This window comes from Dipodomys spectabilis, unplaced genomic scaffold (assembly GCF_019054845.1).
Source record: "Dipodomys spectabilis isolate Male_0828 unplaced genomic scaffold, ASM1905484v1 ptg000225l, whole genome shotgun sequence".
Classification (NCBI taxonomy): domain Eukaryota; kingdom Metazoa; phylum Chordata; class Mammalia; order Rodentia; family Heteromyidae; genus Dipodomys; species Dipodomys spectabilis.
In genome coordinates, this window is record NW_024870902.1 from 3551163 (window position 1) to 3695341 (window position 144179).

Here is a 144179-nt window from a genome sequence, read left to right on the forward strand (position 1 = left end):
CAAAGTCAGCTCATACAGGAAAGCCTGTGAGACTCTTATCTCCAATTAACTAGTAAAATCCAGAAGTAGAGATGTGGCTCAAGTGGTATGGCACCAGCCTTGAACACAAGAACTCAAGGATAGAGCCCAAGCCTTGAGTTCAAGCCCCAGGACTGGCACAAATAATAGTAATAATAAAGGAAATGGTAACAGTATTAACAGTTGAAAGTTCCATATCATATTGAAGATGATTATGAGTCCTAAATGCAGGTATTTATCATTAATTTTATATGTTTAAGTAGGCTTAAGTTATTTGAACATATGATTATATTAATTTCTGCAGTGAATAGTGATGAAATGCTATACTTCATATTCCTTTATGGTAGAATTTTGTGTTAAGAGAAAATTCACACACTGCATGTATAATTTTACTTGGAAGAATCTAATTTCTCTCTTTTCCTTGTATATAGTTACTAGGATGAGTTTCACCTGAATTGGCATCCTTAACATGAAGGAAAGGGAAAAAAAAGTGACATAATTTCCATCATGAATAAATGTCTTAATGTAGAATTTCTTCTTCATAATGTTGATCAAATACTACTTGTCCATTAAATAGGTTTTCTGAATGTGCTTTGTAGTGTCTCTGTTTTCAATGTTTAATGTGATAGAATTGCAGTACTGACTCTTGAACTCAGGGCCTTGAACTCTTGCTTAGCTTTTTCCATGGTGCTCTACCATTTGAGCCAGGCCTCTACTTCTGGCTTTTTGCTGGTTAATTGGAGATAAAAGTCTCTCATATTTGTTTGACTGAGATGGTTTGGACTGAAATAATCAGATCTCAGTGTCTTGATTAGCTAGAAATACAGGCATCAGCAACAGGTACGTAGCTATACTTGGAAACTTTTTTGGTTGAATATACTTAATTTTCATTTAAACACAAATGAAACTTTTTTTCTGTGGGACTTGAATGGTATTTTTATGAAGCTCTCTCAACTTAAAGATAATTTCTATGTTTTGGAGAATAGAATTACTATGACCAGGATGGAACATTTAAATTCACTTTCTCAGTCACCAACCCAAACCTTCCAAGCAGAAGAAAAAAAATTCTCTTCTTCAGAACCATCATATAGAATGTCTAGTCAAAGTCATGGTATTTCTGGTATGTAGATCATTAGTTTATCCTGATAATTATAATTATTAGGCTTATAATTTTGTTATAATTAATCAGAAAATGATCACAGAATTTTACTTAGTAGTGTATTGACTGGCACACAAATTCTGGTTGTATGATTGATGAAGGAATGTAATAATTGCTAGAAAGCTACATGAAGGAATCATAGTAGGAGGGAATTTGGCTTTACCTATACTAACCCCAACTTCTGCCTACACTAACCCCAGACACTGCCTACAATGATAACCATAAGATACTTACACATTTTAAATTTACCATTGAAGTTAGGAGGGTTTTTGTTTGTTTGTTTGTTTTGTGAGGCTTGAACTCACAGCTTGGGATCTGTCCATGAGCTATTTCTGCTCAAGGCTAGTGCTCTACCACTTTGAGCCACAGTGTCACTTCCAGTTTTCTGGTGGTTCACTGGAGATAAGTGTCTCATGGACTGTCTTGCCTGGGCTGGCTTTGAACAATGATTCGTAGATCCCAGTCTCTGAAGTACCTAGGCCTGAATGCTAGGCCTGGGAGCTGTCCCTCAGCTCTTCAGCTCAAGGCTAGCACTCTACCACTTGAGCCACAGAGCCACTTCTGGCTTTTTTCTTTTTGCTTATGTGGTACTGAGGAATCAAACCCAGAGCCTCATGCATGCAAGGCAAGTGTTCTACCATTGAGCCACCTTCCCAGCCAGTAGGCAGAGATTATCAGTCATTCATGAGTAAAGAAAATGTGTCAAGTGTCCATTTGTCACAGTAATTTGAGATAAATTGAGACACTGTCACTCTACATAAAAACCTTTTTCTTGAAGCCTGAGTATGATATTCCACACTCCTATGACCCAGTGTTCCATCATACTCAAGTCCATGTTGGCCAGACATAAGATGTGGAAGGGGGTAAACCATGGACTTCCGAGGGCCATTGAGATATTTACGATATTATAACAGGCCACCCAAAATAATCGGTATAGGGAGACGTATGGACAATCGGAGAAGCCTGTATGTTCATCTCCCCATGCACCAAATGACTTTTCTTTTAAGAAAACCTGGCAGAGCTTTATTGAGTAAGTAAACAAGCAGGCAAGCAGCCCAAAACCCCAAAAAAGCAGATAGAAGGCAGGGGCACACTCTAGCAGAATGTGGGTGCTCTCAAAGAGAGAGAGACAGAGACACAGCAAAAGAGACACACACCCAGAGACAGCCAGAGAGCTACACAGCTCCTTGAGCTGTTGGGAGATTTATAGGGTGCTTTGTCTTTGTTCTAATCACACCTGGTGTTACTTTCTGGATTTCCATGTAAGAAGGCATCCTGCCAGAAAACAGATCTTCAGCCTTGAGACAAGGAGGTACCCTGCTATCTGCATTTGGGGACAGGTGGCTTAAGTTTGGGGAAGCATTTTTCTTTCCTCAGGAAGGCATACATAAATGCATCTCTCAGGAATGAATGCATCCTACTGTCTCTCCTTGAAGCAAAGATAGCATTTCTAAGTTTCTAAATACCATATTTCATGGTTGTCTTCACCCGGCCTCAGTTTCCTTAAGTTATTTTCAGTTTCCTTAAGCTATGCTGTTTCATTTTCCCCTAAATAATTTTTGTTCCCTTAATCATAAGGGAAGTATATGGAGGAACATCTCCTGTATTTGCTGTAAGCTGACTGTACCTCAGTTTCCCATCATCTATTCTGCTTCATTTCCCCTAAAATGATTGTTCCCTGAACCAAATGATTGTTATGGGCCTTGAACAGCCCCCTGGGCAGAGCTCTCCTGAACCTGCATGGCATATAGGTTTTACTTCTACAGGAAAATGGGCCTATGAGCTTTAGAGTTGCCAACAAAGAGAATATTCTTTATTCTTTATTAGGGTTATCCCTCCTAAAATTTTAAAGCCAGGCTGGGTGCAGATGGTTCACACCATAATCCTAGTTACTCAGGAGTCTGAGGTCTGAGGATCACAGTTTGAAGCTGGCCCACGCAGGAAAGTTTGTGAGATTATTATCACCAATTAACCAGCAAAAGGCCAAAATATTTAAGAAAATATTACACACAAGACATAAATTTAAAGTATTAATGGTAATTCCTTTAACCCTCATAAAATCATATGATACAGGTAAACCTAAGTGCATGAACTTTCGTGTATAGAAGAGATGACTAAGACAATGAGTAAAGGAAAAGTTTGAAAAAAGAAGCAACTGTGTACTGGATAGCTCTAATTTTCTTCAGATGACTGCAGAATATGGAGAGAGAGGGAGAGAGGGAGAAGGAGACACAGCATAGATATAGATATCATGTAGATACATAACTTGATATATACATATATCTGAAGTTTTGAAAGTTTAGCTGTGCTATCAACTTTTCAGTATACATGCTAAGTTGGCGTTATACAGAAATTAACAACCCTATTAGCCTAGAAACATTAAACTTCTTTTTTCCATTAGTATAGAGATAAATGTGCTGCATTAAATATGTAAGCTTTTTTCTAATAAAATATTCTCTAAAAATAAAATGAAAGCCGGGCGCCAGTGGCTCACGCCTGTAATCCTAGCTACTCAGGAGACTGAGATCTGAGGATCATGGTTCAAAGTCAGCCTGGTCAGAAAAGTCCATGAAACTCTTATCTCCAATAAACCACCAGAAAACCGGAAGTGGCGCTGTAACTCAAGTGGTAGAGCGCTCGCCTTGAACTGAAGAGCTGAGGGACATCACTCAGGCCCAGAGTTCAAGCCCCATGACCGACAAAAAAATAATAATAATAAATTAAAATAATAAAAATATAAACGAAGAAGGAAAAGGGACTGTGTCAAATATGTCAAGGGTCTGAGGTTAACTAAGATAAAGAACATATATCCCATGGTTTCCCTTATTTGCAATAACTAGTATATGTCTGAGACAAGCAGAAACGGTCAGATAAGTTGATGTCAGGCAAAATGAACCCCAAGATAAGGACTCAAATGGTTTTTCTTTCTTGCTATTGTTTCTAACATATTTATAAGATGATTTCTTTGTTGCTTTGTATGGCTCTCCCCCAGGGTAGAACCCCTGCTTTCATTGTATTTGATGTTGGTATAATTTGGGGAGGGGGGAGGGAAAAAACAAATTGTTTAAAAACGAACTTTACAACTTTGGCGCGGAGGCAGGGTGGGCAGGGGGGGGGGAGGATGGGAAGGGATGGGAAGGGGAAACAAAGGAGGAGGCAACAATGCTTGATAAGAAATGTACTCATTACCTTGCTCATGTAATTGTAATACCTCTGTACGGTATTTTCACAATTAATATGTGTGTGTGTGTGTGTGTGTGTGTGTGTGTGTGTGTGTGTGTGTGAATAAAGTAACACTGGAAGAATCTTGGTTAAAAAAATGTTCCCAGAGTATGATGTCCCTGGAGCTCTAATAGACATGTGTTCTTAAAAGCAAGAGGATATGCTTTTGAAGAGTTTGGATTGGAAAGCGATATGGTATCAGCAACTGCATTGCTATTGTTTTGTGTTACAGGGCCATGTGCCTGGTAAGCAAGCGCCATTGCACCTGAGATAAGCCTCCAGCAATATTGTTGTTTAGTTTCACGTAGGAGCACCTGCTTTTGTCTTGGGGCTGTTCTGGGACCATAAATCCCTGTATGTGCCTCCACCTCCCATTTATCTGTTGAGATAGTTTCTTTTTAAAAAAATGTGTTTTTTTACCTCCTCCTTTGTTTTTCCCCTACCATCCCTTCACTCCACCTCCACAACTCCGCCCATCTTGCCCTCCCAGCCCCTAAGTTATAAAGTTCGTTTTCAACAGCGTCTTGTACATCTCCTTGTTACAATGGGCCATCCTGTGTCCTTATTTTATTTCCCTTCCCCTCCCCAAATTAGAAAAAAGTATATACAAGATGCAAGGCACCAGAATCAAATACAGTGACAGCGGGGGAAGAACATACAAAAGAAACAAAACAATCCAGGCAGCTTGATTAAGGAGACAGATTGGAGCACTTGCTGGTATTTGTGGCAGTGGAGCAGCTGCCACCGCGGCCGCCATATCAACAGAGATTGTTTCTTAATACTTGGTTGGCCATGAGCAAACTTTACTTTTGGAGTAGTAGGGATTATAGGCATAAACCATCATCCCTGACCTAATAATTAGTTTAAATATGAGTGATAGAAAGGAATGTTTTTTATTCTGCTGAACATTATCTTGTATCTGAAGAGAAATTATTATGTAGGACTGATGGTGATTAACTGCTGTAGTAAAACTTTGAAAACCCAGGGAGGATCCATATTGCAAGTGGAGAGAAATTGACTTAGGGTGAGTGCCAAGAGATCATCAGTCAATATGAACTGAAGCCAAAAAAAAAAAGAAGAAGAAGAAAAGAAAAGAAAAAGTAACAGAAATGTAAACATCGAAAAACAGGAATAAGTGCTAGATTCAACAGGAAGAGATGAAAAAATTTGTGACTGTTCTTACCTTTGGGACAAAGTATAATGTGGGATCGTCATTGAGCCTCAAGGAGACAAGGAGTAAGGAAGATGAATGGAAGAAAAGGTTAAACAGTAAACTTATAAGAATGGGCAGAAAGTATATGGGGGTGAAGCTACTATCAGCATGTGGCATTCCCGGTTTACACTAAGCTGTGGAGGTGAACCTATACTGTCAGTAGATAGCTCGGTTTTCTCAGGCAAATAAGTAAGCAGTGCCGAATTTTGCCATTGAACACCTGCACCCAGAAGTTGGTGTTGTGTTCACTCAGTATACAGTGGCCAGAAGCGTGACTTTACCTAACTTAAACGACATGTTCTTCTCTATTTTCTCTCTGACTCTGAGTAAAAGAAATTCCATTTCTTACACCTGATGGTTATGGTGCCAGGATTCTCAGGCCACTCCTGGAGTGGTGCTGAGTTTAGTAAAGTTTGAGATTTCAAATGTAACTCAAAAGCATTTACATGAGTTTAAAGAAATAAATCACAGCAAATTGTCCTTTCTTTCTCCAGGAGCCTTTCCTAATTTGCACAGTTCTTCCATTCTTGTAGCCTAATGGGATTCTTTCCATTCATACAATCTGCTAGCTTCTCCTTCGTTACATTTTTAGCCACTATATGCTCTTAAGAAATGCAAAACCATGCTTTTTTGTTCATTTTTTTTCATGGTCACTGTTATTATTTTTGTTAGGGTAAAACTTGAAGATGTTACTTTAAACTGAAAATCTCAACATGGACATTTTCTATACATCTGTTGTTGAACTTATCATTTGAAAGTAGAGTATGTCAAAGATAATATCATCTTCCACATGCTTCCCATAATGCTCAGTGCTGGGCCCAGGACACAGTGAATGCTCAATGAAGATTTTGTTCAATAAACCAGTAAGTGAATTACCCTGCTGAGGACTCTAAACAACACACACACACATAAATACACAGATACATGTACAGTGAAAACAGTGAAGGAAATGAGCATTAACCTGTAAAAGAGTTATAGCTTTTGTTGTGTTTGTAACTGAATAGATGGAATTAAACCTTGGGTTTCAGATTACTTGGTGAGATGGTTTTAGAATGAGGACGATAGTTTAGACTATGATTTTTTCCCTTCACATTACACCATGTGTGTTATTTTCTCACGTCTCTTACACTAAGTCACTGGTTGCTTTTGTTCCCTTCACAAAAGCTGTTCCAGAATCAACCTCTCAAGAGCCTACAGATACAATAAAGGCTGAAATACCAGGAGAGAAACCCAAGACAATCATTCCATTCATAAAAAATCTTACAGGTAAGTTTTGCAATTTGATGCAAAGATTAAGTCTTTTTCTTCTTGAATCTGGATACGATTCAAGAGGTGACAAGTTGGGTACCTGTGGCTCACCTGTGGTCTCTAATCATAGTTACTCAGGAGGCTGAGGTATGGAGGATAATGGTTCCAAAAAATCAATCCAGGCAGAAAAGTGTACAAGACTCCATGTCAAAATAACCAGCAAGTTCATGGCCCTGAGATCAAAACATAAAAAAGTCATATCTCTACGCTACCCAAATTAATCTTATATGTATATATATCTTATATCTATCTATATACATATATTTTAAAATATGTGCATATGTATATATTTAGTTAAAATACATAGATGTATATATGTATTTGAATATATGTAAAATCTGTATGTGTGAATTGTTTTCTGTTGCCAAACCAATGTATTTTTAGATATTTACCTCTATAAACTATAATCCTTTACTGATTGTAAAGAAAACTTTCCTCACATAATCTAGCAGTGCTACAGGGTACAGTTTATTGGATAAAGGTAAGGAGGATTCATATGAACTTAGGTGATTTGTTTCCAAGTTCTAGAGGCATAAAATCAAAACACACTAGAAGGGTGAGTAAAACTTGCCCATATTAAGAATGTCTGGTAAATTCTCCATCATTTGGACATTTATTAGCCACATGATATTAGTTCATGAAATGATAAAAATACCTTCCAGGATAGGAAAATGTCCATAAAGGAGTTTAAGAAAACACACATTAGTGTGTTTCACAGTGCCATGGTTTGTTGCTTAATTTACTATATATATATATATGTTTGTGTTTTGCTTTATTCAATTTTATTGAATAATGACAGATGATGTACTTTAAAACATACATAGAGCTGTATGAATGGTGAACCCATGTTTGATCATCAGTGAGAAAAACCAGATACTTGTGTCATAGTTTTAGAATGTACATCTAGATGATCTTAACTCTAAACTCTTGTCAGCCAGGATTCCCAGCCATTCATTCTTGATCACCAACCTAAGTTTAAAAACGGTGTATACACTGCTGTTTTGCTGAATCCGTTCCTTACCACAGCATACATTTTTGTCTTTTAAGATACTCTTCACCTTCATTTCTTTTTCTTCACATGAGCCAGAAAGATGCTGTCCACATATCCATTTTGCAGTCTTCCTAAGCTAAGCACAAACGAGTTGACTGCTCTCCGCTTGTCTATTTATAATGTAGCTTGCATGAGACATCTTAATGTCATCCTCAATGACCCACAATCCAAGCAGCTTAATGCTCATCTTTAAAGCAGTATATACCATCTATATGACCAAGTACTGGACACAGGTACAGAAATAGGCATCATAGGAATAGAAATGGCTAGCTGATCCAAGGCAGATGGCACGACAGCGTGATAAACCAAAGGGCCAAAGGAACACTGATGGCAGTCAGAAATAAGGCTTGTTTGTTCCTAGTACAGTGGTTATCTCTGCTTTATTATGGACCCTGCTCAGTGCCTCTAACCACAGGGGAACAAGTCCAAAGATTGTCTCCATCCACTTCTCAGCCCGGTGAATTTCCATTCATTCTTCATGAGTCAACAACAACAATCCTCAGGTGGAAACTTCCTGCACTGTTTCAGCGGCACACTGTCATACATACATCACAACAGGCATCAAATTGCTCACTGATGCGGCTTGCTCGCTGGATTTGTCCCCTTGAAGTCGGGGACTATGGCTTCCCCATCCCTTTCCCCAGAATCACACACAGTGCCTGGCACTTTAGAAACCCAGAACACAATGTTCATTTGTACTTTCATAAAGGCTGTACTTACAGCAGTGAGATCAAGAGGCTAGTAAGAATATTGACAAAGGGGTGTTATTTAGTGCTGTTCCAAATGAAGACACAAGATCCGGTTATGTATGAGCTAAAACAAATTTTAAGATGACATCCAATTTAGGAGCACAAGATGTCAGTGTTTTGGCATTGCTAGCCAACATGTTTAGGGACATTTTAAATTTAGATGAAGACATGTTACATCCTAGAAAGACAAGAGCTAGGAAGTGAATGCAAGCCAAGTTAAGGACTTGAGATGAAATGATCATGTACATTAGCTACCCACCATTACAAGAGAAGGATTCCTGCAACATCTGGTCATAGGGTCACATTGCTTAAGGACTTTGGTGTCAAGATTCTTGTGCCACTTGAAAGTAAAGGCTTAACATTCAAGCTAAGCTAGACAAAGGGCAAAATAACACTCGAGTTGACTTGTGTGTGACTTAAGAACAAAATAGTTGCAAAATAGTTACAACATGGATACATCTATATATGTGTGTGTGTGTGTGTGTGTGTGCATACATATACTGTATACATACACAGTATGTACATATGTATACTTGATGAACATACCAAAAACTATAAAGAGAGCATTCCATTAAATGCTTATAATAATATAAAGAGCAAAGAATAAATACAAATACTATTTAATTTTTTATGTATCCATTTTTGTGCCAGTACTCAAGCTTGAACTCATGGCCTCTTCCTCTTGCTTGGCTTTTTTGATCAAGGCTAGTGCTCTATCACTTGAGCCACAGCTCTACTGGGGATAAGAACTTCATGACACTTTGCTGCCCAAATTGGCTATGAACTGTGAACTTCTGATCGCACCCTTCTGAGTAGCTAGGTCTGAGCCATCAGCACCCAGGTCGCTTACAATTTAATGTTAAAGCTCCACAAGAATACAGATACCAGAATCATTAAATACTAAATCATCAGACAACTCAATCTAGAATTATGAGAAATCCCCAGTGTTGGAAGAGTGGTAAGCAATCATTAATTTGGTTGAGACAGATGGTAAAAGCCTAGGTGGTAGGTAGAAATGACTTCACTGTGTCTAAGAAACAGAAATATCAGCTCCTTAATGACGAAATGCTGCTCTAAAGATGTCTAAATACTTGGGATGGCATTCCAACTTTGAGTTGAAATATATACAAAGCCCTTCATTCCATAGATCTTCAAATCTTTTTCTATAGTGCGGACAATAATGCAAATGGATATTTAGCCTACAACGAAATAGAAAGTGTTCTGGGAGACCAGATGCCGGAACTAGAACAACTGGAGTCATATGATGTTGATCACAACCAGATGTATTCCTACCTTGAATTAATAAGAGCATTTGGACTGACGGGTAAAAGACACTAGGGTTGGGACATGGGGAATGGTCAGATAATAGCTTTGAGCTATGATCTACCTGTATTACAGCTCAAAATTAGCAAGAAACCCAAAGGTCTCAATATTTTTGTGTGGATATTACTTTTTAGTCTTTCTTTATACTGCTGTAAGGATTTTAGTAGAACAGTACAGCAAAACTGTCAAGTTTGGGTACTATAAAGTGAGACTGTAAGGAGGAAAGTAGAAAGTTACTATTTGTTTCATAGGCAGTTCAAGCAAAATAAATGACACCCTCTTAAAGAAGTTGAAATGTCCTATGAAATCGACCTATTATCCTCCTGTTGTTTTTTTTGTTTTTGTTTTTACTAATTTGTTTGGACCTAAGGAGTTGAGTAACAGATACAGTGTTATCAGCTAGCAGAATATCAGCTGTATGAGTTGAATAACGGACAGTGTATCGGCTAGCAGAATATCAGCTGTATCAGCTGGCAGAATAAAGAATACACTTTACATAAAACAAAAGATGCCACTTAAGCAAATAATAAAGGTTTTCTTTTGAAAATTGGAGAACGTATCCTTATTAAATTGTTGTCACTTCTCTCTAGCTTCAGAATGTAAGTGACAGCCAATGAGAGATCAGATATTCCTGCTTTGTCTTGCCATTCACAAACATGAGTTGATTCTATCTAGTGTTCAGCAGTATAACTACATTCTCAGGTCACAGTTATTTACATTGCAAACTGTTTCTACTAAAACATTGATAATATAACAGGTCCTATATGCCTCTGTAGTTGTGTTGATGTTGCCAAATTGTGTTTGGCAAATCTCTTTGACCTCTCTGAATTCTATGTTCAAAAGCTTTCACTTGATTTTGCTTCCTTCCACCTTGACCTTGGTGCACCAAAGAAAGATGAGAGGCATCCTGACATTCTGATTTTTGCTCTGAAACATTACTGCTGCCTTTTCTTGTGTGTGTTACAATCCTTTCTATTCATTGTTACAGGAATGGTGATTTGTTTTCTACCAGATGATGGGCTGCATTTCCAGGTGTTGTTTTTTGTCGATTTTTTTTCCCATTCTAGGGCTTGAACGCAGGGTCTGGGCACTGCCCCTGAGCTTTTTCTGCTCTACCACTTAAGTCACAGTTCTACTGAGAAGAGTGAGATGAATCTCACAAAATTTCCTGCCCAAGTTGGCTTTGAACGATGAACCTCAACTATTCCCGAGTGGCTAGAATCCCAGACATGAGCCACCAACATCTAGCTCTGGATGTGTGTGATATGCTACATGAAGTGTGAATGACAGAATCAAGGATGAATGCATGTCTTAGCTCAGAGGATCCTGTCAGGAGCACCAACAATGAAATGCATGAGCTGGGCAAAGGCAAAGTTTCTGTTTATACAAACTAGTTATACAAGAATGTTAACCGACCAAGTAGGGGGTAAAAAGAGGCACGTGTGGTTGACAGTTGGAAGATCTCTGAGGTAAGGCTGAAATCATTCCTGCAATGCCACATGCTGAGAGGAGCCCCTAGGGGAAGGATTGCTTGCTCACTGGTCACATTCCTCCTAGCCCCCAAGGGAAATAAGCATTCATTCTCTCTGATGAACCTTACATCCTACGTGACATTCAACTAGCCTTGGTAACACTTTTGTTTTTAACAGCCGGACATTTTCTGTTTAAGATTCTGTACTTTGGGAACTTCCACTGGTGTCTCCACATTCTACACTAAAATAAAAAGCATTAGGAAAACAGATTCAATTTATACACCATATATGCAATATATGCAATATATATGCAATAGTACAAGACACAGAAAAACCTAAGGGGTTGGGGAAAGCTTGAAAGGAGGAAGATGGGAGAACAAGGGAAGGGAAGGAAGGTAGCATATTCTATCAGCAAAACAAGTTACACAGAAATGAGTCTCCATCTCCTGGACGGATGAAAATTTACTTCTAGGTACTGGAGCCAATTCCTTCTTCTTGAAGACCAACTCCCAAATGAGAAACTGTGATTATGAGCTGGACTCATTATCAGTGACAAATTTTATTTCTATTTATTAAATTTATTTCTAAATTTCTAAATCTAAAGCTATTTTTTTTTCATTATAGCGTAACTAAGTAGATAAAAGTGTAAGAAAGAAGAATATACTCAAAGCAATGGTTTGGCTTTATTTCAAGAACACTTTCATTCTGTTTTCTCAATATTTTGGTAAGGAATGTTATAGAAGGGTCTGATGATCAATACTCTACAATTGAATTCTTTTTCTTTGCCTGTACTAGTACTTGAACTCAGAGCCTGGGCACTGTCCTTGAACTCTCTTGCTCAAGGCTAGAGCTCTACCACTTTAGCCACAGCTCCATTCTGGCCTTTTGTGTTTAATTGGCAGCAAGAGTCTCACAAACTTTTCCTGCTCAGGCTGGCTTCAAGCCATGATCCTCAGTTCTCAGGCTTCTGAGTAGCTAAGATTACAGGTGTGAGCCACTGGGCTCCCTGCTAAGATCAGATTCTTTGGAATCTTGATTCAGTTTCAAAACAATGTTTCGTTTCTTGAAGCAACTTTTTAAGAACTGTGTCATGCTTCCAGAAAAAGAATTAGCATTTTGGTTTACTTCTCAATGTGTAATTTCTAGTGAATGGAGTTTATAATTTAAATTCTATTCATATATAGAAATATAGGTAAATGATACCATTATATCATATAATATATGCAGTTTTCTCACTTTTTAATTTTTTTCTTACTTCCACTTGTGGTTTTGATAGGCATCATGCTTTTCCTGATGAAATCTAGTAAATCATTCATACCATTTTTCTTTTTTTTTCTGAATGTTGGAGCAGAATCTCATGAAGTCATCAAAGCTGGACTTAAAGTCCTGATCTCTTCCACTATGCAGATTACAAGACTGAGTCACTATGTATAAGTACACCTGAATTTTAACACAAAGCATTGCCTTTTTATTCATAAATTGATCTTCTTGCTATCTCCATTGACTAGAGTCAGAATTGGAGGCAAAATTGACACTTTTCAAGATTTCCAGAATACTAAGCTTTTTTGGTTGCCATTTATTTTGATCTATGAACAAAATATACAGGCCAAAGAGAGATATAGTAGTACATATCACTATTAGCTTGAAATTTAATATCATGTGTTCCTATTTAAAATTCCCATTTTTGCTAAGTCAGGCTTCAGTCAAAGACCTATTAGTAAAACTGAAATAGAATTTCATATAAATGCAAAATGCACCTTTACAACTATATTAAATATTCTAATGAAATTCTTTAATAAGTAAAAAAGAAATATTTCCCTTAATTAGACATAATTTGCAAGCTGGGTGCAGGTGGCTCGCGCCTATAATACTAGCTACTCAGGAGGCTGAGATCTAAGGATCGCAGTTCAAAGCCAGCCAGGGCAAGAAAGTCCGTGAGACCACCCCCCACCCCCACCCCTCGAGACTCTTATCTCCAATAAATCACCAGAAAATCGGGAGTGACACTGTGGCTCAAGTGGTAGAGTGCTTGCCTTGAGCTGAAGAGCACAGGGACAGGGCCCATCCCAGAGTTCAAGCCCCACAACCAACTGAAAAAAACAACAACATAATTTGCATGATGTCAGTGAGAAAATGAACCATGATTGAACTTTTACTTTTTTACTTTTCCTGTCTGAAGGGAAATTTGATTCTGATATTAAGACCAAGGAATCATAGCTTGGCAGAAGTTATCTTTTGATGATGTGCTTAATTATACAGATTTGGCATAATTAGTTATAATTAACTCCTTTACAATAAGGAATGATCACTTATTACACAAAGTTGGATTACTGAAAAAGTGAAAACTAATTGTAGAAGCTAAGACAAGATTAGTTTTACATCTACAAAATTCAGTGAGAAATTCAGGTTTTATTAGTAGATAAAAATGCTTCACTACATACCGTACCATTCCTGAGATTAACATTAGCATTTGATTTTGAATAGATTATCATTGTTTTATTTGAATAACTTCATATACTTTCATTTGTGGTTTGGATTTTTAATCTGATTTTGGATTATGTTCTTTAAAAAAATTATATGTTGTTACTGCACTGTTGGTGGGAGTGTAAACTTGTTCAACCACTTTGGAAAGCAGTATGGAGGTTCCTCAAAAGGCTCCACATAGAACTCCCCTATGACCCAGCAATCCCACGTTTGGGCTTTTACCCAAATGTTCACAAACAAGACCACACTAAAGCTACCAGCACGACTATGCTTATTGCAGCATTATTTACCATAACTACGATATGGAACCAATCCAGATGCCCCTCAGTAGATGAATGGATCAAGAAAATGTGGTATATGTACACAAGAAAGAATGACATTGCCCCATTTGTTAGGAAATGGAAAGACTTGAAAAAAATTATATTAAGTGAAGTAAACCAGGCCCAAAGAAACATAGGTCCCATGGTCTCCGTTCTTTGCAATATCTAGTATATGTCTGAGTCAAGCAGAAAAGGTTAGATAAGTTGATGTTAGGGAAGTGAACCCTAAGGTATGTATTCAAATGTTTTTTTCTTTCATGAGATTATTTCTAACACATTTATAAGATTATTTCTTCGTTGCTTTGTATGTCCCTCCCCCATGGTATAACCCCTGCTTTCACTGTATTTGATGTTGGTATGATTTGTGGAGGGGAAGGGAAAAAACAAATTGTTTAACTAGGGGTACAGGTGGACCCATTGCAACAATGAGAAGTACAAGTCGTTATGTCGAAACACGAACTTTACAACTTTGGTGGGGGGTCGGAGGGAGGATGGGAAGGGATGGGAAGGGGAAACAAAGGAGGAGGCTACAATGCTTGATAAGAAATGTACTCATTCTCTTGCCCATGTAATTGTAACCCCTCTGTACAGTATTCTCACAATAAAAAAAGAAAAGAAATCATGTTATCTTTCAATTGTAAGAGGTTCCATTTAACATACCCATTTGTGTACAACGTATTTGAGCAGTGTCACTTCATCATTCCCCCTCATTTATCCCTGCTCCACCTGCCCCCTTGTTTCCTAGATCCATTTTCACACACGTACATTGAATAGTGTGACTATATCCATCCACCACCCCCTCTTCATTTGTCTCTGCCTCCCTCCCTTTAACCTCTACTCCCCAGACAATTATTCCAGTTTCTTGATATTCATTTTGCTAAATGGTCTGTTTGTTCAAAGGTGGGCTTCTTGGTAACCTGCATCTGTGCATGTAGCGAACTTTATTCAGTGTGATCATCTACAAATGCATATAGTTCTACAGATGTTTTATATGTTTATACTTGACCTTTAACATTCACATAGAAGAGAACGCATGCATCCTTTTTCTGAGTGTGTCTCACCTTCCTCAACATAATTTTTCCAAATCTGTCCATTTCCCTCTAAATGATTATATTGTATTGAAAAAAATCTAGTTTTATTACACTAAGTAGACTACAATGTGATTTTTCTCTTAAGTCATGTCTGAATTGCCAGAAAGAATATATGAGTGATATGATTATCGTGTGCCATCTATTTTCTAGATTTTAAAAATTAAGAGTACCAACACCAACATTTCTGCTGGTACCCCCACCTCAGCAACAAGGTAAGGGGAGGCTTGCAGCATTATCTGGACTCCAGGACTTCTAGAAAATGACCAGATGAATGTTTTATTTGTGCATATTTGAGAGCACAGTTACTAAACTCAGAAAAATGTTGCTATATTCTAAAAATATCAATAGTATCTTTGCACAAAACACATCTTTTTAAAAATTAGCCAAAACTCTTAATATCTCAACAGTGGGAAAAGATGCTCTTGAACTATATTGTGGAGGAATTTCTTCCTGTAATTCTCAAGCTTTATCACTGTAGATTTAAAAGTTTCTGACTTCTATGTAATCTACCTTAGATGATGACAATGATTTTATCAATGACTTGAATTACTTAGGAGCAAGAAGTTAAAAGATAAATTATTTTCAATAAATATCACTAAATTATCTCTTGAAGTTGTTTTTATGGATTGTTTTGGTTTTGTGGTAAGATGAGATGAGAAAGAGACTGGGTATGAATCCCAGGGCTTCGTGATAGACAATATCCTCCAAGCTTCATGGATATCTGCTGTCTAAACCTTTCATTTTCAAATGGGAATCATTCACTTTTAGTAGCACTTGGGGATTTGGTAAGAAACTGGGCTATGAACAGGACACCTAACTTTTTCCTAGTACAACACGAACCATTACTTTCTCTCTGACATTTGCTCAAATTCTAGACATCCAAATCTTCCATCTGTCCTTTGTGGCATAGACATTACTGCTCTAGAAGAATATTTTAATGTCTGATAATAATTAGCCATGGAACACTTGAGAGAAGTTACTCAGATTATTTGTACAAAAATAAATCTATGGCTAGAAAGGCTCAGTGGTAGAGTGCTTGCCTTGCATGCATTGAGTCCCTGGGTTCAATTCCTCAGTTCCACAAAAGCAGAAAAAGCCGGAAGTGGCGCTGTGACTCAAGTGGTAGAGCACTAGCCTTGAGCTGAAGAGCTGAGGGACAGCATCCAAACCCAGAGTTCAGGCCCCAGGCACCAGCAAAAATAAATAAATAAATAATCTATATATACCTTCTTGACTTTATTAGAGAATCTAGCCTGAGTGTGGAAAATATTGAATTACTCTATTAAAACTAGCTAACAATAAGCTCTCTAAAACTAACCTACCAACCCTGGTCATTAAATATCTACATTTGACTTTCTTAATTCTGTGACAGCATTTTAAGTTCTGTGTTGATGTTCTTGAAAGGAAAATCTCTCTATTTGGTAAGAAAAATCCACTCTCACATTTAATATCTTGTTTTCAAACTTACCCACGCAAAAAGTGTTGGAGGTCTGTCTTAGAAACATATTGGTCATATATTATGAAATAAAATCTGAATAAAAAAATTGTATCCCAACAACATTTCTCTATTTTAAATCATGTTTATTAAGTTTTCCTTTTTAAATCACAGTGGAGATTAACTGTTGCATCCAGTCAGTGCCTAGTTTCAATTTCATCAAATTCCAAAACATGTAACATCAACTCATTCATACACTCTAAGTCCCATTTCAGCCCACCATTCATGGCTTGTGTCTTTTTTATCTCTTTAACGGCAACGCTGTGGTAGGATTGTGAAAAGATATGACTGATAAGTTTATATGTGTAATACCATTTCTTCAAGTATTCAGCGAGCAGTACATTTATCTGCATTGTACATTAGAAAACTACTTGTGCCAGTATTTCTAAGTGTAGGACAGTGGCTCCTGGTGGGAGGAATGAAGTTGTATGTCATTGTGTATGACAAGAATTTTTAGCATTCTAGAATTTTCGCAACTCTTCCACACAAGTGAATGATGTGAAGTTAATGCTAGGTTAATCTACTCTCAGACATAGGACTTCTAATGACAAATAAATAAAACACACACTCAACATGTGTAGTGCAAATACGAAGTAAACAGAAAGACATGGGATAAATGTGTACTTGCTACCTAGAGATTGGTTCACCAGCGGTGTCCTGACTTTATGATGCCTGTGACTTCACTGCAAATTCAAACTGTCCCTGTTTCCTGTTAGCCACCATGACTGGAGAAGGCAGCAGAAGGACCAAGGAGGGGAAAAGAAACTCATTTGTATAAACAGGTGGGACAATTCTGTCACTTTTGTGTATCATGTAAAGTCTCACTTGTTAACAAAACCTCAGCCCCTCCTGCAGTCAAAACAGGTACCAACAGCAAGAACCTCCACCATTCCATTGAAAAGAATTGAATGTTGGCACCTATGTACTATAGATTGTGTGGTCCACAGGGCTAAAAGGGGTGAAGATGGAGCTTTCACATTAACATGTTAGCATTGTAACACCTGAACATTCAAAACATACAGGATGGAAAAGCCAAAAAACAATTACATTAACATTCACCACAGCCCTGTTTTTAAAAAGGCCACATGAGCAATAATCTTCAGTACTTTCAACAAAAGTCACAGCTTTGTTGCTTTAAATGATGCATTTAACAAAATGTCACTCATTAAAATAAGAAAAGCTGCAACTTTTTTCCCAGAAGAAAACTACTGGTAGGAGGGAAACAGAAGTAAGCGGTGATAAATTCATACATGTTCCTAATTCTATGTTTCTCTAGAAGGCTCACAATCAATAAAAAAGGAAAACAAGAATACAAGACAACAAAATTAACAAATGGAACAAAACTGGTGCTACTTATCTTTTTCAATTTTTTCCCTCTGCATTCTGTTGAGGGAAATACTTTTCCTGTATGGTAGCATTCTGAGTGCATTCATGTTAAATGCTAGAAGAAGGACAGTTGGATCCTGTCTTTCTATCTCTCCATTCAATTCTCACCTGTAATAGTCTCTCAACAAATAAAACAGGCAGATGGAAAATTCTCTGAAAATTGGGACATATACATCACACACACACACACACACACACACACACACACACACACACACACATACACACACTTTTTTTTTTAAAAAAAAGACCATTCCTTCTCCATGACACACATATATCAAGATTTAAATCTAAGGTCTGACCAGGTGTGGTAAATTCATTTAAATAATTAAGGCTTCTAAAGGTTCAGGGCCAACTCTGCATTGGTATTGGAATAAAATACATTTTTGCATTTTTAGGTTTGTGCTTTCTTGGACAGCCATTGTAAATCCATAGAATTTCATTAGTAAGATCTGATAAAGGAGGGTTAGAATTGTTTACTGACACTTTACTTTTAGTAGCTGTTAGACTAAATTATAAACTCAGTGGCTGGATCGATTTGTTTCCATCACCTGGGCTGCTGGCTCATTTTACTTTCTTTTCATGTTTAATATGGCCATTCCTTTTGTATTTACCATTGAGAAATCCATTGTGGTAATGTCCATTAACAACATTCTGCTTATTTCTAGACCATAGATTTGTGAGTTTTCTGTAAATAAATGTTGTCACGCGGGTCAGGAGGAAGTAAAACAATGCAGCACCAAACAAAAGTACAAAGGCAATATCCAGTAAAAAATACTGACAGAAAGAGATCTGATAGACAGTGGCACGGAGGTGGTGGGCTCCGTTGTGGCGAAGAATGTAATCTATCCAATAGAGAGTCCGATTGACAGGATGGCCAGGTTGGTCTTTATGAATTTCTGACAGCTTCTGAGCCCTCTGCCGATAGCTATGGAGTGAGGGAAAAATACAGAATGATCATGTATAAGGCTTTGTAGACAAAGACCATTCAATTTTCAAAATGGACCAAAAAAAAAAAAAAAAAAACAAAACAACCCAGTAACAATAACCACCTTTTATTCTGTACCTAGGAATATATGCTTTCAACTCATTATCTTCTGTTTGCCTAACATAATACATGTGAAACTGGTAAACAGAAACAAAACCAGAAATGCTGAAAAAAATCTGAACAATTAGAAAGGTGAGATTCAGATTCACACTTTTTCTAAGTTCTGTCTTCTTCACCCACTCTATCACACATAGCTCTTCTCTCCAGAGGCCTTTAAACAATGATAAGCCATGACCCTCACCAGGAAGCAAATTTAACATGTCATTTCTTTTAGAGTAAATCGATGAAAGGCATTGACAAATAGTATTAAATAAATAATAGCATGTATCTTGATGTACAAGTGTACATGTACATTTCGTGTCTAAAGAAAACATCTTCTAGCGAGACCTGACTCAGGAGTAGAGAGCCTACCTAGCAACCCTGAAGACCTGGGTTCAAACTCCAGTCCTACCAAAAGAGAAAATGAAAACAAAGTATTATCTTAAATGATTAATTGAAAAACCCAACTAAAACCTGAGAGGATGGCGTGGGAGAAGGGAGAACCATGATGGAAGGGGTGACAATCAAAATACATTGTACTCAAAAATCGGCATGTATTGGAACCCCCTTGCTCAACTACTGAAAAATAATGAAAATATTTTTAAATAAAAAATATTTTTTAATTGTCAAGGTGATGTACAGAGGGGTTACAGTTACATAAGTGGGGTAATGAATACATTTCCTGTCAAGCTTGTTACCCCTTCCCTCATTTTTCTCCTACTTTCTCTCCCCCCCAACCCATCCCCCAAGTTGTGCTGATCAACAGAATGGTGAGACAAAGGACAAGGGGGGAACCAATAAAACAGTGATGTACACAAGACAGTTTGTCCAAAATTATTTTAACTATTACCAGCTGAAGTAATAATTATAGCATAGACATTTAATTTAAAACTATGCAAATGCACATTTGTGGGACAGGCTTTGACAAATGATGACCCCCAGAGTATAGCTCCTAATTTTAAAATTTTAGAATATTTAGACGTAAGAAATAAGTTCTAGGCCTGATGCTAGAACTTCATTGAGGCCCATAATCCAAGCACACAGGAGGCTGAGATCTGATGATGTATGCTCTAAGCTAGCTGCCACAGACAGATCTGAGAGAATCTTATCTCCAATAACCAGCACAAAGTCAGAACTGGAGTTGAATGGCTCAAGTGTAGCGCACCAGCTATGAAAGAAAGAGATAAGCAAAAGCTTGAGACCTTGAGATCAAGTCCCAGTATCAGCATACATACCCCCAAAAGTTATCTGTTCCACATGGAGAGATTACATCATAGAGGACAGGTAATATACAAAGGATCAAAAGTTTGGATATGTGTACAGAGCTGATTAGGCAAAAGAACAATGTGAAAGTGGATCATAAAGATGGAAGAGTAAGAGTATAGCCAGGACACGTTTCTTTGGAAAACATATAATATAAGGGATGAGGGATATTTGGAGGTTAGAGAGTCTTGCTTTAAAGGTTTTCTGAATAAAGAATATGTGGTTAAATATTAAGGCCAAAACAGCCACTAAGTCAGTGACTCCATATCAATTAAAAGAATCACTGATGGGGGAATGATGAAGGAGTGATGCTGATCAAGAGGCATGATACTTATAAAGTAACATGTTGAACTGAAATCCCTTTATACAACTACTTAAAGATAATAATAATAATAATAATAAAAGGAAGTATTGTCATGGGATGACTGTACACAAGATGCCTAATGCCCCAAAATGGCAGTGGTATTAGCGACATGGGAAAACTGAGTTAGCAGGAGTTACTGGGATCCTGGATTAAAAAGGACAAGTGGCAGTCAGATTAACTGTAATTTGGGTTCTAACTTAGATGACTCACATAGTAGGGTGAATAACAAGATATAGAAAAAAGTGATCCTAAGCTATACTTGGGGAAATGTTGAAATTTTGAGATATAATGAAAGGCAAGTTCCAGAAGGCAGCTACCAATAGGAAGTTAGAGCTATGTGATTATGTGGTTCATTAAAAATCTACTCAGACACTTGTGAGTGAATCTGATGACTCTTATATTATACAGTTCTAGTCCTATACATTAAGCTTTTGATAAATACAACAGCAAAGTTGAAAAGCAGTGAACAGGGGAGTGGGAGGCCGAAGGGAAAGGACAAGCTAGCTCCAATATTGGCAGGTTCTTCTACAGAAATACAGAATGAGGGAGTCCATTTTCTAAAGGTCTATCTTCTCTCTCAGCAATGCCTCACATCAAAATTAGTGCCACATAATACAGTTGTAGAACATTATAAACTCTCACACTGCTTTACAATTTACCTTGATCTTTCACTGAGGACAAAAGGAATCAAGAAACTTTCTATTACTCCTTTTCATTAGAAAAGTCTTATGGAATAAAAAAGGCATCTTTAGGGCTGCGATGTAGCTCAGTGGCAAAGGACTTGCCTAGCAAGTGCACCTGGGTTTGATCCCAAGTACAAAAAGAAAAAAACAAACATGCCCTGAGTTCAATCCCCAGAACCAGCACCAAATAAAAAGTAAAACAAAACAAAAAAGACATCTTTAAAGTAGAAAAATATGAAATATACTGCCTCAAAATCATCATCTATTTTTAACAAAGGTGGAGGAGGACATGAAGCAACTTTAGTCCTTAGGTATCTTAAATTTCCTGTACCTTTGTACACTACTTAAAGATAATTTTTTAAAAAGCTAAAGTAATACAAAAAAATCCATCCAAAAAAGTCTTTATGTAGATATGACCCTTCTGTCAGAAGAGTTAAGCAGACTAAACTTGATAAGGATTCTTTATGGAGAATCTGACCTCCTCTTGCCCCATTGAATAAATAATTACCTCAGATGAAACTCCAGTAGATTTACTCGGTCAATAATCACTACTTACCACATAAGCCCTTGACTATATGTCTCAGCTTGGGTACAGGTAAGAATGGTCATCAGTCAGACTCAACTTCCTACCTAGGACTGGACTCACCAAGTAGATGCTCACTAACCAAGCTGATTTTGTTTGACTTTTCTCCTTAAAGGTCCATGGATCAAATGGGAAGGCCCAGGGGAGTTCACAGGGAATAGTTTGAAGGGGAGGATATTTCCATAACTGGCACTGTTTAGCTACTTTCCTTCCAGCATAGGTTGCTAGTAGTTCAAAATATTTTTTCCAGGAAGAATTATATGAAGGTTAAAAAATACCAAAAAATGATAACACTAGAATGATCATATAAACCAGCCTTAGTTCCCAGCATCTTGTAAATAAAGCCCCTTATAATAAAAAGAATTGCCCTGTGGGAATAAATTACAACACATTATATTTATAGGAACAATATATGAATTCTATTAATAGCTGACCAGTGGCTATTATAATGACCAGGGTGCTATTATAAATGAAACATTTCTCACCTTTAGTTATAACCTGCCTTAAAATAATAAAAATCTCTAGAAGCTAAAGCATTTTCTCTCAAGGAAAAAAAAAAAAGAATTCTCAGTTGAGTGCCTATAATTCATGTCTATAATCTTAGTAAGTTGGGCAGCTGAGATATGAGGATCACAGTTAAAACCAACCTCATCAGGAAAGTCCGAAACTCTTATCACCAATTAACTAGCAAAAAGGTTGAAGGAGGACTGTGGTTCAAGTGGTAGAGCACCAGCCTTGAGTTAAAATACGCAGGGACAGTGCCCATGCCCTGACTTCAAGCCTCAAGACTGGCACACACACAAAGAATTCTCTCATGCACAGATTTTTATTAAGATAATTTAAGTGATACATTTAAAAAATAATAATCTTTCTTAGCAATATTGGTTATTTGGCTTAGACTAAAATATCTTGGATATTATGTTAAAATTAACCTTTAATAATAATTTCATATTAAATGTATAACCCTGTTATAATGGGAAACACACAACTGCTTAGATTCAGTTTATAGAATAACTTTTAGAAAAGGGGAAACTACAAAAATTATTGTCATTTCCACCAGGAGTAAAATCTTTCTTTGTATATATATTTCAAGATTCAGTCATGGTGGGCACCTGTGGCTCATGCCTGGAATCCTAGCTACTCAGGAAGCTGAGAGCTGAGGATCATGGTTCAAAGCCACTCTGGGCTTATCTCTAATTAACCACCAGAAAACCAGAAGTGGTGCTGAGGCTCAAGTGGTAGAGTGCTAGCTTTGTGTTGAAGAATGCAGGGATAACTCCCAAACCCAGAGTTCAAGCTCCATGACCAACCAAAAAAAAAAAAAAAAAAGGTTCAGCCACTACCATCTATCATTGTAGCCCAATCTCTCTGATTCAGAGTTCTAGCTAGGCTGATCTGGGAATCCAGCTCAGGGATAAAGCACTTACCTAGTGTGTGCAAGGCCCTGGGTTCAATACCCAACATCACAAGTAAAACAAGCAATAGCACATGTGCATTATATATTCTAATAGCCCTAATATATAGTCTATATGTGTATCTACTACACATGCATGTAAATGTGTATATGTGCACATATATGTACATTGTGCATATGTAAACTCGCACATGCAATGTACATATAGATGCATATTGTGTGTGCATTACACACACACACATATATATATGTTTTTCTAAGAACATCGTATTCTGAGTTAACACGAGACATTAAAAGAAAAGCTAAAGATTATAGAAGGGCGATATTCTCAAGCTCCCTGGACTATAGAACATACTTCCCTATGTTCCAGAGCTGTGAGCAAGACCTAGGGTCTTTTAGCACCCAAGGATGAGATCCACTGCTGAGCTCACATAAAGGCAACACAATGATATACACACTAAATCTATTCATGTGAAATCCTTTTTCTTATGGTTAGTATCTCTTAGAATAGAGCAGTGTTTCTCAACTCAGGGTTATTCATATGCCCCAGGTATAAACAAAAGAAACTCTCTTAAAATATCAATGTCATTTGAAATGCATGATACATTAAACATTACATCTTAAAATGGGGGAAAACTTTTGCTCTGTTTTAAAGCTACTCAGACCAGCTGTCCACCCTCAGACTTATTGTGCAGAGGGTGAACTCAGGCTACATCAAGAACATAAAGGCAAAATCCATATAAAGATTCTGAATCATCATGTAATACCCAGTAATACCCAGTGCTAGGGAGAGCTAGCAGCATTGCACTATCCATGTGGTATGAATGGCTCTGCCTTCGCAATCAGTTCTCTAAGGCTGTGTGGCTCCATACCAAGTACTAAAGCTCTCTGAACTTCAAGTGCTTCTAGATTGCAATGTGGATAATAAAAATAATGCTGCAAGTTTCTGAAGCATACTACAATAAAATAAAAGACACACCTGGAGTTTTCAGATTATGGGAAATATGTGCAAGCCATTATCAGAGAAGCCTAAAGGATAGTTCTGTAATGGGTCTATTGAATATTGACTGATAGCTGGCTATTGGCAATACATTGTGGTTTTATACATATGTGTATATATGTATGTACATATATACGCAAATATATGCAGACATATACCATTTCTGTATATATAGTATTCTATATAAACATACATATATGTATATGTACTTGCATACATACATGTATCTGTATATATACAATCATATATTATAGATCATATTTCATATGTATGTAATAGACATTACAGATAATCTATGTAATTGTGGCCTATGTAATATATATCATAGGCCTATCAGAATAGATATTACATACACATACATATATGTATATACAGTTTGATTTCATATTTTTGAAGCCTTACCTGGGATTATTGATGACTTTCATCAGGGCTTCATACAGCTCTCCTTCAGTAACTGTTTTCCATTCCAGCAAGATCCCCATACCTTTTGCCTGTACTCGGGTCATGGTATCGTAATGGTCTCCGAAGAGTGGGATTCCCACTACTGGTACACCATGATACATAGTTTCAAAAATACTGTTCAAGCCACCATGACTCAGGAAGGCTTTGATATTTGAATGTCCTAAAGAAAAAGGAAAACAAAAATAATGTGACATATAATTACTTTAGAATTTTCCAGAAACTTCTTTGAAAATCAGTATGATAGTAACCATACATTTCATATATACTTTATTTTTATTACTTCTTTAAAAACCAATAAATACTACATTAATTATATATTTCATAAATACATTATTTTATTCCAGATCTGGGGCTTAATCCCAATGCCTTAGGTGCTATCCTTGAGCTTTTTCACTCTACTAGTTGAGCCACAGTTCCACCTCTGGGCTCTTGGAGGTTAATTTGAGACGAGTCTCATGGACTCTCCTGTTCAGGCTGGCTTTGAACCTTAATCCTCAGATGTCAGCCTCTTGAGTACCTAGGATACAAGCGTGAGCCACTAGCTTCTGGCCACATGTATGATTTTCTTCCCACATGTATGATTTTTAAAGACATAATTCCACTGATTCTTTTCTATACCAGTGTATGAGAATGAATACATGCTCAGGACACATATAATTGCTTAACTGGTGTATATCAAATAAAAGTAATTTTAAGTAATTAAAATGTATAGTATTAGCAATAAAGTATAGTATGTCCTTGAAATACAATTTGACCAACAACATATATTTAAATGATCAGAAGTGAATAGGAAGCCAAGGCAAATAAGAAACAAATAATACCAGGTTCAAATGCATATTACCCAAATTAGACCTCTACTTTCAGATTACCAAGCATTATTCATCCATACTAACATCAAATGCAGGTTATAGAAATTGTAAAAATGGCTGAGCACTGGTGGCTCACGCCTGTAATCTTAGCTACTTAGCTTGTAGAACATTCCTGCTCCTAAGTGCAATGACTACTTAGTCAATGTCTCTCCATCTCAAATGACTCTTAGTCCTAACTAAAGAACAGCAGTAGAAATAAACTTTGAACTCTGTGTGTGTCTGTGTGTATGTATTTATTGGTATTATGTAGGGCTTGAATTCAGGATCCAAATACCACCCCTAAGCTTTTCCAATCAAGACTAGTGATCTACCACTTGAGCCACAGCTCCATTTTTGGCCCTTTGCTGGTTAATTGGAGATAAAAGTCTCAAAGACTTCCTTGCTTGGGTGACTTTGAACCACAATCCTGAGATCTCAGCCTTTTGAATAGCTAGAATTAGAGGTGTGGACCATTAGTGTCAGGCTAACTCTGAACTTTCTTTCAGGCAGAAAACCCTTGTCACTAAGCCTGACAATAAAGAATTAAGCAGAGGTGGTATGGAGAGGAGAGTAATAGAGGGTAAGTAGAGGGGAAAGACAATGATTTGATTGTCACTTCTCTTCCTGGGGGATTCTTGGATCATAGACGTCATCAGAGGTTCTGCAAAGGCCATGCCTGCAGTTTAGTAAGGACCCCACTAATGGACCCTAGTGTGAAGAATCTGCACGGATCCATGGAGTTGAGCAGGTTCCAGCATGGACCACTGGGTAACTGCCTTGCAAGGGCCATTCATGATACACGTGTCAGTAACACTCCCAGACTCTGAAAAAGCTGAGCTTCAAGTTCTAACACAGATTTCCTTCTTCTTTCCTACTTTCTATAGGCTCCAAAATTCATAATTGTAAAGATATAAAAGACAAAGATGAAAAAAAACCACCAAGTATCCCAAAAGGGAATGAATGGTCTTGTGTTCATTTTGCCCCCAATTTATCATTGACAGGTTAGAGCTAGGTGGACAGGAATTATATACACAATTCTTTATAGTTGGTTAGTCACACAATTAAAGTTACTATTAGGAGAATCACAAAAGCTTCTAGAAACTGTCTTAAAGTAAGATAATAATTAAAATTTTTCCTTTTATTTTTAAGACTAAAATTTTTAAAAATGGTCATTTTTAATGTTAGGTGAAAGCCTTATTGAATGAATATATAGTGGTCAATATTGTCAAAGCCCAATAGCTTCTTTATAATTTCTTTACTCAGTATGAGGCAGATAAAATAGTATTGTGTTTTCCTAGTTAATGAAAAAAATAAATTTTAATGTCTGTGCTTATTGAACATAGTTAAATTGTTTTGATTCAAATATACATGAAACATATGCTAGTGATAAATTGTTATTTTCATTCTGAGTTGATTATCAGAATCTCAATAAATAAAGAAGTTAAAAAAATTAAATTACTACAAAACCACCTAGTAGTTTAGGCATCTCTAGTAATTTAGGGAAGAATTCAGGCAGATGAGACAAACTAAAGTTAAAAATAAATCTACTCAAGCTTTCTATGTTCTTTTTTGTTTCAGAAAAACTAAGATTCATTGATTTCTCTGACATGGCTGTAATTAATGCACAACATAAATTTGCATTTTCATTATTTTTAATTTCAGTACTTTTGCTCAACTTGCCTAATCATGCATAGATTTAGTCACTGCTAATTTAGGTGATTTGCTATGTATTATTTTCTAGATGATTAAAAATTAGAGACTAGCATAAAATTTTTAATTACAGGCCCCAATTATGACATTTTATAAAGAAGTTTCTAGTAAAGATTTGCAATGTTGGTGTGAAATTTGAAAACTTACATCTAGATAAGAACATAATGAGTCCATCATAAACTACACACACATATTATGAACCATTCAAGTATAAATATTATGTTGACACAATTAAACTCTTAATAGTCTAGAAAATAATCACATGTGTATCTGACTTACCCAGCAAGTCATTTTGCGGTAACCACTCTATGAGCTTGGTGTTGTTTCCTAGATTCTTTGGTTTGGCTCCAGAAAACCTACACATGGACACCAGACAGTGAACAGTTCAGGAATCAAACTTCACCCACAGTATAAGTTCTTTGGTTAAATTGGTAGTTTCATAGATGCTACCTGATCACATCGTTGATATTCTCAAGAATGAAATCATGCTGTGGTGGCTATGACAATCTAATTGCGATTCTTTGTAACATGTTTTAATTTTATGCTAGCATACTGGGGCTTGGACTCAGGGCCTCACACCTTTGCTTGTTTTGTTCTTTTAATTAGGCTGGCATGCTACCACATTAGCCACACCTCTTCCTCCACCTTTTTGCTGACTAACTGGAGAGAAGAGTCTCTCAGATTTTTCCTCCTAGGGTTGGCTTCAAACCTCAATCTTTATATCTCAGAATTTTGATTAGCTAGGCCTATAGGCATGAGTGACCTGTGTCCGGCTTGGAACATTTTTTTTTTTGTTTAAGGGTAGGAATTAAGGGGATGGGAGCAGAAGAGTGGAAAGAAAGAAGGGTGGATACTCCCATAATAAACACTAATAATAGGCACCAGTGGCTCATACCTGTAGTCATAGTTACTTAGGAGGCTGAGATGTTAGCAGTAGGAAAATCACTGAGACTCTTATCTCCAATAAATTACTCAGAAAAAGCCAGAAGTGGCACTGTAGCCTTGAGCACAAAGAGGTTCAGGGATAGTGCTCAGGCACTGAGTTCAAGCCTCAGGACCAACAAAAAAACTAAAAATTAAAAAATTAAATTAAAAATTAAAAAATCCAGTATGAAAATGGAACAAGGAAACTAGAGGGGCTGGATGAGGTTGAGAGAGATGGGGGAAAAATGATAGAAGAGGTAACACTGATCAAGATGAATTGTACTCATGAACTGTCATGATGCATTAAAACCCCTTTGTACAGCTATTTACAGAGAGTTTTAAAAATATATTTAAAAAATCTTCCATTGATTAAGAAACATATCTTTACATAAAGATCTATTCTCTACTGTTTCTTATCACCTACTTAGAGAGAGTGGGGTGTGAGGGATACTAGAAGTCATTCCACACTGATACCCATAATTGGAAATAGGAAAGGCCAGGGAGAGTCCCAGGGCAGTCACCAGTGCCCTTGCCATCCAGAGCCCAAGGGAAGGCACACAATTTGGAAGAAAGCAGAAAGTACTATTCATTACCTTGACCCTGAAGAGTGGAGAACGAAGGACATAATTGGGCTGTTCTCTGCCTGCACTATAAAAGATAAACCTCAAAGGTGCCTACCTACTAACAGAGTGGCAAAAGTGTGAACCAAACAGATATAGCTACCAAAATAAAGCAGAAAGGTGCCTGCTGGGTTAGTCTGAATAGACAAAGTTCCATGAGACTAGAATCTCAAGCAAAAATCCCTTGGACAGTTAGAATCAATTCCATACGCACTGTATGGCTCAGCCAGAAGTGGATGTAATCCTCACATAGTGAGGAAAAACTCCAAATGTCTGAGTACTGAAAATAGCTTTAGTGACCATTACTCCTAGTCAAGAAGCAGATCATTTTTACTACCACTTCCAACAGTGGTGGCATATACTAAATAAATACCTAATAATAAGTAAAGCATTTAGTTCTGAGTTTGAAATATTCGGTTGGAAATTCCAGTGTTTAACAGTGCTCCAAAAGGAGCAAGAGTTAATCCAGGAATCACTCTTAATTAGTATTAAATGATAATGGGCTAATTTCTTATAGAAACCAATCAAAAATATTTGCTAAGGAGAGAAATGGTTAAATATTTTAACTATTTATTCATCATTCCCATCTAATTCCAAAACTGATTTGAAGGAGTATTTAAAAAATCCTAAAATTATATTGAACTATTTTATGGGGGCAGGCAGTACTAAGTTTTGAACACAAGGCTTCATATTCTTTCTTGGTTTGCTTGCTTAACTGGTGCTCTACCATTGAGCCCTGCTTCCAGCCTCACTTTGCATTGGGAATTTTGCCAAGTCTCATAGACTTTTCTGCTCAAATTGATCTCAAACTCTGATCCTCTGGTTCAGCCTTTTGAATAGCTAGGATTGTAGACATGAACCACCATAAAATCATTTTTTAAAAATCAGAACAGTATAGGAGGGTAGAAATCTGAAGGAAACATGAAAAACTGCATCCAACACAGGATAAATCATTCTAAAACATTTCTCTACACTACAAGCCAGAGTTTTCAATCTATCACAGATGTTATGAACTGATTCTTACATTTCAGTACACAGAGAAATAAAGTGAAGCTTCAAGGGCAAGTAACTGATCTTGTCAGCAAATCAGTGTCTGCATCTTACTGGGACCTGTGGCTGATACTGGTATCCGGCGTGTGTGTGTGTGGTGTGTGTGTGTGTGTGTGTGTGCGTGTGTGTGTTGTACACATCTAGAGCTATACTGTATCCTTGATACAAAGGGAAACTGAAAATCAACAGCAACAGATCAATCTGTATTATTAATATTGCCTTACCGCCAAATCACTTTTTGAGGCAATCTCCCCAGAGCTCCTGCCAGTTTGTTAGCAATTTCTTCTGATAGATACTTAACTCCAGCACCAAACGATACCAGTACAAATCCATGTTCATCAGCACTGTTTACCCATCTTTGGAGATCCTGCAAATGGAAAGATGGTAATCAATTTTACGAAGAATGACATAATTCACATTAGGTGTTTACAACACCCAAGTTTCTGAGAAACATTCTTCAAATATTTTCTTAAATAGGAAGAGCATACAGTAGTTTCCACTAAGTAACTATTTGCTTAAAAATACTTTACTTGACAATGCTAACTAAAATACAGTAAGGGCATTTTTTCAATACAAATAATAATAACCAAAAATAAGTAGCTAGTAGACTGAGATCTTAATGGTTAGATAATTCAAACATGGTCAGAGATGAATCTAAAGATGTATGCAGTGACTCAGGATGAAATCTTAGCTACTCAGTAAGTAGGTATTAGAAAGGTCAAAGATCAAGGTCAGCCTGGGACAGGAGAATATAAATAAGAAAATCATAGTCTAAGGACATTCCAAAACAAAAATACAGAAAACAAACGGTGCTGGCAAAATTGGTTAACTACTTGTAGACAACTAAAACTAGATCCTTATATATCACCTAGATCCTTATATATGCACCAGCATCAACTCCAAATGGATCAAAGACCTCAGAATCAAAGCAGACACTCTGAAAACATTACAGGATGGAATAGGAGAAACCCTACGTCTCCTTGGCACAGGCCTAAATTTTCTTAATAGAGACCCAGAAACACAACAAATCAAAGAAAGGTTGCACAAATGGGATTGCGTGAAATTGCAGAGCTTCTGCATGGCAAAGGACATAGCTAGCAAGATCAATAGAAAGACCACAGATTGGGAGAAGATCTTCACTAGCCATACAACGGACAAAGGTCTCATATCTAAAATATACTTGGAACTCAAAAAATTAAATCCCCCAACAACAAATCTTCAAAGAAACATCTGCCCCATAAATAAATGGGCTAAAGATTTAAAGAGAAACTTCTCTGAAGAAGAAAGAAGGATGGCTAATAGACACATGAAGAAATGCTCAACCTCCCTAGCCATAAAAGAAATGCAAACCAAAACAACATTGACATTCCACCTCACCCCAATTAGAATGGCTATAATCAAGAACTCTAATAACAACAGATGCTGGAGGGGATGTGGACAGAAGGGAACCTTACTGCATTGTTGGTGGGAGTGTAAACTTGTTCAACCACTTTGGGAAGCACTATGGAGGTTCCTCAAAAGACTCCACATAGAGCTCCCCTATGACCCAGCTATATCACTTTTGGGCATTTACCGAAATGATCACAAACAAGACTATACTAAAGCTACCAGCACAACTATGTTTATTGCAGCGTTATTTACCATAGCTAAGATATGGAATCAACCCAAATGCCCCTCAGTAGATGAATGGATCAAGAAAATGTGGTATATATACACAATGGAATTCTATGTTTCCAGCAGAAAGAATGACATTGCCCCCATTTGTTAGGAAATGGAAAGACTTGGAAAAAATTATATTAAGTGAAGTAAGCCAGGCCCAAAGAAACAGAGGTCCCATGGTTTCCCTTATTTGCAATAACTAGTGTGTGTGTGTGTGTGTGTGTGTATATATATATATATATATACATATATATATATATGTATATATATATATCTGAGACAAGCAGAAAAGGTCAGATAAGTTGATGTCCAAGATAAGGATTCAAATGTTTTTTCTTTCTTGCCATTGTTTCTAACATATTTATAAGATGATTTCTTTGTTGCTTTGTATGTCCCTTCCCCACGGTATAACCCCTGCTTTCACTGTATTTGATGTTGGTATAATTTGTGGAGGGGAAGGGCAAAAACAAATCATTTAAATAGGGATACAGGTGGACCCATTGCAACAATAAGATGTATAAGTCGTTATGTCAAAAAATAAACTTTACAACTTTGGTCAGATGTCGGGGGGTGGAGGGTGGGAGATGGGAAGGGATGGAAAGGGGACACAAAGGAGGAGGCAATGATGCTTGATAAGAAATGTACTCATTATCTTGCCCATGTAATTGTAACCCCTCTATATGGTATTTTCACAATAAAAAAATACTGAAAACATGAAAACCTACTGCCAAAAAAACCAAGAGCAAAAAAAAGAGTTGGGGTCATGTCTCAAGTGGCAGAGTCGTCCTCCCTCATAAGAATGAGGCCTGACTTCAACATCAATGGAACCGATTTAACTTCAGGGTTAATGTGAAAAAAAATCAATTCCAGAAACTGAACACTATTAAATATAGAAGTATGTTAGGATATTCCTGTAGGAAAATAAAATTTTTTAAATTAGATTAAAATTCATTCATTTATATATACTCTCAATAATGTCTCAAAATACCTAAGAAGAAACCCAACTTAAATGTATGAAACATATGTGAAGTAACAATGATAAGTTTAACAAAGGACAGAAAAGGAATGTAGATAAATGAAGAGCTGTAACAGATACCTGAAAAGGAAGCACTACTATTTTAATAAAGATGCTACATTTGATCAAAACAAAGTAAATAAATTATCAGAAGACTCTCCAAGCAAAAATCTTGGAAATAAGACTTAAAACTTCATTTTAAAAAATGTAGGCAGGAACCAGTAGTTCACACCTGTAATCCTAACTCAGGAGGCTAAGATTTCAGGATAGCAGTTCAAAGTCAACTTGCCAGGAAAGTCCATGAGACTCGTATCTCCAGTTAACCACAAAAAAGCCAGGAAAATGTGAAAAATGCAGATCAAGATTGTTCTTCTAAGTGGTGCTGTGGCTCAAAAGGTAGGGCGCTCACCTTGAGCTGAAGAGTGCAGGGACAGTGCCCAAGCCCAGAGTTCAAGCCCCACAACTGACCCAAAAAAAAAAAAAAAACATTGTTCTTCTAGATTAATAAATTGAACCCTAGAGCCCAGAACCACTACAATTAAGTCGGTTTCCCCCCTCCTCCTTTAGGATAGTACTGTTTGCTAAACCATTCATTGAAGATTTCAAGTAAAAATTAGAATTTTAAAAACATTGTTTCATCCCTGTAGGCATGACAGATTCCTAAAACATTCAGATTGAGGGGCAGCTTGGAAGGTGGCTCAGTGATAGAGTGTTTGCCTCACATGCATGAGGCCCTGGGTTTGATTCCTCAGCACCACATAAGCAGAAAAAGCGCTAGCCTTGAGCTGAAAAGCTGAGGGTCAGTGCCCAGACCCAGATTTCAGGCCCCAAAACCAACGAAAAAAACAAAACAAAACAAAAAAAAAACATTCAGATTGAGAAAATAATGTGTTAACATTCAGTGAATATGAGTAAGTCACTGAATATATGTCAAAGGACCAATATACAATATTGCAAAATTATGAATAAATTAAAAAAATCAATTCAAGATGCATGATAATGAACTGTAACATAACATGTTTTTAGAAATTAGTTGACAAAGTTCCAACTTCCTCATAGTAGCTACCCTTTAAGAAACTACCACACTTTTGAGTTTGATGTCATATTGAAGGGAAAATCCATAATTTATAAAGGCCAAGGTCAGATTCTCTCTCTTCCCCATGCCATATGTATGGAAGCTGAATTTTCTTGACATATGTCAATTAAAACAATGAGGCAATAGGGTGAATATAGAGATCAATCTGGATTACAGAGCTCTTTTCTTTGCTCAGTTGTTTTTTGTTTTTTCTAATTTTGCTTGCCTCATTTATTTCCTTGGCCTCCTCTCCTCCACTTTCCTCCCTACCTTTTCTCTTCTCTTCCCTCCCTTTCTTCCTCCTTTCTTCCTTCCTTGAGATTTGATTTCCCTCCAGAAGGCCATCATCAAAACCAAAAACAATGGAGATATAAACGTGATTGAACTGGTAGAGCTCTAGCCTTTAAACAAAAGCCTCAAATTATGAGTTCAAATCCTGGTCTCAGGGGAAAAGATGACAACAACAACAACACAAACAACAACAAATGTTGGAGAGCATGCAGGGAAAAAGGTCTTTTAATACATTGTGGGAATGTGAACTAGTGCAACCACTTTGGAAATCACTATGGAGATTTCTCAATAAACTGAAAGTAGAACTATCATATCATCCAGAAATATGATTCTTGAAAATTTACTCAAAGAAATGTAAATCAGGATATAAGAGGTACCTGAAAATCCATATCTATTGCAGCTCTATTCAAAATAGCCAAACTGTAGAAATAGCCTACGTGCTCTACAAGTGATGAATGAATTTCCTTTGGGTGGTTCAATATATATATATATATATATATATATATATATATATATATATATATATAGTTCCCAATCAAAGACGATAACAAAAACAACATCAAAACAGAAACTTCCCACAAGCTATGGCTAATGTAAAACAAACCTCAATTCCCTAAATACAAAAGTAGCTTTAAAAAATAATTGCTAGAACAGGAAGGAACACACCTATACTCCCTGAACTTGGAAAACTCAAGAAGGATTACCAGCCAGCCCAGGTTACATAGCAAGTTCAAGAGCATGCTGAACTACATAGCAAGACCTGTCTTCAAAAGGAATATAGAAAAATAAAGTGAATTTGATCAGAGATGTAAGTGCCATATGTATCTATTTTTCCTGTGCAAATAACAAATTAAAGTTTATAAAAACATGTTAAAGCACGTTTTAGCTGGAAACATAGACTACAAACAGCATTAATAACAAACACACATGGACCAAAAAGCAAATTATTATAATCAGTACATCTTGCTTTTAGTTTTTGTGTATCTATTCACTGACACCATACAAGTGTATCATATATTGTTCAATCCTTTCTCCTAGTAGATTCCTAAGGATATATTGCCACACATGTTAGCTAGTTGCAAAGTTACTGAGAGATCAAAGTCTATCACTGAGCAAATATCAGTTAGATTTTGCCACCAGTGATATTTCCAATATAAAAAATCCTGTTCACTGTATTGTTTATTATCCAAACCAGCTTCTAGCTTATACTGGCAGTGAATGAAAATATTGAAATGGAGCAAAAAGAAAATATAAAACTACACTACCATATCAAATGAGATTAGATCAGATAAAGACAATAGAATCAGGGTCATCAGCTTTTCTGCTATGTATTGATGGGTAGAAGGTAGTGATTTTCTGTATGGAATGCTGAAGTTGAGCTGAAAGTGGAAAAGGTTGGAACTCCACTCCCACTGCACTTAAAACAGAGCTGGCCATGGAATGGTTAAAACAGACAACTCTGGAGATGGTTAAGAGACTGGAGTGCCAACCCCCTTCCTTAGTGCTAGAAAGGCTGGGAGCTGAACCTTGGGTGCTGTTGACCTTGAAAGCTAGAAAAGGTAGATTTCATGTTTGGACTTTGTCTGGGCTGCAGCCTCCTGTCTCAAAAGAATAAAGCAGCAAGTGTCTCTCACAAATTGTTCTGGCTCTGATTGTAATTAATAGAGATATTTCTTGCATGTAAAAAATAATTGCTAGAGGGGCTGGGAAAGTGGCTCAGTGGTAGAGTGCTTGCCTTGCATGCCTGAGGCCCTGGGTTCGATTCCTCAGCACCACATAAGCAAAAAGAAAAAAGCCGGAAGTGGCGCTGTGGCTCAAGTGGTAGAGCACTAGCCTTGAGCTGAAGAGCTGAGGGACAGCGCCCAGGCCCAGAGTTCAGGCCCCACGACCAGACCCAAAAATAAATAAATAAGTTAAATAAATAATTGCTAGAGAACCAATAAGAAACAAATGGGGAGAGGAAGAATGAGTGATTACAGTCATAATACTCAATGTACATGTGTGAAAATAGAAATAGGTATTATTCTTACTGATCCTATCAACGTTATACACCAGAGACAAAGAGATAGATGAAGAATATGTATGAGTATTTAAAAATGCAATGTATTTTAGGGATGCTACACTACAAAATAAAATAAATATAGGGCCAGGTGCCAGTGGCTCAAGCCTGTAATCTTAGCTACTCAGGAGGCTGAGATCTGAGGATCGAGTTTCAAAGCCAGACCAGGCAGGGAAAATCCTTGAGACTCTTATCTCCAATAGACAACTAGAAAACGGAAGTGACACTGTGGCTCAAGTGGTAGCTCTAGCCTTGAGCTGAAGAGCTGGGGGACAGTGCCTAGGCCTAGAGTTCAAGCCCTAGAACCGACAAAAATAAAGGGAAAATAAATATATAGCTCTCAACTTGACAATTTTACACATTAAAACTGGTTTAAAAAAACAACCCAGAACATTAGATGCTGATAAAATGGATGATTTCATTTCACTGTGAAAGCCAAAGTTCTATTTTTTTACATTTAAATTTAAAGTCACTCCTTCAGTTTCAACACATGATTAATAAACTTAACTCCTTATCCTAGATAAAGGGATTTAATAATGTATTTTATTTGGTAAAAAGCAATGTGGAAGACAATTAATCATACCTGAACATTACAAAAGATAGTAAAAGACATGAGAGTGACCATCATGGTGTAGCCAACTATATTTTCCCCAAATAGCTAAGGCACTACTGATATTCCCACCTGTGCTCTCAGAACTTCCCTCTGGAGACAGGGACTATGTCCACACTTGGGTAATCTAGTGACTTCCCTGATCAATACAGTGTGGAAGAAATAATGTCACAGCAAAGGATATAGATGCTACTTGTTTCTCTTGTTCTTGGTATATGCACCCTTGATATTCAACCACCATGCTATCAGCAAATGTAGGCCACATGGAGAAAACAGGAGTAGGTCATCTATTAAATAGCCAGCCAAAGTCTCACCCACCAAGCAGGTGAATGAATGAGCCCAATATTGACCTGTGGCATCTCAAGTCTCTAAGCTGAAGCATCTGACTAGAGTTCAAAATACGCTTTCCTGTTCTCTATCAGTATTCTTCACCTCTGCATAGATTAAAAGAATGGTTATTTAAATGTCACCAGGGAAGTTTTTACAGCTCTAAGCAGTAGATATCTTATTGTCTCTTTGTATGACTCTCTTCTTGAGAGTCACTAAGAATTTTTAAAACCAAAGATAAGAGATTCACATGAAGTTCCCAGTGTATTTTTTCCTCATCTAATCTTGTGACTTTGAACCCTTCTAAGTTATCTCCTCCAATAAAATAAGAAAGTAGATAAAGACACAATAATAGTAAGCTTTAAACCTACAACCTTCACCAATACTTCTATGAAGAGACTGTAATAACCTGACATTTTTCCGAAAGAATTCTGATGGCCACTCTCTCTTCTAGAGACCACAGATACTTCCCAAAGGGAGAAAAATACAGTGCTCTCATTTAATCTGCAGGTAAATTTGTTTCATCACTAACTCAATCATGGTTAAACAAACTTTTATTGGTCCACTTTTATGTGCCAGGCACTAGGTGCCAGAAATATAAAGGAACAAGATATGGTTTCTTGCCCAGAAGTTCAGAGTCCAACTGAAACTCATGGCTGTCACTATCAGCCTGTGTTAGCCAATTCATATTCCTCAGGCATGAGGGATAGAGACCGTAGGAATAAATTCTACATATTCAAAAAGGACATTTACATTTTAAAAAATCTGGAAATTATGCCCTATTATTCTCCTGGTTTCAGAGTCGCGCATCCAAAGAAGTAATCTGCTGGCAAGCAATTGAATAGGAAAGCATTTATTACTTATTCAATTAGGTAAAACATCAAAAAATTCCTTGGCAAAGAAACCTTCCATATATTAGGAAACCTATGTTAATATTGTCATAAAGTATTTGTATTTGGTATTTCTAGGTTAGAAGCCTATCTAGCAAAATAATAAATTCAGAATACGGCATAAACTAGTTGGATTCATTTTATTTTCAGGTACTCAAGTAGATTTTTCCAGATTAATGGCAGCACCGGAACCAGCTTCTCCCCAATACTTAATGAAGTTGTACATATAATGGCAGAAGACGGGCACCGGTGGCTCATGCCTATAATACTAGTTACTCAGGAGGCTGAGATCTGAGGATGGAGGTTCAAAGACAGCCTGGGAGGAAAGTCCATGAGACTCTTATCTCCAACAAACCACCAGAAAACCAGAAGTGGTGCTGTGGCTCAAGTGGTAGAGGGCTAGCCTTGAGCTGAAGAGCTGAGGGACAGTGCCCAGGCCCAGAGTTCAAGCCCCAGGACAGACAAAAAAAAAAAACTACAAAAAAAACAACAAAAAATATATAATGCCAGACAAAGAGAGAAAGATATATTACAATCACATTTCATAACCTCATGGATCAATAGATCTGGTATTTCTATTTGATCTTCATAAATAATGGAAGAAATAGGCACAGAAGTCTTGAGATCACTTCTGCCAGGTGGGCAACCTGACAGACTAGAAAACTAGGGCATTTTCATGGTCTACATTATCACATGGATAGAACAATTATCCACTGGAAGAGAAGTTAGAAGAAAGGCTAGCAACTTTTCCATTTCACTCCTCTTTTATGTTTCTCCAAATATTCAGGAAGTGACCTCCTCCTGTACAACAAAGCCAATGACCCAGAAGGGTACTGGCTATGGTGCATTGGTCCTGGGATAAAAGAATGTTGGTTACCTCAGGGAAAACATCTGTACTTCAGCCAGAAACAGCCAGATAGACCGTGGGCTCACTGTTTTACTACCTTGCACAAAGACAGCTTAAAGAGTAACATTGCCCCATTTGTTAGGAAATGGAAAGACTTGGAAAAGATTATATTAAGTGAAGTAAACCATGCCCAAGGAAACATAGGTACCATGGTTTTGCTTATGTGCAATAACTAGTATATGTCTGAGACAAGCAGTAAAGGTCAAATAAGTTGATGTTAGGTGAAATGAACCCAAGATAAGTATTCAGATGTTTTTTTTTTCTTTCTTGTGATTGTTTCTAAAATATTTATAAGATGATTTCTTTGTTGCTTTGTATGTCCCTCCCCCATGGTATAACCCCTGCTTTCACTGTATTTGATGTTGGTATACTTTGTGGAGGGGAAGGGCAAAAACAACGTGTTTAAATAGGGATGCAGGTGGATTCATTGCAACAATGAGATGTACAAGTCGTTATGTCGAAAAATGAACTTTACAACTTTGGCCGGAGCGGGTCTGGGAGATGGGAAGGGATGGGAAGGGGAAACAAAGGAGGAGGCAACAATGCTTGATAAGAAATGTACTCATTACCTTGCCCGTGTAATTGTAACCCCTCTGTACAGTATTTTCACAATAAAATTTTAAAAAAAGAAAAAAAATCTAACACACTGTGTGGGCACACAATGTGAAGATCAGGATAAGAGGAGAAATCCTAGTTGGATCAAGTAAGGACTTTATAAACGAATATATATCAAATATTAAGCACAGACCCCCAGGATTCTCTCTAGGAACCACAGTGAGCAGAACAGGCTTCAATCGGATTATGTCCTATGGTAACAGTTTAATAAAACTAAATTTTCGATTTCTTTGCTTTCCTTCTATTCTAATACCATGGCTTCTATTAATACAATTAACCACTGTGCTCCTACAGCAGACTTGGAATAACCAACTTTAAAATATGCTTTCTCAACAATTTCCTTTTAATCTAGTTTCTGGGCCCTCTAATAAATATTTGCTCCTAAGCCCTACCCAGTGTGCTTACAAGTCTTATTTCTGAAATCTCAAGTCAATTCCCAATGATACCAACTTCTTAATACTGATTTACTTTTATTTTTTAGCTTCATCCATAGGAAAACTTTTACTTGTTCAATCCCCACTGACATTCAAGAATAATACTTATTATTATTTTTACTCCATCCTCTAAACTACAGTTATTACATGCTCCTAGCTTATCCTATCCTTGCCCACTTTGGTGATTTTGCTCCCTCTGATTCCCCATCTACCCAAATTCAACAGATCTTCAAGGTCAACACTCACATGTCATTTACTGGGTCAACCCTTGTTTGATCTTGCTATATATAATAACTAAATCGATCTCACTCTTCTTTGAATGTCCTTTATGGCATTGCTCATGCTTAAATTGCCACTCAATTGCATGTATACATGCCAGTTCTTTTAGGAACTGATTTCAAGACACCCAAAACAGTATATATTGTTCATAACATATATATTCAATGAACATTCATTGATAACTTAAATTTTGTTGCTTTTTTAAAAGCTAAATTTCACCATTTTTATAAATTTATGCAAAACACCATCAACTTATAAAAAAACTTTATTCCCAAATTATCTCTTCTGCAATCTATATGCATTTTCCCAGGGTATTATTGGCTATATCTAGTAATTCAGAATAGATGAAGTTACACTTCATGCTCTTTAATGCCATCCCAGGACAATAGGTTACCAAAGGACTCCTGAATATTATCAACCACACTGAGGAAAATGTGATAGAGGGGTATTTGTGAAGGTAAGAAAGAAATATAAGCCACAAATTGCATGGACAACTTCCCCTTGCTATCCTAGGGCTAGGTACTGTTTTTTCAAGGATATTCCCACTTACTGCTCCAACTATAATTCAAGTGAATTGTTTCCCTATCCCACACCTATACAACTAATAAACTTTCAATTCAATTCAATTTCAATTTCACTATATCCTTCTATCTTCCTAAATTCAAAGGTCTAACAGTCTGGATAAAGGCATACATTTCACACTTGTACAAGGTTTACTTTAATATAAACAACCAATAGTAACACAGAAAGAAGAGGGGAGAGAGGAGGTTATGTATCATAAGTCCTGGCTCTGTCTTTTCCATTTTCCCTTGGGTCTTAAACAAAATTGCAGAAACTGAAATACCACTAAAATACACGACTTCATCTTTTAAAGGAGATCATCTGCATCCTAGTGATATTTTTACAGCTGAAAGAACAAATGAATACAACACCTTATTTTATGCCATGAACAGCACATACTCAGAGACTGAGCATTTAACAAGATCAATGTAGATTTTTATTTGTTCTTTAGTTAGAATTTTACAGATGTGTTTTTTCTAGTCTGAGCCTGTTCTGCTAACCTTGTTCTTTGATTTGGCTCCTTGGGCTGTGCATATTTTGCTTTCAGAATTCTCCTATAGATCCCCTTGAATAAACAGCCACATACTGAATCACGCAGCATAGAAAGCTGAATAAACCAGCACTCCTCACTTCAGTACACAAAACTTCATTTTAGTTATTTCACCTATCTCATGTCTGTGTTAGCTTGTGAACATTTGGATTTAAGTTCATTGTTTAATTTTCTGTTGGTGCATATATTTATTTCAGTAAACATATGTTGCTTTAAGATGGCTGGATATACATTTAATGATAACTTATATCTATAAGTTCTTTTCTATGCAAAAGAAGGTTTTTTACTTTGTAAACTACTATCTACAGACCTCTCAGGGAATCTGAATGATTTCTGATCACTATCCCAACTCAGTCAGAGCAAAAACCAAGTATATTAAGCACATTGTTAGATTTTCTTATTAATAGGACATCACTTTTCTGGCATTCTGAAAGAGGAACTAATAGCTCATGGATATAAATGGCTGAAAAATAATCAGCAAAGGTTAATTTGAGTCAAAAAGGCACATTCAGCCAGACATTGGTGTAGCTGCTCTTATAATTTTATTAAATCCATGAGAATCATGTTAATAAGTCTTAAAAGAAGATTATTGCTCAGGATACAGGTAGCACCAGTTCCATTTCCTTACAAGAATACTAAGCTCTTTTGCTTCCTTTGATATGAATTTATTTGCACTTCAAACTATGAAATTTCCTGTTCTAACATCTCAAATTCACATAAAAGCTATTGGTTTAAAACAAAAGATGGTGGGGGAATAATTTCAGATTAAATTACAGATATGTATGAAGATGGCATAAGGAACCTGAATAAAAGCTGGGGATCAATAGCGAATTGTAGGAGGAAGAGAAAGCAATTGAGTTGTTCTGAGCAAAAGGTAATATATGTGCATCTGAAATGCCATTTGAAGACCCTTTGGTGTCACAGTCTTTGATGCGGATGGGTCCTGACTGGACAGGGGAGGGCTGATGGAGAAAGTGAATGAGGATGAATATGCTCAAAGTAATTAAGTTGTATGCATAAAATAGAACAATAAAACTTGTTGAAATTGCTTTAAAAAAGGAGTGGAAGGGGAAGAGTTATATTGGGTGATTTGGGTTAGGATGTGTTGCATGTGTGTGTGGAAATGCCATGATGAGACTCCCCTTGCATGATTAAATAGACTAACAAAAAGTTAAATTAAAAACTGTCAGCCCAGGCTGGGAAGTTGGCTCAGTGGTAGAGCGCTTGCCTTGTATGCCTGAGGCCCTGGGGTCGATTCCTCAGCACCACAGAAGCAAAAAGAAAAAAAAGCCGGAAGTGGCGCTGTGGCTCAAGTGGTAGAGCGCTAGCCTTGAGCTGAAGAGCTGAGGGACAGCGCCCAGGCCCAGAGTTCAGGCCCCACAACCGGACCCCAAAAAAAAAAAAACAAAAAAAAAAACTGTCAGCCCTAGCCAGGGGCCAGTGGATCACACCTGCAATCCTACTCAGGAGGCTGAGATCTGACGATCACCTTTCAAAGCAAGCCCAGGCAGGAAAGTCCATGAGACTCTTATCTCCAATTAACCACCAAAAAACCAGAAGTGGTACTGTGGCTCAAGTGGTAGAGTGCTAGCCTTGAGCTGAAGAGCTGAGGGACAGTGCTCTAGCCCAGAGTTCAAGCCCCACAACTGGTTAAAAAAAGACAGCTGTCAGCTGTAAATTTTATATTTCAGTGCACAATGGATATTTTTTTGTGTCTAAAGAAAATAAGACTAAGCCAGGCTACAGAGAAATTTAAACCTAATAATCATTTCAAGTCTTACTGTGTCTGTTTCAGATTCCAAAAGCCTAATAAACAGATTCCTTTCTCATTTCCTGTAACTAGTCACCAAAATGACTTTATTCCAATGGTGAATATCTCATTTCATGAACCAGTAAATATGATCAACATGGTCTTTATATCACCATAACTCTAGTCAAATAAGAGTATAAAAAGACACTTATTTCTAAGATACAATGGGGTTTGTAGACAACACATAATATTTTTGCTTTTAACTAGTTTATTATTAATGTTTTCTAGGTCTAACTTTCTTTTAAATTATCAAATAATTTCCTCATGACTTCTGAGAATATGAATCTATGATTGGGTGACTCAGGGAAGTCAATCAGACTGACATTGATACAATCCAACTTCAATTATTGCTTTGCTTATGGGAACAGAAACAAAGTGAGACTGAACCAAGAGAATAAGATCTCTGAAAAAAACTGGAGGAGAGGGAAGGAATATTTGTGAAGTTAGCAATGCTACCAAGAGCAGAGCTTTGCAGTTCTTTTGTCATCAATTGATTATTAATTGACAAAGATACATTGTAAACATATTCACCTTTTACTTATCCTTTCTGAAGAATATGGACTTTGCTACTCAATTTAAATTTTGCAGCAACCTTCTGAAGTCTAGCAGAATGTCTCCATAAGAAATTATTTCTTGATACCAATATCAACCAAAACGTTGGGGGGGCGGGAAGCAAGGCTTTCCAGTGGAGATGACCCATCTTTTCCTTTTATTATAAAAGTTTTCTAGGATATAGATCTTTGAATTAAAATTCAGCAATCTAAGATCCAGGAACATTAAATTAACTATTCTTTTTAACTTTTAACCCTTTGAAAATATCTCTTATTCTGCATGGCAGCTAGCATTCAATAGCTATACTTTATTACTCTTGAAAAATAGTACAGAAGTGAGAACCTACTAATTTTTTATCTTCTTTTTTTTAAATCAGGGCGGGGGGTACCTTGAACTCTGGGCCTAGGCACTGTCCCTCAGCTCAAGGCTAACGCTCTACCACTTGAGCCACAGCGCCACTTCCGGTTTTCTAATGGCCTATTGGAGATAAGAGTCTCATGGATTTTTCCTGCCTGGGCTGGCTTTGAACTGCGATCCTCAGATCTCAGCCTCCTGAGTAGCTAGGATTGTAGGTGTGAACCACAGGTTTCCAGTAGATTTTTAATCTTCTAATATAAACTTTCATGAATGTTACCTATCTTGGAAATTAGTGAGAAGAAAAATACAGAAATAGCACATTTAATTGAAGTCAACCATTTCTTGTACCCAGTGAGGTATTCACCATCTCCACTCTGCTCCATGATTTCCATGCAATCCCCTTCCACCAGGCTGTTTCTGAAGCCACTGCCATTTAACAATGAAGCAGTGAGTCTACTGCGTGCCAGATACTTAACACAATTCACCTTGTTCATTTTCACAATAGGATTATATTTCTCATTCAGTTGAGGATTCAAAGAAATTAAGAATTTGCACAAAGTCTAACAATAGTAATAGTGAAGCTATCATTAAATCTCAGTCGATGTTATATCAAAAAATATGCTCCTTCCAGTAGTACCAAGCAGCCTTTTAGTCAATTCGGATAAGATGGCTTAAAAAGAAAAAGAAACTGCACTATGATATTACATAAAAGTGGAAGGACACAGATGAGTATGGGTTTGCACATCTGTAATTCCAGCTACTTTCGAAGGTGGACACAGGAAGATTTTGAGGTTAGTTCAGGCAATTAGTGAGATTTTTTTCTCAAAACACAAAATAAAAACAAAAGGGCTAGGTGTGTAGCTCACATGGTAGAGTACTCATCTAGGCAAAACAAAGAAATAGAAATATTAATCATTATAGGACAGAACTTCATTCCAAATTAACTCAACCCCTGACATCATTCTCAGGATACATAATCCCTCTTCTGCTCTTTGCTTCAGCTGTATCTAGGATTAACAGGAATGAGAACAAGAGAGGCAGGGATATCAGAGTGTTTGCAAGGTCAGTCTTGAAGATGGCAGCTTTTCCTATATCTTTATAGAAGGGCATGGTTAGTGCATCACTCCACCATGACACCTGGAACACAGCCTGACCCTGAATATGTGTTCACTGAACGAATGAACAAATGGGGTCTGGTAAAGAAGGTGGCAGAAGCCACGGCCAATGGCTCATGCCTATAATCCTAGCTACTCAGAAGGTTGACATCTGAGGGTCCTTTGGAAATCCAGCCTCCGAAGAAAAATCCCTAAGACTCTCATCTCCAATTAATCACCAGAAAACCAGAAGTGGAGCTGTAGCTCCAAGTGGTACAGCGCTGGCCTTGAGCAAAAGAGCTCAGAGACAGAGCCCAAGCCCTGAGTTCAAGACCCATGACTGACTACAAGGAGGAGGGAGGAGGAGTTTCTACAGATGGTTCTCCTTTACTTCCTGTCAGGGTTGACCTTCACAGGTGGAACCAACAATGGAATCACAGAGGGTGGAAAATATCATACAGAATGTATGCCAGATCCTTGAGAACTATAAATTTGATTCCATATTACCCAGCACCCTACAAAAGTCCCCTTTTCACATAATAGATCCTCAATATGTACTGTTCAATAAGTGACAGAATATGTTGACATAGATATGAAGGACTGGGCATTTTATTTTGAGAGAATGATGCAATTTCATCAGCCAAGATGTCCATCAGCTTTGGAAGTCTGTGAGGCCTTGGAAATCTACAGGGAAGATGGATAGGAGATTAGAAGGTCTACCCCACAAAGTATGTAAAAATAGCAATTGGATCTGAGTACAGGTGGACAATAGCCACACTAGAAAACCTAGAAAAATCACAAACATGACAGACAACATTCACTACTCAAACAAACAGCTCTTGGAAGGGATTCATTTTCTAATATTATAGAGACTGTGCATAATAGTTTTAAGCACAAAAGCCTTCATTCCTTGTCACCAGAATTAGCTTAACAAACAGTGACTGAAAGTGAATTGTCTCATACATAGTGACATGTAATAATTCAATGAATTTCTGTAGAAAGGAAAAATGGAAAGAAAAAAAAACGAAGGAGGAAGGACAGAGGAATGGCCCCTAAAATTTGCATGGGCTGGAGTTTTTCTCACCACTGCTTTCAAGAACCTTTAGTTACTGGCTTCCCAAAGATTTGTATCCTAAGTGGGGATCAAGCCTAGGGAGTGTTTCCAGATCAGAAAAAGAGAACCGAAGAAAAATAACTACGAACATCCCAGGACCCTGAAGTCCAAAGCTCATATGGTCCATGCTCCTTTCTGCCATATGATAGTCAATTCTGCCTCACAATCTGTGGCTTATGTTCTTGTATATTTCCAACTAAGTTAATATCATCAGTAGTTCAATGTTCGTCTCTCGTAAGCTTTAACTTCTATGTCCCTAGGAGCTAGCAGATTCTTTGGATGCCAGAAGTTTTCAATGTGCAGTTATTAAACAAATTCCTGAGTGAGCTAAATTTTTCTAAGTGTTATTTCCTGGTCTCTGATTACCATGCTAAAAAGAGAATCAGCATATACAGGCTGTTCTGAAGTAAGAAAAGGCAGTATCACATAGTTTTCTATCCATACAGTAAAGATGATTTCAATAAATCAGTAGGCAATCGAAAACACGTAATCTGATAACATGAATCTAGTACAAAGTCTGTATGAGGTTACACATCTTAAACTGTAATTCTTAAAGCTAATTCAGTGCAAACCTTTGGCTTTGTAAATGAATTAACTGAGGCTATCTTGATGTAGTTGTTCTGGCTCTCTTAACCAGAGTACAAATACAGTTATCTGAAGCCTGTTGTGAGTCGCCTCATTCTGGAATTCTACCTGTGCATGAGAACTAACGTCACTGCTGACTTGTATAAAAGGAGCTCCTCTCTTCTTCCCATGATTGTGCACAAAGAGCACGTTTAACACATGGATTTAATTACTATTTGTGCCCTTGTGATAGAGTGTTGTCGTCAGGGTCTGTGACAATAAATGGAACCAAAAGGGCTACCTGTACCTTTTGAGTTATTTTTTTATGTTGCTATTCCTTATTCTCCCACAATTAAACAATTACATCGACAATAATGTTAGCTATATTCACTGCTTTCGGCATGCCTGCTTTAAAATTTTATTTGCTCTTTTATTGTTCTGTAGGTTTGGAAATAAAACAACCAGGCATTTTAGAAGGTACAAAATTGGAACCAATTAATTACTAAGAGTGGCTCTTGAGAGTTAATTGAATGAACTTCAGTCCATGGGTTTTCCACATTTATTTTACCCCCTCAAATAGTTTTTTAGTTTCAATCTCTTGACTGTCATTCGGATAAGTCAAAGCTTGTTTGCTATTTCATTTATTAGGAAAAATGGCGCTGAAATTCCAGGTCCTTATTTCTTAACTAAAAGTTCTTTTTAAAATGCAGTTCATCATAGTGGACATTGTGAGATATACATATCTGTGCATCTATCTGTATATAATGTATTATTTTATTCACAATGTATTTTCCACATAAAGCTGCAATGGTTTTTCACTTTTATGAATAATCTTTTAATTTGTAGATACAAATATTTTACCTATTCTGTAATAAATCTGGGGAGAGAAAGGGAGAGAAGTAAAGATAGAATGAATAAATGTCTTAGGGCTTAAACTCAGGGCTTCAAGCTCTATTGCTCTCTCTCGCCCATAGCTGGTACTCTACCACTTTTGACTTTTTAGTTGGAGATAAAAGCCTTTCAAGTTTGTCTGCCCGAATTGGCTTTGAACTTCAATCTTCATATCTAAGCCTCCTGAGTAGCCAGGATTATAGGTATGAACTACCAGTGTCCAGCTGAATTTTTCTGATCTAAACAAAACTAGTGTTCTCTTCTTTTACAAATAAGAAAACTTCATCTGGAAAGTTCATGTGCAACATGAAGACAAAGCTGTTGATGGCAAAGTTGAGACCCAAATTCATAGGTCTTGAGCTTAGATTCTTCTGGTCCCGAAAGGACATAGTTTGGACAATAGGAATTGGTGAAGCAGAGATAGACTACTAAGGCCAGAAGATGTGTACTTGCTCAATTTCAGAAAAATCAGTATTTCACTACTTCCCAAAAAAGCATTATTTCTAAACAAACACACATTTTCAAAGGCATCTGTACACTTAAATATTTTAAGTGTATGAAGGTATTTTCTGCACACTTTACCTTCTCAATGTGAAATGTGTCTGGCCTGTATTCTTCCCAAACTTAAAATCTAAAGTTAAATAGACAAACTGTTGAACACCCATTACATCAGCACAGTTTGGCAAGCACATAGAATTTTGCTATTACTTCTTAACTCACTGAGATGTGAGGGGCTACAAATAAGTTCAAGCTTTTGCAGTACAATCCTCCATGAGAATATGAACTAATTGGGATGCCCAGAGCATGCCTGCAATTTTCAATACTATCATCTTATAGACAGTTATTGATGAAATTAACCTAGGAGTTTATATTGATTCTTGTAACTTAAGATTCTTGTAACTTCTGACCTCCAATTTAAGGATTAAAAATATTCGCTATTACTAGAAAGGCTATTATGATAAATTGTTCACAGTAATCAACAAGTAACACTGAAAAAGAAACTGTATTTTTAATGAAAGAAGAGAATATTGAAGCATTAGGCAGCCTGAAATGAGGTTAATTGAGGATACTACAATAAGACTCTGGGCCAGAGGATGTTGTAATAGGATTCAGGGCTAAGAAAGCAGGAGATGGACACCGTAGGAAGTTTGTGTACCTGAAGGAAAGAAGTATGTTGAAAGGAAGAAGAATAGAGAAAAAACTTAGCAAAGAAATTAGAAGACAAAATACACACTTAGAAATTTTGACTGAAGTTGGTTGCATTTTTAAGGCATTTTTGTGAAAGGAAGATGTTAGCAAGTTACTCCTACTGGGTTAATGTTTTGTTGAAGATTGCCTGATTTAGGAAAATGCTTATTAATGAAACCTCTAATGTGTAAAGATTACTCATTTATGTTTCTCAAACAAAAATGGTATTGTATCAACTTCACTGGGTATGCTTTGTCTGTTCTGACTTTCTAATTAGCAATTCTTCGCATGATTAAATGCAAAATACACAGCTGTGTTAGGCCTCGGCTGGTAGTAACCAGTAGTGCCTAATACTGCCTTTTTAAAGAGAATAACAAAAGTACTCAAATCCTGGGGATAAAACTTGGAGGCCCCATTCAGTAAGGTTATCAATATAAGCACTGATTACACATACTATGTGAATAAAGCCAAACACTGAGTAGTAAATGTCACCTCTGTTGAAAAGTTAACTCTGAGCCAGGTAGAAAATGACTAAGTAATTTGCTCAGTTAAAATGACATGTAGAATATGTTACATGTGATTTCTATCATCATCATTTTTAAAGACCTTAAGTGATTACTAAGCAAGTCTAGTAGAATAAACTGTACTTATCTACATTAAGACATTGTTATCAGAATCCAGTGTAGGATGGCCACTCCATGCCATATAACTCAATTAATCCTCACAACTCGTTCAGAGATGTGTTATTACTTTATAATCTTGAAATGCTTCTAAATTGATTGATTGTAAATGGAATTCTGTTAAAAAATCATTCCCTAGAGGAACATGTTATATGTGCATCATATTGTATCACTTTTTAACATGTTTAGTATTCTCCAAATAAATTATGTTTTTGCCTAAGTTTTAAAAATAAAGTATTCATGTCTAAAAAAAAAAACAAAGAAACCATCTAATAAAAAAAAAATAGAAGCCAGGTGCCTGTGGCTCACACCTGTAATACTAGCTAACTCAGGAGGTTGAGAACTGAGGATCGCGGTTCAAAGCCAGCCCAGGCAGGAAGGTCCGTGAAACTCTTATCTCCAATAAACCAAACCACCAGAAAACCTGTAGAGGGCTAGCCTTGAGCTGAAGAGCTGAGGGACAGCGCTTAGGCCGAGAGTTCAAGTCTCATGACTGACAAAAAAAAATAGAGTAAGTTTAAAAACAAAAACAAAATCCCCAGCAGCTTAAGAATCACACAAGCAGGTAAAGTCACAGCCAAATCCCCACTTTTGTGCAACCAGTTTTTGTACTTGTAAGATCTTTTGTTCTGTGAGAAAACAACTTAAAGGAATACAAGTTTTAAAAATAACCCCTGTGTATTTTTCAATTATATATATAGGTATATATACCTATACACACACACACACACACACACACACACACACACACACACACACACACACATATACATATATGTTGCATTGAACTGTGGGTAAACTCAAGTAAAGCTTGAAAATGAAATTCAAAACCTTTGCAAGACTCAAGGCCTTACCTGACATAATCTCTATTCATCTCTCTAAACAGGAACCACACTCTCTTCTAGTCCCATGCTATCTTTTCAGGTCCCCAATCTTTCTGGGTCTTTGAAATACTAGGGCTCTTCCACTTCTGAATAGGGAACTGTCTCTCTACTGGTTGACTAAACCATTCTTCCGCTTCACTGGCCACCTTTTCTAATGCATCCTATGGGTGTCTTACACGGTACCTCAGCATTGAACTGATGCATCTTATTAATTTGTTTATATCGTTATTACACATACAAACACACAGAGGAGAGCAAAGCAAAGCAGAAGCAGCACAGAGAGAGGAAATCTAATTTGCACTTAATGTTGCTACCTCACTATTTGGCATATACTGGGACACAAGAAATTCCTATCAAGGGCTGGAAGGTGGTTCAGAGGTGGAGTGCTTGCCTTGTATGCATGAAGTCCTGGGTTCGATTCCTCAGCACCACATAAGCAGAAAAAGCTGGAGTGGCACTGTAGCTCAAGTGGTAGAGCACTAGCCTTGAACTGAGTATCTCAGGGAAAGTGCCCAGACCCAGAATTCAGGCCCCACAACCAGCAAAAATAAAGAAATTCCCATTGAACACAGATCTAAATATCTGTTAAAACTCTTTTTTGGGTAGTCATCTCTGTGTGGCTGCAAAACCCACTCACCATCAGACATATGGAAATGTTTTAAAAGGATTTTACACTGTAAATGTGAATGGAAAACCAGTTTGGCTGTTCCTCCTCATAGCCTGAAAATGCTCAAAGGGGGATTTAGTTTCAAAGTTTTAATAATATTTATAAGCCATGTGGATTGTTTTCCAAAGATAAAGCATCTGAGGGTTTCATTCATTTAATTAGTGTAATATTTATCCCAATTTGCAAAGCAAATAGAACAAACGCTGTGTCATTTACAATTTGAAGTTACATTAATCCCAATGTAAGTATTAAGGCCTGTACTTAGCAAAATACTTCAGTACAAGGTAGTATGCAAGTGATTAAGATATAAATGGTATGTCAGCTTTCAAAGTATTTTGCTTCCTCTTACTAGAAGTAAAAGGGCCCATGGTTTCCCTTATTTGAAATAACTAGTATATGTCTGAGTCAAGCAGGAAAGGTCAGATCAGTTGATGTTAGGGGAATGAACCCCAAGATAAGTATTCAAATGTTTTTTTGTTTTTTTTTTCTTTCATGCAATTGTTTCTAACATATTTATTTATTTATTTATTTTTGTCGGTCGTGGGGCTTGAACTCTGGGCCTGGACGCTGTCCCTCAGCTCTTCAGCTCAAGGCGAGCGCTCTACCACTTGAGCTACAGCGCCACTTCCGGTTTTCTGGTGGTTTATTGGAGACAGGAGTCTCATGGTCTCTCCTGCCCGGGCTGGCTTTGAACCGAGATCCTCTGATCTCAGCCTCCTGACTAGCTAGGATTACAGGCAGGTGTGAGCCACCAGCGTCCGGCGTTTCTAACATATTTATAAGATGATTTCTTTGTTGCTTTGTATGTCCCTCCCCCACGATATAACCCATGCTTTCACTGTATTTGATGTTGGAGGAGAAGGGAAAAAACAAATCTTTTAACTAGGGATACAGGTGGACCCATTGCAACAATGAAATGTACAAGTCGTTATGTCAAAAAACGAACTTTACAACTTTGGTGGGGGCTGGGGGGAGGATTGGGTGGGGGGAGGGGAGGAGTATGGAAAGGGATTGGAAGGGGAAAAAAAGAGGAGGCAACAATGCTTGATAAGAAATGTACTCGTTGTCCATGTAATTGTAACTCCTCTGTACAGCATTCTTACAATAAAAAAAATAGTTGTAAAAAAAAAAAAAATCTTCCTGGAAGATTTTAAAAATTAGAACTTAGTCTTTTTCATAAAGATCTTTGTTAATTTTTTTCAACACTATATAAAGGCCCTTTCTCTATGAGTATTAAAAAATCCAATTCCACAGACATTAGGCAGTTGCTATACTCAATGAAATATAAGGTCAGGCCAACTTATTTTGACTAGTTTATTTATATTATGGATTCAGATAGTTTTAAAAAAAGAAGTAAACAAGGGAAAATAATATCTACAGTATAGCATTTTGTGCCCTTCCATCTGGACAGCGTTTTTCTCTTGAAAAGCTCCTCATTTAGCCTAGTGCCAGTTCATGCCTATCATCCTAGCTGATCAGGAGGCAAAATTCAATGCCAGCCTAGGTAGGAAAGCCTGTGAGACTCTTATCTCCAGTTAACCTGCATACAGACAGAAGTAGAGCTCAGGCTCAAGATACAGAATATCAGCCTTGAGTAAAAGAACCTAAGAGACATCATGAAGGACCTGAGTTCAAGACTCAGTATCCCAAGGTCCCAAGGCATAGTGCATGCACACACATGCACACACACACACACACACACACACACATTAGTTTTAATTTATATGCTTTATTGGTTTCATTAGAATCCCATTATCAACTTTAAATCTCATGAAATAGCATAACTTAGAACTATAAGGTATAATTAAAATAGCCTCTATTTTCCATACCCTGGAACAAGCCTTTTGTCCAAACAACTCTCATGTCTCAGATACTTCATTCACTAATGGTGAGATCAATTTCCAATCAGTGTATGTAAAAGTAAGTAATTCCACTTCTTGAATCAATATTCAATACTGTTTGTCAAAAGCTGTAGTTTCATTCCTTGGTTTCATGTTTGTCAAAAGCTGTAGTTTTCATTCCTTGGTTTCATCCTTCTTAGAATGTATGCAAAAGAGCAATGGCAAAAATGCATTATACTCATTAATTGGCATCTTGAATTGAAATCCCTTTGTACAACTACTTAAAGATAATTTTTAAATGATTAAAATTTAAATAAGAGATTTGAACTGGATTGATTTCTATCAACTCACATAAGAGCAAAAGTACAAATAGTTTCTTTCTTTGGACACTCATACTATGCACAAACTTTGATATCAGTTATATAAGATTAGAGAAACTACTGTTTCTGCATAGTCTTATACGTGATTATATGTGGGTAAATAATTAATATGAGTGACAAAATGTGCAGGTATCTTGATAAGCTAATCAGTAGCAAAAGAATCCATACTTCCTTCGGCTTGCCACAAAATATCTATCAGGGGCTGGGAAGGTGGCTAAGCAGTAGAGCGCTTGCCTTGTATGCATGAGGCCCTGGATTCGATTCCTCAGCACCAAATAAGCAAAAAGAAAAAAGCCGAAAATGGCGCTGTGGCTCAAGTGGTAGAGTGCTAGCCTTGAGCTGAAGAGCTGAGGGGTAGCACCCAGGCCCAGTGTTCAGGCCCCATGACCGGACCCCCCCCCAAAAAAAATCTATCAGGCATTGTGTAAGTCCCTCATGTAATAAGCAAATGTACTACTCTTTTGTCTATTCTATATATTTTCAGAAAAGAAAAAAAATTAAAATGAATGCAGCAGACCTTAGCTATTCTAGAATTTCTTTAGGCTCAAACATTATGAGAGGTCCTAAAAAAAGGCCTTTTAGAAAATTTTGTGCCTTTCTTCCCAGATTGTGAAATTCAAATCCTACTATCAAATCATCTCTAGACATCTAGAAAACTTAATCTACTCCCTGTGTAAAACACCAAAGCACGGAACAATTAGGCTATTATTAGTCATCCGTGTGTTCTCAGAAACATCTAGCTACGCCCTCTTGATTTAGTGTTTGTGACCACTAAAAATAAATTTGAGAAACTTTTTCATTAAAAACCCTAGAGTTTATTATCTCAGATAAAACTGCTAGAGTAAACCTCAAAAAAGTAAAGAATGCCTGAGCGAAAGAAAGAGACATAACATCCTTCAAAATACTCCCTATCCAAGAACTACAGATTGTCCTCTGACAAGAAAACAGTCCATGATACTTAGAACCCAAAACTTCCTATACTGATCATAGCTATCTCTATGTATCACATATAACACATGCTCATGCCATATATGTGTGCCTGTGAGACCCAAATAAGAAGACACAAAACAGTACCAATAACAAGTGTACTTTCAAGGGAATCACTATATGAAGTCAAGAAGGATAGGGAAGCCCTACAAGTGTCAAGTAAGAAATTAAGGATGATTACATTCACATGGAACTGAGCTTTCACTGAAGAAGAGAATTAGACTCTTCTCTAGGACCAACCCATAAGAGTGATTGACATGGACTTTCCAAAGGATTGAGACATCACTCTGCATGTATGATAACCCATGATCACCTGGAGAAACCCATGGGATGGAGAAGAGGGAGAAAAATGTCAATACAAAGAGAGTCTGAGGCCACCCACTTTCACCTCTGGAAGTGTCTTTCTGTCCTAGTAAATTATATAGTCATAACAGTCAATGCATATCCTATGAAATTAACAAAATTGAGGGGAGGGATGGAGTTGGGAGGGAAGGGAGAGAATGATAAAAGCAATGACATTAAATAACATATATGTTGTATTCGTAAATTAATTTGTCAAATGTTAAGTCTTTTGTTCAATTACTTAAAATTACAATAAAAAATAAACAAAAAGAAATTAAGGTACAACAAAACATTTGAGTACTGTCTTGTGTGAGGCTCAAAAAAAAAAAACCACCAAAAATGTACTGGAAAGCTATATCTGAAGTGAAATAATGTTGTGAAACTATAAAGTATAACAGAGCCTGAGGTATCAGTCCACACTTACACTATATATAGTTCAAGCAGCTACCATTCAATAAACAAGTTGGAACTGGAGTTATGGCTCAAGTGGTAGAGAATGAGCCTTGAATGGAAAAGCCAAGCAAGGGAATGAGAGCCTGAATTCAAGCCCCAGTCCTGGCACAAAAATAAAAACCAAAGCAAAAGCAACACTAACAAAATTAATGAAATAAGAGAAATTGGAGGGGGAACAGGGCAATCAGAAGATTCTTCTACATGCAGATTTCTTCTTCAGTCAGGTGATTGAAAAAGAAAGACATTGCACAACCAAAAGCAAAGTAAGCTGGCTCAGAGAACTATCTCTCGGGAAAGATAAAGAGTTACGAAGAAGGGTTGATATTTCTGACATTTAAATGACTTAGTTAAGGAAAAGACAGATTTGCTTACTAAATCTTTTCAGAACTGCTTCTAAAATCTGATTTTATCTATCTTTATGCAAGAGAGCATTATTTCACAAGGTAACTGTGGTGGAGACTATTGAGGAATTCAAACTAGACTTTGATACAATCATGAGTGATTGAGATAAGCAGAGGTTAAACCCCATTCTTTATAGCTGTCAGAGAACACAAATGTGCCCTGGTAACCAGTGATTTAAAATGCTAGCACTGTGGATATGGAGATGGACATTTCTATGTTTCAGTGTTATAAGAAACATGTAAAAGAAATTCTGTGTGTATGAGAGAGAAAATGAATGAATGAGAAAATGAGCAAATATGATTGTGTTGGTTGTATGGTGCTGAGGAAATCCACAGCCTTCTGCATGCTAGACAGGTACTCTTTTACGGAGCTATATACTCAGCACATGATATTTAGTCATAAGTCTGTTATAATTGTAATAGAAAGTCCAAAGGTCAAATATACCAATCACCTTATGATCCTATGTAAAACAAGCTGCAAAAAACATTATTCTTATCTGATATCTATAGGTGAAAATATGTATATGCTCATCAAGACTTTGACAGACTTGTTTATACTTAGTGCTCAAAGAGGAAAACAATTTAGCAGAGTTGTTGGGTATAGCTATTTTCAGAGCTAGAAACAAAATAGAAATACCTTCCATAAATGAAATTATGGAATAAGACCTAAGTTTCTTGGTTAATGGAATTAAATGAAAGTCAGTCTGAAATTAGAAAAATCACTACAATATATAAATATATGCACCATTTCTGTTAGTCTTTTTTTTTCTTTTTTGGTTGGTTGTGGGGCTTGAATTCTAGGCCGGGGCGCTGTCCCTGAGCTCTTCAGCTCAAGACAAGCACTCTATGATTTGAGCCACAGCACCCCTTCTGGTTTTCTGATGGTTAATTGGAAATGAATCTCACGAACTTTCCTGCCCAGGCTGGCTTTGAACTGCAATCCTTAAATCTCAGCTTCCTGAGTAGTGAGGATAACAGGCCTGAGCCACTGCCACACGGCTTCAGTTAGTTTTAATACTTGATTAAAAACAAAGTAGCAAGCAGGTGTGTCCTGGCTGAAGCCTCTAATTCTAGCTACTTGGGAGTATTGCAAGAAATCCCCAAGACTCCATCTTCACTGAATACAGCAATGCATATCTGTGACCTCAGCAAATATGCCATGCCTAGTCCAGCCATTCTCCTGGATAGGAAGTAGAACGTACCCTAAAAGTAACCAGTGAAAACCAGGCCTGGAGGCATAGCTCAAAGGTATTGCACCTGTCTAGTAATTATAAAATCCTGATTTCAGCAACAAGAACAACAAAACAAAAGTTGCAGATCTGAACATCAGAACACCAAACAACTTGCCAATAGCTTGACCAGCAAAAAAAAACAAGTTCAAATTATTCAGGCTGAACAACAATCAGAGAGATCTTGTTGAAGTGCTATTAATTCTGTCTTTGAAATGAAATTTCACTAGGGCATGATTTCCTTAAAACAGTTACAACATTAGTTTGATGGACTTACTGTTTTGTTTCTACTTTAGGACATAGACTTTCTAGCAGTTATGACTTCCCAGAAAGGAAATTTTATTCATTGCATTTGGTGTACTAAACAGTCATTTGTGATTATACTGTTTGGGAGAAAAGACTTTGTGTTTAATGAAAAGCAAAATCAATTATACTCAGTAAGATTAACCAGTAGATATATTCTACTCACATACCATAGTTACTACTTAACTAAAAAATCTATTTACCAGTCAGTCCTATTGCGCAGCAAAATCTCGGTATTATAGAAATGCTCCAAGCGACCTGGACTCTAGGAAAGGGGTGAACCCTTCTGGAAGCTTACAAGGCTTCCAGACTCCCTGCATCCTGACTACTTACGACAGCAGCCTTAGTTATGAAACCCTAATTAATCCCATATCTTCCAGAAATTAACATTGACCTTTATATTTAAAAACAAATTATCAAGGAGTTTGGCAAACCTTACTTCTGGTAATGGGCTGGCAGGCTTGGTTAGAATTCCTCCCACATATACAACATTCGGCAGGGTAGGTCTGGGAAACTCCAGGGCCACGTCCGTACACAGCATCCACAGACTGGACCCATGAACCAAATCATACATGGACTTCTCTGGCAGCAAGTTGTACTTCTGCATTATCCTTTCATATTTGGGAAGAACCAGAAAGCTGACCCCTATTCTGGAAATGAGGTAAACACCGGTATTTTTCATCCTTTGTAGCAAATTCATGCGGTCCGTGAGGAGTGAGTTAAACTCAGGAACATAGGCTAACGGAGCAGGAGCACCCACTTCGGCAGGATACCAAAGGCCAGTGGAAAATACAGCATACTGAACCCCTAAAAGATGAGCTATCACAAATCCACACATATCGTTTGGGTCCACCAGCAGCAGGTCAAACTTCTCTTTTTTCAGACCCTGGATTAGGTCTTGGTTGCCAACCATCATATCACAGTTCTTAGTATAATGATCTAATATGTCAAATAGCTCAATTGCTGTCAATCTCCCAGAGAAAATATTCCGCATTTTGGACTGCAGGAACGCATCCGAGGTGGTACTGTTGAAGATCCCTGGGTAGCGCTGGAGGCTGTAATGATGAGATGGAGCTATGTCTCTGCCTTCTGAGAGGAGGAACACTGTGTGATGGCCTCTCTCGTGCAAGGCTGAGGCTAGCGTCTTGAAAATGTACATATGGCTTTCAAACATAATTGGCGGCACGATGATGATTTTGGCAGCCCTTGCCATCCCAACAGCACTCCAAAGGAGTATGAAATACGGAGTGTAAGACTTCATAGCTGCAATGACAAGCAGAAGACAACTTAAAACAGCATACACAGTCAACCATTCAAACCAATCCCAAAGTTTGTATTTGTTCAATATATCAGCTGAACCGAATCAGCTTAAAATTACCCTTCCATTTGTTCTAATAAACCTTTCATTTTTGAAAGACAAATTGCTCAAGTACAGAATTGGAAGCAAAATTGATATACAAGGATACCTATGAAAAATGGATCAGAATGACAGCATATAATTGTCTCAATGAACCATTCATTTTTTCCAATGTGAAATGAGGGTTGTATGTAAGGTTTAATGACAAGTAGTATTACTACTTCCAACAATAGCTAGGAAATAACATGAAATATTTACTTTTGTCCTAAGTGAGCATCAGTAATAATTCCAACAAACAGAGCTGTGCTTTTTGGATTTTCAGCGTATCAGCACATATGTCTCTTACTTAAGTCATTTTACTTCAGCTGTAACATTCCCAATTATAACCAAAGCTTGCCAAGGACAGTACATTCTAGAAATATAAGCAATTATTTGGCAGTAGTTCCATCATTCTATAGAAAATAATTTAACACAGGAATAATGATCTACAGTACATACACATACATGCATATATATGTCCTCTTTACTAAATACCCTTAAGTATCCTGTGAGTCTGAATTTACATATTTGTATCATTTTGCTGATGATTTCCATACATTACCACAAAAAACACTCTTTAAAAGAAAATTTCAGGGGCTGGCAAGGTGGCTCAGTGGTAGAGTGCTTGCCTTGCATGTATGAGACTCTGGGTTCGATTTCTCAGCACCACATAAACAGAAAAAGCTGGAAGCAGTGCTGTGGCTCTAGTGGTAGAGCACTAGTCTTGAGCTGAAGAGCTGAAGGACAGCACCCAAGCCCAGAATTCAGGCCCCACAACCAACCCCCCCCCCAAAAAAAAAAGAGAGGAAAAGAAAAAAAAGAAAAGAAAAAAGAAAATTTCAAGAGGGACTATATTGAAAAAGGAACTGATAAATTACCATGTCCCAGAACATACTTCCTGCACTCCACCTTTAACTTGGGTGACACTGACAAATCAGAGGGCTTCTCTACACTTGAAGGCTAATATTTCCCCATCCCTTTCATAGACATAGATTACATGTAGTCATCCTCCCTTGCCACTAAGAAATAAGCACTCCGCTTGTAAGGGACACTCAAGGTGCAAATTGTCTTAATCTGTGCATTGTAATTTGTACATAAAGAAAAGTTCTAGCCAGGCATCAGTGGCTCATGTCTGTAATCCTAGCTACACAAGAGGCTGAGATCTGTCTCAATTCAAAGCCAGCCTGGAAAAGAAAGTTCCGTGAGACTCTTATCTCTAATTAACCACCCAAAACTGGAAGTGGCTCTATGACTCAAGTAGTAGAGTGCCAGCCTTGAGCTGAAGAATGCAGGGATAGCACCCAGGCCCAGAGTTCAAACCCCATGACCAACCTCCCCCCAAAAAAAATTAAGAAAGAAAGAGAAAAGTTCTAAATAAGTACGTACACAAAATGAGTATTTTCTTGTCAAAAAACAACTCAAAATAGATTTATAAATATATCCCCAAATGGACATCAAGGTTACTCATTACCATTTATTAGCTGTAATCTGTGCAAATTTCTACCATCTAAAGAAAATCTTGCAACTATAACTTCTCAAATTACAACTATAGCACGACATTAAAAAAAGAAATTGAGAGCTGGTGCCAGTGACTCATGCCTCTAATCCTAGCTACTCAGGAGGCTGAAATCTGAAAATCACAGTTCAGAGCCAGCCTAGACAGGAAAGATTATGAGACTCTTATCTCCAATTAAACACCAAAAAGCTAGAAGTAGAGCTCTGGCTCAAGTGGTAGAGTGCAAAAAATGCTTGAAGATAGTGCTCAGCGCTGAGTTCAAGCCCCAGGACCTGAACCAAAACAAACAAACAAATCAATAGCAAGTGTATCATCATGCCAGTATCAAGAATGAGCTATGAAACTCTATTTCTATATGCATTTTTCTTCTCCCACCCCAGAAGAATAAAAAGCAATCACAATACAAATATATATTAACATTTTCTTAATTATTAAAAAGACTTTAAATAAATCTAGACGTTATTTCTGTAACAAAATTTATAATTACAAGGTCAATAAAGGAATAGTGTTAGGTAGGCAAGCTTGGGGAAAAGAATAGGCTTTTATTCTACACTACTGGATCATCAATTTGTCTCTCTGACATTGCCTTCATCCAGTTCTGAGTAAGAGAAAATTAGGGGTTTTCTAGGGACATGTTCTATAATCAAGGGATAGCATTTACGCAAAAACAGGCATTCCAACAGCTACTATTCTCTGCTGTTCCCCCCTTGCATATCCAAGAAGGATGTCCTTAACAAGAAAAAAACACAACAAAAAATAAATTCAATAAACCATTAGCTACTGTGTGTATGATCCACACAACAATTTAGGAAGTATTACCAAAATAATATATCCATTCTATATCCATTTCATAAAATAAATGTCTTACTCTTTTATTTTCATGGAACTATAATTAGGATCTATGCAATTAGGTAGAAAACTTGTTTTATCATTTTAAGGAACTGTTCATTCACATTTAGTAAAACTTGCTACTGAATTTTAACAACTGTTTAGCTATGTTTTGCATTTCAAGTTCACCTTTTTGTTCAAAACAAACACCATGTAAGCATTACATTCATTATTTCAAACTTATATGAAAACTATAATAGTGCTGGGAAAAACAAAAGAAAATATGACTAACAGCAAACTTCAGGTAACATAAGGAAAATAAATTATCAAAATACAATATAGACTTACAAATATCCTAATCTGAGTATTAGATTCCTCCATATGTAATAAAAATGATTTCTTGAATCTATATGAAGAAATAAAATGGCAAAAACAAATAAAGCAATAAAATGGTAAAACAGTGAGGACCGTAATATTTACACATATAGGTTAGCTATACCTTCTACATTTATATAATTATATCAAATAATTATCTTAAATTTGAGAATGTTATAGTTACCTAAGCATTATTTATATTAAAAGGAACACTGAAAAAATGTAATAAAAAAGAGTTTAGGCACTGATATCTCATGTCTGTAATACAACATTGGCTGGAGGCATAATTCAATTGATAGAGCATGAGCCAAGTAAGCAAGCTAAGCTCATACAGGAGCCTGGTAAGACCTAAGATAAATAAATAAACTTCAAATAAATGGAATTGGGTGATTTTTTTCAAATTAAGGGTTAAGTTTAAAGCATATTACAGAATCTGAGTAGTTAAACAGCAAGATTTCCAATGTATTTGTGTTTCTCTGGCATGTAGTATTATCTAGACAGCAGTAAGATAGCCAATTTACTGATTTTAATTGTCAACGGAGGTCAAAAACAAATGGTATTAAAACACGTGTTGTTAGAGACATTTCATCTCTCTTCAAAGTACTCTCCACAAGTAAGTCTTGGGAAAGGCCACCTGGCATAAGGAAAAAACTAAATACCAATTTTGCATCATTACTAGTATGTTTAAATAAATGTAAATGTTTTCTAATAATCCACTTTTCTCTTTTCTCATTTTTAAATTTAAGCTCCTTAAGTGTAGGGTCATTAGTAAAATGTATTAAATATTTTATTATAATTTCAACTATTCTAATAGGTATAATTGTGACAAATAGGTATGATCCTGATTTTGAACGATGACAGGTAAATAGGCCACATGCACCTCTGTGATGAAACCCACATTTTTTTCCTTTAACTTTAAGACATCTTTTTCTCCCTTTATCCTTTTATTTTTCCTGTTAACGTTTGCCATCAGAGCCACATACTTGCTAGAAAGGCATCCCCCACTTAGGCCACACTCCCAGATCTTTTCTTTTCTGCTTTAGATACTTTTCAAATAGATTCAGGCTCTCTTTCCAGCTCCCCCCACCCCCCTTAATGGAGCCCACCTAGGATTGCAGCCCTCCTATCTATGGCTCCCTCACACCTGTGATTACAGGTATGTTCCACCACACCAGACTTATTTGTTGAGATGGAGGGCAGGTGGGGCCTGTCTTGCTAAGTTTTGGTTGGCCCAGACTGGCTTTAAACTTCCATCTTTCAGATCTTTGCTTCCTAAATAGCTGAGATTATAGCTGTAGGTGAGTCCATTAAACCTTCTAATCTCAACTGCATTATTTTGAAATAAAATGCTAAGCCAAAAGCTTTAACCTGAGGCACTGAAGTGAGTCACATACTTTGAATAGAGAGAATGGTTTGTTGGAAAACAGGGTCTGGGTTACAGAAGAGAAAAAGCAAGCAAATAGGAGTGTACACCTCGCAATAGCTTTTCCTTAAGTCTGGGGGGTTTGTTTCCTGTTTTACATCTTGTGAGCTTAACTCTCACATTCACAGCAGTCTTAAAAGTGGATGAGAGAATTACCAATGGCAATTATTCAATGACAACTAGAATGGCAGTACAAAAAGAAACCAGGATGGATGCCACAGAGACACATGTAAGAAAGAAAGGCTGAGGCTTGCCTCTTAGCTCCTCCTTACAGGAATCGAGTCCTCTATTTTACTTTGCCTCACAGCCAAAATAATGAGAGATGAGTTCTGAGCTTCTACAGCAGCCAATTATAATTCATAAGAATGAAACATAAGAAGTGCAGTGTCTAATTCATGCCCCCTCCCTCTCCTTTCCCCTTTACTCTAGCTGCAGGCTGGAAAGAGAGCCTGGTAATGATTAACATCCGGGACCAGGCAGAGAGAAGTATAAACCAGGAAAGGTGGAACCAAGTAACTGGGAACCAAAATAACAGCCCTACCTATGTTCATGCCCAAGACTCTTATTTGTGAGAATGCTAAACTGTTTCTCCTAAGCCACTGAATTTTGAGTCTCTGCTCATCCACCCATGCCCAGAAAAGCTCCCAGGATATGGGGCTTTCTGTGCTAAAACTGGGCAAGCCCCCCAGGCTTATAGCTCTGACCGTGTCTGTAACTTGTCTGCAGGACAAACTTGATAAGTATGATTTCATTCATAGTGAGATCAAAGGCAAGAACAGTTGATCCCATTTACTGAGAACACTGAGAAGATAAAAACTTGATAATGACCTAGTATACAGTAAACTAATCCACTTTACTCTACTTTGTAGAAAGAAAAGGAATAATAGTAAATATAATAAACTATAGTTAACTAGTGGGTGGGGCTCAGCTTTATTGCTATATAATTGTTAAACAACCCACACTTGAAATACTCACAGGTCCTAACTAGACCATACCAGATGTTCTAAAGTTAATTATGACTTGTTAATTGCATGTATTTTTCTGAAATCACATTGTAGAATTAGAAGGTCAAATTGAGAGACAGAGAGAGAAAGGGAGAGGAGACAATTTCAAAAAATTAAGGCCTCCTGCTCTCGTTTAATCCCACCTTAAAAAGAAAAGATAAAAAAGGTCAGGGCTGGGAAGGTGCCTCAGTGGTAGAGTGTTTGCCTTGCATGCATGAGGCCCTGGGTTCGATTCCCCAGCACCACAAAAGTGGAAAAAAGCTGGAAGTGGTGCTATGGCTCAAGTGGTAGAGCACTAGCCTTGAGCTGAAGAGCTGAAGGACAGTGCCCAGGCCCAGAGTTCAGGCCCCAAAACTGACAAAAAAAAAAAAAAAGTTGGGTGTCAGTGGCTCATGCCTATAATCCTAGCTACTCGTGAAGCTGAGATGTGACCATCATGGTTCAAAGCCAGCCCAGGTAGGAAAGTCTGTGAGACTCTTTATCTCCAATTAAATTCACAGAAAAAGCTGGAAGTGGTGCTGTGGCTCAAGGGGTAGGGTGCTAGCCCTGAGCAAAAGGAACTCCGGGTACACAGAACTGGCAACAACAACAACAAAAGTAATCTAGTATTCTTAATTAGATTATAACCTGCATGCACACATCAGTGAACTATTCAGGTTGGATACAACTAATAAAGATAAGTAACTCTAGATTTAAAGTATTCACCAATTCATAACTTTATGCTTTTGATTCATTCAGAAAAAAAACTCAAGTAATTTGTTTGAATGAATGTTCACAGAAAACATAAAGGAAGAATTAGTTTGATTCCATTTAATAAATTCATGTGAAGTGGCAGGATGCAAATACTCTATTCATACTACTTCATTCCCTATACTAGCCTATCCTATGATACAAAATAAGTCAATTATAGGTCTCTAGGAATACCACATAGGCAGACTTTGCTTTACCATAACAATACCATTATAAAACACAATTCTGCCTGGTGCTGGTGCCTCACATCTTAATGCTGCTCCAGAGGCTGAGATCTGAGGATCACAGTTCAAAGCCAACTCAGGTAGGAAAACCTGTGAGACTCTTATTCCCAATTAAACACCAAAAATCCACAAGTGGAGCTTTGGGTCAAATGGTAGAGAACCAGCCTCAAGAAAGAAAGAAAAAAAGCTCAGGGATAGTACCCAGGCCCTGAGGGCAAGCCACAGAACTGGCACCAAAAATTAAAAAAAAATAAAAATAAAAGTAAAAAATAAAACAGTTCAGTTCTGAATCTGGGCTATTCTTGAATGCCAGTGCACCAGTTCTGAATCTGGGCTATTCTTGAATGCCAGTGCACCAGTTCTGAATCTGGGCTATTCTTGAATGCCAGTGCACCAGTTCTGAATCTGGGCTATTCTTGAATGCCAGTAGCATCAGATCCTGCTGTTGGAGGAGACATGATGAAGTCCATACAGCTTTTGTAGCGCCCAGGCTGCTGCACTTACCATCTCTCCTTCCTACAACTAACTGCCTGCAATTATCTCCTTTCTGACATCTGCAGTACAGGTGGTAAAGCTGTAATGAGAAACTCAAGTCCATTTGCTTATCACTGATAGCAGGCTCTGGCCCATCTCAGGAGATTCTTCACCAGCATCAGGTGGAAGGTTAGAGAAAGAAGAATAAAATAAGGCAATGTGCCTATCCAACAACATGGCATGTGTACCTTGCATCCAATTAATTTTTAGTGATGGTGATTAAGTTTAACTACTTAAAATACACAAATACAATCACCTGAACAAGACAATCCTCAAGTTTTAGAGTCTAGAAGATTCATTGGAGGAGCCTCCTAAAGTACAGGCTTCATAGCTGGAAGCAGGTGGCTCACACCTGTAATCCTAGCTACTCAGGAAGCTGAGATCTGAGGATGAAAGTTCTAAAGCCAGCCAGGAAGAAAACTTGATCTTATGTCCAAATAACTACAAAAGGCTGGGAGTGGAACTGTAGCTCAAGTGGTAGAGTGCTAACCTTGAGCACAAAAGCTCAAGGACAGTTCCTAGGCCCTGGGTTCAAGTCCCAGGACCAGTCCCCCCACCAATTCCACCCCTGTAAACAAATTTTAAAAAGTAGCTGGAAATTTCCAGCTCTCAACTAATTAACTGATAAGGATCTACTAGTTAACATTTAGATGTGGAAAAGGAAATACAGGTGACCCAATAAAAGAAATTCAGACCAAAATCAGCAAGATCTGAGTTAAAGCTAAATTGTTCTGGAGATATCTAGATCTGAAGGAATATAAAATAAGTATCCAAATATATCCTACAAAATATTTGTTAGATTTCTTATCAAAAAAATAGCTATTGTCTCTTCAGAGCATGTATATAGAGCCTTAGTTTTTTATAAGTAGTAAACAGCATGGCAGTGTCTTTCTTTCTCGTTTAGGTTAGTACTGAACTTCCCCAAATTTTGAATAATTTGAATGACTTGTGTGTCAGTAAAACAGAGCTATGTTAGTAAAGGATAGTCAAGATGAGTTTTAAAATACTATTAAGGCTGGGTGCTGCTAGCTCACACCTATTATCTTAGCTACTCAGGAGGCTGAGCTATGAGGATCTCAATTCAAATCAGCCTGGGCAGGAAAGTCTGTGAGACTCTTCTCTCAAATCAATCAGGAACAAGTCAGAAGTGGAGGGAGAGATGATAGATGATGAAGATGGAATAATGAGAATAAGAGAAAGACAGGGGAGAGATCCCCCCACCAGATAAAATGTGGGTTTCTTTCTCTGCAATTCCCTGATACCAGTTATCTCATGTTATCCGACTCACATGATCATCCAGCAAACATGGAAATTCTATTTTGAGTCTGATCACATCCTTAATTTTCAGAATAAAAAAAATAAGAAAAGTTCCCTAGGTCATGAATTGAAATTGTCTCAGACTTAAAATTCTCACAGGTATTTACTGACTTAAAATGCTTTTTATGGGACTGGGAAGATGGCTCGGTGGTAGAGAGCTTGCCTTGCATGCATGAGGCCCTGGGTTTGGTTCCACAGCACCACATAAGCAGAAAAAGCTGTGGCTCAAGTGGTCAAGCACTAGCTTTGAGCTGAAGAGCTGAGGGACAGCACCCAGGCCCAGAGTTCAGACTCATGAATGACAAAAAAAAAATTTTTAAATGCTTTTTATTTTAAAATGCTTTGTAATTACTTCTCATATCTCTTTTTGAGATATTAATTTGTAAACCACAGCAAGTAAATCTAGAGGAAATGCAGTTCAATGCAGTTCCTTTCCCATAATGAAATTTCAGGTGGTACATATTGCTTGTCAATATACCATTACTTAGACACTATTAAGGAAATGTACTAAAACCAGAAGATGCTGAGATTGTTTCCTCTATTTGCTAACAATATATACTTTCTTTTGTTCTGTTTGAAGGTACTAGAGTTTGAACACAGGACCTCTTGTATTCTAGGCAAGTACTCTACTAATTGTTCCTAGCCCTTTAGGCTTTGGTTATTCTTCAGATAGTGTCTCACACTTTTGTTCAGGTTAACCTGTGACTCTGACCCTCCTACCGTTGCCTCTGACATATTCTGATTCACACCAGGTTTTTCAAGCAAATAGTCTCACTTTTTGCCGACTTAAACTCTGACCAGGACTCCTACATCTGCCTCCTCAGTAACGGAGCTTACAAGTATGAGCCACTGTACCTACCCCCAAAATTATCCTTCCTTACTATCACTAAATTAGTACTTAATAACATCTGTATTACATTATTGAGATTAATTTTTAATTATGAGGATTACAAAGAATTAAGACTGTAATATGTGTTTGTATATAGTCATATATATGTAATATATAATATATAAAATATGTAATCCATAATGTATATATTATGTTACATAATATGTTATATTCATATAATTTTGTATATTATTAAGATTATTACTGTTATTAAGATTTGTTTTCCTGTAATGTCTCAAACATGTTTTGAGCTGGATAAATCCATATCCTAGCTACTCATGAGGCTGAGATCTGAGAATCACAGATATAAGTAGGCCTCAAGAGGCAGACAGCTCCTAGCAACTCCTATCTCCAATAACCAGCTTTTGCCAAAAGCAGAGACATGACTCAAGTAAAGCCATGGTAAAGCTAAAAGGGAAGAACTTGAGACCCTGAGTTCAAGCTCCAGTACTGGCACAAAAGAACAACAATAAAACATACTTTCAGCCAGGTACCATTGGCTCATACCTGTAATACTAGCTACTCAGATGGCTGAGATTTGAGGATCACAGTTTGAAGCCAGCCTGGGCAGAAAAGTTGCCATGAGACTCTTATCTCCAATTAACAATTTAAAGAAACAGAAGTGGTGCTGTGGCTCAAGTGGTAGAGCACTAACCTTTGTCTTTGTCTTTGAATTGTGACCCTCAAATCTCAGCCTCTTTGAGTAGCTAGGATTACAGACATGAGCAATGAACACCTAGTCTTAAGTTTTAAGCCTTACATTTTTTCCAAAAAAAAATGTTGTGAAACCATTAGAAGGATTTCAGATCATCATTGTTCTACTTCTCTGGGGGTACAGATAAGTCACTATATTTTATCCATTAAAACTAAAACTATCTAACTCTACATATTTGGAAAGTTATCATTATTATTTTAATGTTAGCTCACTTAGCCCCTAAAATAGTGCTACCATCCAGTTCTGCAATTAGACCATTCAGTAATAAGAATATTATACTAGATAATTTCTCTTCTTGATGTTTGATGTCAACATTGAATATTTGGAAAATACTACAAAAATCCTTTAAAGGAAAACACATGAATTAGTTGGTACAAGGTTGTTTCATTTTAACAGGTCCATTTATTTGTACTGCTATTAGATTTGCCAAAATAATACAAATACATTTAAACATTATTACTTAATATATGTGTTAAAATGTTAAAAAAAAATCTATGGTAAAAAGAACCATGTATTTTCATTTAAAAAATAAAGAGTCCCATGTTCAGCACTACATATCCCTGAATCTGCAGCCTATCATTTGGTAGAGAAAGGGACAAAGTCTCTAGGGAGTGGTTGCCTAGTATCCCAGAGCTAGGCCATAGTTACTCATTGGCAGACTTGAAAATGACACTCAGGTTTCCTGGGTCCTCATCCGTATCTCTTACCTGCACCATGAAAAGACTCTGAGGCTCACTGCCATATGCCAGATACCAGGTCAACTTTTCCTGGAGTTCTGGGATATACAAATCTTGGAAACTTTAGGGATGACTTTCTTATTTAACACACACACACACACACACACACACACACACACATACACACACACACCCTTAATATTTTTACTATTTAAAAAAGTCATCCTTAGTCTCCAACACAGAAGAGTACTTTCAAATATTAGGTTGTTCATTCAAAGAATGGCTGAATTCATCTTTAAATGTTACACACACTCATTGTATAGACCTTCCTCTGGGAAATCAGCATGTCTGGTTCAAAATGTCTCTCCTTCCAATCCTTTTCTGTCAGGGCAGCTGGGATAGAAATACAAATAGAGCTTCATTCAAGCAGTATGAAAACCTAGATGCCCATTACTAGGATCTGGTCTCTGAAATGCTTCAGTCAGACACATTATCTCCCAATCAACACACAGGTGTTAAAGGGTAAGAAAGCAAGCCAGATCTGTGAGTTCAGCATTACAGAAGATAAAATATACCCCAAAGCATGGCCCAGATAGAGTCTAACTGATCTAAAATAACACGATTACTTCTGAGTGACTTTAAGAATTATCTAAAATTGGCCGTAACAGACAAACATCACTTCTTATTAATAGTCTTCACATTTCATTTCAGATCTTGTCTTTGTCTTTCCTCTGTTTTTTTCTTTTATTTATAACTTCTTAAAAAATGTTGCTAAGGATATTACTCAAAATGTGTGTGTGTGTGTGTGTGTGTGTGTGTGTGTGTGTGTGTGTACACATATGCAGGCACGCATGCACGCACCTGTCCCCGAGCTTGAACACGGGGCCTGGGTGCTGTCCCTGAACTTCTTTTACTCAAGGCTGGCACTCTACCACGTGAGCCACAGCTCAAATTCTGACTGGGGGTAGAGGGGACAATTTATTGGAGTTAAGAGTCTCAGGGACTTTCCTATTAGGGCCAGCTTTGAAACACAGTCCTCAGATATCAGGCTTCTAAGTAGCTAGGAGGATTTCAGGCATGAGCCACCAGCTCCTGGCTCAAAATGCATTCTTATTCCAATCTTTACACCTACTGCCTAACTTTCTCTCTCTTTCTGTTTTTTGTTTGTTTGGTTTTTGGTGTTTTTTTTTTTTTTTTTTTTTTTTTGGGGTCCGGTTGTGGGGCCTGAACTCTGGGCTTGAGTGCTGTCCCTCAGCTCTTCAGCTCAAGGCTAGCACTCTAGCATTTGAGCCACAGCGCCACTTCTGGCTTTTTTCTTTTTGCTTATGTGGTGCTGAGGAATGGAACCCAGGGCCTCAAGCATGCAAGGCAAGCACTCTACCACTGAGCCACCTTCCCAGCCCTTTCTCTTTCTGGACTAACCATTTTGAACCAGAAGAATTTTAGCAATTACTAAGGAAAGAACTAACTTTAAAAGTGGGGTAAAAAGCCCGGTACTAGTAGCTCACACCCGTAATCCTCGCTACTCAGCAGGCTTAGTGTGAGGATAACAGTTTGAAGCCAGTCAGGCAGGAAAGTTCGTAAGACATTTATTTCCAATTAAGCACTAAAAAGCCAGAAGTAGAACTAAGGTTCAAATGATGGAGTGCTAGCCTTGAGCATACTCATGTAACTTTAACCCCTCTGTACAGTATCTTTACAATAAAAAAAATGCATTAAAAAAAAAACCCTCAGGACAGAGCCCAGGCTCTGAGGTCAAGCCCAAAGACTAGCACAAAATAAATAAATGAATAAATAAATAAATATAAAGTGGCTGAAAAATTCAGTCTGCTGGGCTGCAGTCTTGAATGAACTGGCATAAACGGAATCAATTAGTCAGCCTCCAGGTCTCTTCCTTATGTGTAATAGCTCTCTTTCCTCAGCAATATTTCCTGACATCAGGCCTACATACATTCCAATGTAAATACAAAGCAGAAGAGGGATATACTGAATTATGGCTGTCATGCTAACCTTAGTCTTAAATAGAATTAGCTGTGTGAATGTACTTCTAGCTATTGGAAGCCGTAAGAAAAATTAAAAAAAAAAAAACAAAAACAAAAAGCCCTTAAGCCATTATAGTGTTAAAAGAAAGAGTCTGCAGGCTAGGCTAGGCACCAGTGTCTCACACATATACAGTTACTCAGGAGGCTGAGATCTGAAGATCCCAGTTCAAAGCCAGGCCTGGCTGGAAAGTGCTTCAGAATCTTACCTCCAATTAACTACCAAAAAAAAAAAAAAAATTAAAACGTGGATAGTTCCCAGGCCTTGAGTTCATGCCCCACTACTAGCTGTCTCTGTCTGTCAGTGCTCTCTCTCTCTCTCTCTCTCTCTCTCTGTCTCTCTCTCTCTCTCTCTCTCTCTCACACACACACACACACACACACACACACACAATTCTATAGCACTAAGCTATGACCTTGTCCATAGTGGTCTCTATAATACATGTTGCTTCTGTAAGAATATTCCATTTACAAACAAAACAGAGGATGAGTTTGGAGTTTGAACAGTGTAACTAGAGGGAAGAAAAGAAAAGAAAAAGAGTTAGAAAAAGCATCACTATCCATGGGGAACCTTCCCTTCCTTCGTTGTTTTGTGAGAACGGGTCAGGCTAAATATGTTGGATCCCTCAGTGTAAATGAAACAAAAGCCAAATGACACTGACACTGAAAGAAGGCAAGAGAGTCAGCAATAAGAACGACGGACTGATTCAAAGCCAAAGGAAGAATGAGAGAGAGAGGCATCAATGCAGTCAAGGTCAAAGTGACAGGGATTGCACAGACAGCACAAGCTGAGTAGAAAAATGTCTAGCAATCAAGGTCTTCAGGAAATCCTTAATCAAATTGGGGCCAGATTACATCCAAGAGTAAGGGGAAAGTACACTTGAAAATAACACCAATGTCTGTCACATTGCTAATGCACATGGGGATGCCAGATCTGAATTAGAGTTCCAATTCTGCTTTGGAGAGAATAGGTAAGAAATTTGAGAAAGAATTAAAGACCATCTATTTATGTGTAAAATTCTGTTCTATGAGCCTCAAAGGTTAGCATGGAATCCAAGCTACTCAGCAATCTGAAATCCAGAGAATCTCAGCTCAAGGCTAGCCCACACAGAAAAGTCCTAGACATTCTATTTCCAAAACCAGCAAAAAGCTAGGCTGGAGAAGTGACTCAAAAGTAGAAAGCCTGCTATAAGCAAACAAGACAAATAGAGCATAAAGCCCTGAGTTAAGCCCGGTGGAGACCCTGAACCATAAAGAAAAGAAAAAAAAATCCCAGAAAGGAAAGAGAGACACAGCAGGAAATAGATGAAGAGAACTGTCATATATGCGTGAAGGTAGAAGTGGAGAGCAAAGGTGTAGACTAAAGAGAGATTTTACAAGAAGGCAATTTCCATGAGGTCACGGTGTTAGTATTCCAGAAAATGAGCAGGTAGCTAGCCACAATTCAAACGTATAACTCTAAGCAAAGCACACCAAACCTAACAGTGAACTCACCCAGGACTGTCCTGATGACAAACAGGAAGTGTTACTTTAGTACTGTGAACCCTCAGATCATGGTCTGTAGAATAGCCCTCTCTACCACTCAGTGCTAAGAAGCAAAAAAAGGGTAAAAAGAATATACGTGTAAAATATTTATAAACAAGCACACAAATAAATAAAATTCAATGACACAGTGGTTCATTTCTGTAATCCTAACCACTCAAGAAGAGTGGCCTGAAGGTTCATGTCTCGATCACAGACCCTACAAAACATTAGAGTCCTCAACTCAACCAACTGATAAAAAAACTGTCATGGCAGAATATACTTGTCATCCCAGCTCTGCTACCAAAACCTAAGCCAGAGGATTAAGGTTCAGGGCAATCCAGAGAATGAACTTAAGAATTTAAAATTCTATTAGAAAAATAATTGGGTTGGGGTGTTGCTCAAGCTGTACTGTTCCTGCTTAACAAGCACAAGTCCTGAGTTCAACCCCAGTGCTGCCACAAAAATTAAAAAGATGCTATATGAGTTGCATGCAAGTGGCTCAGGTCTGTAATCCTAAACTACTCAAGAGGCTGAAATGTAAGGATCACAGTTCAAAGCCAGCCAGGGTAGGAAAATCCGTGAGATATTTATCTCCCATAAAATATTCAGAAAAAGCCAGAAGTGGAGCTGTGGCTCAAGTGGTAGAGCATTAGCCCTGCACACAAAGAGGTTCAGGGACAGAATCCAGGCCCTGAGTACAAGCCCCAAGACCGGCAAAAAAAAGCTATCTGAGGAGAATATTTTATTACTTAGGGGGAAACGGGTTTATTTTTCAAAGATAAGACTAATGTCGAGTAAATACACTTTCCCATCAATATCCCTAGCATTCCTCATCCTAGACCTAAATGAGGTGTTGGGCTCTATTTCAGAAGTTGAATACCATAAACATACATTTGTTTTAATTAGAGTCATTGCCCAGATAGATACTTCGGTTTCCTGATATGATACACCCAATTTATACAAAGCCTACATATAATACTAACACAGAAAGGCTGTCCTTTTCTCTATGTGTATGTGTGTGGGGGGGGGGGGTGCACTATTGATTTTCCTTTACCATACCTTCTTCTTCACCACTTCCTTCCTGCCTGCCTTGTTTCCCTGTTCACTTTATCTTCTTGCAAACATAGTCACCCCAATGTCCCAAAATGTTTTCAAAGCCAGGAGAAAACAGAACTGGTGATCACCGTCAATATTTCTTAAAATAGTATCACCCTTTCCCAAATCCATAAGTTGAATTTTTTTTTTCCTAGAATTGAATGGACAGGCAAACCTGTTGGACTAGTTTCCTCCCAGCCCCGATCTTTTGATTGGCTGGGGAGAACAAGCAGACAGCAGGTACCCCAGCACAAATGCAAAGCTATGGAAAGCACAGGGGAGTTATTTATTCATGGGGAAGGTGGGACACTAACAAACTGCTAGCACAATCACTCAGGCCATTGCTAGAAAAGAAAAATGCTTTCTGCTGATTCTCTAATACTATGATGAGAATGAGGAAATAAAGTAAGCTTTTATTACAACTGGAGTTTGAAATTATCCAATGAAGAGAGTTGTGGTGGGTATGCTTGTAATACCAGCACTTGAGAGGCTAAGACATGAGAATTGTGAGTTTGAGGTCAACCTGGTCTGCATAGCAAGTATGTCTCAAGAGAAAATTATTATTTTAAATTCTGAAGAATAGATAATGTCAAAATGTGGTTTTCAATGTGTCCCCAAGTTTCTTATTGGTGTCTTTTTTTTAATGTGTTTACTTACAAGAAAAGAAAACTTGGACCTGAGGACCGAAAAAAAAGAAAAAAGAAAAAATGGAATTTGCAAAAAGATGAATTTTTCTAGGGAAGATTTAGTTTGATAATGCTCTAAATAGAAAAGTCCTTGGTTATATTAAAGTTCTGACATGCTTTGAAATTATCTTTCACATTATTTACTGGTTTACTGGAAAAGTACTTCTAACGTACAGAAAATATCTGATTAATATATAAACATCTAGTATAAAAATATATGTATGTCCATTAATTCTAACTAAAAAATATTACATGTCCTTCTTCAGGTTTTTTTTTTCTTGTTTCTTTTGTGTTTTTTGGGTTTGATTGATTTTTGTGCCGGTCCTAGGACTTGAGCTAAGGACCTGGGCTATATCCCTGAGCTGTTTTTGCAAAAAGCTAATGTTCTACTACTTAAGCTATAGCACCATTTTGAACTTTTTGGTGGTTAATTGGAGATAAAGAGTCTCATGGATTTTCCTGCCCAGGATGGATTCGAACTATGATCCTCAGATCTCAGCTCCTGAGGATCTAGAATTACAGGTATGAGCCACTCTTCAGATTTTTTAAAAAACTATTATTATGTGAGAGAGAGAGAGAGAAAAAGAGAGAGAGAGAGAGTGTGTGTGTGTGTGTGTGTATTGGGACTTTAACTCAGGCCCAGGTACAGTAGCTTAGGTTTTTGTTTAAGGTGGCACTCTGCCACTTGAGCCACACCTTCATTTATGGGCCTTTTGGTGATTAATTGAAGATAAGTCACTTTCCAGCCAGGGTTGGCTTTGAACTGCAATCCCAGATCTCAGTCTCCTAAGTAGCTAGAATTGTAAACATGAGCCACTGGCAACCAGCTTTCTTCAGCTATTATGAAAATTTTAAAGCCTACACATATGATTCAATTTATACAGCGTTCCAGGAAAGCTGTATACCACTGAAAACATTGCCTATTTGTGCATATGATTCCAACATACTTTGGCATAGATTATTTAAATTTATTTAATTTGGAAGAAAATTAGCTCTTTTTTAAAGTAAGTTATAGTGAAATAGCCGCAAAGTTATGACTTAGAACCTTAAAAATACTTCAAGTATTAAATGACATCAAAACAGAAATTGAAAGCGTAAAATGATTTTATACTATTTTACTTTGTAATATTTCCAAACTATGCAAAATTTATCAAAGTAGTTGCAAATGTAATTTTTTTAGGAAAATGAAGTACTTTTGGATGCATTTCTGTTATAGATATATGAACTCAATGGATACTGATGATAACTTTAAAATAAAGCCAATATACTGATTACTGAAAATTGAAGTAAGCCAGAACCAAACAAGCATAGATTCCATGGTTTCCCTCGTTTGTAATAATTAGTATATGTCTAAGATAGTCCTAGCAGAGGACCACGATAGCTCAAAAGTTATGTACATATAACCATATAATACAATGCTAAGTGAAATGAACTCTAAGATATTGAAACAAGAAGTTTTCCTTTAATGCTGTGGTATTTTTAATGCACTATGTGAAGTAACTTTTTTCTTTAGTTTTTTTTCCTCCTCTGTTGTCACCGTATTTGATTTTGGTACCCTGGGTATTGTATATACATTTATCCGAATTAGGGAAGGGAAAGGGAACAACAAAATGGTAAGACAAAGGACAAAGGGCGAACAAATGCAACAGTGATACTCTCAAGACAATACATTGGAAACGAACTGTACAACTTGGGGGAGGAGGGTGATTGTGGGGAGGGAAAGTGCAAGAAAAATGAAGGAAGGGGTAACAAGTGACAAGAAATGTACTCACATCCTTATTTATGTAACTGTAACCTTCTGTACATCACCCTGACCAAAAAAATAAAATAAAATAGCACAGAGCCCTAAACAAGATGTCTAAAACAATTTTATTACCTATTTTTCCCATCCAATGTAAGTGCTTTGCTTAAAACACGCATACATTTCCATCTGAGAATAGGAATTGTCTTATGATGTCCTAGGTACTTAGCCATTCATCAATCTAAGAGTAGTATTTTTTGGTTTGAGCTTTGAACTCCTAAATGCTTACTTAAGGGTTGCACTCCAGTCTAAACAAATTTCAATGTTGGCACTTATGATCTACGTAAACAAATTCTCTGCAAGACTACAAAGTGGAAAACTGAGTTGGTACACATGCAGGATGGAAGTGGGAGAAATCTAAACTGAAAATTGCCTGCACAGAAATCTGTGTGTTGCAGGTTACAAGGTAGTAAGCACAGTGGATCAGAAGCACCAAAACTCAACTCCAGTAGCAACAGGTACTGAGGCCAGTGAAGACTGCAATAGAATTCAGAGGCTCTCTAAAGAACAGACTGCATTTCTACTTTAAGATGTAGAAAATACAATTCCCATACCTATTTGTTGGGTATACTAAGCACTATGAATGACCCAAAGTTCTGCAAAAATAGTAAGCAATTAACAGTACAGAGTAATGACACTAAATTTAAAGTCATTTTAACTAAAAAATATATATATATAACCAATTTTTATCCCTCATCCTCCCTTCCTCTTCCCTCCTTCTCTCCTTCCCTCCTTCCCTCCTTCACTCTCTCTCTTTCTCACCAGTGTCAAATTTGGTCTTGGCACCGGCTCAGCTTCCTTGCTTTTCTGGTACTCTACCACTTGAGTTATGCCTCCAGCCTGGCTCTTTGCTGATTATTTTGGAGATTGAATCTCTTGGGCTTTTCTGTCTGTGTTGTCATTGAGTTTTGACTCTCCTGATCTTATCATCCTGAGTAACTAGAAGAGCATACATGAGCCCCTGGCCTAGCCTCCCACTTTAACCATTTAATCTCCATTATACCTTACAACCAATTTATAAACAATATTCACTATGTTCAATTGTTGACTTGTTATCAAAGCAGTCCACAGGTATAAATATTTTTCTCCAAATACCCACTAATTGTTGGGGAATATATTTCTGTAATGTAGATTTCTGAAATCTAATTTGAAATGTCTATCACTTACAAGAAGCATGACATCATCTACGTCACTAACATCCTAAAATAAAAAGGAAACATATTTAAATATTAGAATAGTAAACTCAAAAAGAAGAGAAGTCAACAAACCTTTAGGAATAAGTTCCTCTGCTATTACACACATTTGTCATGATGTTTCAAAATGCTATCTTGTAATTGCCTATCCGGTTTGACAATGGTGTCTGAGTCATTAAATATTAAATTATAATTTGTTAACTTTCCATGCCAGTTGTCTCTCTTTCTGCCTTTGTTTTCAGGTTCTGTTCAAATGAATACCCAATAATCAATAACCAATTAGATTAAAGCTCTAAAGGACACTTACAATACCAAGGATACTTTGAACATCTATTTTAAAATGTCTACTGTCAGCCAAGCAATGATTGCTCATGTCTATAATCCTAGCTACTCAGGAGGCTGAGATCTGAGGATCGTGGCTTGAAGCAAGACCAGGTAGAATAGTCTTCATGAGACTCTGGTTTCAAATTAACCACTCAAAACCCAGAAATGATGCTGTGGCTCAAGTGGTAGAATGTAGCCTTGAGCACAAAGAGGCCCAAGGATAGTGCCCACACCCTGAGTTCAAGTCCCACAACCAAAATATTAAAAAAAAAAAAGTCTACTGTCCAGGTGCTGGTAGCTCTAACTAGAAACTATCAGCTCACATCAGTAATCTTGGCTACCCAAGAGGCTAAGATCTAGATAATTAAGGTTCAAAGCCAGCATGGTCTGTGAAGCTCTAACTAGAAATTATCAAGCAACAAAACCGAAGCTGGAGATGTGGATCAAGTAGTAGAACATCAGCTAAGCAGAACCAAAACTCTTTGTTCAAACCTAGATACCAGAATGAGGAGTTGGGGGGGGGGGGTCTCCCATAGGGTGGTTGGGTGGTTTGTATGTCTTTCTTTCTTTTCTTTCTTTTTTGCCTTCTTTCTTCCTTCCTTCCTTTCTTTCTTTCTTCCTTCCTTCCTTCCCTTTTTCTTTCTTTCTTTTCTCTCTTCTTCCTTCCTTTCTCTTCCTTTCTTCCTTCCTTTCTTTCTTTCTTTCCTTCTTTTCTTTCTTCCTTTCTTTCTTCCTTCCTTCCCTTTTTCTTTCTCTTTCTTTTCTTTCTCTCTCCTTCCTTTCTCTTCCTTTCTTCCTTTCTTTCTTCCTTCCTTCCCTTCTTTTCCTTTCTTTCTCTTTCTTTTTCTCTCTCCTTTTTTCCTTCCTTCCTCTTCCTTTCTTCCTCTTTCTTTCTTGGGTGGTACTTGGGTTTGAACTTAAAGCCTTGTACTTGCCAAGCAGGCCCTCTACCACTTGAGCCAGGACTCCAGTCCTCTTGCTGTCATTATCTTCCTATATCCGGGCTAACCTCAACTGCAGTCCACCTATTTATGCATCCCATTTAGCTGGATGGCAGTGCTCATTTTTACATTGGTTGATATGGGGTCTCCTGAACATTTTTTTTTCCTAGACTATCCTCAAACCAGGATCCTCCCAACCTCTTACTCCTGAGTAGCCAGGATTATGGGTATGAGTTGATGTTCCTAGCTGATCAGATGTGTTTGAATCACAGTATATAAGCTGCTAGCCCCTCCAAGCTGGGAAGAAGGCTTCTCCTGAAAACCTAGCATCCCCCTGGGGTATGGAGGCAACTCCCTCCCATCCTCTCTTCAAGTGCTTGTGTAGTTGCCTCCTTTGTCCCTTCATTTTTTTAAAAAAATTGGCTTCTAACCCAAATGGCTAAAAAACAGAATCAAATTTTCATCTTAAAACAGCTCTTTTAAGTCACTCTTTCTGAGCCCTGACAGCTGCACTTCACTTCAGAAAGCAGAGGTCACCATGGGTCCACTAATCCCTCCTCCAAGACTTGCTTTCAATAGAATAGCTCAGTAGCTTTCCAAGCCCTCACAGATTCCTTGGCTTGATCCTCACAGAAACCCTATGAAGGAAGTGTTCTGGTCCCAATTTTGTAGATGAAAGGAACTAAACTGTGAGCTCAAGGTGACAGGACTGGTGGCAACAGAACCAGGACTATCCTGCACGTCTTATTTTAGTACCTGCCCTCTCACCAGTGGCTCATGCCTATAATCCTAGCTACTCAGGAGGCTAAGATCAAGGGTCACGGATCAAACCAGCCCCAGGTAGAAAAGTCCATAAGACTCTTACCTGCAATTCACCAGGAAAAAAAGGAAAAAAAATGAAGTGAAAGTGTTGGTTAAATGTACCAGTCTTGCATGAAAAAGCCAAGTATAAATATAAGGTCTTAAGTTCAAGCCTCAGTATTGGCATAAAATAAAAAAAAAAACTTTTCACTCAATATTATTCTTCTCTCCCGCTCTGTATGTTCTCATATGTGGCTTCTTCCTATTTCTCATACTTTCAGATTTCCCTAACATTTGTCCTGGAAAATCTCCAATATGTATTTTCATAATTATAAATACAAAATAACTTCATTTGTCCATGCATGCATGCATGCATCCATCCATCCATTCATCTACTGTCTGGCCCAATACCTCTCTTCTCAGAACTGTTGAATCCTCCTGCAACACACACCCTCTAATTAGTCACCTCATCCTACAGACTCTACCACCTGAACAACTTCATGACCAATCTCATCATTACCCTATTGGTACAGTTTGGTTTTAACCACAATCACTTCAGTTCCTCAGTACCCTGGTCACATTCCTTCTAGACTGTGATGAGATCAGACTTTTCATCTTAGGAAATGGCAAAGAGCTCTCCAGGATATTGCTGTATCTTTCCTGTCTCCACCTCCTAAGCTCACAGTCTTACTAAATCTTAATTGTCCTTAAAGCACAGAAACTGGCCCAGAAAATGCTTTTAATAACTACCTACTGGAGATAAAGAAGAATTTTTTGTGTGAAATGTCTCAGTTTAAGAAGATATGCTCCTGGGCACTGATGGCTCATGCCTGTAATCCTAGCTACTTTGGAGGCTGAGCTCTGAGGATCATGGTTCAGTGCCAGCCCTGGTAGGAAAGTCCTTGTAACTCAAATCTCCAATAAACCACTCAGAAAACAGGAAGTGGCACTGTGGCTCAAGTGGTAGAGCACTAGTTTTGAAATGAAGAGCTGAAAATGAGTACATTACTTATCAAGCATTGTTGCCTCTTCCTTTGTTTCCCCTCTATTCATTTCCTTGCTCATGTAATTGTAATCCCCTGTACGGTATTTTCACAATAGAAAACTTATTAAAAATTTTTAAAAAAGAAAAAGAAATGAAGAGCTGAGGGGCGGCACCCAGGCCCAGAGTAAAAGCCCCAGGATGGAAGAAAAAAGATGTGCTTACTACTATTAAAAAAAAAAATTCAAACTGGCTTGATTAGATAGCTCTTTCTTAGGTAGCTATGTAAAATAATGTTTACATAATTGGCCAAACATCCAGTATGGCTAGCAAGATTATCAAATTACCCTGCTTCTTCCTAGTTCCTAAGTAAAGAAATATTATCATCACTACATAAATCAATGAGTTTCAGTGACAGAAAATAGTATATAAACATCAAAGCATATATATTCCTAAAGAAAAACAATCTACACACTCAAATTTTTTAAAGCAAACATTTCAAGGCTGCTTCAATTTCTTAGAAAAGCAAATACTGTTCCATGATTCATGCCTGTAATCCTAGCTACTCAAGGAGCTGAGATCTGAGGATCATGGTTCAAAGCTGCCAGTCTGGGCAGGAAAGTCTATGAGGCTCTTATCTTCAATGAGCTTCAGAAAAAAAAAATAAAAATAATAAAGTCGGAACTAGAACTGTGGTCAGGTTGGTAAGCCTTGAGCAATAAAATTTCAGACATAGCACCCAGGTCCCAGGTCCTGAATTTAAGCCCCAGGACCAGCATAGGCAGGGGGGGGTCGGGGAAGAAGCTGTGTGTGTTTGGGAGATGGAGAGAGTGAGGGAGAGGGAAAGAGAGAAAGAAAGGAGAGAATGTAACAAAAAAAGAAAGGGAAGGGAAAGGAAGGGAAGGAAGGGGAGGGAAGGGGAGGTGGAAGGGAGAGAGAGAAAGAGAAAAAGAAAATGAAAGAGAAGGAGCAAGGGAGAAAGTGCAAGAAGAAATAGGAAGGAAGAAAGGAAGGAAGGAAGGAAGGAAAGAAGGAAAGAAGGCAGGCAGGCAGGCAATTTTTTTTTTCTAAAAGACTTCACTGTGGAAAATTAAAATGTTTGTAAAGATCTCACATACTAAAGTTTCTATAATAAATATGAAAAGTTGGTGTAGAAACGACACTCCTCTGAAAACCACAACCATTCAATTTACAATCCAGCCCAGAAATAAAGCATTTGAATAGAAAGCACCTGTCACAAAGTCCACAGCCTTTATCCAGAGTCCACATCATTTCATGGGGGAGAACCAACACAAAATAATACAATGCAGGGCCCACTCACAGCCCAACAGCAGTGGAAATGATAGCTGATAACAGAAAGAAGAACCAGAAAAGCCTAAGAAGAATGGTACTTCTGTCTCCGTTCTAGTATTTCAAACCAGGAGGCTGGGACTATGTACTCTAACAAAACAGCTCTCTACACCTCAACGAATAGCGCTATTGAATTGGTAAGGGATTCATGATCACAAAGACAAGGCAACAACAAGGAGTAATATATCCAATACCCTCCAAGGACAGACCAAGACTTAAAAAGAAAAAAAAGCCACAAAAAGTTTAATAGCAAATTTTAATGGCAAATTTGAGGCCAAATGTTTGGACATCCATTAATTCATGGGATGACATTAATCAAGATGCAGTGACCTCACAAACTGACATGCTGAATCAAAACTCCCCTTGTGTAGCTACTTAAGCTTAATAAAAAATAAATAATAGAAATAAAAAAATACTCCCCAAATTTCAATTTTACACAAAAATACTTTGTAATCAATATAACTTCCTTTGTTTATTCTAACAAATGCATGAATCATACATCTCAGCACAAACCTGTGGTATTTCAGATTTAGAAAGTGTGGAAGCCTCCTGTCTATTCCTGTTGTGGCCAGGCCCCTCACAGATTCAAGATGGTTTACTAAATGAGAACACACCAACCTTCAGGACTTTAAAACACTTCTATAAGCACATGGTCACCTCACATGAGCTGACAACTTAACCTTGCTGGGAGCAAGAAAATCAAACAACCCTGGAGCATTTCCCTTTAGCCCTATCTAGAATAGTTGCTATGTTTAGACACACTTCTAAAGCAGTAATACCAAATTAGCTTTTACTAGAAAGAAAAATAGAAAGAAAAAAAAAAAAAGAAGGCTTGGGTCCAGGCTTAACCCAAGAAGTATGAAGTTCTATTTATTGAGATACACCGACTTTTTAATTACTTGAAGTATCGCCCAGTGCTAGAATGCCATTATACCTAATGCTGTTATAATGTTCTCATTGAAAAAGTATTTTATATCATTTCTGTAGATGGTAGTACTTTACTTTTATGATTATTATTTTGCTAGGGCTTTAGCCCCTGAAAATGTGTAGTAGCCAAAATACTACACATTCCTCTGCCATTAATTTTGAAAAAGTCAATGGCACAAGGTGATTGGAAATATCTAGAGTTTGTTGATTTTTTTTGAAAACCATTTCCAATGCGAATCCTACAAAACAAATGGCGGGGGGGCCCCAGTTCTAACCCTTAGCCCTACAGAGGTGACTTTCCCACAGAGGGTCTGATTTGCAACCTCCATCCAACCCTGCCTTTCCTGGCTGGCAGTGCCAGGTCAGTGCAATCTGGCCTCTGGGTTAGTTTCTGCACTCCTGGGAGTTTTCCATCTTCTGGCCCTTCCTCCCAAAGGCTGAAAGGTGTTAAGAGCCTGTGTGACACACAGGTAGAGAGAGAATGACACTCTTCTCTAAAGGAAGTGTGCAGCCCAGTGGCTCACTCACTCACAGCACCCACCACCCCCACCCCTACCCCCTACTCAACTTTCCAAAACCCTCTCCCTGCCAACCCATGAAGTTTGCATAGACAAATCCAGTACCTGCCCCTGGCCACCTCCAAGTGTCCTTTCTCCCTGACGCACTGCACAGACAGATGCATGCCCTAGGTCGACGCGGTGACCTCGGGGTAACCCCAAAGCCTCAGCTCCTCCCCCGGGGGGTGGAAGGGACCTGGGGGGGGGGGGCCGGCTTCTCCCCAGGCGCGCGTTCCCTTCGCCCCAGGCCTGGGCACCCCAGGCTCCCCAGTCCGTGCATCACTAGGGGGAGGGGGTGTGGGGCGGGGTGGGGGGGGGGAGTTCCACCGAGGCTTCGCCCCATCCCAGTGCGCCCCCCCTCCCCAACTCTCCACCTCCCCCTTAGCGGGAAGACTGAGAAGAGTTGGGACAAGTGTCGCCCTGCGCCCCCCCCCCTCCTCGTGCCGGGTCCCCGCCAAGTCCCGGGCCCCCACCGCCACCCGCACCCCCTCAACCATCCGCGTCCCCACCGCCGGCCACCCGCGCCCCCTCCAAGTCCCAAAGGCTCCTTCGCATCCCGCACCCCCCCCCCCCCCGTCCCGCACCCTGCCCCGCCGAGCCCATCACTCCCGGGTCAAGCACAAGGTCTTGCAGCCCGACGGGCTCCTCAGGGTGCCGGGTGCCCGGCTGTGAGGAGCCCCCGGAAGGGAGTCGGACCCCCTGCCTGACCCCGCACTCACCTCCCGGGCCCACAACGCCCCTCTCCTCCGGGCCGCCCCCCCAGCCCTCCTCCCGTCCCCACCCCCGGCTCGCCCCCCTCGCCCGCTCACCTCGCCTGGTCGCCCGGCTGCCGCGCAGGGGTGTCCGGGGCCGGCTGGGACCCGTGTGGAGCGCGCCGGGATCAGGTGTCGCCGCCTTTAAGTGACTTGGAGGGGGGCGGGGGCGTGATGAGGGGAGCCGCGGAGTCCGCGCGGACTTCGCCGAAGGCGGCCGAGGGGTGGCAGGGCTTCCGTGGTGTCTTCCTTCGGGTCCGCGGCGCGCCTCCCGCGCACACCACACACCACACACCACACACTGCCGCCGCCCGCCGCGCCCCGCCCCGCGCGCCCTCCCGCGGCCCGCCCGCCCGCCCGCCGGCCGCGCCACGCGCTCCGCCGCGCTCCAGCCGCTCCCGGGCTGCGGCCGGCGTGCGCTCGCGCCCTGCCGCGTGCTGCGCGCGCTCGGGCTGGGCGCGAAGCTCGGCGGCGTCGGGAAGCCGGGCCCACCCCGCGCTCCCGGGGAGGGTCGGCCGCCCGCGGGCCCTGCGCTGCGGGGGCACGCGTCCCGGCCTCCAGTTCCCCCCCGCGGGCCGGCCCAGGCCGTGGGTTTGGGGGTCACCACCGGCCCAGGTCCCCAGGTCCCGCCTTTATCTCTTTCTCCATCTTTATCTGTCCATGGTGGGGCTTGAACTCAGGGCCTGGGCTGTGGCCCTGAGCTCTTAGCGCTCTCCTACTTGAGCCACAGTGTCACTTCTTTCTCTCTCTTACTTTACTTTTGGTCACCAGCCAGTCAGTTGGCTGTGTGTGTGTGTGTAAAGATCAACTATTACCTGAGCTTTTGGACTGGTCCTAGTTCCGATCTGAAGTTGATTCTGGACAACTCGATGGAAGAGATAGGACAAGAATAAGCGGGAAATTATTAAGTGCCCCCCCCCCCCCCCATCTTGTGCATCTGCAAAGTAGCTAAGCCAAGACTTCACGTCTGGGCCGCAGGACCTCGGGAAAGCTGTGGAAAGCGCGGGTGTGGGGACCTTGGGGAAAATCAGTTGGGTTGGCTGGGTTCAATGACATGCTTTAGTTGGGGCTCATCCTGAAAGAGCCATTTATGCTTTGCGGGGTTGAGTCTGTGGGTACTTTATTCCGTCTCATCTGTGTGTGCCAGCAGCCTATCTCTGCCAAATTGGCGTTCTAGGCCAGGAAGCAACTTTACACAAGCCTGCTGGAGTATTATTCTTGTGGCAACCCAGCAAGGAGAGGCTAAGCATTTTTAAGTTCCCAGTGGTAGATTACAAGCTGCATGAGAACCATGAAAGTCTAATAGTGTCCTCTTTTCCTCACAGCCTGATGGCATTGTCTTGTAGGACATATAGATAGATATAGATATACACACATATATATGCGTATATATGGGTCATCCTAACATTACTTGTATATGCAGGCATGGTGTCATTTTATATATGCATGTCAGCAACGTTTAGAAATGGCCAGCCATAAGTTTTAGAAGCTACTACGCCATGATGTCACTGAAATGTTGTGTTTAAACCATGGGAATTTTAAAAAGAAAATAAAAAGTAAAATTGTTTCTTACTTGACCAAACTGAGATTTTTAAAAAGAGAAAGAAAGAAAACTAGAAACACCAACAGAAAAGCTGGGCACCCGTGGCTCACACCTGTAAAAATCCTAGCTACTGAAGAAGTTAAGATTTGAGGATCACAGTTTTAAACCAGTCCTCGTAGGAAACTGCATGGGACTCTCAGCTCCAATAAGCTACTCAGAAAAGCTGGAAGTGGTGCTGTGGCTCACCTACAGCTAAAGAAGCTCAGGAAGAGCACAGGTCCAATTCAAGCCCCAGGGCTGGAGAAAAAAAAAATTGGGAATCTCAGTATTTAAATAAGAAAACTGAATTTTATATTTTGTTATAGATACTATTACTTAGTGATAAATGAAAAAAAGAACCAAATATGTTATTTTATTTTGTCTGCTTAACAGACATAACAGATGCCTGTAATACTAGGTACTCAGGAGTCTGATATCTGAGTATCACAGTTTTCCATCTCTTAATTATCTAGCAAAAAGCTAGACTTGAAGATGTAGCTCAAATGATAGAGCATCAGCTTTAATTGAAAAAGCTAAGGCACTGAGGTCCTGAGTTCAAGCCCCAACACACACACTCACACTCACACACATACACAGTAACAGACCTAAGATCCATGTGCTCATGGATGTTCATTACTGATAGAGGGATTTTCAGATTCCATGTTCATATAAGCATAAGCACAGACCTTTACAAATTAGAAATCTTTGTTTCTGACCTGGGAAGTATATGATACTGTGTGTTTATTTCTTACTTAAATTGCACTAAACTTAAAAGAAGCGTTAAACATAGGTGATTATTAGCAATAGATGGATAAAGATGGCTTTCCTACATATGTGCAGATATGCCCATTCTATTGTATTTAAGGTTTACTTATTGTTCTCCCTGGTTTATATATGATGCTGAATTATTCACAACTCTATACTGGAAGGGTGTCCCATTGTTTAAATTTAGCTGGACTTGGGATAAATTACAGATGAATTTACATTTTTGGATTTTGAAACTGTAAGACCAAGAAATCAGTAAGACACACCTCCCCTCATTTTTAAAAATATCCCAGCACCTGTGCTAACACTTAACATTATTGATGAATGGCTGGATAAAGTGAATAATAACATTTGATTCTTTTTAAAGATTTGCTTTTTTTTCATATTTTCCCCATCCTCAAGATTCTAATCCTGTTAGACTATAGAACGTTGAATTTGACAGCATATCTATAAGGAAGCTACAACCAATAGGGAATAAAATTTTCTCATTATTTTTATGTACGATATACATTTATTCAATTTGTCATTATAGTTTAAATGTTTGTTGTAATTTTTCATAGTGTTGGGCCTATATGCTTTTCCTGGGATATAGCAATAATCATATGAGAGATAACAGTTTAGCCTGACAATCATTAACTTTTGAACTGAATACCTGAGTTTAATTTCAGACTCACTTTTTGTTACCTGCATGAGCTTTGTCATGTTACCTAACTTCTTTGTGTCTTGGTTTCTTTGCCTAAAAAATGAATATAATAATAGAATCTACTGCATAAAGTTATAGTAATTAAGATAGAAATTACATAATACTCCGCTCTTGGGACCCAGTGAGCATTTAGCAAATGCTAATTTTATCTATCTTTACTGCTGATAATGGGAGAAATATTAGTTTTGTTGGGGTCGTTACATTTACTGACAAATAGATTAAAGATATGCTATTGCTGATGGGAGCATATTTTAAAATACCTTGTTTTAGGTCCTTTGCTACCTTTCTTGATCCTAGAAATTATTTTTCATGCAGGGCCCTGATACGATCAAATTCTTCTAATTTTATACCTTTTACCATGAAAGTACCACCACTTTTTGGTCAAGCTTCCTGTTTATGCTGTTTTTTTAAAGTACAATGAATTGTTTTTTATATTATTATTATGTTCAGTTTAATAAGCACTATAAAAAAGGTGTCCCATTAAGACCTGATAAAATTATTTTATAGAGGTTGGACTGGCTGCTGAGAGGAAAGCTTCACTGGGGCAGTCTCCGCATATTATGGGGGGATCGACACTGCTGCTTTGATTGGCCTTGGTCCTCACAGCTCCAAAAAGAAATAGGATTTTGATAAGCTCTACGAGTTGAAGTCCAAAGCTCAGCAGATTATGAATCAGTTTGGCCCCTCAGCCCCAATCAACCTCTCCAGTTTCTCATCCATAAGAACAGAACCAACCAGCACCTCTCCACAAAGCTTGATAGTCATTGCACAATGGTGGTAAAAATACCAGGTACTCCTCGGACTTTTGGGCATCTTAGCCCTGAAAACAACTGGGTTTTAACCAAGAAGAAATTACAGGACTTAGTGAGAGAAATGGATCCTAATGAGCAGTTGGATGAAGATGTGGAGGAGATGCTGCTGGCAGATCACTGAGGATGTTATTGAGAGTAATGACAGCAGCCTTTCACCTCACACAGCATCACAAGTCAAATGCCCTGGAGTTGAAGGACATCTAGCTGCATCTAGAATGCCAGTGGAACAGGTGGATCCCAGTTTTCGGCTCTACCAAAAAGCTTGCACCACAGAAGGTTGTAAACAGAGAATGACACTGATCTGGAAAACAACCAAGAAATAACACATGGAAAAGTCAGAATGGACAACAATGTATTTGGAGATACTTGAGCTGAGACTTCAGCCATCTCATGGTTGAAATGTTTTTAAAATGCTTTACAGAGAGGCATATATTTTTTTATTAACAGTGCAGCAATATCTATACTGACTGAGATCTGCCAAAAGAATAAAGCCTCCTACCCCTCTTCTGGGTCCTTTACCCTTCTGTCTCAAAGAGGAGCAATGTATCTTCCAGAGAAGATTTTATTTGTGACTTATTCTATTAGTGATTGAGTATGGGACAAAGCATTTTGGTCTTGTTGGGTAAGCTGGTACTAGCAAGATTTGTAGAGGGTTTTGTTCTTCCTCCATCCCCCATTCCCTGTATTTATGATGACAGTATTGAATAAAGAAGTTATTAATTGGGGCTGGGAAGGTGGCTCAGTGGTAGAGCACTTGCCTTGTATGCATGAGGCCCTGGGTTCGATTCCTCAGCACCACATAAGCAAAAAAAAAAAGCAGGAAGTGGCGCTGTGGCTCAAGTGGTAGAGTGCTAGCCTTGAGCTGAAGAGCTGAGGGACAGCGCCCAGGCCCAGAGTTCAGGCCCCGCAACCAGACCCCCCTCAAAAAGAAGTTATTAATTGAAAAAGTAGTTTATGGATTCTGCTCTTAGCTGGGTAAACAAATATGTATACTTAGAAAAATAGATGGGCATAAAATCATAATATTTTAAATGTAATCAAGTGTCAGGTACATTGTAAGGGCAATAAAAGTGAGGGAAGAGGCTTGGGGTATAGCTCAAATAATACATTGTCTGCCCAGCAAGCACCAGGCCCTAAGTTCAGTCCCCAGTGAGGGAGTAGAGGGAGAAATAGAGATTAACATTAGATAGGCAAAATGGATATTGGAAATAATTCTACTTAGGATCTGAAAAAAAAGTATTGGAATTAAAGGGTACTTTGAGAATAAAACACTCAATTACTAACTCTTCCCCAACAGAACTAGTAAAGCTACCTTAAAGTACTGAAAAATAAAAAAGGAATCCTTTATATTTTAAACTTGAAATCTATTGCTGTGCTTTCTTGTACTTTTCTACTGTTTCAACCCCAACCAAAGAGACAATGGAGTACCTACCTATGGGCTCAGTCAATCTGCTGTATAGTCAAGTCATGAGTTCAGATGAAAGGAGATCCTTTACCTCTTAAGGAACTCAGAATTTTAGTGAAGACTAAATTACACATTAAACTACTGAAATGCAATGAAAGCACAAAAAAAGAAAAAAAAAAAAAGGAATAGGATAGAAATACAAAGCAGGTTGTCATACCGGGATCAAAGTCACTAGTAACTTCAGGGACTGGCCAGGGAGAGAGCTTAGAAGTGCACAGCTACAGTAACACAGTAGTTTAGCTCACAGTACTTACATGAACTAAAAGTTATTGTCACACACAGAACTCATGGTGACCCCATGGCTCCCACTTTCTGGCTTTCCTGCTCTCTACAATTCCCATCTGTCCTGCACGGGTGGATCATGTGATATGCTATTTAGTAGAATCTGCCAAAAGGGACCTCCATCATGTAATTGAGGTCCAATATTTGGTGATCTTGAGCTTTTTAAACAGGAGATGATTCTGAATGACTAAGACTTAATAAAAAATCCACCAAAGAACAAGTGGGCCCCTGGAAAAAGGAACCATCCTTACAGGCTTAATGGGGAATCTCACATGGCAAAGAAGGGAGCACAACTTCTCAGACTTGAAAGGTAGCTTCCAACTAACAACCAGTAAACCACTGGAATCCTCAGCCATATACTTCAGGGAAATGAATTCTGCCAACAACCAATGTATGTCCTTCCTCAGTCAGTCCTTCGGATGAAAATGCAACCTGGACAAGACCTTGATTGAAACCCTAAGCAGACAACACAGCTAACCTACAACCTCTTGATCCATAAATACTGGGAGATAATAAAAGGTATGTGGTTTCAATATATTATTTGTTTATAGGTTTGTGGGATATTTTTAGCAATCATAAACATAATATGCCCCATAGGAAGAAACCCAACTCCAGGGTCGCTGCTTAAAACCAGGGGCACATGTGATTAAGGAGAATAGAAAAGCTGGTGGCCTATCTACATAGAAGATGATACATATTGGGAATTATGAGGAATCAAAACTAGGAATCAAGTAGTGTTGTTAGTTTTACTCTAGTAGGTGGATCTGATTCCTCGAATATCTCCCCAGAACAGGAACTAAAATTCCTATTACAAAAATTTCAGGTTGGTGATAAATGAGATCTAGGTATTAGCAAATATAGGTACCTGGAAATCATTAGGCCACCAAGGTAAGACCAAACAGAAAAGGAAACAATGCATTCAGCCAAGAGAAGTCATATGGACCTATCCAAAATCACAAGGTCTTTATTACTTAGAAAAGCAAGCAAAACCTACAATGTTCCAAACATGTACTCTTGGCAAGTGAAATAAATGTTAATATCCTCTTCTTAATTATATTTAATAGTCAAATCAGTATTTCTGTTAGCACCTAAGTTTTACCTCTGGACTTCTGTACTATTTGGCTTGTGCCTCATCACTTGAATCTTGCTTCTAGCCTGTCTTTTCATTGGCTATGTTTATGTATTTTGTTTGTTTTGGTGTCAGTACTAGTCTTGAACTCAGGACCTTGCACTCTTGCTTAGTTTTGTTTTCTTCCTCAAGGCTGGCACTCTACCACTTGAGCCACACCTCTCATTTTACTTTTTTTTGCTAGAGATAAGAATCTAAAGGATTTTTTTTCATAGACTTGCTTTGAAACACAGTCCTCAGATCTCAACTGCCTGAGTTGCTAGTATTGCCTGTATGAGAACCAATACCTGACTTTTGCTGGTTAGTTTGGAGGTCAACTTTTATAGACTTTATACTTTTTTACCCAAGCTAGCTATAAACTGCAATTACTCTAGCTATCAGCCTTCTGAGTAGCTACTTGCACCACTTGTTTAAGTTGTCTTCTTCTTCTTCCTCCTCCTCCTCCTCTTCCTCCTCCTCTTTCTCCTTTTTCTTCTCCTCCTCTTCCTCCTTCTTCTTCTCCTCCTCCTTCTTCCCTTCTCCTCCCCCTCTTTCTCCTCCTTCTTCTCCTCCTCCTCCTCTTCACTTTTGCTCTTCTCCATCCTCTAACTCCATCCTCTTTTTCTTCCTCTTCTCTTCCTCTTATTTCTTCATCCTCTTCTACATCATCTAATCCTTTCTTTTCTTCTTCTTCCTTCTTATTTTTCCTTTGTTCTCCTCCTTCCTCTTCCTATTTTCTTTCCTCTTCTTTTTTTTTTGGGGGGGGGGGGGTCCGGTCGTGGGGCCTGAACTCTGGGCCTGGGCACTGTCCCTCAGCTCTTCAGCTCAAGGCTAGCACTCTACCACTTGAGCCACAGCGCCACTTCCGGCTTTTTTTCTTTTTTGCTTATGTAGTGCTGAGGAATCGAACCCAGGGCTTCATGCATGCAAGGTAAGCACTCTACCACTGAGCCACCTTCCCAGCCCCTCTTTCCTCTCTTTCCTCTTCTTATTCATCTCTTTTTCTACTCCTTTCTCCTCTTCTTCTTTTTTCTTCCTCTTCTCCATCCTCTACTCCTTCATTTTCTTTTTCTTCTTCTCCTCCTCCTTCTCTTTGCTTCTTGTTTTGACAGTACTGGAGATTTGAACTTGTCTTCCTAGGCAGGGACTCGAGGCATGCCTCCAGCTTCCAATCAGCTAACTTTATTTCTGTGCATTAGTGGTATTAAAATTTCAAATAAATTAATAAGCACTACTCCAGATTATTAAAGTTTCAAATAAATTAATAAGCACTACTCCAAAGTTTTCAATAAGAAAAATTAAAAAGTGAGAATTTTAGGAAATAGGAAAGATTAAATAGTGAAAACATAATAATAATCCAAAGCTGAGGGAAAGAAAGAAAAGGTACATTTATTCCTTCCACTTAATTTCCCCACAGCACATATGTACATACCTTGATGGGTTGACCAAAATAGTCTAACCATCTTGGAAATTTCTATTCCACTCTGAGCTATTTCCAGAGTGACTCTATCTTCCTTCAGATATCTATAGTTCCTTGGAGGAGATCTTTCTCTTGATATCAGTACAGTCTGCAAATGCCTATATGAATGTGAATTCCTTGTGGACAAGAATGATATCATTTACTCTAACTTTCTATTACTACACCTAATAACACGCATTCATTGAGTGAGTATTAAAATAAAAGTATAACCTCATTCATAAGGGAAAATCATACCAAAAATGTTCTCAGATAAGGGAGAGTTCATGGTGTGAAAGGGAACTGATATGGAGAATTACAAGTGTGATGCAAGATATTTAAGACAAGCTATAGGAAATACACAGAAAATTAATGAAAATTGTGACCTTATGAATAATTACTGGAAATCTCACAGTGAGCTTCCCTCATTGAAAGCTAATGTTAATAAAAATATACTAATAAAAATATGCATACAGGTGGACCCATTGCAACAATGAGACATACAAGTCGTTATGTCGAAAAACGAGAAAAAAGCCGGAAGTGGTGCTGTGGCTCAAGTGGTAGAGTGCTAGCCTTGAGCTGAAGAGCTGAGGGACAGCGCCCAGGCCCAGAGTTCAGACCCCACGACTGGACCGCCCCCCCCAAAAAAAAGAAAAAAAGAAAAACGAACTTTACAACTTTGGTGGGGGAGAGGGAGGGAGGAGGATTCGGTGGGGGGAGGGAGGGGACAAAGAATGGGAAAAGATGGGAAGGGGAAACAAAGGAGGAAGCTAAAATGCTTGATAAGAAATGTACTCATTATCTTGCCCATGTAATTGTAACCCCTCTGTACAATATTTTCACAATAAAAAATTAAAAAATAAGATTTTTTCATGTGCCCCAATTTTGCTAGGCAGCCTTACCAACTGCCCTTCAATTATCTATCAATTATTTGCTTTCTATTGAATCAATTAATGTAATAAATTTAACAGATTTCATAACACTTAAAAAAAAGAAAGAGGAATGAAGGAAAGAAGGAAAAAGCTCTTGAAACAAAGATACTTCCCACAAGAAAGTACACCTTTAACCTACTCCCTAACTCTGAAATAAGTCAAGACACCATGTACCAATCACTTTTCTCATTAACATAGCCTTTCCTTTGTACAGAATTATTCCAGTATCAAGTAGCTAAATACAGGAATAAACCTTGTTAAATATAAGAGCACACATCTTGCAATTGGGAGTCTCATTGGATTATGCTAATAAAATAATAAACATGGAAATAACACTTTTAATAAAAAATATACCAAGCTCTTACACTACACTTTTATTAAGTGTAAGAAATGGAGGGACAAAGGGTGAACAGTTGCAGCAATGGTACTCACTAGACACTATGCTGAAAATAAACTATTCAACTTGTGGGTGGGGATGAGAGGGAAAAATTGGGAAAAGCAAAGAAAGGGGTGATAGGTAACATTGTCCAAAAAGAAATGTACTCATTACATGACTTAGGAAACTATAACCCCTCGGTATAACACCTTTATAATAGCAATGAAAAACAGCAATATAAAAAATATGCAACTCCTTTATTGAAGTTTTTCAGTGACCTATATCTTCAACTAAACTTCATGTCCTGTGATGACAGGGCCATATGATGGGAAAACAATGAATTAATGAATCATTAATTAATCAAATGGTCTATGAGCATTCTATCATAGATTCAGTTTCTGAATCTTACTGTATGAAATGTCCATATTAAATCTCAGAAATATTACTATAAGTCCCAGTCATCTCAAGTATTACAGTCTTGCAAATACTAAAGACTAACATAGTCAGAAGTTCTTCTTTAAAAACAAGAGACCAATGAGCTATATTACTGCATCATGTGAATTAAAGGTATGCTAATTAACATTAGTCACACACTTCTTCCATGACTAGATGCATATATTAAATAGTGCAATATATGATCCAGTAGCCTTTTCACAACACCATAGTATGGTATCCTTGTTCCTGGTTGATACCCAGGATAATTAGTATTTATCAAGCATAAGTAGTATCATGATACACAGCTATGGAACAATATGCTCATGAATTTAAATTTAAATAATTTACCAATCCTAGATTTTATTTACCATAGACAATTCCTTTTTGTAAAAGGTGTTGGAACTCAAGGCCTTGTGCTAGTGGTCTACTGCTTAAGATACACATAGCCCTTTGTAATTTTGTTATATTTTTTAAATAGAGTCTCACATTTATTCCTGGGCCAGCATAGAAAGTTATCTTCCTATTTATGCTGCCTACTTAACTAGGATGACATATTTTTATGCCAAGCTTTTTAATTAATTAAGAAGGGGTCTTCTCAATGTTTTATTCAGGCTAGCCCCAGCTACAGTTATTCTAATCTTTACCTCTGAACACCACAGGCAATTCATATCAGTATAGTATACAACTGCACCAGTTATTAATTTATCTCTTAGGTTCAAACTGCCTTTCTTGCTTCTGGATTGACATTCTGAAGCAAGGAAGCCAAATTCATGTTTTTCTAGCCCTTTATACATGAGGCTGCAAGAGTCCGGTAGAAGAAGAAGGTGAATTTTCTTGGCTTCTTTCTGTGGGCTTTCTGTAGACCTCATACCTGCTTGCTTCCTGTAGGCAATTCAGTAAGTCTGCCTGGTGCCTCTTCCCAACACTGGAAGCCTTTCCTCTGGTTGCAAGAGAACTCAGTTTGCAACTGTAAGACAGTCCAAAATTCAGGTCCACCAAGGGATAACATCCTGAGAGGTCTAGGGCTCACAATTTATTGTCCTCCCACCAAGTCCTCAATAATTCCATCTAACTCTTCCTCCCATATTAGGGATGGAGGTTGTTTCCTTCAGTTATGACCTCTGTGAAATATATGGTCCACTTTTAATGGCCTAAATAACAACTTCAAATACAGAAACAGTCTCTTCTATAAGTCTATTGGACTATAACCCCGTGTAATGTTGTATAATAAATCTATTAAGTGATAAAGTTAGCAATTAGACTTGGATCATGGCACTTACCTACTGTGAAATACTCTTAGTGTGGTGCTTATATTTTTTCTAAATAAATGATTTTAATAGAAAATTAGAATAGAAAAAATGAACAGAAACAATGCTTAAAGCTTATAAACTATCAAGCTTACATATGCATTCAATCAATCTTTGATCTTTTCAGTTGGTAGATGGATAGATAGGTAGGTATGTAGGTAGGTAGATAGACAGATAGTAAGGTAGCTAATACACACACACACATATGTATCCATAGAAAGAGAAAGAGATGTATTATCTGTTAACCTATAGAGAATAAAATGAGAAAATAGGACCATTTCTACTTAGGACAGAATAATAAAGCACTAATGGAGTAATAACTAGCCTAAGATTACCCCAACCAACAATGAACATGATCACAACTTGTACTAATGATTAAGAAATCAGGTCTATATAATCTTTATATGGCCCTCTTCCCATGTCAAAAGTTAAAACTGGAAGAGAAAGGATAACAAATAAACAGGAATATGAATCCCCACATCTAAACAACCAATGTGTACTCACCAATCCATTTGGAGAAGACCTCAATTCCAGGCCATTCACAAACTTACCTTATAGGACAATATAACCAATCCCCAATAACTCCCATAAATGGCTTTATCCAACCACCTGCCTAACTCCCTTTGAAGTATTCTTCTGGACGGAACAGCATCCTTATCTTAGATGCCATGTGCAAGTACTGATGAGACATCTAAGACTCCCCATATGCCAAAGAACATCCAGGTAGATATGCAGCCTTTGGTCTTTGAGGTATTTAGTGAGGTATCAGAAAAATAACTTTTTCAAATGTATAATGAATAATATGCCAGACACTTAGTGACTCACTCCTGTAATCCTAGCTACTCAGGAGGCTGAGATCTGAGGATCAAACTTTGAAGCCTGCCCAAGCAGAAAAGTCCATGTACCTCTCATCTCCAATTAATCAGCAAAAAGCTGTAAAGTGGAGCTGTGGCTCAAGTGGCAAGCCCTGAGCGAAAGTGGTAAGAGGGAACATCCTGACTCTGGCTCTTTGTTCAAGCTGTAATACTGGCACACAATAAATGAAATAAAAAAATAAAATGAATAATCATTACCTTTGTACATCTTGTCTAGAATGAACATAAATAAATGTGAGTTTATTTTATATTTCCAGATTTAAACTGACTAGATTGTGGAAGATGCTGCCATGACTATAATTGTTTCCCATATATTTTGACTGTGCATATCCGTAGAAAAACTTCACGGTTTCTAATTTGCAGAATTTTCAACAGTTGGTAGGTATGGGTTTCCTTTTAAGGCAAGGCAAGAGGTAACAAACTAAAAATAAAATATAACATGCAAATTCAATACATTATATATTTAAAATGTAATAATATATAACATGTTATAAATAATAAAAACAATAAGTATCAAAATGTTCAGACTCCGAAATCTGAACTAAGAAGTGAAATAAGGACAGAGCAGCAAGCTCCCTTTCTCCCATCTCCTTCCCAAGAATAGAGTACATAAGGGGAAGATCTAGCTCATCCTTCTTTGAGGTGGTAAGAAGGTGCAAACCTGCTTGAATGGTTAGAGACAGAAAATTGGTTAGAGACAGAAAATTGGAGACACGTCTGTCAAAGGGAAGTCCTGAGACTATTGTCCTTGTGTTTTAGGGTAGGCATGAATCCTGTCTCCATGTCTTAGGAAAATAAACAATATCCATCTGGCCACCCAAATAATCATTGTCTCTAATTAGAGTCCAGCTGCTTACTTATAATATTCAGAGGTTGATAAATATTATTCTCTTGCTGGATGTAAACACAGAAGCTGATTAGAAGCACTAACTTTTCAGTTACACATCGACACTCACATTCAAAGTACAGTGCCGCATGCTAGGTACACAAGACAAAATATGCAATTCCTGTCTAGAAGTGTAGATAACTTTACATAGTGTATTCAACTTTGGGTTATTGTAGCGTTTTTGCTTTGTTGCATTTTTGGTGGAAATAAGAAAATGCCTTTTAATGTACAAATAAAGACATTAATCAAAACCTTTAGATTTATTGTTCTAGCAAATGAATTCATGATCTCAAATAATTGAGTTACATGGAAATTTTTAGACCAAAGAATTAAAAACTGGTTATGTGTTGGTAACCATAAGTGCTAATTTTAAGGCTCTACACCCCTGTATACATAGACCTTGAATGTCTGAATTATTTTGTCTAGAGTCAGATAAGTCTTCTCCACCAAGGAAAGAACTAAAAGGCAGGAAATTGTTTAAATGACCCCACCATTATTCTTGCATAGGGGCCTATTTTTGTTTACTAGGTCAAGTAGCAGCCCTGAACCACAAGGAGGTCTCATGAATAGTTTCCTAAGCTCTGGGCATGAGTGATATTTGCTTTTGATTGGGACCTCCACCTTGGAGCACAAGTGTAGAAGGAATATTTCCACAAGCAGCAAAGTTGAGAAAGGGCTCAACCACAGCTCAGGCAAGTCCTATGAAACAAGGCCCTGAGTCCATGTGGCCCAATGGGAACAAGATGGGCATTCTGGGCAGTGACATCATGTTGAAATTAGTCCTAGTCTCTTCTTTCTACCTAGCCAGGGCCTATAAATTCTCCCCCAGGAACATAGTAAATTGGATTTATTATATAACAGAATGCAATTATGTTGACTTGTGAATCATACCCATCTTTCTGACAGAAAGTTTTCACAATCTCACACATCAATCCCTGTGAAAAGTTTTCTTTAGGGATCCTATTGAACAGCTTGGTTTCATGTTATGAAAGGTGGTATGACTGGGAAGGAATAATAGCAGTATGTTTAGATCTGCTTCTTGGGCTAAGTAATCCATTTATTTCCTCTTGTTCTACATTCCAGGTGGCTTATAAAGTTGTAATATGAACTTTACTATAGCCAGGGATTATTCAGGAAGCTTCTTAAAAACACAAGCTCCACCTTCAGTAATAATTACTCATGAAGTCTAGGGATTAGCTCAGGAATATGAATTAACCAGTCTCTTGTCTGAGACAAGCAGAAAAGTTCAGATAAGTTGATGTTAGGCAAAATGAGCCCCAAGATAAGGACTCAGTGGTTTTTCTTTCTTGCTATTGTTTCTAACTTATTTATAAGGTGATTTTTTTGTTGCTTTGTATGTTCCTCCCCCATGGTATAACCCCTGTTTTCACTGTATTTGATGTTGGTATAATTTGGGGAGGGGAAGGGAAAAAACAAATTGTTTAAGTAGGGATACAGGTGGACCCCAGTGGACCCATTGCAACAATGAAATGTAAAAGATGCTACCTCCAAAAACAAACTTTACAACTTTGGCAGGGAGTGGGCGGGCGGAGATGGGAGGGCAGGGATGGATGGGAAGGGGGAAACAAAGGAGGAGGCAACAATGCTTGATAAGAAATGTACTCATTATTACCTTGCTCATGTAATTGTAACCCTCTGTACGGTATTTTTCACAATAAAAAAACTTATTAAAAAATCTGAATTAGTAAAAGGAACTACAAGTCCTAAAACTCTGATGCAACAGAATCATTGTTTTGCAGATTATTTAGATATATCAGAGTGAGTGTGAACCAGGACGCAGATGGGGGGGCGTATATTCAACATAAATCCACAGGGATTTAATACATCATTGTTCTCCACACTTGCTTGACCATACTCTCTAGCTCAATTTCCTAGAAGGGAGGTCCCTATCTTCATTTTCCTGGGGAATATTTTAAATATCTAGGTCTTCAAGCTACTGTGCAGTGTGAATCAACATCTCTGTGCCTCAGCACAGGCAGAAGTAATGTTTAAAATTGTCTTAGGATTTCAAAGTGTAACAAAAGTTTTGAACAGTTGTGTTAAGAGATCCAAGCCCAAAGTCAGGTGTGGCAACTAAAAAAACTTCAATGCTCTTAGTTAAATGTCCAGATGGCTTCTACAAACAGGAAGTTTGGAAGTGATTCGGTTGGATAGACAAGTATCTATTTCAAATTATTTCAAGAAGCAGCCATCCATTTTGATTAATTTAATAATATAGAGTATAACAAGGTTGATTTCTGTGATTTGGAATTAGTTATTATGACAGTCTCTAGCTCTAAATGCCTATCTTTAATTGTTGCTAGGAACTATATTGAATATCTTTCCAAACACATATAGAAAGAGAGAAAGAGATACATATACATATACATGGATGCACATACATATATAGATATACATGTGTATATATGTACATATGTTAGTACATGTGTATATTTATACAGTAAGCCATATATGTACAGTTAGCCTGCCTTGTTTGCAGGCTTTATTTCATATGGTTTTGACCAAGTGCAACAAAAATAATTGTAAATATTTAAAATAGGAAATCCCAAAACCAAAAATTTAAATTCCCAGCCGGGCACTGGTGGCTCATGCCTGCAATCCTAGCTACTAAGGAGGCTCAGAGATCTGAGGATCATGGTTCAAAGCCAGCTCGGGCAGGAAAGTCCATGAGGGATTCTTATCTCCAGTAAACCACCAGAAAATCGGAAGTGGCGCTGTGGCTCAAGTGTTAGAGTGCTAGCCTTGAGCTGAAGAGCTGAGGGACAGTGCCCAGGCCCAGAGTTCAGGCCCCACAACTGACAAAAAAAAAAAAAGTCAATTCCAAGGTGTGCATTATGCAGCTTAGTTGATTCAGAAATCTCAGTCTGTGCTGGATTATCATTGGTTCTGTGAAAACCTTGGGTGATCTTGTAGTCATTGCCCTGTCTCAGGAAATAAATCTCCCCCCCACAAACCAAATAGTGCTCCCAAATCAAGGTAAATTGATTGTGTTTAATTGAAGCAATAAATACTCGAGTTTTGTGGAAAGGTAGCATATCTTTAGTGGAAGTTGGGCAGTGTTATGGGAAAAATTAAGCATCCATAGTTTAGCCATGAATTGTATACATGGATCTAGCATGAATGGGTTTTCCTCTGTGATGTTCTCATTGGAACCATACACCTACGAACACGAAGAGTATACACCTGGATGTGTTTCTGAGGCTTCTCCACAGAAATCAAATTAGTGCACTATATGTAACAGGAGACATATTGCAGGAATTGACTCATCTGGTTATGGAGGCCAAGAAACCCCATGGGCTGATCACTGCAAACTAAAGACCTGAGAAATCTGATGGTGTAGTTTAATAAGAGTTCAAAGGTGAAAATTGGGGACCAATATGTAAGTCCTGGCTTAAGTCCACAACAGTGCTGAGGTCTAAGAAAGGGAGAAGGTGGATGACTTAGCTAAAGCAAAAAGAGTACATTCACCCCTCCTTGGCCTTTTGTTCAATTTGAGCCCTAAACTGATTGGGTAATGCCCACACACACAAGAAAGGGCCATCTTTGTTACTCAATTTATCATTCAAACAACAATACCTTCCAGAAACACCCTCACACATCAAGATATTTAGGTATCTAAGCCATCTCTCAGCCTACTTAAATCTACACATAAATTAACCATCCATAAGTAGAGCATTGACACTCTTACATTAAGAAATAACGAATACACATACAAGTGACTAGTTCTCTTAATAAGATTTATTTCCAATTTAGTAATGTAAAAAAATATTATTTATCTTTCAGATAGTATTCAGGGTGTGGGTTTAAAATTGCTTTTCCTGGTTTAAACTTTGTCTTCACCAAGTCTATTAAAATTCAATGTGGAATAACTTGTTCCTAAGAGGAAGAAGATTACCCCATCTTAGAAGAAACTTCTCACTGGAATATAGTGTGTATTCCTTCTGAGTCCAACAGATATTGACAGGTAACTTTGTGGTAGCTGCTGAGGTACAGAAAGGATTTGGCAGCCCAGGAGAGCCAGGGACCAATACGTTGTATTGCTTATCTTCTCTCATCTTCCTCATTCAGTATACCCTGTGCTGGCTGATGTGCTTTGGACCAACAAAGCAGATATTTTGTTCTAACCATGGCTGTAAAATGTGTTTGTACTCAGGAAAACCCCTGTCTACAAATTAGATCAGGAGTTACTGATATTTTATGCTTTCTGGGGAAATTAATCTAATATTCTGCTTGGGTGACTATAATACTGTGAAATAATGATTGTAGCCAGTTAGGTTATCAGTCTACTTGGTCCTTTCAATACCATGTTTTGTCAGTCTTTCTTTTCTTTCAGCTTCTACCAATGTCTTTCGGGTTCTGGATTGGTATCTGGCAAATGGCACCAAACAGGGACACTCTGTTCTTCCTGGATTGCCTATTAATCTCTGGGATAGGAACATTCTGAAGGAAATTGAAGTCCTACTTAAGAGCCCCAATGATGTTAAAACTATGATGTTAAAGTGGAACTATGACCCTAAGCAAGGACTGAGGAAAATAGCCCAAGGCAGAACATCTCCTATTATTCATGCTCCAAAACTCAAAAGATCGCAATTGACAATTTTCAGGAAGAGCCCTGATATTTCCTGCCATCCAGCTCTTGGTTGCTAATTCCATTACTTGGCTTTCTGAGGAACCTGTGTGGGCGGATCAGTGGATCCTTACTCAGGAAAAATTACAAGCAGCTCAATTTCAGCTAAAAGCAGGACATAATGTACAAACCAATAGCCCATGGAATACCCCTATGTTTGTAATAAAAAAGAAATATGGTAAATGGAGACTTTTATAGGATCTTAGAGCAATTAATGCTACAATAAAAGTTATAGGTCCCTTACAACCTGGTTTGCCACCTCCAACTGCTATTCGCTTGAATTTTTATTTGCTTATTATTGATTGTAAAGACTTTTTTATTGTTTGTTTGTTTTACTATTCCTCTTTACCCTTAGGATTGCCCTCGATTTCCTTTTAGTGTTTCATCCTTAAATTTTCAAGCACTCATGGCAATGATATCACAGGAAAGTCTTGACTCAGACCATGGGCAATAGCCCCACTTTGTGTCAAATGTTTGTAGCTGCTGTGCTAATTTAGCCCTTTGGAGATGCCCCTCCTGATGCATATATTTTGCATTACATGGATGATATTCTCTTGACTCATTCTAATCCAAAATTATCAGAGGGTTTGTTTTACAGTGTTAAGCAACATCTTTGTTTTGCAGGCCTCTGTATTACTAACAGAAAAACTCAAGTTTCATCTCCCTTGTGTTATTTGGGTCATATTATAACTGAAAAGACATTTGCCCTCAGATACCTGCATTAAAAATGAATCATTTAAGAACCTTAAATAATTTTCAAAAAAATTGTTGAGAGACATAAATTGGATTAGAACCTATCTAAAATTAACCACTGGTGACCTTAAGCCCTTGTTTGACATGTTCTGGGGATCGATCTTCTAATACTGCTTCTCCCCAGGGAGCTGACACCAGAAGGTCCAAGTGCCTTACAGCACTCATTTAACTCATATTGTTTATAAGGAGCCTATTTACACAATTGTTTTACCCACAGATTATACTCCCATGGGACTTCTTTGACAACTTAAAAGACCAATAGAGTGTCTGTTGCTTCCTGCATCTGGTTATGTCCTTTTACCTGCTGACTATAATTAGCAAGCAGATTGTGAAGGACCAGCAGAGATTGTGTCAACTAGTGTCAACTTGTGTCACCTGACCTTGCTATTCATCCTCATATTCAGTTGCAGGTACAATGACTTTATGAACACTCACAGCTTTGGCAGATGGCCCTGGCAGTCTTCACAGGCCTTCTTTCTTCTCATTATCCTCCTGATAAACTGTTACAATTTTTTTTGTTGTGAAAATACTCTACAGAGGGTTACAATTACATGGGCAAGATAATGAGTACATTGCTTATCAACCATTGTATCCTCCTCCTTTGTTTCCCCTTCCCATCCCTTTCCATCCTCCCTCCCCCAAAGTTGTAAAGTTCGTTTTCGACATAACGACTTGTACATCTCATTGTTGCAATGGGTCCACCTGTATCCCTATTTAAACGATTTGTTTTTCCCCTTCCCCTCCACAAATTATACTGACATCAAATACAGTGAAAGCAGGGGTTATACTGTGGGGTAGGGACATACAAAGCAACAAAGAAATCATCTTATAAATGTGTTAGAAACAATCGCCTGAAAGAAAAAGAAAACATTTGAATACATATCTTAGGGTTCATTTCCCTAACATCACCTTATCTGACCTTTTCTGCTTGACTCAGACATATACTAGATAAGGGAAACCATGGGACCTATGTTTCTTTGGGCCTGGCTAACTAATTTTTTTTAAGGTTATACCCTTTATTTTCCCCAACATTATTCCTGCCTCCCCTCTCCTCTGTCCTCTGTGCCTACAATGTTTACTGATGGATTCAAGGAAGGAATTGTTGCCATTAATGTTGATGGCTCCATCCATATGAAACAAGTTCAGTCCACTTCTGTGTAGAGTTGAGTTGGCTGCAGTTACTTTGGCCTTTTCCCTGCTTCCTACCACATCCTGATACTGGTAATATTTGCATCAAGTGCAATTACTCATTGAATGGTTTTAGTTAGTCCAACAGCCAATGAAGAGATATCTTACCAGTTTCATTTTGTAAAAATTCATTCGATTATTTGACCAATCAGCAAGCTTTAATGATTTATCTTCCTAAGTATCTCTCAGATCTCTCAAATGTCATAATCCCAGTTTACTATGGTAACTGATGAATTTACTCCTGATTTTTCTGACCCATTCTTTACATTGTAGCCAAAACTATATCTCAACAATGAAAGCTGTGCCTTTAGGCTGGTCTCCATTTTCTGGGAATAACAGAATGGAATTACGATTTCCAGAATATGCCAAAGAATTAGAACTCCATCCTATGGCAGAGAATTGTCTATTTTATTTGTGCCCTGTCTTACTAAAGACTTTCCTGATATTTCTTTCCTCACTTGTAAGCCATTTGTTTTTCCATTAATTGAATAAATATGGAGTGTCTACTTTACACTCAAGAGGATAGTGGACAAAACAGGAAATAAAGTAATTTTCCTAAATATAAAATTGTGTTATGTCAGTATTGTGTAGGATAGTAGAGGATGGTTTGAAAGAGTATGAGTAGTGTGACTTCAATTGATTCTACTGAGTTCCCAGTCCTGATCCTTCAGAAGTTTTTTTCTCTGAATACGGCTGTGTTCTTATAATTCAGAGATTCTCCCTTGTCCATAACTTCACTACTACCAACTCATCTGTGGCTCAGAATTTCTTCTAGGCAGCCTTCTCCCAAAGCTCACAGCCCAGTTTGGTTCTTCTCAGTCCCTTGCAATCTCCTTATCATTGGCATCTTAATTATTGGTTATGTTCCAACAGTACAGAGGTGCAGGAATTCTCTGTTTTTTTTGTTTTATTAGCTCCTTAACTTACAGTGTGGGAGGTCTTCAATAAACATTTCTTGATCAATAACTGGATGCATACTGCTGCCACCGACAGAAAGCAAAAATAAAAAATAGAATCAACTAACATTCATGATAATGCTGTCACTTTACTACTGACCCCTAGAGATTAAATCTTAAAAAAATCTCTCAAACATGTTCAGCCACATCACCTCTATTTTTATTATTTGATTAATTATATGATTAGGCAGCCCTTCTGCTTTGAAGCAAGATGGTAGATTATAAGTTATTTAAATAGGTAGGAGCACTTACTTAGAAAGATAAGAGAAAATACCTGTATTATAAAGATAATCTTGCTGTCTTGAACTCTATCACCTAGAATTTATGCCCAACCTCACCCTCCTCAAGAGGGATCAGCAATTTATATCCTTATAACTTGTCTGATCTTACATGAATAAACCTAAATATCATAACTAAAACATTTTATATTACAGAATGAACACCTAGGGTACTTTGTGAAGCCATATTTGTGAACAAAGAGAATTGGTGGAGACTGTGGATAAGATTTATGAAGGCTCTTGCTTAAAATAGCCCATAAGTAAAATAAAGTTTTCTAAAGGAAAATTTTGAGCAATAAAATTAAGTCCTTTTTATTTCTTTTACAGCATTTCTTTCTTTACTAGGCCTAAGTGGATACCAACCTGAGCTATGACCATTGCCCTAAAATAACATGTCCTCCTAAACATGTTACTCCTAAGCAGACAATCCAGCATGACTATGAGGGAAGATGAGAAGAAATATCTCACTCATCCTTTCTCCCTTATGTTTTCATCAGACTCTAAATTCTGATATCTAAATTCAGAATTTAGATTTTCTGTTCTTAATGTTGTTTAACATTTATTGATTATGTAGTTAGGTAGAATAGGATAACTTCAAGTTTTCCAGAATCTTGAGTTAAACCTTTGCATTTAGAAATGAAAGTATTCTCTGTAATTTCCTCTTATACTGAGAAACTTGTAACTTGAAATTAAAGTTTATAACAGACTTAGATCATTCTTCTCTTCCCCCTTTTCTCTGATTAGACTGTTGAATCATGGTTTGACAAGTTTAGTTTCTCTTCTAAAGTAAACTGTACAGGCACTTTCCTAAATCTAGAACTTTCCTCCAAGAAACAGTGCTTTTGGTTGTAGTGTATGTATTCTCCCATAATTTCTGTTCATTTTAAAATTCAAGGTGATGCTACCTAAGAACTATTGGAATAGAAATCACTCTGCAAAGGTTCTGTCCTCATGCGTGAAGGCAAAGCTCCCTGGCTTTTTCATGTCTTCTGTCATTGGAGGCTACAGTAACAAGTCCTCATCTATGAGGAATAGGCTCGATTTAAACAGATTTCAATTCAGCCCAATTTGATTGGCTAGTATATTGATGAAGATTTTAAAAGTGAACACTATCTTCATGAGAAATACTCCTGTGATCAGCTGAGAATACCCGCACAAATATAAAGCTTTCAAGATTATCTAGTCCTATCATGACCTTTTCACCATCCTAATAAAATGAATGTCTGACAGATTTATTTACCATAATCATCTAACTAATCTCGAGATTTGGTGACATAATCATCTAACTAATCTCGAGATTTGGTGACTGTATTGTATCTTGACATTCGAGCTCTTAGATTTGGATTTATGTTTCATTTTTGACTCTGGGTGTCCAGCTCTCATTTAGCTTACTCACAGCTGGTGCTCTGCCTTATGAGCCATACTCTACTTTTACCTTTTATCTGAATACTTGGCGACAAAGAATCTCTCCTATTTATCTACTCAGGCTGGCTCTGAACCACCATTCTCAACCTCCTGAGTAGCTAAGATTACAGGTGAGAGCCACCTGTGATGAGTGCCTTTCAGTTTTTATAGAGTAGTGATGAAAACATACCATTTCTAGAAGTATAGAGGATATTAAAATCAAAAGCCGTGGTAGCAGGCAGATTCACCAGTGTAAATTTCATCACGTTAAATCTGTAGAAACTTCACCATTGTAAAGCACTGCTGTTTTTGTCATAGATAAAACTTGCTGCTCTCATCAATCCTGATTCATTTCACAGAATGATTCAAAGGCTCCCATAAGAGTTGGCTCTTCAGGCTGCCCTTAACTTGAGCTCTATTTGCCTGTGATGGCTGAACAAAACAAAAAAAAAAAAGAATGCCACACATTTTTATTTACAATTATAGTAATCATTATTTAAAATTGTTACTAAAATACTTATAAACACATCAAGAGCAAAAGGTTTCAAATGGGAGTTTTAAAATGCTCTTTCTTTGTCTTGTGGGGAGAAGGAGGAGGAGTTTGAGCTGAGTTACTGTGATGACTAATGAAATTTTTTTTCTTTTCAAGAAGAAGAGCTTTAACAATTACGCTGTGTTATAATGAAATGTCCATTTGTCTAAAATCTGATTCCTGGCCCATCAATACCTCTTTGTGAGAGGTACGACCCTAAACTATGTCTTTGTATGGAGTGGAATGCAATCAGAGGCGTTCAGTGCAAGGAGTCTTAGTGAAGCAGGGGGAAATGAACAATGAAGCTTCAGAAAAGCAAAAATCAAAATGTATACATATACATTTTTTTCAGTATCACGTTCCATTCATTACCTGACTAAAACAGCACGTCAAAGGATGGGAGTAAAATTTCATGGTTTAATATAGAGAAATATTTAAGAACCCAAATAGTGAGTGTGATATATTTGATGTCCCTGGTGACAAAGTAAAAGACATCTGACGGCTATTTTGTGGTGGTTGTTGTTGTTGTTGTGTGGGCTTTCATTTAGGTTCAAAACTCTGTCATGATTTTAAGTAGCCATGCTTTCCTGGATAGATTTTTTGGTTTTTAATTTCAATGATAAGTATTCATTTTTTTCTCTCTTATTTCTCTAATACAAGCAAGTTGGTTCTCTATTACTTCCTTGTTCTTACAGCGCCTTGTTTTTCTTCATGGATAGTTAACATTTAGAGAGAATGCAGCAAATGTTAGATACATACTGCATAGGACCTTCATTAGAATGGGTTCACATTTCCAACATGATACGAAAGAACCATGTGTTTATGAAGAATGGCATAGGGCAGAGGATGCAACTTTGGGGATTTATGTAACCTCTGATTTTAGCTTGGGTTCTTTGCCTAGCCTGAATTGATTTCACATAACACCGAGGGTTCTAAAGGGAAACAGCCAACAAGGAAAGACTTGCCTCTAGAAAGAACCATATAGAGTAAGGTCCAGGAGCTGGAGGGAAGGTAGGGTGGCACAGACCGGTGAGGAAAGATGAGCAATACTGACTAGGAGATGGGACCTTTAGTCCACATTCTACATTCCTTACCCTGTAACACTATAAAACATATAATGGGCATGGGCAGTATGATTATCTCCCCTTATTCTGTTTTCTTATTCTCAGGTTGTTACCACTTTTGCTTCCTGGATAATTATTAAACCATCCTTTCACATCCTTTAGCTTATCAGAAATAAAATGTTGTGAAAGTTGTGTGGGGAGATTTTTCTGGCACTCATAGTCTCAATTACATAATCGTCATTTGAAAATCATGTAATCAGGCACATTGTCATTCTTAGAGTATTATTATAGTAAGTATTTCCTTTAAACCTTAGTGAGAGCCAAGTGCCAGTGGCTCACATCTGTAATCCTAGCTGAGATCTGTAGGATCACAGTTTGAAGCCAGTCCAGGAAGCAAAGTCCATGAGGCTCTTATCTCCACTAAGCTACTCAGAAAAAGCTGAAAGTGGTGCTGTGGCTCAAGTGGTAGGTTGTTAGCCTTGAGCACAAAGGGTCATGGGGACAGTGCCCAGGCCCTGAGCTCAAGCCCCGAAACTGGCAAAAAACAACAAGCAAAAACTTTAGTGAGGTATACTAGATATTTTAGTAACTTTACATAATAGCGTTTTTGTATGTGAAAGATGAGATCAAGGAAACTCTCTTAGAAAAATTTAAGAATACAATCCATTACTATTTGAAGTTACCATACGCTTCTAGAATTCATGTATTCCATATCTGCAAGCCATTTAACCCACCTTCCTAGTTTAGAAACTCACTAAGTCCTGATTATCATCCTTCCTTCTCCATCTCTGTTGGTTTGATTTGTTTTAGATTCCACATATTAGTGCATGAGTGCAAGATTTATCTTATTGTGTGTAGATGATTAAATTTAGAAAAAATATCCACCAAGTCTATCATGCTATATGAAATAGTAGTAGTTCTTTCCCTTTTTAAAGTCTATTTTCCAGTTTATACTTAATATTTTTTGCCCATTCACTTGTCAACAGTTTTATTTTAAATTTTATTGTCCAGGTGGTGTACAGTGGATTTACAGATACATCAGTTCTTGTTGAACTTGTTACCCCTTCCCTCATTTTTCTCCCTCTTTCCTTAACCCCATTCCTCCCCAAGTTTCACAGATCATTTCCATCATGGTGTCTTATGTGTATCACTGTTGCATTGGTTCCCCCTTTGTCCTTTGTCTCACCATTTATTTTGTTCCCCTTCCCTTCCCTAATTCAGATAAACGTATATAAAATACCCAGGGCACCAAAATCAAATACAGTGACAACAGGGAATATGCCATAAGGGGAAGAACATACACAAGAAACAAGAAATCACATAGTACATTAAAAATAACACAAACAAAAAAAAACCCTCTGTGTCCATGTCTTGGAGTTCTTACCCTTTTTAAAGACTATTTTCCAGTTTGTACTTAATCAACATTATTTTTACCCATTCACTTGTCAACAGTTTTTCCCAGTATTATTGTAAATAATACTGTATGAACATAGATGTTCAGATCTCTCTTCTACACAGAGATTTTATTTCCTTTCAATATACTTTTAATTGTTATCTGATATATGTGTGTGTATGTGTGTGTGTGTATGTGTGTGTGTGTTCAGACATTGGATTACAGAAGTAGAGAGTAGCTCTAATACATTGAGAAAAAACCGTAATTTTTTTCTATAATGAGCATCCAAATCTACATTCCTACTAATGATGTGCAAGGGCTTTACTTTTCTTCACACTCACTAATGTTTATTATTAATGACTGTTGACAACAGGTATTCTAACAGGTGATATCTCACTATAGTTTTGATTTTGAGTTTTTGTAAATACTTACGATGAGCATCCATTGGACATTTACATGTTTTCTTTGGAAAAAATAACTACTAGGTCCTTTTCTCATTTTTTGGAGGGATATTTGGGGATTTTTAAAAATTTTAGTATAGAGTTATTGATACCCTCATATAATTTGGATTTGCTTTACAGATATTTTCTCACAGTTCTGTTATTGATCTTTCATCTGTTGTTTGTGTTTTAGGTTATTGCAGAAACTTTGGTTTGATATTATGCTACTTACTTATTTTCATTTTAGGTGCCTTATCCTATCATATCATATTAGAGTGTCATATCAAAAGAAAATCATTATGAAGACCAATATCATGAAGGTTTGCCCATGTGTTTATTGTTTGTTTGCTGTTGTGGTTTTTACATTTTTTTTTCATTAATGTCTATGCATTCAATAGAGAAGTCATCTCTTCTAGATTTTATGGGCTGGTTTTGGTAAGGAAATGCCTTTGCTTACCTGTGGTTGCAAAGATTTGTCTAGAGGTGCTGTGGTTCTGGCTCTTGTGTGGATATTATAATTGATCTTCAGCTCTGTCAGCTGAGGCCAGCATCAACAAAGATGCAGGAATCTTCAGCAGCCAAGGCAGCAGGGGTTTTCAGAGGCAGTGAGGACTGTTATGGTCTTTTGTGGAGAAAGCTATGAGGAATCCCACTGAAGAAGCAATGGCCAAAAGCATTCTTCTTGGTGCTGGGTTCAGCTCATAGCCATCATCATACTTGTGGTGGCAGTGGTTTTGGTGTCTTGTGAAGAAGTTGTAGAGTTGGGTGTGGAGCATGTACACTTGGAGGAACTGTTATTCTGGGATGCTCAGCAATGAGGTCACCATTGCCTAGGTGCAAGTACCCATGCTGCTGCATTGGTAAAGGTGTATGAAGTATGAAGTGTGTGGAGTATCTGTAGATTTACAGTCTATCAGTGGATATGCGCAGTAAGAGGTACAGGAGCTCTGGGGACCAGAGTTCATACAGAGAAACCCCAAAATCTGGGGAATGGTCAAGTCTAGGGCAATGATGTGTCTGGGGATCTAAGAGGAGGGAAAATGCAATTTACCTACTAAGGAGGGATCCAGAGTGGAGATTTGATCCAAGCAGCCGAAGCTCCAGGTCTGGAGTATGTATGGTGTCAAGAATGTGGTAACCGCAGCTCATAGATCACAGCAGAGCACTGCCTTTTAGTGGGTGGAAGAGTGATGGAGCATTCCCCATTCCATCAGTCTATGGCAGCAAAGATATTACCACACCAGTAAAAGCTGTCATTGTCCTCTGCAGAGCAGGCCACTGGGTGTGTGGTGGACCCTGTTGGATGGCTGATTGATAGAGACAGCATCAACCATCTTTATGATTAGTTATCTTCAGATATCTCAGGTATGCTGATCTCCTTAGCGATTATTTCTGCATTGTTATTCTTCATATTCTGTTCCACTAAGCTGTGAGTGGTTCCTCCATTTCGTGACCAGCAGCAGCAGCATTGCCAGTACTAGGGCTTGAACTCAGGACTTCACACTCTCACGGCTGGTGCTCTATCACTTATACCACACCTCTACTTCAAGCGTTTTGCCAATTAGTAATAAGTGAGAGTCTCATGGATTTGTCTGCCTGGATTGACTTGGAACCTTGATCCTCAGATCTCAACCTCCAGGGTAACTACATTTATAGGCATAAGTCACCAGCATCTGTATACTACTGCTATTACTACTGATACTACTGTTTTCTATTACTGTGGTTATAAAGGTTTTTAATAGAACTTGAGTCTTGCCCAGATTATCTTCTCTCATGGAGAATATATTTTCTGTTTCCTTTAAAAGATGATAAACTGCCAGGCACTGGTGGCTCAATCCAGTCATCTTAGATACTCAGGAGGCTAAGATCAAGATTCAAAGCCAGGAAAGTCCTTGAGACTCTTCTCTCCAATTAACCATCAGAAAGCTGGGAAACAGAGCTGTGGCTCAAGTGGTAGAGTGCTAGAGTTGAGCTAAAAAGCTCAGGGACAGTGCCCACTCCCTAAGTTCAAGCCCCAGAATGCACTCACTCACACACACACACACACACACACACACACACACACACATAATGATACACTGCTATGTTTTAAGGAGAATATTTTATTTATATGCGCATATGGCTGTTTATGTTTTATTTATTTATAATATTTACTTATATTGAATATTTTATTCAAGTGCCTATAGCTGTTCCCAGGAAGCTAGGCACTCTACATATTTATTGAAAAATACACAAAGAACAGAAGAGTGATCAGCTATCTCATTTCATGTTTTGTCTCTTTCAGGTTGTGTTTTACTATTGGCAAGATGTTAAAGGTGAAAGGCTCAGTAATATTTCTTAACCAAACTTATATAAAAGTAAAAATGATTCCAAAATGATAATAAAATGATTGGTTGCTGTTATCAATAGTCGTCTAGGTTAGCAACAATTAAAGACAGTTGCTATGAAAAATTATAGCAAGTTCAAACTGGCTTATCTCAGCAGTGTCTTTTTGTCTAGCTTGTGTAAAACATTTTACCAGGCAGAACTGACTTAAGTAAGAAACATGTTTTAGCCTAAGATGTAATCTGGTTTCATTGATAAAATGATATATGCATATAATACATTAAATATTCTTTAGAAGCTTTTCAGGCTCCAAACTTGCTCAATTTAACAAGATGTTGAAATCAACCTACTTTCTTTGCTTCTAGTGTTTTATCTATTAGAAGAAGTAATCCAGAGATGATATTACTTTGAGAAGACTGTGCTGGAGGGGAGATTTCAAGTGATAGGAAACTAGTCAAGATCAACAAAGCCAAGTGACTGTAAGGCACAGACTACAGGCAAAATATTTTAAAGAAAAAAAAAATAAATAGAGAATTGGGCCCACGTGGCTCACTTCTGTATTCCTAGCTTTCCAGGAGGCTGAGGAGGCTGAGGACAGGGCAGGTAAGTCCACAGGACTCATCTCAAAAAAAAAAACTACCAAAAAAGGCAGAAGTGGAGCTGTGGATCAAGTAGTAGAGTACTAACCTTAAGCAAAAAAAGCTAGAGATGGTGCCCAGGACTTGGCACAAAATAAACAAATCTAAAAGACACAACAAACAGATTAAATATTAGGTATTAAAAGAAGAAATTAACAAAACCACCAAATCTTTAGTGTATCTGGTAAAAAAAAAAAAAAAAAGAAGAAGCACTAGAGTGAAAAAAAATATGTGGGACTATGAGGTATAGTCTCAATTCTCTGGGGATTCCAACCTGTCATCAATAAATAAAAGGGTTCAAATTTAAGCTTTACAGTTGGCCACAGTGACTCACTCTTATAACCCCAGCTACTAGAGAACTAGAGCTTGGTTTCAGGATATTCCAGGCCCACACTGAGACCCTCATCTCAACCAATGAAGTAGATGTGAGTCCTACGTACGATCCCGCTATGCAGGAGTTATAGGTAGAATTGTGATTCATGCTATGCCTAGTTAAAAAGCTTGAGACCTTATCTGAAAAGATGACCTAAAGGCAAAAGTTGCTGCAGGCAAAGTTCAAGTGATAAAGTGCGTGCCTAGCAAATATGAACTCAAATAACAGTACCATCTAAAACAATGGCTTCTTGCAAGCCCACTATTTTAAGAAAAATTTATCAGGTAAGTACTTCTACTAACTTAGAAGATTAAATGAAATACACATAGCAACCCATTAGAAAGCTGTTGAGTTGGGTTATTTCAATAAAGAACGAAGATAGGAATTTCAAGTCAATAACTTGTCGTATGTGCTAATGGTATTAGAGTTCATGTCTACCAGGTTCAGCCTCCTATGTAGCTGGGATTACAAGTGTAAGACACCCGTGCCCAGCTTCCATATGATTTTGCATCACATTATTATATGTACCTTGTCTCAACATATTTTAATCTTAAAGAGAATGACTGCAGAGAACTCTGAGTGTCAAGGACTGACCTATGCTTCCTCTCTTTCTCATTGGTAATCCTCAAGAAAAACTATAGTACCAGGCACTGGTGGCCTACACCTATAATCCTAGCTACACAGGAGGGTGAGATCTGAGGATCAAGATTCAAAGCTGGCCCAGGATGGAAAGTCTGTGAGACTCTTATATCCAATTAACCAACAGAAAGCCAAAAGTAGAACTGTGGATCAAATATCAATTGCACCATCCTTGATTGATAAAGCTAGGGTACAGCACCCCTGAGTTTAAACAATCAAGCAAATAAATGCAAATCTCAGGTTAACTATAGAATATGCAAGTCATGTAACATTTGGAGAGACAAAGGGACTGGAGAGCAGAGCATAGGCTCTATTCTGTCTTCCCCTGTGAACAGGAATCCTTGATGTTTTCAGTCCAGTAAACCTTAGGTCCCCAGAATATAAACCCATGACCATGTGTTTTCCAGGGTCCATCAGCTACAGCACAGGCAGGTACAACTCTGTTTGGCCTAGGCCAAACAGAACTGGCTCATAGGAAATCCTACAAGTCTGTTTTCCCTGTTGCCTCTCTCTAGGTAGCAGAGTTATTTTGTGTAACTTGTATAATTATTCTATCTCACCAGATGAAGAGAGACAATATGAGCTTACTTTATATTGGCTATGTCTTTATTTCACATAAAACCACCCTTAGTGATAAGAATGTCTGGTTTTATAAAAGAATGTTCAATCGATCCTATTTTCTTGAATAAGCCCAGGTATCTCTGAACTTCTTACAGTTCTTAATTAATAACCTCTCTACCATAATGATAACCACCACAAAAACCTTCTCTTACTCCCTCTCCTTCCTCCTCCTCCCAAAAATATTTTCCTTGCAATTATAATAGTGCCAACATAGACATCTCACATCCACCCACTAGCTGGATTACAAGACCGTGGATGATTCATGATTTATCTTTTTGCTTTATCTATTTTGGAAGCTTCCCACTTTCACATGATCCTCAACAGACTTACGCTCTAGCAATGAGATTTCCAGGAGGCAATCTCTAAGCAAATGGCCTCTTGATGCCCCAGCAGCCTGTTTAATCTAAGTAACTGAAGACATAAACTACCAAGCACACCTATAAAAAGCCATGAGCTCTCCTACAAGTAGAGCCAAATGCATGTCTAAATGAAGCCAGTTTCTTGTCGGTTTAGGAATAAGGGGAAGGATTCCTACAATGAAGTGTTTCTTTACCTACATGTAATTCCTGCTTTTCCTGTCTAAGCTTGCTTGTAAGCTTTATGATATTGACTTAAGCAATTAATCTTCACTTACTACAGTGCTTTTAGGAAAATGTAGTGATTATAATGAGCTGTTTTTTGGTATATAATTGCTGCTATACTTTGACAACTCCGTGGTGGCATAGTACTTAGTGAGGGCCATATGATGGGAGGGAGAATGAAGAGGAGAAGGGAGCGGCAAAATGCATTAGACTCTTGTCACTTTGAAATTTCACTTAGGGATAGATGTTTTCCTGGGGTTACTAGAACATCTTGGATTCACTGCAGAACTTGTATGCTGGTCTCTGGCCATTGAATATAGATCTTAGTTGAAATATAGTGAAATTTCAGAAGTTCTGCCCGTCCAGGAAAAGCTGGCTTTCTTTTGTTAATTTTTTAATGTTTTATGTTTTGTATTGTGAAAATACTGTACAGACGGGTTACAGTTACATGAGCAAGGTAATGAGTATATTTCTTATCAAGCATTGTTGCCTCCTCCGTTGTTTTTCCCCTACCATCCCTTCCCTCCCAATTCTACAACTACAGTCTGGTCCCCTCCAAATTGTAAAGTTCGTTTTTCAACATAGTGTCTTGTACATCTCATTGTTGCAATGGGTCAAGCTGTATCCCTACTTAAACATTTTGTTTTTTTCCTTCTCCTCCCCAAGTTATAACAACATCAAATACAGAGAAAACGAGGGTTACACTGTGGGGGAGGAACATACAAAGCAACAAAAAAATCACATGGTACCTTATAAATACGTTAGAAACAATAGCAAGAAAGAAAAAACCACTTGTGTCCCTATCTTGGGGTTCATTTCATTTAACTTCATCTCATCTGGTCATATGCATATATGACCTTTTCTACTTATCCCAGACATACACTAGTTATTGCAAATAAGAGAAACCATGGGAACTATGTTTGCTGCAATGGGTCTGGTGGGCCTGGCTTACTTCACTTAATATATTTTTCCCAAGTCTTTCCATTTCCTAACAAATGGGGTGATGTCATTCTTTTTGATGGAGGAATGGAATTCATATAAATAGATAGATAGACAGACAGACAGATAGAGAGAGAGATAGACACACACACATTTTCTTGATCCATTCATCTACTGAGGGGCATCTGGGTTGGTTCCATATCTTAGCTATGGTAAATAATGCTGCAATAAACAGAGTCGTGCTGGTAGCTTTAATATGGCCTTGTTTGTGATTGTTTCAGTAAATGCCCAAAAGTGGGATTGTTGGGTCATAGGGGAGCTCTATGTGGAGTCTTTTGAGGAACCTTTCCAAAGTGGTTGAACAAGTTTACACTCCCACCAACAATGCAGTAAGGTTCCTTTCTGTCCACATCCCCTCCAGAATCTGTTGTTATTAGAGTTCTTGATTATAGCCATTCTAACTGGGGTGAGGTGTTATCTCAATGTTCTTTTGATTTGCATTTCTTTTATAGCTAAGGAGGTTGAGCATTTCTTCATGTGTCTATTGGCTCTTCTTATTTCTTCTTCAGAGAAGTTTCTCTGTAAGTCTTTAGCCAATTTATTTATCAGGCAGTTGTTTCTTTGAGGATTTGTTGTTGGGGGATTTAATTTTTTGAGTTCCAAGTATATCTTAGATATGAGACCCTTGTCCGTTGTATGGCTAGTAAAGATCTTCTCCCAATCTGTGGGCTTTCTATTGATCTTGCTAGCTATGTCCTTTGCCATGCAGACAGTCTGCAGTTTCATGCAATCCCATTTGTCCAACCTTTCTTTGATTTGTTGTGTTTCTGGGCCTCTATTAAGAAAATTTCGGCCTGTGCCAAGGAGACCTAGGGTTTCTCCTATTCCATCCTGTAATGTTTTCAGGGTGTCTGCCTTGACTCTGAGGTCTTTGATCCATTTGGAGTTGATTCTGGTGCAGGGTGATATAGAAGGATCTGCGTTCTAGTCTAAAGGAAATGTGCCTTATTTTCTCTTCAAAAATGTTCTTTGATGGACATTTAGGATATTTTAGATGTTTATATACCTCATAGTTTATATATGTATACATAGATATACATATGAAATCTTTATATATAATATTTAGATGCATATTTTTTTGTCTTCATCTGGTGAGATAGAATAATCATATAAGTTATACAATGCAACTTTGCTACCTATAGAGTAGCAACAGGGACAACAGACTCCTAATACTTCTTGTGAGCCAGTTTTGAAAATGGAGTTGTATCTCCCTGTTGTGTTCTACCTGTGCTGATGCACCCTGGAAAATCATGTGTGTGTGTGTGTGTGTGTGTGTGTGTGTGATTATGAGTTGGATACGAAGAACCTCATGAGGAGAAATTGTGTAGCCAAAGAAGCCGAATAGAAATTGAATGGTCTAATAGATTTTATAACAGTGAAATGGAAGGTTAGTGATGGAAACTACCCAGCCACCTCTAATATTATGTTGCACTTTACAAAATAGAAAGTAATAGAGTGAAAGCAGAGGCTGCTGTACTGCTTTCCCTCAATTTTCAGATATATAAGCTAAAAGGATGAAACTAAATAATTTTCTTTTGGGAAAGTACCTTCTTAACATTTGTGTGTATCTGTGTATGTGTGCCTATATTGGGGCTTGACCTCGGGTCCTACAAGCTGTTTCTTAGTGTTTTTTTGTTGTTGTTGTTGCTGTTTAGTCAGTCGTGGGACTTGAACTCTGGGCCTGGGCGCTGTCCCTCAGCTCTTCAGCTCAAGGCTAGCACTCTACCACTTGAGCCACAGCGCCACTTCTGACTTTTTCTGTTTGTGTGGTGCTGAGGCATCAAACCCAGGGCCTCATGCATGTTAGGCAAGCACTCTACCACTGAGCCACCTTCCCAGCACTTCTTAGGATTTTTACTAAAAGGTGGTTCTCTACTACTTGAGCCATACTTCTGCTTTAGGCTTTTTGCTGGTCAATTGGAAATAAGAGTCTCAAAAACTTTTCCAACCAGACTAGACTAACTTTGACTGTCATCCTTGTATGTTAGCCTCTTGAGTAGCTCAGAGTATAGGTATGAGCCACCAGTGGCCAGCTATATTAACTTTTGCATATATATATATATATATATATATATATATATATATATATACATGATAAAACACACTTACAAGAAAATACAATTTCTAAGTGAGTCAAACTATAGACAAAATTCCTTCCAATTGTTTTAAAATTCCATCAGTTCAGGTGGTACATAACTAAAATAAACCAACTTGAATGTGGGTGTTTTAAACCACCTTTACAGTTCAGCTTCAGTGTGGCTACTGGAGAATATGACTTTTCATTAACCTCACTGCTTTGTTGGTCACCCTCTTACTACAGAAACTGAATTGTTTTTTTTGTCAGTTTCGCAGACCATACTAGTTGCAAACCTCAATCCTCAGACCTCAAGCCTCCTGAATAGCTAGAATGACAGATAAGAGCTACTATCACCCAGCTCTATTTTTTTTTTAAAATTTAATCATCTTCAATGTTTTGATTGGAAAATAGAATTACTTCCTACTATTCCATAAGAAGGCAGCAATTTATTTTGCCATGAATTGATATGAGTAAATTACAGTAGTATAAAATGGTATGAAATGTGTGTAGTATATGTATACTATTATATCTTTGCATTCATATATTTATGACTTGTTATTATTATTATTATTGGTACTGAAATTTAAACTCAGGACCTCACACTTGCTACGCAGGAACACTGACTTAACTGGCAGGTGAAGTTTGGAGTCTGTGTGCTGGTTTGTGGGGGTGGGGGGAGGGATGTCTTTGTATATATAGCTTTTCTGTAGCTTCAAGCCAAATTCAAAGGCACAAATATGGTGCTATAATCTTCCATTAGTTCACCTTTACGTTTACAAAAACTCTCATAATTCCATGCTAAGAAGGTTCTTATCATCCTTCATTTCATGAAATGTAAAATAATTAACCAACAATGGTATTGGCATTCCAAGTTGCTGTTGTTGAGGAAGATGCCTTTAGAAACATGCCTTTTTGGGGCTGGGAAGGTGGCTCAGTGGTAGAGCACTTGCCTTGCATGCATGAGGCCCTGGGTTCAAGTCCTCAGCACCATATAAGAAAAAAGAAAAAAATCCGGAAGTGGCGCTGTGGCTCAAGTGGTAGAGAGCTAGCCTTGAGCTGAAGAGCTGAGGGACAGCGCTCAGGTCCAGAGTTCAGGCTCCACTACTGGATCAAAAAAAAAAAAAGAAAGAAAGAAAGAAAGAAACATGCCTTTGTTACTCTCCCAGTCATCCACTTTTCACAATAGTTAAATTTGAATTCAAAAGGGACTTTTTTTTTCAAAATTTTCCATTCACTCTACTTTCCTGATTATTATATTCCTATTTCATCCTTTTCCCTTATTATTTCTTTTTAGTAGTGAAATCATCTCTTCCAAAATTTACTTTGAAATTGGTAGTTGTAATGTAAATTTGTTTTTCTTATACAATAACTTAAAAATTTAAGTTCAAGTAGTTCTGAGGATTAGGGATTCACAAAGCAAGAATTAGGTAGAAACAGGAAAATGGAAATGGCTTATGCACCTGAAGTATTTGCCTTGAAGATATTATCACACCTGACTGAGTCATCACTCATAGTGAGGGTGATGGTGCATGTCTGAGTATGTAGACTTTTGTTGTTGTTGTTTTTGGTCAGTCATGGGGTTTGAACTCAAGGCCTGAGAGTCATATCTGAGCAGTTTTGCTCTGAGCCATAGGGCTACTTCTGGTTTTCTGGTGGTTAAGTTGAGATTAAAAAGATTCATGGATTTTCCTGCCCAGGTGGTCATTGAACCAAGATCCTCATAGTTCAGCATCCAGAAGAGCTAGGATTAAAGGTGTGTACCACCAGAATCTGGTAGATATTTTAAAGCTTAGTGGAATTTTTGAATTATTTCTTGAAAAATAATATTAATTTTCTTCTTCAGAATTTATTCACCAGAGAATACAATTTGAATTAAGAAATAATAAAAAGGTAATCCAAAATTGAATTCATTTGATTATTTCTTTTTCTTCTCTTCATATAAAATTCAAGTTGATTTGTCACATTCAGAGATATGACAAAACCAGTTTAAAATGTCAGCTTGTTGTCTGGCACAGGTAGTTCATGCCTGTACTCCTAGCTACTCAGGAGGCTGAGATCTGTCTGAGGATTGCATTTCAAAACCAGACCAGACAGGAAAGTCCATGAGATTCTTATCTCTACTTAATTATTAAAAAGTTCTGGCTCAAGTGGTAGAGCTTTGTGCACAAAAGCTCTGATTTCATGCCCTAGGACTGGCATATTCATACGAGCATGCTCTCTCTTTCTTGCTTTCTTTCTCTGTCTCTGTCTCTGTCTCTCTCTGTCTCTCTGTCTCTCTCTCTCTCTCACACACACACACACACACATAGTTATTGAACAATTTGTAAACCAATGTCCATGTAAATATAGATAGAGTTATAGGAGGATGTGCTAGGTTGGTGTTTGAAAATGTTGGAGTCAGGTGGGGGTGGGGGGCGCTGGACCAGTGACTCATGCTAATAATTCTATTCAGGAGACTGAGATCTAAGGGTCATTGTTCAAAGCCAGCCTAGGCAGAAAAGTCCATGAAACTTTTATCTCCACCACCACACCAGCAGTGGAGCTGTGGCTTAATTGATAGAGCACTAGCCCTTTCAGCAAGAAGTCACAGGGACTGCATCCAGGCTCTGAAATCAAGCTCCAAGACTGGCATGTTGGAAGTGGCACTGTGGCTCAAGTGGTAGAGCGCTTGCCTTGAGCTGAATAGCTGAAGGACAGCGCCCGGGCCCAGACCAACCAAAAAAAAAAAAAAGACTGGCACGTGCATGTGTGCAAACACACACACACACACACACACACACACACACATACACGAGCAAAAAGTAAATAAATCCCCCACACACACTTGGGGCAGGCTTTGAACTCAGCTAAGGGGACACCAGTTAACTAGTTTTCTGGTTAATCTACAGTCAAAAGACTTAGGGTATCCTGGCCATGTTATAAGACAGAGAACTAGGCACACAGGAATGGTAAGTAATCCCCATATAGAAGGCCTAGCTTGAAGGACAGATCAAGAAATCCTAATTATTCCCTTGAGATGCATCAGATCAGAAATCCCCGTTTCTAAACAGACCTGTGAACTTCATGAGTAATAACTATTCCTTGGAAATAACAGTTGGCACTAAATTTGTTTCCTGTTTTACAGGTCCATAAATATTAGACAATAAATCTTTCCTCAGTGGGATATGTTGGGTGTGGATATGTTGGTTACTATCCAGAGTCTACTATCTTCCTTCCAAAGTAAGTTCTGATACTTAAGTACCTACATTCTCAGAGAATTTTGTAGATTTATGGATTAAAGATTAAGTTCACATAGTTAAAACATTTCCTTTTCCAGAACAGGTATTTGAACCTGGTGTCTGATGCTTTCTCTCAAAAGCTTGTGTTCTACTGCCTGAGCAATGCCTTTAGTCCCTACATCTTTATTTTTTACTTTATCCTTCTAATTAAAAATGTTAATGCACAGTAATATATGACAGTGTCTACAAGTATAAACAAGTAAGGCTGCAACTAAATAAGTCCTTTCATTTATGATTTTTAGATAGACATTCATTATTATCAATTATATTTTAATTACTTAATGTTTTATCTAAATATTTTATTTATCTACTAAATTGTCTATACAATATTCAAGATACTACGTACATAGATCTTATTAAGTTCTCAGTTGATGTACATATAAGTTGCTTTAATTTTTCACTGTTGCACTTAGCAATATATTGTAAAGGGTTTCTCATAAAGCATTTGTCTTACTTAGGATAAATTTCAATCCTACAGCATAGGTAAGATTGTTGGCTTGGACAACCATTTTGTTAATGTCACTTCGTAAAATAATTATAACACAATTAATATCTAAAAGAGTTGAACAGATTTGCATTGTCATCAGCAAAAGTAAAGAGAAGGATAAATATTTATGAAGGGTCTCTTGGCATATTGCTCTTTCAATTGCTTTTCTGTTTGTGTCTGTTCTTCCATTTATTCATAGTTCTTAATCCATTCCAGCTGCTAGAGTGAAATGCCATTGTGATTTGTATTGTGTTGTCTCTCTCTATTTGCATTTTAGTTTTGATGTCCCAGATATGAGAGTAACCATAAACCAAGATAATGGTTCATTCTCTAGGAGAAGTCTGACAGGGAGGGGAAAGGTAAATTTGGGTGTGTTACACAGGTGAGTCACAATGAGGAAGTGAAACTAAAATGTCCAAAGCAAGGAATTTATCACAGGTCTTTGCCAATGATGTCAAGAGTCCTGAAAGGGCCAATAGGGAGTCCAGAAGCATTATGAGGTGATCAATCAGTGGGTGTGAAGTGACAGGGAGGTTTCGGAACTTGCATCTCTATGGAAGTCCATAGGCATTTCCTGTTGGCCTTCCTATGGAGATGGAAGGTTGGCTAGGTTGAAGAGAACTCTCTGGCCAGAAGGATCTTTGTTTATATGATCTTGGTGTTGACCTGCAGGTTTTATCATGATCATCAGCTTGGGAATGTACTAGTTTTGAGGTCAGTCAGATAACAAAAGGCTATTTCTCAACTTCTACTTCAGGAGACAAAGTTGTTTTTTTTTCTGTTTTTGTGTGTTCCTTTTAAAAAATATTTTATTAGCACACATTAGCTGTACAAAGGATTTCCATACATGCATACAACATACTCCCATCAACCTCCTTCCCTCTACCACTTTCCCCTATTCCTCTTTACCACTTATAAACACTTGGATTCATTGTTCTATTTTCATCCATGCCTGTAAAGCACTTAGATTACCTTCTTCTCATCCTTCCTTCCAGATGATAATTTTCCCCCAACAGAGCTATCTTAGAGAGGAAATTTTAACTAGACCATAGGTTTAACAGGGTTCAACTGTTAAACTCTTTTGAATTTATGTCATTCCTGAAAGATGGATTCAAGAGCAGTAACTCTACTAAACAAATTTATAACAACTGTGAACTAGTAGCTCAGAAGTTAAAGATCTTAGTGTTAGCAGATTATGTCTGGTGATACCCAGTAGATTCGTGGCAGATGAGTCCAATTTCCCAGTTCATGTAAGTCTCCTTTTAGCTGAATCATCACAGGAAAGAGTGAAGGCAATTCTTTGGGGCCTGTTTTGTCTGAGGTACAATCCCACCCTGTCAGTATGACCCACTCATCCTGCAAATCTATCATTCAGCCTTGACACAGAAGTGCCTGGGTTTTTACCGACACGACACACGTGTATGTTTGGTAAATACTCAGTCTGTGTATCCTTAATTCACTTGAAAAACATTGAGTGTGAGTGCCAGTTTACATGCCAGGCATTGGTACTCACTCCTGAAAAAAAAAATTCTTATTTTTCTAACTATTTCCATAGTCTCAAAAAGAAACTTATTTTCTTTTTTTTTTTTTTTTTGTTGAAGTATTTTTTTGGGAGGTCCGATTGTGGGGCCTGAACTCTGGGCCTGGGTGCTGTCCCTCAGCTCTTCAGCTCAAGGCTAGCACTTTAGCCACAGTGCCACTTCGGCTTCTTTCTTTTTGCTTATGTGGTGCTGAGGAATCGAACCCAGGGCCTCAGGCATGCAAGGCAAGCACTCTACCACTGAGCCACCTTCCCAGCCCCTATTTTCTTAATCTACAGATTTGCAGAAGAGCAAAAAGAGACTCAGACAGATTAATAAATTATGGATAATACTAGACAACAGAAAGACCCAGATTTAAAATCCAAATTGTCAGACAGCAAAACTTACACTTTTGTAGATCCCTTGGTCACTACAAGAATGATCACAATGGACATTTAAGTTATTTTTTTCCTATTTTAATAGGTAAAGTGAATATCTTATTTTTGTTTTTATTTTCAGTTCCTTTGGTATCAAAAGGTTGGAATATTTTTCCTGTTCACTCCTTTACCTACCACAATTGTGCTTTATGTATTTAAGTCATTTGTTACTCACACTTTTACATTAAGCAGTTATACAAAGGGGTTTTAATTCTACAAGCCATGTTATGAGAACAATGCAGCTTGATTAAGCTCACCCTTCCATCATTCTTTGCCATCTTTCCCCGTATCATCCTTATCCTCAAATTACAAGGTTTGATTTTTACATAATGTGCACTGACTATTATAACTGTATTCTTACTCTTATGCTTTTAATATTCTTATTAGTGATAATAGATAGATAGATAGATCAAGATGCAGGCACTATGTATTAGTTTTTCTAATGTTGCTTAAAGTAAATTTTTATTTTATTTATTTATTTATTTATGGGTCCGATCATGGGGCCTGAACTCTGGGCCTGGGCACTGTCCCTCAGCTCTTTAGTTCAAGGCTAGCGCTCTACCACTTGAGCCACAACGCCACTTCCGGCGTTTTTCTTTTTTCTTATGTGGTGCTGAGGAATCAAACCCAGGGCTTCAGGCATGCAAGGCAAGTGCTCTATCACTGAGCTACCTTCCCAGCCCAGATTTTTATTTTTATTGCTTATTTTCAACTGGTTTTCTTTGAGTCAATATTCAGATGACTTAGATACATTTTATTTTGCCTTATTGATACAAACAAAAGGAGACTATCACTAATAAGAAAAGTGGCCATTTTAAAAGGTGAGAGAAAAATTACTTGTGTGTGTGTGTGTGTGTGCTGATACTGGAGCTTGAACTCAGGTCCTAGATCTTTTCACTCAAGGCTAACATTCTACTACTTGAGCTCTACTTCCAGCTTTTAGGTGGTTAATTGTAGATTAGCATCTCAAGTGCTTTTCTGCTTGTGCTGGCTTTAAACTGTGATCCTCAGATCTCAGCTTGCTGAGTAGCTAGAATTTTGTACATGAGTCACCAATATTATTTTGATGGTGAAACCATACTTACAATTCATGTAACAATTCATGTATTAATCCAGGGGGGCTATTGTTGAAGGCATATTGATCAATCAGTACTCATTTGAGTAAAATACCATCTAGCTTTTCATAAAGAACCTTTTCATTTGAACTTTTTTAAGCAGGCTATTTTAGTTTTTTTTTTTTTTTTACTAATCTCTACATTAAGAAACTATAATCCTTGCCTATATTTTCTGTTAATATTTTGCTTTGGTTATCACTAGGTGAATGTACAGTTTCCCTAATAAATGCTCTTATATGACCCTAGTCTTGTTTTATTGTTGTCATTTAGTTTTACCATTATGATTTAGTCAATTAAATGTGTTTACTATTCTCAGTGAATCATGTTTCCTTAAATATTTATTAATAGATTTTTGTAAGTTCACTTTCATCACCATTTATGTCTCTGCCAGAAACATTGTGTGTGTGTGTCATGGTTCTAAAGCTTGAATTTAGGGCATAAATACTGTGCCTGAGTTCTTTGCTCAAGGTTATCTCTCTACCATTTGAGTCGCAGCTCTACTTCTGGTTTTCTGGTAGTTCATTGGAGCTCAGAGTTTAATGGACTTTCATGCTGGACTGGATTCCAACCTTGATCCTCAGATCTAAGCATCCTAAGCAGCTAGGATTACAGAGTGAATCACTGGGACCAGGGCAGAAACTCTTACAATGTTCTTACAAGTTTTCTAAAAGGTGGCTTAATATCAGTTTCTAATTCACATAAAGAACTATAAGTACACATGAACAAGTTTATGCAAAAGCATTTGTGATGAAAATGTCACTATTGGGTTCCATGACATAAATAGATGAAGAACTGCAAAGGTGATTTTCTTCTACTGCTGCTATGACTCTTAATTGTCTGTTTAGTGAGCTTTCTGCTTTAGTCTGTTTTCTATTTGACATGACAGAATACGTATAACCAGGAAATTTATAAAGAAGAGAATTTTATCTCAGGTCACAGTTCTGAAAACTGAGAAGCTCCAGATTGTTCAGTTACTCCTGACTAAGGGAGCCTGTTGTACCAGCTTTTTGCTGAAAGGGTGGGGATTCTGGGAAGAGGCAATGGACACATGCAAAAGGCACATACATATGAAAGAGAGGCATGTTAGTCTTATTTTATTATAACCTGCTTTCTCAAGCGCTTGTTCATTCCTGTGAACACTCATATATTCTCAGGAGAAAGACTTTAACTCATTCATGAGAAAGGAGACTCTATAAGGCCCTTTTAAGCAATCCACTATCTCTCTACCCCCTACATTGGCAGCCAAATCCCATATTTGTTAAGAACAAACCACATCCAAACCATGGCAAAGACTTTACATCTTTGGGCACAGATCTTTTTCCTCAGAACACAGTCCAAAAATGTGAACGTAGGTGTTTTAGACTTGAATGTGTGTGTGTGTGTGTGTGTGTGTGTGTGTGTGTGTGTGTGTGTGTGTTTAGAAACACATATTTTGCCCTGTCACGATATAATCACATGCATATTTTCCCATTGTTAGTGAGTGGCCACCATAATGGTGGTTATATCCACAAGGGCCAGTGACCTAACACTCTCACATAATACTTTCAAAATCAGACATATTCATCAGAATATTATTTGAGAACTGTGTGAAAGATGAAAAATCTCCACTAGAAAAAAATTGTAACCATCATTCAGTATATGATGAAAATCAATGCAAGATGAAAGAAGAACTCCATAATGGGTTATAGTTGTTTGACTAAATATTTTATGCTTTCTTACCTTTAGTATACTTTTTTTATCTTTAGTTTTTACAGAGGAGTTGCCATTTAACAAAGCAGTTCATCAATACAATGTGTCTTGATCAATGCCACCTCGTTCAACATTCTCTCCTATTCCTTCCCTCACTCTTTGTAACTTTGTGAGATATACATTGAATCCTTTAAATTTTTTTATTACTATAAAAGTGACTTATAGAGAGGCTAAATATATTTTATATTACTGCTTTTTGTGCTATTAGAATTTACTGCCATATTAATTCAATATCTTAAAAGCTTTTATTAAAAATTTCAAGCCATCTAACAGAAACTAATGGTAGTTCCTGTGTAGAACTAAACATAATAAAAATACAATAAAATAAAAAAAAAAAGTAGTGATAGATCACTTGTTTTTCTTTTTTTTTTCGGGGAGGGGGTTCCGGTCGTGGGGCCTGAACTCTGGGCCTGGACACTGTCCCTCAGCTCTTCAGCTCAAGGTTAGCGCTCTACCACTTGAGCCACAGCGCCACTTCTGGCTGATCACGTGTTTTTCTAACCAAAGCAGTGGCTTATATAAAGATTTTAGACATATCAGAAGTCAAAGGGAAGTGGAGCAAAATATTCTGTTTTTCTATCTGTAATTTATTTCTGTGTTTTTATTGTCAAGGTAATGTACAGAGGTGTTTCAGTTATATAAGTAAGGTAATGAGTACATTTCTTGTCAATCTTGTTACCCCTTCCCTCAATTTTCTCCTACTTTCCCTCCCCACCCCCCCTACATTGTACAGATCATTCCCCACATATTTTCTTGTGTATATTGATGTTGCATTCCCCGTTGTTCTTTGTCTCACTATTCTGTTTATCCCCTTCCCTTCCATAATTCAAATAAATGTTTATACAATACCAGGGTACTGAAATCAAATACAGTAACAACAGAAGCTATGTGATAGGGGGAAGAATATACAAAAGAAACAAAAAAAATCACATAGTACATTTAAAAAACGATAATAAAGAAAAAAACACTTGTATCCATGTCTTGGAGTTCATTTTGCTTAGCATCATCTTATATGGTTATATGTACATAGCTATTGAGCCATTCAGCTCATCTGCTAAGATTATTCTAGATGTATACTAATTATTGCAAATAAGAGAGACCATGGGACCTACGTTTCTTTGGGTCTGGCTTATTTCACTCGATACAATTTTTTTTTCCAAGTCTTTCCACTTCCTTATAAATGGGGCAGTGTATTTCTTTCTGATGGACCATCTCTCAGTACTGTTATTTTTTTCACCTAGTCAAAGAAAAACCACTAAAATATTTGTTCGTTATTCAACTGTAGTTCCACAAATATCAGTGATACAAATGCCAAGAATATTATCAATACTGACTGCAAAAAATAATAAGGTAATAATTGATTCTGATGCTAATATATAGCTTTTTAAGAAAGTTATGTGGAAACAGGTCACGTACTAAAGACATGTACTAGAAGAAAGGTTGACAGCTTTTTATTAAAGTTCTTAACCTCTCAGCCTCCACTCACAGGTCTCATTAAGAGTACCATCTGGTGTTTTTAAGGGTATGTACTGAAAATTTTTGTAACAAATATTCTGTGCTCTTACACACCATTATGGAGTAACTTGATGACATTTAAGTTCTAGTCACCATTTTGTTTCAGAATCAACAAATATTAGAAACTTGGAAGTACTGGAATGAATATAGCCCTGCAAATTAGCACCAATTTTAGCAAACATCTAAACAATCAGCATTGACAAACTTATTACTATATGATGAAATTCCAACTTTTCCCCCAGAAAGTAACCCTATTAAGATCAATATTATTAATAAGGCTAAATAAAGTAGTTAGATACTGTAAATAGCTCACTGGAAGTCATATATTCTTCTGACAAGATTTTTTTTCTCATTTCTAATTTCATAGCATTTACCAATTCGTGTGTGTGTGTGTGTGTGTGTGTGTGTGTGTATGGTGGTGTTGGAGTTTGAATTCAAGGCATGGGCACTATCCTTGAGCTTTTGTGTACAAGGCTAGCATTCTACCACCTGAGCCACAGTCCCACTTCTGGCTTGTTGGTGATGAATTGTAGTTAAAAATTTCATGGCCTATTTATTATACAGCAAATGACATGCTGTCTTTTGTGTGAATTGATCACTTGACTTTTCTGTTTTGCTAGTTATATACCAAAATAAATTGAGTTGACTTTGAAGCCTATGAATCACTAGGGCTCAAAATTGAATTCTTATTAGTTGTATAATAGTACATATGAATATTAGACAGTCACATCTAAACCCTCAGGAAAATCTGCTGAATCAAGGAATACTAGACAGTGTCCTGCCTGGTGAAGTCAGCCATGTCTATTTTAGACTTGGAAGGAAAGAATTATTGGAACTAGGAATTCAGATGCAAGATCAAGATCAAATTTGAGCTGTTGATTTGGCCAGAGCAACAAAATTAACAGCTTTAAAGTCAAAGAAAATTACTCAGAGTTTGTGAGACTAGAAAGCTCTCAAAATAGAACACAATATGTACAAAAGAGAAAAAGGTCTGTCTCCTTAGTATTTTCTGGGCTCTCCATTGGTGTTCTTGATCATTAAAAATATTATGCAGGTACTAGCAGCAACTTATACTTGTCATCCTAGCTACTGAGGAGGCTGTTACCTAGAAGGTAAAAATCTACAGCCAGCCCAGGAACCTCCCCCCGCCTAAAAAAAATTGCAAGACTCTTTTTACCAATTGACTGGCACAAAACAGTGTTGCAGGCATTGCTCAAGTGGTAGAGTACCAGCAGAGCAAGTAAGACTAAGCAAGCACAAGGGCTTGTCTTCAAACCTTCATACTGCTAAAGAAAAAAGAAGGAATTAATATTTTCACTGACATGTTTTAGAGATATTTAATCATAAACGATGACAGCAAGAAATTACATATCTTAATTTTGTATTTCCTGAAAGTAGAAACTACAAAAAGCAACCAATTATTTCTAAATCTTTTAAATTCAAGAAAACCACCCATTGCTATTATTCCAAGCAGTATATTTGGGGTAGGGTACTTGTCCATGAATGGAACTGACTTGTAAGCCAGGTGCTAGTGGCTTAGGCCTATAACCCTAGCTACTCAGACAGATTCAAAGCCAGCCCAGGTAGGAACATTTGTGAGACTCTTATCTCCAATAAACTACTCAGAGAAAACGGAAGTGACACTGTGGCTCAAGCGGTAGAGCATTAGCCTTGAGCAAAAGAACCTCACGGACAGTGCCCAGGCCCAGAGTTCAAGCCCCAGGACTAGCAAAAAATGAAAATAAAGGAAAAAAAGAAAAGAACTGACTTTTAAAAATGGGAATCAAGAAGCATTTTTATGTGTATGGTAATTACAACTGTATCCTACACTGAGGGAGAGAAAGTCCTGAAGAGCTCATTCTCTTTTCGGCTTTGTGGAGAAGTGTCCTGGGAAAACTTATTCTGGGCTGTCCATTATGGCTGCCTGTAATGGTGATCCACCCAGCCATCTTCTTCGTGAATGGGCGAGGAATCTGTTGCACACTGCAACCTCTCAGAGCTCAGAGTTCCACTAAGATGCATCTCTCATAAGCTGACACATAGCACATGTTAAGAAGTAAAATGGTGAGGCAAAGGAGAAAAGGTGAACCAATGAAACCACGATACACACAAAACAATATGTTGGAAAATGAACTTTGGAGGGTGGAGTTGGGGAGGGAAAGTGGGAGAAAAAAAGTTTAATAAGAAATGATCTCATTACCTTACGTATGTAACTGTAACCTCTCTGTACATCACCCTGACAATAAAATTTATTTTTTAAGGAAGTTTCTTTAGTTGAAGGATGTAGGGTTGTTAAATGAAACTGTTCGCAACATCTTTTAAATTCACGTATCATGGGCAACTAGTCAATGGCTCTCAAATTACACATCTACACCCACAAACATAAAAACGCATACATACACACATGTGCACACATACACAAAATTTTAGGAAGGACATATTTTAGTATAACTGGGACAGTTGAAGCTGGTGGGAAAGAAAGGCAAACATATTCATCTCCCCGTACAAGAAATGGGAGTTAATATTCACTCATTTAAATATTATCAACAGAGAGGATCTTGCTGCCTGAACATCAGTGTAGGGCATTCAGGAAAGACAACACTATCCTTTCCTGTCTGCTCCATTAATTCCTTACAACCTTAAGTCAGTGGCAGCTGTGACCTGAATGCACAGGCACTGCTAAAGAGATTAGCCAGGCAATAGGATACAGTAGGTGAATCTACTTAAAACTATAACAAATAGGATGGTTTCTGGACTACAGTGGGAGGTCTCTACCTCTGGCACAAGTCAATTCAGAGTCCGGCTTCCCATCCCAGGTTCACTCTTTGCCTTTGCTCAGGGGGGGAGGAGAGACTCAGAAAGTGATTGCATTATATCAGAATGTCTGCTTATGAAAGTAGTACATAGGAGTGAGTTGGTTAATGATTGTTGGTGGTTTTTCCTTTTTACTGTTATTTTACTGTATTGTTATTATAGAGGTGATGCATGAAGACTTTACTTTCACGTGAGTCCGGTAATGAGTACATTTTCTTTTGTACAGTGCCTTCTGCTCTATTTTCTCCCAGCCCCTCTCTCCCATCTCCAGCCACAAGTTGTATAGTTCACTTCCATCAGTGTCCGGTGAACCCCACTGCCACACTTGTTTACCCCTTTGCTCTTGAATTTTGTACTCTCCCCATTTATCTTTAAGTAGTTGTACAAAGGAGTTGCCCTTTTACAAAGCAGTTTATGTCATGATCTTTTACAATTTATGCTTTTGCATAACAAGGATATGTTCCTGCCCCGCCTCCTATAGGGGAGATAAATTCTCATACTCTGCTCATTTCTTGTCTGTAGTTAATCATTTTGTAGTTCAATCACATGTATTGTTTGACATTCTGACAAATATATAAAATCATAGTTTTGGACATCTGATATCAGCAATATGAAACAGTGACTCACACCAGAAAAATAGTTACATGTTGTGATTTGATTGATGCTCCGCCTTATTGCATCTAGAAGTTTCCAGGCCACACAGTACAGCATGATGAACACAATTGTAGTAAATAGAAGAGATTGTGCTTGGTGTTTGGAAAGTTCAAGATAGTACAATGTTGTATAAAATCTTTAGAGTTCATAGCTGCACACAGAGAATTCAGAGATCTACCTACATACTTTCTTGTTCAATATCAAAACTGATTTATATTCATAAGAAAATTTACCCAATACTAGAGAAACAACTACCAAGAAATAATTAGCCAGTTAATTTCTGGAAAACAACACGACACAATAGGGATTATTTTTATTCCCATTCAATATGAGAGTCAAATGTGCTTCATCTGCAGCCTTTAAAGAGCTCCATTTAATAAACAGTTAATCAATCTTCAGTGAAGCAGAAAGAGATGATCAATAACTTAGAAGGAAATAACAATTACTGAACAATCAGTAATAAAATTTAAAGATACAGTGTTAAAATGGTTCTTATAAATAGGTTCCATATATTCAAGAGCATGCTAAAGAATAGACATATGATGAGGAGATAAATAGAATATATAAAAAGACTCAAGGTAGAAAAATGTTAGTGGAATGGACATTATCATGTTTATGACATTAAAGAAGTGTATAAAAATACTTCAACGCAAAATATCAAAAAATAAGGCTTCAAGGGTTAAAGTATCCATTGCATGTGGGACATTGTCAAGTATTCTTAAAAAAACATAATTGGGAGCTGGGAAGGTGGCTCCGCGGTAGAGCACTTGCCTTGCATGCATGAGCCCTGGGTTCGATTCCTTAGCACCACATAAGCAAAAAGAAAAAAAACGGAAGTGGCACTGTGGCTCAAGAGGTAGAGTGCTAGCCTTGAGCTGAAGAGCTGAGGGACAACGCCCAGGCCCAGAGTTCAGGTCCCACAACTAGACCCAAAAATAATAATAATAACAATAATAATTGGAGTTTTAGAAAAGGAAAGAGCTATTTACAGAAATATCAGTGAATATTTTCCAATTTTGATATGACATATAAAACTGTGAGTCTAAGGGACTCATCAAATCCCAAGTAGTGCTAACAGATGCACCCCCCCCCCCACAATACAACTCATGCACACCATGTATTACTTTAAAAAGAGCAATGAGCCCAGAGTGTTGTCTTCAGCACAAAAGCTAAGGGACAGTGCCTAGGCCCAGAGTTGAAGCCTAATTATCTACCACTTTAGCCACAGCTCTACTTTCAGGATTTTTGTGACTAATTGGAGATAAGAGTCTTGTGAACATGCTTCAGGGCTGACTTTAAACTGCCATCCTCAGATCTCACCTCCTGAGTAGCTAGGATTACAGGCTTGAACCACTGGCAGCTGGCAGAGCAGAATTTTTAGTGCAGCTAGGAATAAATGTTATTGGTTTCTTTTATAAATTTAAAAATACACTAAAATACATTTTCATCAAAACGTTAAAACAATAAACAAACAAGACAAAACTAAAGCATTAATTTGAACACTGATTGGTGAGAAAAAGTGAGAAAAAGTGAGAAAAAGTTAAATAGGCTTGGTGACCTACAAACTTAGTGACCTAGGTTTCTCTGTATTTATAGATGGCCTTATTACATTTATAAAAAACAATCACCTTTATGATTGTTGAAATTGACTTAGTCCATAAGATTTATATAATTTACAGAAGTTGAATATTCTTAAGGCAAATACACACCACCACACCATTGATAAGAATTATATGGCAAAGATAAACCTTAAATATTATGGATTTAAAAATATTCTCATCCTTTTCTTGACTTATTTAGCAGCACTGATGTAAAGGGACTGAAAGAAGCAGCTAATGCCATAGACACTGTATCAGGTAAGCTACTTGAGCCTGTTATTAATTGTTAATTGTCTTATGATCCTTAAACTAGATACCTAAACTGAACAGACCAGTTTCAGCAAGAGATGCAAATTGTACGAATACTGTAGGTGTCCAAAAGCAAGGGGATTGCTAAATATTTTATTGCTTGCCTAAGTGTCACTAAAGAAATTCTTCTTAATTTTGCTCACACTCCAAAAGATGTAATATCAAAATATTTGTTCTATTTTACATAACCAGAACTTCTTATCTCACCATTAATATAATTTTCTTGAGAACTTGTCTCAAGATGTGAACCAGAGTTCAGTTCATGTTTTATGGATTTTCTTCATACAGAACAGTACCAAAGGCTATGTGTCACCATATCTTTATGTATGTTGTTGGATATAAAATATGAATAATCATTTTAACCTCATTTTGAAACTGTATATAAAATGCAAGCTGAGCACTTACATTCTCACTCAAACTTTGTGTATTCACCTGCCTTTTTCCAAAACAATGATCAGTTAATTGTACAAGACTGTTTCATTTTCTCATGTCCATTTATGTACACAGTGCATCTTGATTGTGATCTTCCATCATTCATCCTCTCCCTCTCCCCTTCCCCAAAGGGTCGTGTACCATTTTCACACTTTTATATAAAGAATTTTGTATATATTCATCTTCCTTTCCCCTGTACTGGTACCAATGCCCTAAACAAAATGGTTCAATTTCTTAATATTCATACTTCGTTAGTCAAAGGAGTTTACCATGGTATTTCACACCTGAGTATATCATACTTTAGACCTATATGTTTCCATATAGGGTTATAGTTAAACTCTAATATCAATATAAGATAGAGAATATATGACTGTTCGAGTCTGGCTTACATCACTCAAAGAAGGAAAGAAAAGTGCATAAAAATACCAAAAAACAGAAACAACCCAGGAGGGAACCTCCATTCTTCTATTTTGGAGAGCTTTCACACTGTTAAACTCTGACTAAGATTTGTTTCTTCCCTTTCTCTTTTAGAGGCTTATGATTCCATTGATAGATAGATGAGTAAATATTAATTTCCATTAGTGTCTCTTTCTGTTTACACATTTTCTGACATACTCTCTTAAACTTGTCTTTCCCTTAAACACATACTTGCAAGTGGTCATAAGAGACACAAAAATGTTGCTGTCAACATTTTTCTATACAACCTCATTCTTATTGTGAAGCTTTGCCATAATTGTTACTTGACAAATTTAATCCCAGCTACCTAAACTTTGTTCTTCAGCAAAACTTTATTCTTCTGAGAAGGCTAATCTAATATACTATGTGGGTAGACCTCTCACTTCTTAGAATTTTCGTAATGGTTTTGGCACTTCTTTTATGGTTTGAATCCCAGTCCATGTATACTCTTATATAATGCATTCTTATTTCTTATATTGCTGGAACAAATTAAATTGGAATTTAATGTCAGTACCTTTTTTTGAGAAGCTTACTGAACTATTCTTTATGTGTTTGATAGTGGACTTACAGATCTGAATGACTGAAAAAATATTAGGAATGGTTATGCTCAAAATAAAATAATTTAGTTCTTCAAAAGAAATGTATTAATTACCTGACATATAATGGCAACCCCTCAGTACATTACCATTAGAATAAAAATAAAAACAAAAAATTATGTTCAAATCATATAGTTGGTCTGTCACATCTGACTGATTTTTTTAAAATCATCAATCATTTTTATGTCTTCATCTGAGAAGACTCCTTTTAACTCATTAACCCACTTGTTAATCTGGCTGTTTTGTAGATAGATAGATAGATGTTTTATTGTAAAAATACTGTACAGAAGGGTTATAGTTACATTAGTAAGGTAATGAGTACATTTCCTATTGAACATTTTTATCTTTCTCTTTGTTTTTCCCCTACCATCCTTTTCCTCCACACCTCCCCAACAATTCTCCCTCCCCCAAAGTTGTAAAGTTCATTTTCAACATAGTGTCTTGTACATCTCATTATTACAAGGGGTCAACCTGTACCCTTATTTCAGCATTTTGTTATTTCCCTTCCCCTCCCCAAATTAGAAAAACGTATATACAGATTGTAAGGCAACATAATCAAATACAGTGAAAACAGAGGGTATACCATGGGGGAAGAACATACAAAAGAAACAAAACTCACAAAGCACATTATAAATACATTAAAAACAATAGCAAGAAAGAAAAAACCACTTGTGCCCCTATCTTGGGGTTCATTTCACTTAGCATCATCTTATATGGTCATACGTACATAGCTTTTGACCTTTTCTGCTTGTCCTAGACATATAATAGAAGAAATGCTCAACTTCTCTAGCCATAAAAGAAATGAAAATCAAAACAACATTGCAATTCCACCCCACTACAGTTAGAATAGCTATAATCAAGAACTCTAATAACAACAGATGCTGAAGGGAATGTGGCCAGAAGAGAACCCTACTGCATTGTTGGTGGGAGTGTAAACTTGTTCAACACTTGTTCAGCACTATGGAGTTTCCTCAAAAAAACTTCACATAAAGCTCCTCTATGACCCAGAAATCCCACTTTTGGGCATTTACCCAAATGATCATAAACAAGGCCATACTAAAGCTATCAGCACAACTATGTTTATTGCAGTATCATTTACCATAGCTAAAATATGGAACCAACCCAGATGCCCCTCAGTAGATGAATGGATCAAGAAAATGTGATATATATATATATATATATATATAATATATATATATATATACATATATGAATTCTATACCTCCATCAGAAAGAATGACACCACCCCATTTGTTAGGAAATGGAAAGACTTGGAAAAAAATTATACTAAGTGAAGTAAGCCAGGCCCAAAGAAATATAGGTCCCATGGTTTCCCTTATTTGCAGTAATGAGCTGTTGTTTTTTGTGGGTTTAATTTTTTAAGTTCTCTCTGTACACTAGATATTAGGCCACTGTATGATATATAGCTGGCAAAAATCTTCTCCACTTCTGTAGGCTGTCTTTTTGGCTTGTTGGATATAAATAACCTTTGCATTGCAGAAACATTTCAGTTTGACTCAATCCCATCTATAAAGCCTCCCTTAGATTTTTCTGTGCTTCCAGACATGTACTCAGAAAGTTTCTGGTCTTCCATTGAGGTCTTTGGCCTTCTTTGAATTAAAGCCAGTGCAAGGTGATAGACAAGGGTCCAGTTTCAGTTTTCCCAGCACCAAAGTAAAAATGGACCATAGACCATGAAGACAGGCTCAACATCTCTGGCTATAATGGAAATGCTAATAAAACAACACTGAGATTCCACCTCACCCCAGTTTGAAAAAATAACAGATGGTGGGAGCATTTGACTAAAAGGGAACCCTATAATACACTGTTGGTGGGAATGTAAACTTGTTCAACCATACTGGAAAGGAGTATGGGGGTTCCTCAAAAATTTAACCATAGAACTAGTTACCCTATGATCCAGTGATGCAGTAGAGCTCCTAGTACAATGATAGTCAGAGTAGCACTACTCACCATAATCAAGGTATCTGCCCAGATGCCTATATATAATAATTTTACTCATCCATTAGAAGGAATGATATTGAATCATTTGCAAAGAAATTGAAAGATTTCATTTTTCCAGTATACCACAAACAAGGCCACACTAAACTACCACTACAGTATTACTCATTGCAAGACTCATTCTCCATAGCCAAGATATGGAATCAATCCAGATGCCTCTCAGTGGACAAATGGATCAGAAAATGTGATATATATATATATATATATATATATGTATATGTATGTATATATATATGTATATACAATGGAATTCCATGTTTCCATTAGAAAGAATGATATAAAGAAATGGAAAGACTTGGAAAAAATTATATTTACCAAAGTAAGCCAGGCCCAAAGAAACATAGGTTGCATGCTTACTCTCATTTGTAGTGATTACAATGAATCTATAAATCTACAAGTTTATTCAAATGAACTCCAATAAATGGAAAGAAATTTTGTTTTGCTATTTTCCTTTTGGTTTGAGTGTGTGTATGTGTGTGTGTGTGTGTGTGTAGTGGGTGTGTGTTTTCCTCCTTTGTTGTGTTTTAGATTTCTGTGCCTTTTGTATAATATGTAAGTTTATCTGATTTGGGGAGCAGAAGGAGAAGCACAGAAATGATGAGACAAAGGGTGAACTCATGCAGCAGTGATGCTCAGTAGACACTATGTTGAAAATGAACTACACATCTTGTGGAGCAGGAGCTTAGGAGGGAAAAAGTAGGAGAAAATGAGGGAGGAGGTGACACTGTTCAAAAAGAAATGTACTTGATTTTCTGAATAGAGACCTGGAAACACAACAAATCAAAGAAAGGATGGACAAATGGGATTGCATGAAGTTGCAGAGCTTCTGCATGGCAAAGGACATAGCTAGCAAGATCAATAGAAAGCCCACGGATTGGGAGAAGATCTTCACTAGCCATACAACAGACAAGGGTCTCATATCTAAAATATACTTGGAACTCAAAAAATTAAACCCCCCAACAACAAATCCTCAAAGAAACAACTGCCCAATAAATAAGTGGGCTAAAGACTTGAAGAGAAACTTCTCTGAAGAAGAAAGAAGGATAGCCAATAGACACATGAAGAAATGCTCAACCTCCCTAGCCATATAAGAAATGCAAATCAAAACAACATTGAGATACCACCTCACCCCAGTTAGAATGGCTATAATCAAGAACTCTAACAACAACAGATGCTGGAGGGGATGTGGACAGAAGGGAACCTTACTTCATTGTTGGTGGGAGTGTAAACTTGTTCAACCACTTTGGAAAGCAGTATGGAGGGTCCTCAAAAGACTTCACATAGAGCTCCCCTATGACCCAGCAATCCCACTTTTGGGCATTTACCCAAATGTTTACAAACAAAACACACTAAAGCTACCAGCACAACTATGTTTATTGCAGCATTATTTACCATAGCTAAGATATGGAACCAGCCCAGATGCTCCTCAGTAGATGAATGGATCAAGAAAATGTGGTATATATACACAATGGAATTCTATGTCTCCATCAGAAAGAATGACATTGCCCCATTTGTTAGGAAATGGAAAAACTTGGAAAAAATTATATTAAGTGAAGTAAGCCTGGCCCAAAGAAACATAGGTCCCATGGTTTCCCTTATTTGCAGTATCTAGTATATGTATGAGTCAAGTGGCAAAGGTCAGATAATGTGATGTTAGGAAAATGAACCCTTAGATATGTATTTTAATATTTTTTCTTTCATGCATTTGTTTCTAACGCATTTATAAGATTATCTCTTCGTTGCTTTGTATGTCCCTCCCCCACAGTATACCCCTGCTTTCACTATATTTGATTTCAGTATAACTTGTGGAGGAGATGGGGAAAAACAAGTCGTTTAAGGATACAGGTGGACCTGTTGCAACAATGAGAAGTACAAGTTGTCATGTCGAAAACGAGCTTTACAACTTTGGTGCAGGGGGGGAGGGGGGAAGGTGGGGAGGATTAGGTGGGGGGGGGTGGGGGGGAGGTAAACAAAGGAGGCTGCAATGCTTGATAAGAAATGTACGCATTATCCTGACCATGTAATTGTAACCCCTCTGTACAGTGTGTTCACAAAAAAAATAATAAAAATTAAAAAAAATTAAAAAAGAAATGTACTTGTTACCTGACTTATGTAACTATAATCCTTCTGTATATCACTTTCACAGTTACAAAAAGGAAAAGAAATGGAAAGACCTGGAAAAGAAAGTATGCTAAGTAAAGTAAGTGAGACACACAAAGAGACAATGGATTCATGTCTTCCTTTATATATGAAAATGAAGTAGCTGATAAACTTGAAAAGTATAGTCAAATTCTATATTATTTGAAAACTAGAAGAAATATAGCATTCATTTAGTTGGTTAAACCAAAGTTAAGCATCAAACTTTCATTCTAGAAGATCCTCTTCCTAACATTGCTAAACCTTTTCCTAAAACTTACTAGTGCATTTTACAGAATTTAACGTAAAAACACAGCTCCTTTTGTTCTTTAAGACTTGGGAATGCATCTGGCTTAGGATTTGAAGGTTTTCATAAATCGGTAATAGTCTTTGACAAGATTCTTGATAAGATAGTTTTGAAAGGTTAGTGTTGGACCTTTTACTCCTGTGTTCTGGAGCTGGGATCTTGTGAACTAGTCCTTCCATCTGTCTATCTAGTGCACACATTCTATCCTGTGGAAGTCCATATTTTAAAGCAGAGAATTGCAGTCCATGACTGCATGGAGTTTTTATTTTACCTTCCAGTAGAAGATACTGTCCCTATGTGAGGAGCTCTGGAGATACCATTGACCTGCTTGCTCTGCTGTGAGCAGAGGCAGTAAATCTGCTGATGCATTCAATTTGTCTCTCTCCTGGTCTGAAGAGACACTTAGTCAACAGAACAGAGCTCCAAGAGCATCCCTGCCGCACAGTTCATGCCCTTCAGAGCGGTGATACCTTTGTCCTTCAGGGTGCATTCGACTGCTTCAGGAAACTGATAGCCTGAGCGGTAAAAATAGAACATCACCCAACCTGCACAGGAAGAGAATAGTCAAAACCAGTGCAGCGATTCAAATTCTCTATTTTACTTTTATTTATTAGCATATTTGCAGGAAATGTAAAACTCTGGAACATAATGGTTTAGTGTGACAGACTTTGGTTCCATTGGAACACAATCATGTTAGTGATAGACATTGATTTTGTTATCTGAGGTGTCTCTTTATCATTCTCCTGCACCTTCAAAACAGTGAAGAAGGATTTAAACAGCTTTTGGGTTTCTATTTGTAACCCATCACTTACTAGTGAGGTTAGGAAATATTTCAATTCTGAATTGGCAGCCAGTCTTCCTCTCTCTCATTGACCCATTCATTGACAACTACTCTGAGGTGCTTCAGCGGTAGCAATCGGATACTCTAAGTAACAACTTGACTTCCTTCACCCAAGGGAAGTACTTCTGTGCTGTCATCTGTGTGTTGAAAAGTGAGTTGGGAACAAGTACATTTCAGAATCATGAAAGACTATAGTTCTTTCCAGTCTTTTTATGTGACCAATGAAGACTTTATAAAATTAGAGTAAATTAGTAAATTAGAGAAAAATTCTATATTATTTGAAAACTAGGAGAAAAATAGATTAATTTAGGTGTCTGGCTAAGTCAAAGTTAAGCAGAAAACTTTCATTCTAGAAGATCCTCTTGCTAACTCATTGCTAAAACTTTTCCTAAAACTTCCCAGGACATTTTATACTTCACAGGATTTAATGTGAGAACATAGCTTCATTTATTCTTTAAGAACTTGGGCAAAATTCTTGATAAGATTCTTGATAATAGGGAATAGCAGAGGTAATTCTTTAAGATTGTCTCAGAAATATTGAATGATTACAATACATTTTCAGTGACAGATTTCTATGAATATATAGGAGTAATATATGTAGTAATATATGTTAAATTTACTAGCTATAGTGGTCTATTCATATAGTTTAATATTACTTAAGGACCTACTATGATATAGTCACTGTAGCAGTCAGCAAAATACAGATTTTGACGACATAATTATTATGTTAAGAAATAGCAACAATTAAGAAATTATAATGTGCTGGTGGCATTCATCTGTAATCCTAGCTCCTACTGAGGCTAAGAATAACCTGGGAAGAAAAGTCCATAAGACTATTTCTTTTCTTTTCTTTGCCAGCTGTGGGGCCTGAACTCTGGGCCTGGGCACTGTCCCTCAGCTCTTCAGCTCAAGGCTAGCACTCTATCACTTGGGCCACAGCGCAACTTCCGGCTTTTTCTGCTTATGTGGTGCTGAGGAATCAAACCCAGAGCCTCATGAATGCAAGGCAAGCACTCCACCACTGAGCCACCTTCCCAGCACATAAGACTATTTCTAAAATGGTTAGCAAAAAGTAAGACTGGCCAGACAGTGGGGGTTTATTTCTACAACCCTAACTACTCAGATGCTAGTATCTGAGGATCATGATTCAGAGCCAGTCCCAGCAAAAGAGTCTGAGAGAGTCTCCAATAAACTACCAAGAAAAAGCCAGAAATGGAGATGTGGTTTGAATGGTAGCGTGAAAGCCTTGAGCAAACAAATCTTCAGGGAGTGTATACCCAGGCCCTCTGAGCTCAAGCCCCAGTACCAGCACAACAACAGAAAGTTAGATTAGAGGTGAGTGGTAGAGCAAACCTGAGAATAAGTTCAGACCTTAAAAAAGAAAGAGAAAGAAAAAAAAATTAAAAGCAGTGGAGGGAGGTACACGTGCTCTTTAATACAGACATGGTTCTAGGAAAAAGCTGATCCAGAAGCTGCTCTAGGTACAGCAAAGATCCTAGGGAATATTTGGAGATATTTTGCAGGTGGAAGTCAGATTCTTGGAATATGAGGATGAATAATGTATGCAGAAATAAAAGTAACCATGTGTAACTATTATACTTCTAGGGAATGTGTTTTTTTTAATGAAAAGTAGTCGGTCTGCTATGATATTGTGAGGAGTTTAGGAAGGTTATATCTTATTTTTTCCCCAAATGGAAGCAATAAGTGTATTTATACCCTAAAAAGAGGAAGCTAACACTTAAGATATTCTAGAGTTAGGCTGCAGTCTTCATTCACTGTCAGTTCTTTTTCTAAATGAAAAGTAAGGTGTTAGTAAAAGGGAACACTTCACACTCTAGAAAAAGCATTCACTAGCAGAATTTGGAAGACTACTCAGCAGGGAGTAAGATGAGAGGGGCAGAATATGAATTTGATATTCTCTGGAGTTGAAGAGCAGAAAGGGGAGAAGGACCTGACCAAGGATACTTTCAGTCATTTTGCACTGAAGGATCTGTGTCAGGTTATTTGCTTCTGGGACCAACAATCACATGAGTTGATAGGGCAAGAGGAAGATTGATGATTTGAGATGCCAGGAGAACCCAATAAAGGTCTCAGTTCAACAATGGAGGTAATTGGGGAAAAGGAACTGAGAAAGACAGGAGAGAAGGGAATTTGGTGAAGGAAGGAGTTGGTGGATGTTAACATGTCTAGGTGTGGGAAGGATCAGATGTTTTCTTCCAGTGTGCTGCCTTGGCAGTGTGTCTTGAACCCAAGTAGAAATGCTAGTAAATGGTAATGCTCAGGTGTTTGGATAAGAACATTCTCCCCCCCCCCCAACCCTGCTCTCTAGAAATCTCCTAAAATATGAAGAAAAATGAGTAGGGGAAAAGAATGTAAACTTTTTTTTTTATTGTGAAAAAACTGTACAGAGGGGCTACAATTACATGGGCAAGGTAATGAGTAAATTTCTTATCAAGCATTGTAGCCTCCTCCTTTGTTTCCCCTTCCCATCCCTTCCCATCTCCCAACAACCACTCCTCCCCAGCTCCCCCACACCCCGCCGCGAAAGTTGTAAGTTCGTTTTTCAACATAATGACTTGTACATCTCACTGTTGCAATGGGTCCAACTGTATCCCTATTTAAATGATTTGTTTTTTCCCTTCCCCCCAACAAATTATACCAACATCAAATACAGTGAGAGCAGGGGTTATACCGTGGGGGGAGGTACATACAAAGCAACAAAGAAATCATCTTATAAATATGTTAGAAACAACTGCATGAAAGAAAAAAACATTTGAATACTTATCTTGGGGTTCATTTCACCTAACATCAACTTATCTGACCTTTTCTGCTTGTCTCAGACATATACTAGCTATTGCAAATAAGGGAAACAATGGGACCAGCCTCTTCAGTAAATGGTGCTGGCAAAATTGGTTAACTACTTGTAGAAAACTAAAGCAGATTCAACTCCAAATGGATCAAAGACCTCCGAATCAAAGTAGACACTCTGAAAATATTACAGGATGGAATAGGAGAAACCCTAGGTCTCCTTGGCACAGGCCGAAATTTTCTTAATAGAGACCCAGAAACACAACAAATCAAAGAAAGGTTGGACAAATGAGATTGCATGAAATTGCAGAGCTTCTGAATGGCAAAGGACATAGCTAGTAAGAACAATAGAAAGCCCATGGATTGGGAGAAGATCATCACTGGCCATACAACGGACAAGGGTCTCATATCTAAAATATACCTGGAATTCAAAAAATTAAATCCCCCAACAACAAATCCTCAAAGAAACAACTGCCCAATAAATAAGTGGGCTAAAGACTTAAAAAGAAACTTCTCTGAAGAGAATGATGGCCAATAGACACATGAAGAACTGCTCAACCTCCCTAGCCATAAAAGAAATGCAAATCAAAACAACATTGAGATATCACCTCACTCCAGTTAGAATGGCAAAAATCAAGAACTCTAACAACAACAGATGCTGGAGGGGATGTGGACAGAAGGGAACCTTACTTCATTGTTGGTGGGAGTGTAAACTTGTTCAACCACTTTGAAAAGCAGTATGGAGGTTCCTCAAAAGACTTCACATAGAGCTCCCCTATGACCCAGCAATCCCACTTTTGGGCATTTACCCAAATGTTTACAAACAAGACCACACTAAAGCTACCAGCACAACTATGTTTATTGCAGCATTATTTACCATAGCTAAGATATGGAACCAACCCAGATGCTCCTTAGTAGATGAATGGAACAAGAAAATGTAGTTTATATACAATGGAATTCTATGCTTCCACTAGAAAGAATGACATTGCCCCATTTGTTAGGAAATGGAAAGACTTGGAAAAATTATATTAAGTGAAGTAAGCCAGGCCCAAAGAATGTAAACTTAAACTTGTGAGTTAGACTTTTTACTGTATATAGGAATCAACTGACTTCTCAGAACATAGAATGTTTAGAGAATACTGAATTTGGATGCTACAAGTTTTAAAGGATGAAGGAGGTCTCCTTGCATGAATCTAGGAGAATAATGGGATATAACTATTGGAGAAACTGAGATGATGTTTCAATCACTTTAGGAATTAGGGATGTGGAAAAATGAATATGCTTGTG

General features: G+C 37.8%; 1 protein-coding gene and 1 pseudogene across 1 annotated transcript; one reads left to right on the forward strand and one right to left on the reverse strand.

Moving 5' to 3' along the window:
- Positions 1–16915: 16915 nt before the first annotated feature.
- Ugt8 (UDP glycosyltransferase 8) lies at positions 16916–84196 on the reverse strand. The gene is made up of 6 exons (XM_042697598.1): positions 83986–84196; positions 57748–58571; positions 30524–30666; positions 27985–28061; positions 25088–25307; positions 16916–19219 (listed from the first exon to the last, which is right to left on the reverse strand). Exons 2-6 carry the CDS (start codon positions 58567–58569, stop codon positions 18856–18858), a joined length of 1626 nt encoding a protein of 541 aa, XP_042553532.1. The 5' UTR covers positions 58570–58571; positions 83986–84196; the 3' UTR covers positions 16916–18855.
- Positions 84197–87645: 3449 nt separating this feature from the next.
- On the forward strand, positions 87646–88113 carry LOC122123196 (annotated as a pseudogene).
- The last annotated feature ends 56066 nt before the right edge of the window (positions 88114–144179 follow it).

Bases quoted from the DNA above. Each gene is read 5' to 3' on its own strand.
- Ugt8 (XM_042697598.1), bottom strand. From the start codon at position 58,569: ATGAAGTCTTACACTCCGTATTTCATACTCCTTTGGAGTGCTGTTGGG. The intron at 30,667-57,747 runs GTAAGGTTTGCC...TTCCATTTGCAG, and splicing joins CTGCCAGCCCATTACCAGAA to GATCTCCAAAGATGGGTAAA. The intron at 25,308-27,984 runs GTAAGTCAGATA...CTTTTTCTTTAG, and splicing joins ACCGCAAAATGACTTGCTGG to GACATTCAAATATCAAAGCC.